The sequence below is a fragment of the Lacerta agilis genome, chromosome 1 (assembly GCF_009819535.1).
Source record: "Lacerta agilis isolate rLacAgi1 chromosome 1, rLacAgi1.pri, whole genome shotgun sequence".
NCBI lineage: Eukaryota > Metazoa > Chordata > Lepidosauria > Squamata > Lacertidae > Lacerta > Lacerta agilis.
This window is the reverse complement of record NC_046312.1, coordinates 18971346-19115524: the sequence shown is the minus strand read 5'-3', so window position 1 is coordinate 19115524 and position 144179 is coordinate 18971346. Positions and strand designations below refer to the sequence as shown.

General features: G+C 44.2%; 1 protein-coding gene across 1 annotated transcript; it reads left to right on the top strand.

The window, feature by feature from the left end:
* The first annotated feature begins 46084 nt into the window (after positions 1–46084).
* Positions 46085–137484, top strand: C1H14orf132 (chromosome 1 C14orf132 homolog). The gene is made up of 4 exons (XM_033173183.1): positions 46085–46227; positions 52317–52404; positions 101740–102066; positions 136978–137484. Exons 1-4 carry the CDS (start codon positions 46085–46087, stop codon positions 137200–137202), a joined length of 783 nt encoding a protein of 260 aa, XP_033029074.1. The 3' UTR covers positions 137203–137484.
* Positions 137485–144179: the final 6695 nt, after the last annotated feature.

Below are 144179 nucleotides of genomic sequence, written 5' to 3'. Positions count from 1 at the left end.
GGCAAGTAAAAGCAGGTCTTGGGTGAAAAAGGCTTTGCTGATCAGCACTGCCTGCAAAGCCCCTTGCACAACACTTCTCTGGCAGCGACAATCAGCTTTCTGTCGGCACTTGGGAAGAGTGTGCACAGGGTTTCCCCATTGCTGACAATCAGCTTATTGTTGTAGTGTGGAAAGAACTGCACACACACACACCCCGCTGTAAAGGAAAAAACAGATCGTGTGATGTCATTGTGACATCAGGTGTCAAACTTGGCCTGCAGGGTGTGAGTGTGGAGGTAAGAATCTGTCTTACCAGATCCAGTAACCCACCCCTGTTTCAGATAATCATAGAATTGTAGAGTTGGATGAAAATATTAGAAATAAACTATGTTTGGAAATTGTTATTTTGTGAGAAAGTACATGTTTAAATGTGATTTTTCTAGCAGTTTTTTCCTGTATTATTGTTATTTTTTGCATATTAATGTGGAAATAGCAGCGAAGCCACTTATGAATAAATGCATGTGACAGAAATGGACTGGGGGCATCCATCCCTAGCAACTGGGCGCTGAAGAGTCTCTCTGCCTGAGCTTCTGGAGAGTCACTGTCCATCAAAGTTAACAGTACTAAACCAATCGTATGATTTAAGGCTGTCCCATGGAACCCTGCTAATGTCTAAGAGAAATACTGCAAACCCCTCCTGAAATACTTACAGTGGTTGGGCTTTGAATGCGGCTTTCCAAATTTGGAAAGTAAACTTCCGTTGGCTGCAATGCAGTGGTGGCAGATGAGCCAAACCATGTAATTTGGCTAAATTTTAGTCAGAATTATTTTAACTTCCTTCCAAATTATTCAATTCATGAGAGCCAGTGTGGTGTAGTGGTTAAGAGCGGCAGACTCATAATCTGGGGAACCGGGTTCGCGTCTCCGCTCCTCCACATGCAGCTGCAGGGTGACCTTGGGCTAGTCACACTTCTTTGAAGTCTCTCAGCCCCACTCACCTCACAGAGTGTTTGTTGTGGGGGAGGAAGGGAAAGGAGAATGTTAGCTGCTTTGAGACTCCTTCAGGTAGTGAAAAGCGGGATATCAAATCCAAACTCCTCCTCCTCCTCCTCCTCTTCTTCTTCTTCTTCTTCTTCTTCTTCTTCTTCTTCTTCTTCTTCTGTTTTACCTGAGCAGGAGCCTCACATTCACATTGCCATTTACTTCATTTGCAACTTAATGAATGCGTGAACATAAACTTGCAAGCACCATGTGAGTGCATCTGCACTTTCCCTACTTGTGTTTCGCAAAAAACTGATATCAAGAGACATAGTATCAAGAGACTGATAGCCTTTTCTCCATGAATTTAACAAACAAACAAATAAAAGAACAGGGAGGGCATTCCACAAATGGAGAAACTGCCCGTGAGAGGAACCTGTCACTTGTCAGCGCCAACCAGGCAGCACTGCTTTTAGCATAACTACAAAGGCTTAATTTGTGTCTGAGCTTTCCAGTAGGTTTGAGGGGGATCTGGGCAAAACTCTGTTATTGAATACTCTTCTCAGTTGGTGGGCAGCAACAGCAGGCAGAGGCAAGGGATCAGTGCTGTGATCTGTGGCAGTGAGTTAATAGGCCAGGGCCCCATGTTAAATTTCCAGCATCTTCAAGTGAAAGGAACAAGCAATGATAAGAAGATGTATGCCTGAGACGTATGCGTCTCAACCCCCATCGTTCAGCCTGGACACTGAGGTCCAGCTCCGAGGGCCTTCTGGCGGTTCTCTCTCTGCAAGAAGTCAGGTTACAGGGAACCAGGCAGAGGGCCTTCTTGGTAGTGGTGTGGAACGCCTTCCCATCAGATATCAAGGAAATAAACAACTATCTGACTCCAGAATCTCAGTCACCTTGGTTATTCCCTCCCACGTCTCTATCACTCCCTCTCTTAAGGATCACAGTCCTTTGGATCATCTCTCTTTTGAATTCAGAGTAAGCAGCCCCAGAGTGACTCGGGCAAATCAGCCTGCGGCCTTTTCTCTCGGCTGGAGGATTTCCCCTTTCCGGCAAATTTGTCGCCTCTGTTATCCCAACCGCTTTCTAAAGAGAAGGCAGAATTTCTAACGCTTGACCTAACACAGGTTAGGAAAGGAGAAACGGGGAGTTTCTTGTTTTAATATTCTTTTGAAACAGAGGGAGTCATTTGTCGGCAGTGCAAAACTGAGCTGCAATTACAAAATATGCACTATGTGGGAATTGCAAAAGTTTGTTCATTAGAAGATAATTGCATCTTTTGTTGCAGTGGAGTAAAGGAGATGCACCCTCCTACTTTTTTGTTAGCTACTCCAGAGCTTCACTAAAATACCTCTCTCTCTCTCTCTCTCTCTCTCTCTCTCTCTCTCTCTCTCTCTCTCTCTCTCTCTCTGTCCTCCTCCCTTTCCTTTGGAGTCTCTGATGACAGCACAGATCTCGGGATGAAGAACCTCTCCAGGCTGATTGGAAATGGCATTGCAGAGCTGAAACGTAACTGGAGGAAACATACCTCTCAATGAAGAAAGTACAATGCACTTGAAAGCTCTGACTCCTGGTGAAGAATTCAAGCCTAGAGAAAACTTGTCCGCTTGGCTGGGAAGGATGGGTTGGACAATCTTCACGCATTCCAAAGGGAATCTGGATACCATGCTGAGCTTAATCTCTGCAGCATGCTCAGTGATTTTCTCCTCCTGATGCATTGCATGGTAAGGCCATTTCTCTTCTCGTAGCAAATGCTGGTTTCAGTTTGAAAGCATGTAAAACAGTGTCATTTGCTTATTATTGTAACCAGGCATCTAGGTCCTCAATGCTTGTGGCTTAAACGTTTCATGGTTGTCGTTTTTTAAATGAAAACATTGGCCAGGTTGTGCTTTGTATTGTATTTTGAGGAGCAATATAAGATTACGGGTCTGGTCCTGCTGTCACTTGTGTGTGGCTGAGTTCCATTGATTCAGCGGGACGTATACATGAGTACCTATATGCATGGGACTGTCGTCTATAATAGCCTTGTTACAATGTATGACCAAGGTAATTTGGCTGTTTAAAAGTGGCCTTCTACAATCTCTGATTCCTGCATAAGACAAACTGGTAACAGAGACCATACTTCTCAGGCTTTTCTGCTATGTTAGACTTGGATTCTACAGATACTAGGTAGGTAAAGAAAGTTTGCGGGTGGTCACCACTCAACTTTATGACAACGAAACCATTTCCACAGCCATTTTCTCTGCACAATTACTGCAGGCTACATGTGCAACTGTAATTGCATGGAAAAAAAGTATTGCGTGAGCCATCGGTACACTGGTCCCCCGTTGCAGCAATTTCCACAATTGCGGCAGTACTTTGTGCTGTCACTCCTGTGGAGGAAATCACTGCAAGGTGCGTTTGTGAACTTTTAGTAACTGCGATATTTCTCCCTACATGATCATATGCTTGGAGGTAGCGAGTGTACAGCAAGTGACAACACACTAAAACAACAAAACATCCCTAAGCTACAAAAGCTATCTAACATTAGCAACTATGCACAGTAGCCCTTTCAAATGACAGCTCTTAGGACTGACAAGGTGTGTGTAGGAGGCAGTGGGTCACCAGATTGTAGAAACAGTGGGATTTTCCTCTTTAGGACTGGAATCTTAAGCAAACTTACGACAAACTCAGACTCATTGAAATCAAGTAGGTTTCTTTTTGATCGAGCTTGAAGTAAAAATATATCATTCACACCGATGGATGCCTGTTGTAGTAGCATTTTGTTCTTATAATTTCTGGACATCAATATATTTTTTATTGGCTGGACAAGTCAGGTAAATGTTGGAATATCTGAAATATTGATAAGACATTATGTATGTATTGCCCTGAGGAATCACAGTGTGAGCATGAATGAGAAAGACATGAACCGAAACTCCTTTGTTTGGACAGCCAGCGCAAGAGTTATAAAGACAGCATAGAGGTGTTTTGTAAGAGAATGGTTGCAGTGGTGTTGTGGCCTTTGCTGGCACCCGGGGCATGTGCGCATGCATGCACATGTACTGGGCAGGACTGGGGGCAGGGTGAGGAGGGTGAACAAAACTGACTGTGCCAGCCCAGCACTCAGTATCAACACCAAGGAGGGTTTGTGGGGCTGCTCTGTGCTGCTTGCCTGACCACCCACACAGGGCAGCCATTCAGCAAGGGGGCTGGGGACACGGTGGCAAGGCAAGGCCAGAGGCCCCCAGCAGCAGGCAGGGTGGGACAGGGATCCCTGAATGGGTGTGCCTGGTTCACTAAAAATTGTGTGCCAGGGGCTACACCCCCTGTTCCCCCCACCACCACGCTACATCCCTGACTGGTTGTGCCTTGCAGAATATGGAAGTGTTCAAATGTACAAGTCAAACAGTGACCCAGATGATGACATGGTGTGCTTACAGACTGGGGCAGAGGGTCAGAAGTTATCAGAGCAGGAGAAATAAGGGACAGAGCAGAATGGTGTAAAGAGAAGTACAAATGGATTAAAAGGAGGTTACATGGGAAAGTACAGCAACTAGACTTGGGGGAGGTGCCATTTATGCTTGTTGTGGATGCAGAAGGTCCCCAGTTCAATTCCCATCATCTCCAGTTTAGAGAAATGGGTAGTGGATAATGAGAAAGATCTTTGCCTCTCCCAGAGACCTTGGAGAGCCACTGCTGGAAGTCTAATGACACTGTCTTAGATGCACTAATAAGGTGACCTGTTACAAGGCTTCCTAGAACACAAGCAAAAGCTGGAGTGATGGGTGCTCTGTAACACATCATATAGTTAAAGTACATGGCTTCCATCAAAGAATCCTGGGAACTGTAGTTTACTCCTCACGGAGCTGCAGTTCCCAGCACCCTTAATAAAAGTTCCCAAGATTCCTTGGGGGAAGTCATGTGCTTTGAAGTTATGGTGTGTACGCAGTCGAGGATTAAGCGCAGAAGGTTCTGCAGCCAAAGTCCGTGGAGGCAGTAGATATGAAGATCTCTGGTGGATCTTCTTTTCCAGCATCCTGTTCTCACAGTCACCAACTGGATGCCTATGCAAGCGAAACATGAGGTCCACAGCACTCTCCCCACACTGATGCACAGCAACTGATATTCAGAGACATATGGACCCCAACAGTGCAGAGTGAACATAGTGATCCTAGCTAGTAGCCACTGATAGTGTTATCTGTTACGAATTTGCTGAACCCCTTTTAAAGTCGGTGGCCATTACTATAGCAGGCAGGAGTGAATTCCATAGTTTAACTATATTATTATTATTATTATTATTATTATTATTATTATTATTATTATTATTATTATTAATCGGTGTGTGAAGAGAGGTCTCCTTTTGTCTTTTCCCGAATCTTCCAAAATTCAGCTTCACTGGATGACCCCAAGTCCTAGTGTAGGCGGCAGAAAACTACTTATCTACTTTTTCTGTACCATGCCCAACTTTATACACCGCTATCATGCCCCCCCCCTTACTCACTTTTCTTTGAAACTAAGAAGCTCCAAATGTTTTCACCTTTCCGCATAGGGCATTTGCTCCAACCCTTTGGTCACGTTGGTTGCCCCTTTCTGAACTTTCTCCAGATCTACTCTCCCCTATTTGGTGAGACGGCCAGAACTGTACAGAGTATTCCAAGAAAGAGGGCATGCTGTGGTTCTCAAGGAATCTTGGGTTGCACAGACGGTGTTTGTGCAACATTGAAAAAACATGGTTGGGAGAGGTGAAACCGAAGTTCCATCTGAGACGGCCCATTCGCATTCACAAGTCACTACCAGTTCCTGGAGTGATCAAATAGTGGATGTGCTTGGCCCTTAGTCCTAAACTGAGATGGCGGAGGGGGGGGAAATATAGCTGCTTGTATTACAGGCAACCCCCTAATGATACACATTCTTCTATGCAATCCTGCTTACTATACATATTTTTGCAAATACTTTTGCCTAATTGCACAATGTATTTTTTTTTGTATGTTAACTTCACTCATAGATACATATGCTTCCCCCCCTTTTTGTACACACTTTTCGGTTGGAGAACCATCAGAGCAGTGCAAATTTCAAAGGATAGCTGCTTTGTGGTTCACATTTTTTTTCCAGGAAATGTGAATCAGGCAGGTTCACATTAAAAAACAAATTGAATTCCTTCCCCATTCATATGATGGTGCATACACAGTAAACCATTCACTATGTTTTCTGTGACATCCAAGTGCCCTCAGTGAAGGATCTTAAATACCACGAAATACCATTCTCTCTGAAGAGGATTTGAGAAGAGGGAGGTACCGATAATTCCATGAAAAGCTCAAGAGAACAGGGCAGACTTTGCCTGGCCCTTTAGAAAGAATAAAGATGGTGTCAGGCGAACATGCCTTGGGTGTGAGTTCAACGATTTAGGGGCCACCACAGAAAAAGCTCTTTCAACGATAGCCATCCATCTGACATTCAAAGGAAATAGGAGGAAAAGATCATAAATGAACCACATCTGAGAAAATCATTATTGTTGTTTTTGTTGTTCAGTCATTCAGTCGTGTCCGACTCTTTGTGACCCCATGGACCAGAGCATGCCAGGCACTCCTGTCTTCCACTGCCTCCCGCAGTTTGGTCAGACTCTTGTTGGTAGCCTCGAGAACACTGTCCAACCATCTCGTCCTCTGTCGTCCCCTTCTCCTTGTGCCCTCAATCTTTCCCAGCATCAGGGTCTTTTCCAGGGTGTCTTCTCTTCTCATGAGGTGGCCAAAGTATTGGAGCCTCAGCTTCAGGATCTGTCCTTCCAGTGAGCACTCAGGGCTGATTTCCTTCAGAATGGATAAGTTTGATCTTTTTGCAGTCCATGGGACTCTCAAGAGTCTCCTCCAGCACCATAATTCAAAAGCATCAATTCTTCGGCAATCAGCCTTCTTTATGGTCCAGCTCTCACTTCCATACATCACTACTGGGAAAACCATGGCTTTAACTATACGGACCTTTGTCGGCAAGGTGATGTCTCTGCTTTTTAAGATGCTGTCTAGGTTTGTCATTGCTTTTCTCCCAAGAAGCAGGCGTCTTTTAATTTTGTGACTGCTGTCACCATCTGCAGTGATCATGGAACCCAAGAAAGTAAAATCTCAAGAAAGTAAAGTAAAGTAAGAAAATCATTATTACAGTTCATATTTGTTTGTTTCATTTATGAATCACTTCCCATGAAGGACTTGCCGAAAAGGCATGTCTTCAACAGGTACCGAAAGCCCAATAGAAAAGGTGTCTGAGGAAGTTGTAAAGGATAGGAACCACCACACTAAAGGACCGATTCCAACATTGTGTGGCGCAAACCCTGGATAGGATAGTTTTAAGCATTTCCTGTGGTTAGAACTGAAGGTTGAGGCAAATTCTGACTTACGGCACTCAATCCAGTGAAAAGTGAGGTGAAGCTAACATGTGACTAAAAACAATTCATGTGAGTAAAGGTTTTGTCAAGTTGGGTTCCTTCATTGTCGTGGCAGCAGTCATTAAGCTTGGGGCATAATTCCTGCTTTTCTCTTCTAAACAGAGTCACTTTAATAACATTATTTTTGCTCACGTAAATCTTTCCTTACTGTGTAATTACAGCAAGCAAACTAGGTCAATAACAGATATCTCAGTTTTTTAAGCTCTGTAAATGCATTATTTAGCAATCTTTTCCAACTGCAAAAGTTTACCATTAATTACAGCTCCAGAGGCACAAGTAAATATATTTCAACAGAAGCTTGTATTTTAATAATTTGTATATTTTTCATATAGTAAAAATTAAGGAAAAGTTCAAAGTTAGAAGGGTCATTTACACTCTCCAAAGCCCTGAACCAGTATGAGCGATCCAAGTGTAAGCAGTACTGCAATGTTGATGGTTGTTTTTTTTTTTTTTTTTGGAGGGATGAGGTTCATAGTGAAGAACAATTTTTGGGTGGTATGTGATGTTTTCATCAAAAGGGAGAAAAATCTGCACTTCGCTATGAGATTGTGACTGTCCCCAAGTGCTACACCTCTCCTTGCGTGTCAATCCTGAAGTTGGGAGATCAGTAAATTAAAATCCAGAGACTCCCTGGGAGAACAGGTCTGCCACACATGACTCCTATTTTAATAGTACATTCATGAGAGTCAGCCAGAGAACTACCCAAGACAAGAGGCTTAAGCAAGCACACATCTCAGCTGGTCCTCCATCCTGTGGTGTGATGCATTGTATTTCTATTTGCACTATGGTAATTGCATTTTTATGCAACTTTAGCCAGTGCAAATAAGTATGCAAATCTGAGCCCCTTCTTTAAACTCTTTTTGAGAGATGCATCTCCTCTTTTTTAATGATGGGTAAGTGACCAACTTTTCTTGATTTGGGGAAAGCTTATGGGCCCCTCTCTACAATGGCTAATGTGCAAATTCTAATTCGAGTACTATAGAGAAACAGGAATCCTGAAATAACTTGAGTTTTCCTTACACCAACACATATATTAAGGTCCACATGCTACTGCTAGGTTCTAGAAGCAGGTCTGCAGTTTACTTTGATTTTGGATTCATTACACATGCTCAGCTTTCCAGTTTGTTCTGCAGATCAGTAGTGACATGCAAGGAGCTTAAAACTGAAACCTTAAAAGTGTCTCTTGGTGATTTTCTCTGAATGTTAATTTATTTGTTGCTTTTTGGGTGAAGAGGAGACAGAGAAAACACTTTTGGAATGGAATTACTGGGGTGCAATTCTTTTGTCTTGCATTAAGGAGATCTAGATTCCCCAGGCATCATGAGACACCAGCTCCAAGGCACAACTTTGAAAATGTAATTTTTCGGCGTTTAACCGAGTCTGCAACACATGATTCAAAGGTGTGGAGCAGGATTTGCTTACCTTTGGTACTCCAGGTGTCCTTCATAGAATCATAGAATTGTAGAGGTGGAAGGGACACAAGGGTCATCTAGTCCAAGCTTGCTCCATCTTCCATGTGACACAGCCCTTTAGATAGTTGAAGATGGCTATCATATCTCAACTCCTCCTCTTATCCAGGCTAAACATACCCAGCTCCTTCAAGCACTCCTCATAAGGCTTACTTTCCAGTTCCTTGATCATCTTGGTTGCCTTCCTCTGCACACGTTCCAGCTTGTCAACATCCTTCTTAAATTGTGGTGCCCAGAATTAGACACAGTATTCCAAGTGTGGTCTGACCAAGGCAGAATAGAGTGGTACTATTACTTCCCTTGAGCTGGACACTATACTTCTGTTGATACAACCTAGAATAGCATTAGCTTTTTTTGCTGCTGCATCACACTGTTGACTCATGTTGAGCTTGTGGTCTACTAAGACCCCTAGGTCCTTTTCATATGTACTGCTGCCAAGCCAGGTGTCCCCCATCTTCTTTTTGTGCAGCTGGTTCTTCCTGCCTAAGTGCAGAACCTTACATTTGTCCCTATTAAAATCCATGTTGTTAGTTTAGAAACAGTTCTCCAATAGGTCTCGATTCTGTCTTCTACCCCTCCAAGTTTGGTGTCATCTGCAGATTTGATGAGCATCCTCTCAATTCCTTCATCCAAGTCATTTAAAAAGACATTGAACAACAAAGGGCCCTGGACAGAACCTTGCAGTACCCCACTTGTCACTTTTTCCAGGGTGTTGAGGAAACATTAGTCATTTCCAACTCACATCAGCCCCAACCGGCTTGGCCAAGGACAGGGATCATGGGAGTTGTGGTTCAACAAACATCTGGAGGACAAAAGGTTGGCCCGCCCTGATGTGAAGAAGATGCAGGCAAATGCACTACTGTTCTTCCTTCTCAAAGCATCTGGGGTCATCCATCTGCCAACACAGTCGTTGTTATCTGCTGGTGTATCATTACCATTTTAAAAGTATACAATTTTTTTTAGGTAGACACCTAAAATTTTAAGTGTATGCCTAAAAATGTAATTGTTGATACTCTTTAGAATTTTATCTTTATTTATTACATCTGTGAAACATCTTGAGAGCCAGTGTGGTGTAGTGGTTAAGAGTGGTAGACTCGTAATCCAGGGAACCGGGTTCGCGTCTCCACTCCTCCACATGCAGCTGCTGGGTGACCTTGGGCTAGTCACACTTCTCTGAAGTCTCTCAGCCCCACTCACCTCACAGAGTGTTTGTTGTGGGGGAGGAAGGGAAAGGAGAATGTTAGCCGCTTTGAGATTCCTTCGGGTAGTGATAAAGCAGGATATCAAATCCAAACTCTTCCTCTTCTTCTTCTTGAGCACACATTTTAAATATGTAAAGGTGACTGATATAGCCCCCCAAATAAATGAATGCAGTTAGAAGCAAAGAAGAATGTGAAGGAGTGCATTTTAAACAAGATGGAACATAGCAGAGCATGAAGATTTTCTCATAAATGTTGAAAAAAGAAAAAAAAAGAACATTACATTACATTAAAATTTAAAAGCACAATTGCTTTGATTATACAAATGAAGTGGGGTTTCTGTAGAAATTCCTTAAAGCAATCCTAACCACGTTTACTCAAAAGTAAGTTCAATGTGACTTAGTCCCGGGTTAGTGGAGTCAGGATTGCAGCCTTAGGGATTTTTGATTTTGAAAATCCCGAAATACGAATCTAGACCAGCATGTGTGTGTGTTTGTAACTTCTGTAGTTGGGTATTCATTGTGTGTTTATGCAGATTTTTCAGAATACCCATAAATAAATCCAATGTGGTAATGGAAAACTATCCTGCTGAGAAATATCAAAGAAAGGCCATTTATTATGTGAAATTGGTGCAGAATATTAATAGTGTTATTTGTGCCCAAACTTGGAAGATATGACATGAGCATGTAATTGGTGCCTTTAATAAGGACACTGTAACTCTTCAATTGGAAGTAATCCCTCAAATTTATATAAAGAAAGGGGGAAATGTTTGGGAAGGTGGGTGGAAAAGGTTCCCAAAAACAAATCAGAAAATGAAGGAAATTCAGTTGATCACTCTTGTACTATCAATAAAACATTTTATCCAGCAGAGGGACAGCTTTTATTAAGGCACCAGGCTTTTGGAGGAGAAGTAATTCTATAGCAGTACGTCCATGAAGATAAATTGCACTATGAAGTCTCTACCTGTGTGACTGGTGAATGCTGCTCCATGTGAAATAGCAGCAGACAATTTAAATGATGGAGAGCATTGTTTTTCAGCCAGTTTAACTAGATATGAAATTATTAGAAGACAGTTTAATTGAGTACATTGTTCTTGCCAGATACAACACCTGAAAATATAAGCTGGGTATGCAAGAATGCAAGCATAAATTTAAATGCTTTTGCACCAACCTTGGCTGATTTTGGAGATGGAGGTTGCAATCCTATGCACACTTATCTAGGAATACGTTTCATTGAACTCAGTGAGACTTACTGGGGCTCTGATATTATACAGCATGCATTTGGGAATCCCAGGGCTTTTTGCATTGCTAGGAAAATCTTATTAGAGTTCTGTACCTCTTCAAAACCATCTCATCCTCTGTCGTCCCCTTCTCCTTGGAGGGCACAAGGAGAAGGGGACGACAGAGGATGAGATGGTTGGACAGTGTTCTCGAAGCAACTAGCATGAGTTTGGCCAAACTGCGGGAGGCAGTGAAAGATAGGCGTGCCTGGCGTGCTCCGGTCCATGGGGTCAGGAAGAGTCGGACACAACTGAACGACTGAACAACAACAACAACCTTTTCAAAAATCTGGGGGAACTGGGAAGGTGCATAACTCTCTCCACAAAGAGCCATGTTGCTGTGCATTTAATGACTCCACTTTCCAGGATAAACTTAGCATATGCCAAGCGGCATACAGTAGATTCTGTTGCTGCCTGGAACAAACCATCATCACCCTGGAGCTTGTGAATTAAACAATCACAGGGCGGACTTCCGGCGGCGACGCCATTGCGGAGCGGTCGTGGGTTGCCTCGGCTGCGAGGCGACCCAGTCCGTCCCGGGGGTTGGAGCCCCGCTACCGCAAAGCGGGGCTCCGATGGGGTGCGGGAAGAGCGTCCCGCACCCTGGGCTCCCCGGCTATGCCCACTATGGCTCCGAACCCTTCCCTCGCTCCCCCTGTAAAGGGGGAGTGGGGGTGAAGGGAAAACGGAGCCGGGCTTCAGGGGACATGCCCCAACCGGGACGCGAAGCGGCGGTTGCCCCCGCGATGAGCGTTAACGTTCTACCTGTCAAAGTTGGAGGTTAAGAATCCCGGTGTCGTGAGTATTGGATTGGATCTGTTTTTGTGCTTTGTTGACGACCTGGGGGACATTTGGAAAGGGAGCCTGCCTCTTTCCCCTCGGGAGATAGAAAATAACCAGCTTAAGAGACTGCTGTTACAGCGATGGCTACAAAGTATTTAAAATTTGTTAAGTGAGACTTTTGGATTTCCCTTTGGGGATTAAACTGGTGGACAGTATCTCTTTTTTAAAATTTTTGGTTCTTGCGCCCTGGATTCAGGGAAAATGGCCGTGAAAGACTTTGACTGAATGGAAAGTTACTGGCAAGATGGAGAAGTCTGAGAACCGAAACTGCAATTTGACACCTATGCCCGCTTCTGCCATGCTCGGTTTTGTTTTTGACTTGGTTACGAACTGTGAAATGACCCATGAAGAAAGGATTATTCTATTGAGACTGGAACTGCTCAACCGAAAATTGGAAATATTGAACTGTCATATGTCAAAAAAGCTATATCCCACAGAGGAGACTGTACAGGAAATGGCTGCATTGGAGGAGAGCCTTGGCACAGAACTGAAGGGGCTGATTGAACAACAGGATGAAAAGGTATGGCTACTCCGGAGTAATGGATCGTCCCTTGGGGGTGGCAGACCCAGGACGGAGAAAATTGTTATATCTAACTCCCGAGGTGAGAGCTTGGGAGCGAAGGTGAGAACTTTATGTTTATATCTACAAATAAAAGAAGAATGTGATGATGAACCGGAGAGGCTGGGAGAAAAGGTGCGCACCCTGATGTTCTATGCAAGGACTATTTTGGATTTAGTCTGGATCTGTGGTTATGTAAAGAAAAAGGATACTTCGAGGAGCAGCTCTGGAGCAAGACGACCAAAGAAAATGGACAGAAGGGGGATAGGGTGAACGATATTAAGGTATAAAGGAAAAGAATGTATTATGGTAACCTGAAACCGGTGTGTCAAGACTTTAAGTTTTTAGAGAAAGAAAAGAGGTATTCTAAATTTTTGTTATTAACAGCAGTTATAGTGAATGAAGATATTTGTTATGATTTATATTGAAAATAAGGGGATAAGAACCAGAATCTTGTGTGGAATTAATATGAAGTTATAACATGATCTGATCTATGTTAAGTTAAGAATGGGAAAATACTGTTTATTACGAAACAAGATTTGTTAAAAAGAAGCTTTTGATTTTAATTTTTAGATATTTGGATTTTTTAAGATTATGATGGTATAAGATGTTATTAAAGTAATATTTGGGATTGGAACCGAAGGCGAAAAGGCAGGGGAAGTCTGTACCAAGATTCGACCAAGAATTTTTTTTTTTTTTTACAGCATAAGAAGAAGAATTATTGGTATTTGTGTATTTGTTTATTTCTAGTTGGGGGTGGGTTAATGTGGGTGTTATATTTGTATGTTGTTTGTTGTAAAACCAATAAATCCTTATAAAAAAAAATAAACAATCACAGGGCAGGACCAATTGTATAGGCCAGGAGTAGGAACCTGTGGCCCACCAGATATTGCTGGACTCCAACTCTCCCTCCTGTAAAGTTAAACCCATGGGTGCCAACTCCAAGTTGATGGGCATTGCCATTCAAATGGTGTGTGGGTGCCATGTCTTGTGGTCAATTATGCAGGGTGGGGCTTGCCTGGGGTCCCCCAAATTGACGCCCCTGATTCCACCTGAGACTTCTGGGGCGTCATCAAGTCCCATCAAGTTCTTGGTGACAAGAAGATTCTGTGGGCAGATAGATTGTCTATTTTTAAAAGTTTAAAAGAAAGAAATACATTTTAGAAGAACAGTCGCAGTGCTGAAGTCCTCAGACTGCCTTGTAGTTACTTTAAAAAAAAAAGTTTGTAGTTCCATGCAGCTGTCTTAAGGATTTCCAAAAAAAAAAAAAAAAATCCACATGGAAATGGGATGAAACAGACTTAGCCCCACCCTAACTGGGATGGACTAGCTGTTAATGGGGGACACTCAACCCCAGTCTGTCTTCAGTTTCAACTAGCTAGTGTCCTGCCGCTTCCAGTCAATGCAGAACAATTTCTACTCACCAACTCATAACAAGGCAACTGGCCAATTACAAGTCTGTTACATAATTTTGCTATAGCACAAAAGCTGATTGTGAATTTAAATTATTTCTTTGCATTGATCTTCACTTCAGGCATGGATGGAGAAAAATCTATAGAGCGTGCATTCTTTGAAAAAAGGAAACGAACAATTGCATTTTTAAATAATAATAATAATAATAATAATAATAATAATAATAATAATAATTTGTCAGGCATCCCATTACATAATTATGAGAACAACCCAGAGAACACTTTGCCAGTATGAACTCTGTTAAAACTCAAAGTGCAAATAGAGCAATTAAAAAGGAAGTGGTGTATCCTTTGGATTCAGTATTGGATTTAAGCCCAGCTCCTCAAACCAGAGCGATAACATAGAATCATAGAATTAAAGAATTGGAAGGGATCCTGAGGGTCTTAGGGTCGCCATATTTCAAAAGGTTGTTGAGCTTCTTCTTTTTTAGTTTTGAGCTATTTTCAGAAAATTGCCAAAAATATTGACTTCTGACATGGGTTGTCATATGTCTGGATTTTTTCCAGACATTTCTGTGTTTTCAACCTGGACAATGCTTCCAAGTGCCATTTTCTGGCTATGTCCAGGAAATTCCGGATGTATGGCAACCCTAACAACCCCCTGCATTGCAGGAATCTCAACTAAAGCCTACATAATAGATGGCCATCCAAACTCTGCTTAAAAACCCCCAAGGAAGGAGAGTCCGCCCCATGAATCAGATTAGGCTGAGAGTGAGGGAGGGCGTGGCCCTAGGTCACCCAGTAAGTTTCATAGGCAAGTGGGGGATTTGAACCTTACTCCCCCGGTTCCTAGTCCTAGACACTCTAACCACTATACTACACTGGTTCATGGTAAGAGTATTTACTTACAGAGGAGACCCACTGAGTTCAATGAATTTACTCAGTGAATATGCTTAAGATTACAGTTGTGCAACCCAATCCTATGCATATTTGCTTCAAATTAAGACCCATTCAATTCATTGGGGACTACTCCCAATTAAGTTTACATTGGGTTACAGCCTTAATTAGTGGGGAAGTCAGTGTAAGGGACAACTGTAATTGGTGAGACTAAGAATTAAGACCACAACAATTTATTTTCAAAGCTATTTTGATTCTGGTGTGTTCAGAGCCATAACTAAAGAAAAGAACACTAAAGATTATCTTTCATCCAAACAAAGAATAGCAGCTTCTGATAATTAAATTATAATCAGTTTCACACTTTCCTTGGTATCTCATGAGAATAATCTATACTGAATTTTTTGTCATATGCAAATTTACTTAAATGTAATCAGTTAATTAATCAGTTAAAAGTCAGGTAATAGTGCAATCCTAGACATGTCTAATCAGAAGTAAGTTCTGTTTAGATTATTATTGTCAGGGGCAATGCAGCAATAAATCAAACAGAATACATGAAGTTAACTCTTTATTAGAAGAAACAAGGTCTCCTCAGGAGTGTCAGGCCTAATGAGCACAGCAACTCTTCTTGGTAGGTCTTGCCCCTATGAGGCATTTGTGGAGACTGAAGGTCCCCACCTTCCCACAGCTGCCTAAGTCTCCTCCTTTCCCAGATTTTCCCCAAGCAATCTGAGACTATGCCAGTGTGCTTGCCTTTGCACCTCCCACTTCATCCCTTTCCTGGTTCTGAGCAACCAGGGGAGGGGAGGTTTTTTTGCAGAAGGAGGAGGAGGAGGCACCCTTGCTTCTTCACCAGCCTGACTCATCTCTGCCTCTTGGCCTCCCTCCTCTCTTGCTTCAGCTTCTGCCTCTGATTCTGGACTTATCTCTGCCCCAGCCTCTTCCTGCTCACTAAACCTGGTTACCTCTTCAGCTTCCAACACCTCCTCCTTCCAGTCTTCTCCCTCTTCTTCCCCTGACCACTCATCATCGTCTCACCACGAATCTCCGGGCTCTGAGCCTTCTTCCCTTGAGGGTTGGGATCTGTGTCCTTCAATGGCAATTAATACAGACCTCCTTAGCCCAATTAGATTTTAGTTTATGACCTGCTGTTTAGAATTAAACTCTTCCATATAACCAATAACCTGGAGCAAAACTAAACAAAATTTAGTTTAGTTACTTTATTGAATTTGCGCTTCCAGGTGCCCAAGGAAACACAGAAGGAGAACAAGCCTCCAAATAAATCCTTTAAACTGCAAAGGGAAAATCTCCTTACATTTTAAATCAGTGGTGACATCGCTGCAGGGCTTTGTTGGATGTCTGGAATAAGGATGGAGGAGGATTTTGGTTGGCTCCAATCTTTGGAGCAAGCCTCTCCGCACGGCGAGTGTCCCTATAATAATAATAATAATAATAATAATAATAATAATAATAATAATAATAATATTTATTATTTGTACCCCGCCCATCTGGCTGGATTTCCCCAGCCACTCTGGGCGGCTTCCAACAGAAATCAAATACAAAAATATCAAACATTAAAAACTTCCCTAAAAAGGGCTGCCTTCAGGTTTTTTCTGAATGTCAGGTAGTTGTTTATTCCCTTGACTTCTGATGGGAGGGCGTTCCACAGGGCGGGCGCCACTACCGAGAAAGCCCTCTGCCTGGTTCCCTGTAGTTTTGCTTCTCGCAGTGAGGGAACCGCCAGAAGGCCCTCGGCGCTGGATCTCAGTGTCCGGGCTGAATGATGGGGGTGGAGACGCTCCTTCAGGTATACAGGACCGAGGCCGTTTAGGGCTTTAAAGGTCAGCACCAACACTTTGAATTGTGCTCGGAAACGTACTGGGAGCCAATGCAGATCTCTCAGGACCGGTGTTATGTGGTCCCGGCGGCCACTCCCAGTCACCAGTCTAGCTGCCGCATTTTGGATTAATTGCAGTTTCTGGGTCACCTTCAAAGGTAGCCCCACATAGAGCGCATTGCAGTAGTCCAAGCGGGAGATAACCAGAGCATGCACCACTTTGGTGAGACAGTCCGCGGGCAGGTAGGGTCTCAGCCTGCGTACCAGGTGGAGCTGGTAGACAGCTGCCCTGGATACAGAATTAACCTGCGCTTCCATGGACAGCTGTGAGTCCAAAATGACTCCCAGGCTGCGCACCTGGTCCTTCAGAGGCACAGTTACCCCATTCAGGACCAGGGAATCCTCCACACCTGCCCTCCTCCTGTCCCCCCAAAACAGTACTTCTGTCTTGTCAGGATTCAAGGATCACATGGCAAGCGTCCGGGGGCAGCAGCGATGTTGCCCCCCCCCCAGAGATGGCACCCAGAGCGGGCCACACCCCCCCACACACACATACCCCTCTTCCTCTGCCAGTGAGCCTCTCCAGCCCACACAGATCATACTTAGTTTGGAACACAGACATGCAGATTAGGTTGCACAGCTGCACACTTTTCCAGAACACAATTGTTTTCAACTTAAATTTATTTATTTAAATAATTTGTACCACACTTTTCACCGCATCCCGCCAAGTGGCTAACACCCACCCACACACCATGCAGTATACGAAATTTAAAACGTAGATGAAAGCAATAGAAACATCAGAACAATGTCACGGTGAAAACAATAGAATTGTTTTAACCTGGCATCTGACATTTAGGAGGGGCATAGCCTACCTGACTTCTAATGGGAGAGAGTTCCATAGATTTGAACCCACTACAGTGGTACCTCAGGCTAAGTACGCTTCAGGCTAAGTACGCTTCAGGTTAAGAACTCCGCATAAGAACAGAAATCGTGCTCTGGCGGCACAGCGGCAGCAGGAGGTCCCATTAGCTAAAGTGGTGCTTCAGGTTAAGTACGCTTCAGGTTAAGAACAGACCTCTGGAACGAATTAAGTACTTAACCCAAAGTACCACTGTACACTGAAGGCACAGCTTTTCATTACCTGTACATATTGCCAATCAGTTTACCAGGTGACCTAAGATTAGGCTCTTGGGGGAATAGAGGGATGCTTATTGCAAGGTAATGGCTTATTTTCGAGAGGAAAGGTAATAAACACAGATGTTCAGAACACCTGTAATTGCTTGTTTAATTTAGAATGGCAATTTCCCCATATGCAGAAGATGATACAAAGCCCTTTACACTTAAGAGTCATTCTGACATGCATTGGGGGTAGAGGGGATCAGTGGCAGGAAGCAGAGCAGCCAGGAGGAGATGACTTCCCTTCTATGTAGCTGAATAAATTATGCTACAGTGGAGGAATTTACTCAATGGTGCCTGCATTTCTATGCTTCCTTGCTTTTTTCTTCTTTTTAATTATTTTTCCCTTAGTGTTCTTAATTACATTTGTACACTTTTGTATTTTAAAAAAATACATTTGTATAGTCGTTTTTGTTGGGTACCTTGGCCTTCTCTCTCTCTCTCTCTTTAAAGGAAAGTTCACGTGTAATTCAAACACATCCTTGATATTTCAGATTGTCACATGAGAAGTTCTTCCAAGGACATGAAAGGACTTGCAGAGCTAGACAAATTGGTACCATTGTTGCCTCTACAATGTTGCCATCCAATGTTTCCTTCCCTTTCCTGCAGTTAATTGTGTTTTATATACCCTGTTTCTCCTAAAATAAGACATAGCCATAAAATAAGCCATAGCAGGATTTCTATGCATTTGCGAAATATAAGCCGTTCCCCAAAAATAAGCCATACCCCGAAAATAAGCCATAGTGACGTGGTACCTCCCATTAAAACAGCCTGGAGAGGCGTGGCTATGCAGCGTACTGATGCGACGCGGTTAAAATAAGACATCCCCTGAAAATAAGCCATACTGTGTTTTGTTGAGTGAAAAAAAAATAAGACGGTGTCTTATTTTAGGAGAAACACGGTATGCATGGAGTTGGGTTTTTTATTTTTATTTTTTGCAAAAGTTTTCTGTTCGTCTCTTGTTTACTGAAGAATTGATCTCGTGCATCTTGCATTCCTGCTGCTATAAGAGATTGATTGGGAAATGTGGGATCAGTCTGCTTGCATGTACATGTGTGGTAATCAATACACTCTTTGCAGGTTCTGTGCAAAATGTTGCTCTCCATATCATGCTTCCAGTTCCATGGTGTGAAGGGTGTAAAATATATAAAACAAAACAAAATAAAATACAAACCAAAAAGAGAGCAGCATGTCTACACAGAGCAAAAACAGCTGTTTTTATGCAATAGCAGTGTCCCCTAAACCAGACCCATACATATGTTTTGTTGTAAATATGCATCCTCTAGCAAATTTCTCCTTTCATATTAAACACAGCCATGTCCATATGTGAATACAACAGCCAGTCCTTTTCAGTGGGGAAGTCCTTGTGGGTTTTCAAGTCTTGCGATTCTAACTAGGATTGTCAACTCTGCTAGTAAGAAATCATGGGGAGAGAGAAAACCTGAATAAATTAAAGGGGTTGGTTTGCTGCAATGTTTTATATATCAGTTATGGAAATAAAAAGATCAAATAAATCCCTCCTCATTTGAACTCTTCTTGAATAAGGTTTTTAACACAAATTGTTCCGAATTTGTCATGGGCCCAGTGCTACCAGCTATTGGCTTGTTTCCGGCTTGTTTCCGGCAAAATTAGTGCAGGGTTCTCTGATTTCCCCTCTCAGAAGCTACATGGGATTCATAGAATCATAGAATCATAGAGTTGGAAGAGACCACAAGGGCCATCCAGTCCAACCCCCTGCCAAGCAGGAAACACCATCAAAGCATTCCTGACAGATGGCTATCAAGCCTCCGCTTAAAGACCTCCAAAGAAGGAGACTCCACCACACTCCTTGGTAGCAAATTCCACTGCCGAACAGCTCTCACTGTCAGGAAGTTCTTCCTAATGTTTAGGTGGAATCTTCTTTCTTGTAGTTTGAATCCATTGCCCCGTGTCCGCTCCTCTGGAGCAGCAGAAAACAACATTTCACCCTCCTCTATATGACATCCTTTTATATATTTGAACATGGCTATCATATCACCCCTTAACCTTCTCTTCTCCAGGCTAAACATACCCAGCTCCCTAAGCCGTTCCTCATAAGGCATCGTTTCCAGGCCTTTGACCATTTTGGTTGCCCCCCTCTGGACACGTTCCAGCTTGTCAGTATCCTTCTTGAACTGTGGTGCCCAGAACTGGACACAGTATTCCAGGTGAGGTCTGACCAGAGCAGAATATAGTGGTACTATTACCTCCCTTGATCTAGACGCTATACTCCTATTGATGCAGCCCAGAATTGCATTGGCTTTTTTAGCTGCTGCATCACACTGTTGACTCATGTCAAGTTTGATTCACAACACACATTACAGCCACATAGATATCCCCCTTCTTTTGTCCCTCTAGTTCTTTGAGGGTCTTCCCTTTGGGACGATACGGGATTGGGGGGCCAACTCCCATCTCTTGCGGGGGCACAATTAGTGCCAGTGCTGTCCGTTAAGCGTTTGGGTGTAACCTTCGACACCTCCCTTTCTATGGAGGTGCAGGTTGCAGCTATAACAAAGGCGGCATTTTTTATCTCCACCAAGCTAAGCAGTTGGCTCCTTACCTCTCTTGCCCTGACCTAGCCACTGTGGACGGTCACCTCCAGGCTTGATTATTGTAATTCACTCTAAGTGGGGGCTGCCCTTGAAGCTGACCCAGAAACTCCAGCGGGTGCAGAATGCCGCAGCGAGACTCCTTACGGGGTCCTCGCCGTGGGATCACATTCACCCAGTGCTATACCAGCTGCACTGGCTCCCGGTGGAGTACAGGATCAGGTTTAAGGTGCTGGTTTTAACCTTTAAAGCCCTATACGGCCTAGGACCCTCGCACCTATGGGGCCGCCTCTCCTGGTATGTCACACGGAGGACCTTACGGTCTTCAAATAAAAACATCTTGGAGATCCCAGGCCACAGGCAGGTTAGAATGGCCTTGACCAGAGCCATGGCTTTTTCAGCCGTGGCCCCGATCTGGTGGAATGCTCTGTCACAAGAGACAAGGGCCCTGCGGGACTTGACATCTTTCCGCAAGGTCTGCAGGATGGAGCCTGCTCCTCCAGGCCTTTGGCCAAGGCACAGTCTCACCCCCTTTCTCCTTCCATAAACTTCATAGAACTCTAACCCAATGGTTGCCATTAATTTAATTCTGAATTGATTCTAGAATGTATTTAAATTAATTGAATGTGCGGTTTTATGTACACTGTGCTATTTTTACCTATTGTTAGCTGCTCTGAGCCCGGCTTTGACCGGGGAGGGTGGGATACAATTATTATTATTATTATTATTTTCATGCAATATATTTGAATTTAAATGTATTCTGAACAGCAGTGAGCTGCCTGGTACATTTATATATGGGAGAGGGGCCTATCCATATGGTTTCTGAGAACTACAGATGAGCTTCTAAGTACTTAAATAGCCAAAAAAAGGCAGAAGGAGATAGACTTCACACAAGCCAGATTTCAAGTAGCTTTTACAGGAAGTGACATCGAAGTAGGAGGGGCCTGGTATAACTTGGAGTCCATCCTTCATACAAACATCTAGAAAGATGAGGCTTTGCTTAATGCGACTGTGCAGCTAGGCTCAAGAAGCATATTGCTTGCTGTTGGAAAAAAACGTGTATTTGAGTCAGGAAACATATAGTTTGAGAAGGGATTTGGTAGATTAATTCTTATTGACACCGGGATCTTTTCACTGTAACAGATCTTGAAAAATTCCCAAAGTGTTTTATGGAAGCAATGCGCAGAAAATAAGCAGCTCCATGTTTAGATAGTTTCTCCTCTCCCTCCCTCCTCTCGCCCTCTCCCATCTCTCTTTAGACATTTCTAGTAGAGACGGAAGCATTTGTCAATTTCGATTCTCTCAGTTTTTCAGATTCAATCTAAAATTTGGTTCTCAACATTTTTATTTTTATTTTGCAGCAATTTGTGGATTTTCTGTTTTTTCGTTTTTAAATCCCCTGTTTTGCATGGGAAGGTCCACACAGGATCCTCCTTGTGTTTGCTTGAACACAAATAGAGCCCTCCACATAATAAGGGAATTTCCCTTTTTAAAAAATGGGAAAAGTTGACAGCTATGGTCAGGACTGAATACCATACTTTAACTATGCACTTAGTGGATAAGTACTTTATTTTGTCTATCCAGGACATTCCAACATTCATCTTCATTGGATGGCACCATGGTTCTACAGTTAAGAGAGAGGAAGGAAGACTTCTTCCTATCCACTCTCTCAAAACCACACATAATATTATCATGTCTCTCATTACACATATATTTCATGTCTCTCATTACTCATATTTGTCCCTAAACCGTCCTGTTGTGAACCGTCCTGAGATCTACGGGTATTGGGCAGTATACAAATTTAATAAACAAACAAACAAACAGCCCCAAACACCATGACCTTCCATCACAGAGGACTTGCTCCAGCTACTTTTCTGAATCTTTTCCAGTTCTATGATAACCCTTTTGAGGTGTGGCAACCAGAACTGTACTTACTATTCCAATAATATGGTTGTGCTATAGATGCTCTAGAACGGCATTATGATTTTGACAGCTTTATTTTCAATCTGTTTCATGCATATTTGCCTGCCTCACCTTTGCCACAAACTGGGGCCGGCATTTCCATCAAGCGATCCGCTGCTACCACAGTGTCCTTTGCTTGCTTCTCTCCTCCGTTGGCAACATTGGCAAATGATGTGCTGCAAACTAGGAGGCGTTCTCAGCTTCAGATGTGAAGAATGTCCTGACAATGCGCTTTGCCTAGCCTTTCAGAACTCCTGTCCTCTAGGATGCCTGTGCCCATGCTCAAGCAGAACACTAAATCTTGCTCTTTGATGAGCACCTTCAAAGGAATAAAATAACTCTTGGAAGATGAAGGAGCCTTGAGCTCTTTCTTCTGACCTTTTGAGCAGCCTCCCTCCTCAGCTGCAGCCAAATATAACCATTGTGGAACTTTTTTTTGCCCTTGTATCCAAACCTCCAAGTGCATAGAAGCTGTATAAGCTACCCATTCATCAGGCCTGTAAGTAGGGATGGATCTGTTAGTTTGGGCACAGTCAGTTTCAAATTTTTCCTGTATTATATCCACTTCTTCACATTTCTGCAATGATTTGATTTCCCCCCCAAAAAAACTCATGAATATTCGCTAGCGTTTTGGTGGAAATTTCTCCTCTACTGTTTTGACTAATCCACAATTTTGCAAGCAATTTCCCTCAATAGAACGTATTTTGTAGGGCATTGTTTTTTGTTTTTGTTTTTAAGCTACCCAGAGTGGCTGGGGTATAAATAAATAAATAAATAATTTCTGTAATATAGTCATTTTAATGGACATTTCCCCCAAGATGTTGTTGTTGTTGTTAAATTTGTATACTGCCTTCATCTGAATATCACAGGATGGTTCACAACAGAAGAATCCAAAATAAAAATAAAATACCCAATAAAGCAGAAACAAACAAAGCCAATAGCACACCCCCAATATATGCACCTTTGTAAACACTGCTTACTTATAGAATGGCATTGCAAAATTCAGAGAGGTGCAAATTTTGAAGGCTAGCTGTATTTTGAATCTTGTATTGTTTCAGAACTTGTGAATTATTTTTTTAAAATATATTTATTGGTTTTTATAAAGCAAAAACAACTACAACACAATCAAGTGTAAACACAACAATACAAACAAACCTACAGTAAAAACATACCTACAATAAAAACAAACCTAAAATGACAACCACAATACAAAACAAAAAATCTCATTAATTATAACTAATAACTGTCCTTAACATTGTATATTGACTTCCTCCTATCTCCTCTTCCTGCGTTCTTTGTCTATCATCTTTAGTAACCTCTAAACATCTTACATAACCTTATTTACTATAAAACTTACCTAATTAATTAATCTTAACAATTATCTTAACTCATATTTCACCTGTCTTAAACACTTAACCTAATTCTATATCTGCAGTCTAACTTTCCTTCCAAATTATATCTAATCATCAATCATACAGTAATTTTTAAGTACAGTTTAAATTTCTTCCATTCTTCTTCTACCGCGCTGTCCCTCTGGTCATGAAGTTTCCTGGTCATCTGTGTGAGCTCCATATAGTCCAGAACTTGTGAATTAAGTAAGTTCACCTGGAAATGTGAACAGAATGGACTTCCCTCAACCGTAGCTATAAGAATTAGTGTCTCTTATCTTGATTTTTGTTTGTCCAGAGACAAAAGCAGAACAGAAAAGAAGAATATGTTCACCGTGAGCAATAATAGCTACATTGCTTTGCTTTCAAAAAAGTAATAACTAACATGATGAAGCAGGTGTGCATGTATCTGCCCGGTTCACACCTAAAGCAGGGAAGAAGTGGGTCTACCCCAGGGGAGGCTGACAGATTACAACTTCCATCATTCCTGACCATTGGCCATGCCAGCTGGGGCTGATGGGAGTTGTAGTCCAACAGCATCTGGAGGACTCCATGTTGGCTACCCCTTGACCAACCATAGCTGCTGATCACCATAGCTCTCCTGATCACAGCAGAGAATATAAAAGGCATGTCATCTGTACAACATGCTTGTTCTGATGATTTAACAAAGGTAGTCTGGGCTTTCCAAACCCCAGGTCATTTGTGCTGGTGAGGTTTTATCCCTCTGAAGTTGTGTTGATGGAATCACATCAACAAACAAATGTGAAATGCCATCGTCGTGTAGTGAAGCATCTCCATCCCATTCCACATCAACGGAGGCTACTAATGAAGGCAGAGAAACTTGTAATATGACAGCACACCATGGGGTGTTTATACTAGTCATTATGCTGGGAAGGTAGAAACCATGACTGTGAAATAAATTCAGCTCAGAGTGCATTTAAAGTTTACCCAATCCACAACCATAGGAGAACCAAAACACTGCCATCATTTTGACATTCCCTCTTCTCCAAATTTTGCAGCGCAGTTTTCCATCCAGGTAGTGTGTACAAAATGCATATACTAAGGTAAAGTATGCATAGAAATGGATATATCGGTGAAAATAACAAAAAAATGCATTATATTAAAGTTTTGAGAAATGTGTATATTGCACACAAAAATGTGTAAGTATATTGGAAGAAATTGACACTAAAATGATAGCGAACTTTCACGATGTGCAGATGTGGAGAACTGAACTTAAGACTGTGAAAATGATTCACTGGGAGAAACCTAAACTGGCAGATTCTCCCATCCCTAGAAGAAATTCCATACAAAGAAGCAGTTGAGGTATAAAAGAGCCAATGTCTAGATTTAGGTGATGGCCTCAGTGACCTGTGGAGATGGTAGTTCAGGAAGAAGCTAAAGATCAGCCTTGCATTCTTTGCTAGTGGCATAGATACGTCCAAAGCAGGCATAGGCAAACTCGGCCCTCCAGATGTTTTGAGACTACAACTCCCATCATCCCTAGCTAACAGGACCAGTGGTCAGGGGTAATGGAAACTGTAGTCTCAAAACAGCTGGAGGGCCGAGTTTGCCTATGCCTGGTCCAAAGTATCTTCATCTACCAGAAGCCACTGAGGGTTTCTTTTGGCTTCACAACATCAAAGTGGAAGGAAAGCGAAAGTCCCGGGAGGAATCCCTATTCTGACTGGGGTGAGTGGCATTTCTGACTATGGCTATTGATGACTCTTAGGCACAATGGCTATGCTCTGCCTCCATGTCAGAGGCAGCCATGCTTCCGAATACCAGTTGCTGGAACTGCAGGAGAAGAGGGTGCTCTTCTCCTTAGGCCCTGCTTGCTGGTTTCCCACAGCCATCAGGGTGGCCATTATAAAAACAGAATGCTAGACTAGATGGGCCATTGGCCTGATACTGGAAGGTTCTTCTTCTGTTCTTAGGGCTGCCAAAAAGAAAAAAGAGGGCAAATGAGGTTTTAGAACAGGCATAGGCAAACTTGGTCCTCCAGATGTTTTGGGACTACAACTCCCACCATCCCTGACCACTGGTCCTGTTAGCTAGGGACGATGGGAGTTGTAGGCCAAAAACATCTGGAGGGCCGAGTTTGCCTATGCCTGTTTTAGAAGACTGTGACCTTTGGCGGCCTCTGGTGTGTCTACTCAGTCTGTAGCCAAGTGATAACTGTTGATGGGCAGCTTCATGACCCTTCCTGTTCTCCCTTCTTATGGTCCATTATTTTACCCTTTGGGGAAGGGCTATAGCATAGTGGTAGGACACCTTCTTTGCATGTAGAAATTTCTTGGTTCAGCTCCTGGAAAATCTAGACCTGTGTCTGGGAAGCTGCACTTACTGTAATGGGGTGGGAACCAAGATTATAGCAACAACTAGCAAAAGGATTACAAGATCACAAGGCACATAGCTACAAGCCCAGTTTTGTCACAGCTCTGCTCAGATACTCCTACAGGCAGTACTATTTTTTTAGAAAAAGGGGTGCCAGAGCTCACCATGAACACCTCCCTTGTTCTCTTAGAATGATGATGATGATGATGATGATGATGATGATGATGATGATGATTTTATTATTTATACCCGGCCTATCTGGCTGGGTTTCCCCAGCCACCCCAGGATGGCAATGGCACCCACCTGAGAGGAGCTGGAACTGAATTCCAATGAGTTCCGCCTGAAAAAAGCTTTGCCTACAGGTCTCCCTACATTTGATGACACTCTCCGTATGCACAAGAAGGAAGCTGGTGTAATTACAGCCCAAGGGCAATTTTATGTGTCCCAATAGACGCTTCCACAAAGCAAAAGGAATATAAATTTTGCACCAGTGGAAGGGAAGCTTCTGTTGCTAAATCCAATGGGCAAACACATATTTTTAAAAAGAGTGCTCTACTTCAACTTGAATGTCAGCTCTGCTGCGATTTAGAGTCTGTTGGCCCTTCCTCTAATTTTTATCTTAAAAGCAAAGTCAGGAGCATTAACCTTTTTGTCTGCTTTTCTGTTTTGTCTTTTAAAGATAGCTGCTTTGCAAAATAATAATATTTTTTTAAAAAATCTGGAGCTTTAGCTCCTTAGCTCCACAGCTGGTAGTTTTACTTGTAACGAAGGACCAGATTGAACTCATGAGTCCCTTCAGCAGAAGCCCTGTACAAGGACCTTTGCTTTCTCCCCATTCTCCTCCCCTGTGTGCCACTTGCACACACACACACACCCAAAAAAAACATGGCTCAGGGGAGTCAGAACTTTTAGAACAGTGCATGGGGAAGGAGCAGGGGGTATCATTCCATCTGGCAAGCCCAAATCCTTGCCCTGATGGAACGATCACCTTAGCATGATGCTGAATTCCTCCTGAAGGCTGCACATACAGTCCTGTGCACACTCATACCTGGGAGAAAGCTCCATTGAATGCAGTAGGACTAACATCTGGATAAATCCAGATGGGGTCAGTCTGGGTGGCTGCCATTTTGTGCAAGCTTACATATAAGTCTTAGCTTCGGGGTCTACAACTAGCTTGGAGTCATAGCTTGTTCAGGTGTTACTGCAGGCCAGGGGTGAGGATTTTCAGGTCTGGAGGACGACTGCAACTTCCCATCTCACAGGCCTCTGTGCCCAGCCCCTGGCACTCTCCCCAGACCATCACCTTTTCTGGCCCTGCTCTGCACCTTTCTCAAGTGCTTTTACCTGACTTGGACATGCACTTGGGCTGTGTGTGACAATTTCTCTTGCTCACATAGATGGTTGATTATGATGATGTGTCTGTATGTAAACCTTTGGCTTTTGCCTTGGCTGAAACATAGCCTGGTGCATAATGGAAAGTGTTGCCTATGCTCCACCTCCACATTCAGAAGCAGTAATGCATCTGAACATCAGTTGCTGGAAACTGCAATTGGGGAAGGTGCTCCTGTGCTCAGGTCCTGCTTGCAGGCTTGCCACAGGCATCTGGTTGGCCACTGTGAGAACAGGATGCTGGACTAGATGGGCCATGGGCCATGGGCCATTGGCCATTGGCCCAATCCAGTAGGCTCTTCCTACAGTATGATAGCCATCTTTAAATATCTCAAGGGCTGTCACATGGAAGAGGGAACAAGCTTGTTTTCTCCTGCTCTGGAGGGTAGGACTCAGACCAATGACTTCAACTTACAAGAAAGGTAATTCTGACTAAACATCAGGAAAAGCTTTCTGGCAGCAAGAGGTGTTTGATAGTGGGACAGACTCCCACAAGAGGTGGTGGACTCTCCTTCCTTGGAGGTTTTAAGCAGAGGTTGAATGGCCGTCCGTCATGGATGCTTTAGCTGAGTTTCCTGCATTGCAGGGGGTTGGACTGGATGACTCTTGGGGTCCCTTCCAACTCTGTGAGTCTATGATTCTATATACTGCTCATCAACCCAGCAAAGCGAAAAAGCTTTACCCACTTCAGTGGCACTCTAGGCTATGAAGTAAGCACGTGACCACACCGCGGTGGCTGAGATGTTATTTTTCATTGAAGGCAGTGTCGGCGGGTGGAGAGAGAAGAAACAAATCTATAGTGATGTGGATTGAAATGATGGCCGTGAGTGCGTACAAAACAAAAGTACATTGAAGGAATTGTTCAACAAGAGCTTATCCTGCTGAAAAGATTACTCACAGAAGGTTGCCAAGGTCTGTGTCATCTTAGATTATCTGCAATTCAATGCCAGCTACACAAGTTAGAACCACCCAGGGGCTCTCTACTCTTAGGCAGAAGGTCACTAAACACTAACAGTTGATCCATGGCTCCTGAGACATGAAGAAGGAGTCATAACCAAAATATAACAATGCATAGTGTTTCTTTCCTGGCCTCTTTTCATGATCCTTCAAATGGAGGGTTGTGCTGCTATCTTCCCTATGAGCACCGTGATCAGTGCTTCTAGGGCTGTCTGAGGGCAGAAATTGTATACGGCTGTTCTCCAAGTAACCTGGGTAGCGGTGGGCAAGGCTGCAAAGGCTGCATTCCAGAGGCCACAAGTCACACTGTGAGTGGCAAAAGTGGGTGGAACCACAGCAACTGGCATGCCAGAAGAACATACAGTATCTCCTCTTGGTCTCCTCTTTTCCAGCCGCTTCAACTGTCCCTCATAAGGCCTGGTTTCCAGACCCTTGATGTCAGGGACTGGGCAGATGAGGAGGAGTGGAGACCACCCCCCTCCAAGATCCTTCCAGAGAGGAGGAAGGGGGAGAGAGTATGGACATAGTATGGTGGTGGTTTGAGACGGGTCACACCCCAGAAGATGAAAGGAGCAAGATAACAGTGCACAGAGACAGGAGTCAGATGTGTAAGAAACAGTACTGCGGCCAAGTGACATGCTGTATCTGGAGAGTTTGCGAGGGCCCCCTGCTTCCCCTAGCATCAGACGTGCCCTTCGTGTTTCAGAGCAGAAAGCCAAACAGAGAAATTCCCTTAGCAGCCACTGTAGGCAGCAGGAGGGGTCTGAATGCTAGGAACTAACTGCCGAGGGGTGGAGTGGCACTCTGAGCAACGTCAGTTCAAGTGTGAGGATGTACATTCCATGTCTTCCTGTGTTTCTGTGGATTAAAATAAATTAGCTGAAAAGCTCTTTCTGATTTCACCAGGTAGATAGCCAGTGAGCTGTTGACGGCACCCCTGACACTTGATTATCTTGGTTGCCCTCCTCTGCACATGTTCCAGGTTGTCAACATCCTTCCTAAACTGTGGTGGCCAGAGTTGGATGCAGTATTCCAGGTGTGGTCTGACCAAGGCAGAATAGAACTTCCCTTGATCTGGACAGTATACTTCTGTTGATGCAGCCTAGAATAGCATTAGCTTTTCTCTCTTTTTCCTGCTGCATCACATGGTTGACTCATGTCAAGCTTGTGGTCCACCAAGACCCCTAGACCCTTTTCACATGTACTGCTAGTAAGCCAGTTCATAAATCAGGAGTGGGGAACCTCAAACCCAGGCGGAAATACGGCCCCCAGGCTTCTTTTGATATCCTGCTTTATCACTACCCGAAGGAGTCTCAAAGCGGCTAACATTCTCCTTTCCCTTCCTCTGTGAGGTGAGTGAGGCTGAGAGACCTCGAAGAAATGTGACTAGCCCAAGGTCACCCAGCAGCTGCATGTGGAGGAGTGGAAACGCGAACCCGGTTCCCCAGATTACGAGTCTACCACTCTTAACCACTACACCACACTGGCTGGCCCTCAGAACTTTCCCCAGGCTACACCCCAGGTGTCTTTGCCTTTTATTCTTCTTCTTCTTCTTTATAATCACACTTTCACCCAGGGACATCGGATAAGTTACAAAGAATCATTCAGAAAGAGGTCTAACAATGGCATGTATCAAGATCATCATACTATTGGCTGTACATCATATTATATACCTGTACTTCTGTCCCTACTCATTTATCCTCAATCCTCCTTCTCCCTCCCCATTTATCACCTCCCCCCCAAAATTATTATCTTTTCAGATCTTTAACCATGTGCACAGATTATTCATTCTAATTTGAATGCTTGGGTTGGCTTCCCCCCGTGCTATCCAATTCCTATAACTTGTCCATTTATTCAAAATCTTTTGGCATTTGTTTTCCCATGTATCTTCAAATATCTCAGATTGTACATATTCAAAAACATAATCATTCCATTTTTCCATTTTCCCAGGTGTCTTTGCCTGACTGGGATATTTCCTAGAACTCTTATAATGCCTCTTGCCTGCTTGGGTAAGGATAGGAATCAGTGTGCATGGAAACTAGCCTACTGTACTGTCCTCCATCCACTTTTGCACCTGGTGGCATGCGGCCCTTGGAAGGTTTCCCAGAAGGCATTGCAGCTCCCAGGCTTAAGAAGGTTCCCAACCCCTTGTGGTTATTGGCATTTGTCAGCTATATGCTAGGGAATCTTTAACTTGGAGTGCTCTGGCAATCAGAGCTGTCTTTCCCATAGGGCTTAGTGGTGTGTCGCGCCAGGGTGTCGGCCTCTCAGGGGCACCCCAGCAAGTGGGGAGCCGTGTGGCTTTGCTGGCGGCCTCCCCTTTCCCTGCACACCCGCCAGCTGTGCCCCACAAACCATATGGCTGGCGGGTACACAGCTTCTCTTCCAAGCCTCTGCGGGGATCGCTCTCCTCCCAAGGAGGCTTGGGAGGGAAGCTGCACTGTTCTCCTGCAGAGGCTTGGGGGGCGCAACTTCACTCCCAAGCCTCTGCGGGGATCGCTCTCCCGCAGCAGCATGGGGGAGAGTTGCCTCCCCAATGGCTGGCAGTGCGCAGCTACGGCCACCCAACACTATCCATGGTAATTTGGGGTCGCTGAGCGGATATTTGCACCCCAGCGCCGCATCTGCTAAAGACGGCCCTGCTGGCAATACCAGTTGATGGAGACACCAGACGATGGCTTTCAGGTGTGCAGCAGACAGAACTGAGGGGCTGGGGCAGCTCCCCTTTGAGGAATGCTTGGGCCTTTTTTGAACTTGGTAAGAAATACAGCAGTGGGACGCGGGTGGCGCTGTGGGTTAAACCACAGAGCCTAGGGCTTGCTGATCAGAAGGTCGGCGGTTCGAATCCTCGCAACCGGGTGAGCTCCCGTTGCTCGGTCCCAGCTCCTGCCCACCTAGCAGTTCGAAAGCACGTCAAAGTGCAAGTAGATAAATAGGTACCGCTCCAGCGGGAAGGTAAACGGTGTTTCCGTGCGCTGCTCTGGTTCACCAGAAGTGGCTTAGTCATGCCGGCCACATGACCCAGAAGCTGTACGCCGGCTCCCTCGGCCAGTAAAGCGAGATGAGCGCCGCAACCCCAGAGTTGGACACGACTGGACCTAATGGTCAGGGGTCCCTTTACCTTTAAGAAATACGGAGGCAAGAAAGGGTGACAAACGTGTATGCAGGATGGTCAAGAGAAAGTAGATAGCAAAACATTTATCTCCCTTCCTTGCAGCACTAGAACCCAGTGGTAATCCATTGAAATTGATTGGTGGGATATTTCAAATAGACAAGAGGAAGGACTTTTCTTTGCGCTGTGTGTGAAATTCACTCACCCAAGAGGCTTGGTGCTTGGGTGGCTTGAAAAGAGGATTGGATAAATTCATGGCATATAAATCTATCAGTGGCTACTGGCCAGGATAGCTGGGTTCTGTATCTGCTGCTGGAGGCAGCTGCCTCTGAATACCAGATAAAGATGAGATTATCAGCGTCTACTAGCTGAGTTGGTTGTATACTACTATCTCTAGCATCAGGCTGCAAGCTTCTGAAAACCAGTAGCTGGGAAACATGAAGAAAGAGCAAGAGAGAGAACTGTTGCTATTTTATTCATGGGTGTTGGGAGATATTGTTGGTTTTTGTTTGTTTGCTTCTTTGTTATTGTGTTACGTATTTTTGTGCTGTTATACTGCAAACCACCCAGTGATCTTCTGATAAAGGCTGCTATATAAATTTAATAAATATTGGTGATGATAATAATAATAAGCTCAGATCCACCTCTACCATAATGGTGCCTGGATACCGCCGCTGCAAGATAGAGCCAAGATACAATTTGCTTTCGGGGCAAATTCTTGTTTTTATCTCCCTGTTTTTACATAGTCACTGTTTTTCAATTACCGATGATACATTAGAGCATGTCAGGGTGCATCATGTACAGTGGTGCAACCTACCATGACCTTGAGGCATTGCAATGTATATGCTGCATTGCAAGAGACATCCAAATATGTTCTTTATATAGTCTGGCCACCATTGCAGAGAGGAGACTCTTCTCCACAATAGCAGAGAATTCAGCCCTGCATAGGAGAGTTACAGGGTGCTTCTAGGTGGGTGTTCCAGATGACCAACAACTTTTTTTTTTTTTGGCAGTGTCCGCATGACACCCTTGGCATAAAAATGCCAGGTTGAATCCCTCCCACCCCATTTAATCTGATTACTCATTTGCATTATATGACTGACACCTCTGCAATATTAAGTGCCAGTCTGGAAGCACCCAGGGTGTCTCTGAAACACACTCATCTCTGACCAAACACAAGAGTCATAGAATCATAGAGTTTGAAGAGACCACAAGGGCCATCCAGTCCAACCCCCTGCCAAGCAGGAAACACCATCAAAGCATTCCTGACAGATGGCTGTCAAGCCTCCACTTAAAGACCTCCAAAGAAGGAGACTCCACCACACTCCTTGGCAGCAAATTCCACTGCCGAACAGCTCTCACTGTCAGGAAGTTCTTCCTAATGTTTAGGTGGAATCTTCTTTCTTGTAGTTTGAATCCATTGCCCCGTGTCCGCTTCTCTGGAGCAGCAGAAAACAACCTTTCACCCTCCTCTATATATCCTTTTACATATTTGAACATGGCTATCATATCACCCCTTAACCTTCTCTTCTCCAGGCTAAACATACCCAGCTCCCTAAGCCGTTCCTCATAAGGCATTGTTTCCAGGCCTTTGACCATTTTGTGGTGGTCTTGTGATGTTACAGGGTTGTTCTGACGAGAAGTTCCAGTGGGTGAGATCCAATGCCGCCATTTTGGTCCCATAGCTGATTTTGACCCAGTGGAGGCATACCTTCCCCCTGCAGCACCCCCATGCCATTCTTTGTGCTGTTTTGGAGGGTCTCTCCATCGGTGCAGGCACATAGGATGGGAAGAGGACATGAGAGAATATCGCCTCTCCTTACCTTAGCTTGCAAGCGGCTTGCAAGCTTGCAAGTAGCTTGCAAACTTACCTTTGTTGCAAGTGGAACAGCAGCAGGGGATTTCACCCCACGGGTGCTGACCTGAGGAACAACAGAACACATACCTGTATGTGATCATCCAACCCCAACCCTTGTGAAAGGTCTATCATTTAGTTAGTTGTGGGGCACAAGGCAGGTAAAGGAAAGGAGGGAGAGTCCATATCTGAACATATGTTTACGTAAACTGTCTAATCCTCACAGTGTACAGTAGGTAAGCTAACCTTCTCTAGCCTGAAAGCTGCATTCAGCCCTGATCAACCCTCTGCCCAAAAGTGAGTGTGGTTATCCAACACTCTCTCATGCAAATCCACATTGAGAAGGTCACACAAGGACCTTAGGTGGTGCGGCAGCTTTCCCATACTCTCCGTTTGTTTGTTTGTTTGTTTGCTTGCTTGCTTGCTTGCTTTTTGGCCAGGCCCCTAAGGTTGCATTGACGTATGCAAGTTACACGTTAAGTGGTGGGCCCACTGTAATGCATTGCATGAAGAAGTGCTTTCTTTTATCTATCCTGAATCTACTGACAATTTCCTTCGATTACTGATTGTAAGGACGTTCAGTGGTTGCTCATGAGTAAAGCGCCAAACGCAGAACTTCTAAAACTAAGTTCTTTATTGTGCACAGATATACGGTATACAGTGGAGCAAAAGATCAAACGTCCATCTCATCCCTCCGCAGAGTCCAGGAATGAACCCTTCCGGTTCTTTGTCCAGCAAAAGAGGCGCGGGATTCTGAACCCCCGCCTCCCCCTTCCACAACCTTCCGGCCTGCGCCCTCGGAGCATGGGAACCTGACCCCGTTCCCCGCTTTCCCCTCGGTGCTGAGGCTCTGCGATCCTCTCAGAGCCCCTGCACCGCCTTCCTGCCTCTGACTCCCCCTCCCCACTGGAGGAATGGTCGCTTCTGGCTGAGGAGGGGGAGGACGAGCTAGTAAATAGCTTGGGGGGGTCTCTATACTGCAAACGCTCCCGCGACTCTCCAAAGCGCGGGGGGGGGGGTTTCCTGACACTGATGTTCTAGCATTCTGAGAGATGGAGTATAACAGTGATATGGTTGTCTGAGTTTTGTACAGGTTCCTTGGGGCTTCTTTGTGGGAAAAGGCAGGATACAATTTACTAACAGACAAAGAAGTGGTTTGGTTTTTAATTTTGATTGCGGTGCCTTTAATGTTGCGTCTCTGTTTCCCTGAACCTTCCCTAGCCACCTTGGGAGGGTTTTCTACCCTGAAAGGCAGGGTACACATTTATTAAAGAACTGCATGAAATAATTGAGCAGGGAGCAAATCCAGCCTGGCCTGTTCCCATATCTTTTAACGATCTGCAGAAATCACCAGGCAGAGGTTTCTAGAGCATGGAGATAAACAAGGCCGCCTGCTGAAGCCTTCAGATGCAGCTGCTGCAGGGGCCTGTTGAAAAAATCAGGAAATGCATTAAATGCTCATTGTGATCAAAAACTCAAAGGTTCACCACTCTGCAGTGGGTGTGGATTTTGCAGACTGTAGTGGGATGTCAAGACGTGCATTGATCAGCACCACAGAGTTCAGATGAGCTTTGGTTTGGAGTGCATTATTGCTGCATGCTAATTTTATTTTATCGTTAGCTGCCATCAGCTGGCAGGATCCAAATTCAGTATCTGCAGAAAAGAGAAATAAATTCTAAATCTGACTCTGGATCAAGCTCCGCAGCTTTTGACCATTATGGCGTTGATCGCTTTTGTTCCTTGTCTTAGACTTGCAAAAATTGTGGTGATGGGCGGTGTGTCACAAGCTCTCAGCATTCCACGAATGGGAGTCTACCGCAGCTTATAGCATGCATTGACTTCTTTGTGGTAGCCCCCATTTATGGAATGCTCCCCCTGGCGAGGTCCATCTGGCACCAGCCTTCTCATTGCTTTGATACCAGGCACAGGTGTTTTTGTTTTCCCAGGCCTTTGGGGGAGCACCAATGATACTGCTATATTGTTAAATCTGTTTGTAATGGGTCTATGTGATTTTCTTATTGCACCCCCCCCACCCCCGGTTGTAAATTATTTCGAAAGCACTATCATACCACTTTGACAGACCCTCCAAGTGTCCCTATTTTTTCAGACACAGTCCCAGATTTACAGAAGCCGTCCCAGTTTCTGATTTGATCCCGGAATGTCCCGCTTTTCCTTAGGATGTCCCTATTTTCATTGAACTCAACACCCAGTAGAGGAATTGGGTAGCTGGAGAAGCACCGGACAGATTGCTTATCCTATGGGGAGCAGGTGATGCTGTGGTCTAAACCACTGAGCCTCTTCGGCTTGCTGATCGGAAGGTTGGCGGTTTGAATCCTCACAGTGGGGTGAGCTCCCATTGCTCTGTCCCAGCTCCTGCCAACCTTGCAGTTTGAAAGCACGCCAGTGCAAGTAGATAAATAGGTACCGCTGCGGTGGGAAGGTAAATGCTGTTTCCGTGTGCTCTGGTTTCTGTCAGAGTGTTTCATTGTGCCAGAAGCGGTTTAGTCATATTGGCCACATGACCTGGAAAGCTGTGTGTGGACAAATGCTGGCTTCCTCGGCCTGAAGTGAGATAAGTGCCACAACGCCATAGTTGCCTTTAACTGGACTTAACCGTCCAGGAGTCCTTTTCTTTTTTCTTTTTTACCTATGTGGGTTAGAGGTGCTGCTGAACTTCAGGAGACCAAAAAAAAAAAAAAGGTTTATTTCCTGGCATGGAGATGTTCACCATTATGAGATCCGAGAACCTTTCTGACTCGGGGGAAATTCTTTAATTTGCAGCCAACACTCCCTCATGTCCTCAAGTAGCTTCTATTCTCATCATACTTCCTGGCCACAGCAATACCCTCCCAACTGTGTGCTGAAGGATATGACGAAGGCTTTGCAACCTTTATGCTGCCACAGAATGTCTCTCCCTTGGCCCATTTGACTGCCTTACATTCCTCTAAAGCAACATTTTGTAGCCAGATTTCAATTGACCCTATTACAGTAGTAGTTGTTGTTAATTACATCCTTCCTTTCCACCCAAACGGCTCTTTTGCTGTTTAGTGGATTTGGACTGCCTCCTTCCACAACCTGGTCCTCTCCAGATGTTTTAAACTGCAACTCCTATCATCTCAGACCATTGGCCTGTGTCTTATCAAAGAGCCCCTTCCCAGAAATCCTGTTTGAAGTCATAGAATCATAGAGTTGGAAGGGCCCCCAAGATACATCTAGTACAACCCCCTGGAATGCAGGAATCCTGCCCACAGGCTGCCCTTGGTGGGCTCAAACCACCAACCTTCTGGTTAATGGTCAGATGCATTTACCCATAGCATCACCGGGTACTTTTGATGGGTTTATCTTTTAAACCAGAGACGGGAAAACTATGACATTCCAGGTTTTGTGGTATTCTCATCCATCACAGTCAACATGACCAATGGTCACTCTCTGGAAAACAGTTCCATGTGTGGTTCATGAGGCAGGAACTGTGACCCACCCTGAGTTCTGTGAACTGCCCTGGGATGCGGGTGGTGCTGTGGTCTAAGCCACTCAGCCTCTTGGGCTTGCCAATCAGAAGGTTGGCAGTTCAAATCCCCATGACGGGGTTAGTTCCCATTGCTCTGTCCCAACTCCTGCCAACCTAGCAGTTCGAAAGCACAGCAGTGCAAGTAGATAAATAGATACTGCTGCAGCAGGAAGGTAAACAGCGTTTCTGTGCACTCTGGCTTGCGTCACAGTGTTCCGTTGCGCCAGAGGTGGTTTAGTCATGCTGGCCACATGACCCGGAAAAGCTGTCTGCGGACAAACGCCAGCTCCCTCAGCCTAACCCTAACCCCATAGTCAAATTTGACTGGATTTAACCATCCAGGGGTCCTTTACCTTTATCTATTGGGCAGTATATAAATTCAATTAACAACAACAACAACTGTGGCAGACTTTAAACACTCCTAAAGACCTGTCTATTTAAACAGGCATTTCATCGCACAGTTATGTTTTATTTTTTATTGATACTTCTTTTTTTTATTATTGAAACTTCTTTTTGTTTTTACTCAGGCATTTCTTTGTATTTTTGGTTTTAAATGTTGTATATACCTTTTTTCTTTTTAAATTATCTTACTGGATTCTATATAAACTCATTATGGACTTTGCATATTAAGCGGCATATAAGTAACGATCATAAGGATGATGGGAGGTTGAGGAAGGCCGATCTAGGCTGTTCTTATTCACTAAACTATTACTAGAGAGGGGAGGGAGGTATTTTGTAAGGGCTAGATGGGAAGAACCATGGATCCAACATGTGGAAGGAAATCAGCCACTGGGGCTGCTCTGCGAAAACTTGCAGAGTTCTCTGAGTGGTATAACTGGCAGCTTCTAAGTCTGTTCTCATGCTTCTGTTCATGCAAGACAACATGCCCAAGTGGAGAGCATCTCTGGATCTTGTGCCACTGCTTTGCACATTGCTCCAGCACAAGGTGGGACACCACCCTTCCGTGAGTGGAACGCCTTCTGCAGTATCCAACATGCCACATTTCATTTGGCTCCAACCCATGAACTTGGAAGACTAAGGGGAAACAATATACATGTGCCATAATGACCATTAGTCTACTGTCTGGAGTAATCTAGAGCCAGCACGGTGTAGTGGTTAGAGTGTTGGACTAGGACCTGAGAGACCAGGGGGTTCAAATCCCTACTTAGCCATAATGCTTCCTGGGTGACCTTGGGCCAATCGCTCCCTCTCACCCTAACCTACCTCACAGGGTTGTTGTGAGGATAAAAGGGGGAAAGGGGGAACCATGAGTACCACCTTGAGCTCCTTAGAAGAAATCTGAGATATAACTGTGATATAAATAAATAAGGCCAAAGATCACATTGGCTTTGCTTTGTGCTTTATTTACTGTATTTTCCGGCGTATAAAACGACTGGGCATATAAGATTACCCCCAACTTTTCCAGTTAAAATATAGAGTTTGAGATATACTCGACCACAGATTCTCCACCCGGTGTATAAGATGACCCCCGACTTTTGAGAAGATTTTCCTGGATTAAAAAGTAGTTTTATACACCAGAATATACAGTAGTTATTAACAAAGAACCATCTCTGTGCTCGCTACCTATTTCAGAGCACTTACTCATTACACCAGACCAGTTCTGAGCAATATATTGCAAAAAATATAATTGTTAGCACTTGTAGATTCACAATAATAGCTATGGCTAGGTGTGAGATGATAGAATAGAATAGAATAGAATAGAATTTATTGCGGTCGGAGACCCGATAAACATAGCAATCTCCGCATCAGGTGGTATTAATTTTTGGTTGCCTTTCTTGTAAATGACATTACTAGCTGTATTTGTTTTATTCTTTTCTTGTTTTAAGATAATGTTGATTTTTCGTTGTTTTGTGATTGTGGGCTCATCTATGCTGTTGGTTAAAATGAGGATAGTAAGTTCCCTGTACCTTCATTAATTCTCCATTTTCAATAGGACCTTTGACTCTAAATCACTGCCTTCTCACACTTCCCTTCCCTCAGTACAGATTTTCTCATACAAGGGATATTCTGAAAGGGATTGAGGTATGAAAAAGTCCAGAATAGGAGAGGGTAAAGTGTGCGAAGGCAGTGATTTAGAGGAGAATGACATATAAACAATGGTGAATTAATAGAGGTACAGAAAGCTTCCTATCCGCATTAAATAACTATATGGACAAGCCTGGTTTTTTTGTTTATGCAATTTGTCCTGAGATTTTAGGGTGAAGGGTGGGTAAGAAATACCAGAAAGAAAGAAAGAAAGTCAAAAACATATTAATGCATGATGGAGTCAAGTAGTTGCACAACTAACACATTACTGAACTGATTGCTTAGTTGCCCAATGGTAATAAATTTTTCCAATATTGTACTCTATTCCAATGCACAGTTAAGGCCTCCTTGAGAGGCTTCTGCATGGCTGGGAGAATGTGCAAAAGCCTATTGGATGGATCTGTTTCTGGAGAATTGGTACCGCACGGAAAGAGCTGGTGCCCATTATGTGTGAAGACTCACATAACCAACCCCATTCTATTTCATATATATAGACACGAAAGGACCAATGTGGACCTCCTGCTGATGCTTTTGCACCTCGCACAGCACACCACTGCTTCTCCCTCCCCCCCCCCACCTCATTGTAAGCAGCAGCAGTGCAACCGACCGGAGCTCAGGGGAGCATTGTCACACCACCGCTATTGCAGTCAGCTGCATTTGTGCAACCTGAATTTTCTGGCATGTGATTGAATCCTACCTGAAAACAGCAACTATCTAGAAGCACCTTGATTTACCCATGAGTGCACAACAGTTTTTCCCCAACCCTGGTAGGAACCTTCCCGTGCCCTGAATAGCTGCATGAAAAATGGAAAGTATTTACTATCATAGAATCATAGAATTGTAGAGTTGGAAGGGACCGTGAGGACCATCTAATCCAATCCAATCTTTTGCCCAATGTGGGGCTTGAACCCATGAGCCTGAGATTATGAGTCTCGTGCTCTACCAACTGAGCTAGACTATACTATGAATTAACCTTACTGGAAACCATTGAAATCATAGAATTGCAGAATCGGAAGGGATCCTGAGCATCATCAAATCCAACCCCCTGCAATGCAGGGATATGCAGTTGTCCGATACAGGGATTGAACCTGTAACCTTGGCATTATTAGCACCACACTCTAACCAACTGAGCTAGAGCAGGAGAAGAGTTGAATCTCAGCTTGTTGCACAGCTGTTACATCAGCACAGGAGTCATGCCACAGAATGAACCCAGCAAATTTACAAACTTGTACCCCCTGGTCCAAGAGAAATTGTTAGTCTACCTTAGTCGATAACAAGCACCAGAGGAATAAGGCTGCCAAATAACCAGAAAAGGGGTCTGGCATGCTCTTGTGCTTCTAATTTCAGTATCATATATGGAAGAAATCAGCATGGAAACACAGCATTGTTGCTGTTAAAGGCAGTGCCACGGTGGCTGGTTTAAAACTTGGCAACCCTGCAAACAGAGAGTAGCTCGTGAGTGAGACCAACAACAGCACCTGCTATGCTACATTTGGGCACCCCCTGGAAATGCATTCCCCCCCCCAAAAAAAAAATCTGAGAGGAATTGCTTCAGCTTCTTTGAGACAGGCTCTGAATGTTGCTGGCACCTTGGCTTGCACTTGAAAAAGTTGTGGGAATGATGTGATTTGAGATTAAAAGCAAAAATTTATTAAGATGCTCCAGAGAGATGCACAAGGAAAGCTTATCCCGTGGAGAACTGAACAGATTCAACTCTCACAGCTTCCGCAGCACCAGAAGTAATTAATTATCGCATCGCAGAAACTTGCCTGACACCATGTTGGACCAGACTCAACATTATGCTGGCAAGCACTATCTGATGATTTGCAAAACAAGTGAGGCCTCTTCTTTTGTAACCATTTCCCAAAGGCCACATCTGCCAGTGGTGTAAATCAAGAGCAGCTATCCCTTTATTTGAACAGAGCATGAAAAAAAGACCGAAAAATGAGGATCTGTCCCACCTCTGTTCAGCCTAGCTTGACTATCAGCCCCCAGTTCTGTATGCTTTCATACACAATCGCAGATCTCCCAGGCAAACTGTTCAGAAATTTCAGCATGTTTTCTGTCCCCAAGCTATTAATTGTGATGACACATTAAGAGATAAGGGAGCATTAATTTTGGGAGGATAGTTTCATCCTTTTGCAGATGAGAGATATACAACAGAAATTTGCTTTGATTGGCAAAGTGAAGTAACCCCTGGAAGGAAGGGGTAAAGAGGTGTGTGAGTTCCTACGCCGAGTCTCCCTTATCTCCTGAAGAAGAGAAGCACCAGCAGTGATCAAATTGCCAAGTAGGGAAGAGAAGATTCTGGGGAATGCGTAGGCTTGAGCCGTATGAATGAGACAAAAGAACGGAATATTCCTTTGTTATTTGTCATTTCTTTTAAACGTGCTGCTACTCCCTTCTTCTGAAGCTCAGAGGTTGTTCGAAGTTTGCAGTTGGGAAACTTTCCTAAAAGCAAGCTGGTGGTTGACTCCCTCAATATTGACAAGGAAAGAAAGAAAGAAAGAAAGAAAGAAAGAAAGAAAGAAAGAAAGAAAGAAGAGTTTGGATTTGATATCCCGCTTTATCACTACCCGAAGGAGTCTCAAAGTGGCTAACATTCTCCTTTCCCTTCCTTCCCCACAACAAACACTCTGTTAGGGGAGTGGGGCTGAGAGACTTCAGAGAAGTGTGACTAGCAGCTGCATGTGGAGGAGTGGAGACGCGAACCCGGTTCACCAGATTACAAGTCTACCACTCTTAACCACTACACCCACACTGGCTCTCATAAATAAATAAATAAATAAATAAATAAATAAATAAATAAATAAATAAATAAATAAATGTGCCTCAGGCCCTGATGCCAAGTTGACCAGCCACACTGGAAAAAAGGAAATGGGCCCGTGATATGTGAGAGGGGACACCAACGTGGCATCTGTGGGCACAATGGCACAGAGGAAGCCCTTCACTGGCACACACACCTGAGCAGGAGCTCCAGACTCTGAGGTTGTTTTTTTTTTTTAAGTCTCTAGTCATCCTAGAAAGAAAGTTATGAAGCAAAATCACCCTTCTCAGTGATTTCTGCAAAATGAGCCCATCCTGGTTGCTCCCACCTGTTGAAGGCTGAAGGTTTTGGCTTCAGATGTGGGTGGTTTGGCAGTTAGCATTTGCTCAAGTGGTGGTTTAGGCATTGGGTAGGCATAGTGTTGGACAGGGGTAGAGGTTGTAATCTCTACCTGGTCCCTCCAAAAATGAGATATCCCATTAAAGGGATCCAGGGGAGATGCTTCTGTCTGGATGTCCAGGTGGGGGTGGGGGCCCACAACACTCCACAGGTGCAATCCAGTGGGGGAGTTACTCCTTGATGTAGGTCAGGGACTTCCCCACTTCCGATTGACCCCAATGTAAGTCCTTCTGGCAGGCCAGCCAGAATTCGTGGGTTTTACATCTGTAGTCAATAAAGATGTGGCCTGGTTTTACACAAAATAATAGTTGTCACGCCTTTGGTATGGGGAGGTCTAAAGGGCAGGGGGGACGCCTTGCCACACAAGTCAGTTGTTTGGAAATCAGGCAATAAGAATCCCTGGGATCCTAAAGAGCTGTTTCCCCCTTCTCTTTAGGGTACATTCCCTGCTTCTCTCTTATTTTTTAATAGCCTTTGGAATATCCATTATTTGCTCTTCCTTTTTTCATAGCGACCAGGATGTATCTTTCCTGTGGTGGGCTCATTTGAGATCAGGTACTCCCTACACGTTACTTGCTGCTATGCAGTAAGTGTGGTTGGGGGCTAAGGAATCCTGTCCCCAAAATGGCAAATGCACAGTGTGAAAATTTAGCAAAAAGGCTTGGGCATGTTTCAGCTGTGCAGGACCTAAAGCCAGGCACTCATTAAGAATCCACTATATATCTCACTTACAGTATAATGATAGACATCCCGCATTTTTGTGGGGAACAAGCCCCTCTTGAAATGACCACCCTGTAAGATCTAGGCTCCTTCCATGCAGAGTGAAGGTGTAAATGGGTGAATAAATCATATTTCTTAAAGCTACGACAGTCTCCACTGTTCCAGTTACAGGTAGGAAGCCATGTTGGTCTGCCATAGTAAAAACAAAATAAAAAAATCCTTCCAGTAGCACCTTTTGTTGTTGTTCAGTCGTTCAGTCATGTCCAACTCTTCATGACCCCATGGACCAGAGCATGCCAGGCACTCCTGCCTTCCACTGCCTCCCGCAGTTTGGCCAAACTCATGTTAGTAGCTTCGAGAACACTGTCCAACCATCTCACCCTCTGTCATCCCCTTCTCCTTGTGCCCTCCATCTTTCCCAACATCAGGGTCTTTTCCAGGGAGTCCTCTCTTCTCATGAGGTGGCCAAAGTACTGGAGCCTCAACTTCAGGATCTGTCCTCCTAGTGAGCACTCAGGGCCGATTTCCTTGAGAATGGATGGGTTTGATCTTCTTGCAGTCCATGGGACTCTCAAGAGTCTCCTCCAGCACCATAATTCAAAAGCATCAATTCTTCGGCGATCAGCCTTCTTGATGGTCCAGCTCTCACTTCCGTACATTACTACTGGGAAAACCATAGCTTTAACTATACGGACCTTTGTCGGCAAGTAGCACCTTAGAGACCAACTAAGTTTGTTCTTGGTATGAGCTTTCATGTGCATGCACACTTCTTCAGATACACTGAAACAGAAGTCACCAGACCCTTATATATAGTGAGAGGGTGAGGAGGGGTATTACTCAGAAGGGGGGTGGGAATGGGTGATAGGCTGATAGGTGTGGAAAACCTGTTGACGACTGTTAACGACTGCAATTGTTATAAACGATTGCATCTCGCCCCTTGCTCTTTCCTTTAGGACTAATTGAAGTCGTTAATAGTCATCAACAGATTTTCCATACCCATCAGCCAATCACCCATTCCCACCACCCTTCTGAGTAATACCACTCCTCACCCTCTCACTATATATAAGGGTCTGGTGACTTCTATTTCAGTGTATCTGAAGAAGTGTGCATGCACATGGAAGTCTCCACTGTGTCTTCAATTCTCCAAAAGAGCACAAACCCTGGGTGAGCACCTGGAACCCCCTGGAATCTTGCTGCAGCTCGGCAGAGAGTGGGGGTGGCTCCCAACTTTTGTAAGAATATTACCAGCCTGGGTAGGGGCTAAGATCACAGCAGAATTGGGGATCTTAGGGATAAAACCATGACAAAATCAGGTGGGTCAAGATCCTGCCTTACTTTCCATGATGGATATGGACAGTGGCGGAGCTTCATGCTCCGGCACTGAGGGGCGAAGAGCAGGCGTGTGGGGGGCTGGCACGCATCCTGGGAGGATTGGCTGGGGGGGGCTGTGCACTCCCCCTGCACTCCTCTTCCTCTGCCAGTGGATATGGAGTCTTCTGAGTTGTGGATGTAGCTTGGCATAATGTGATTGCTTTTCAGAAACCAAATATCAGTCATGGGGTGTGTGTGTGTGTGTGTGTGTGTGTGTGTGTGTGTGTGTGTGTGTTTCAGTGTGTTTCACTGTGTTTCACTGTCCTAAAGAGTTAGCAGCTTCAGAAAGTGGAACTGCTGATCACCATATCCCACCAGCAGCAGCTGTCCGTGTTGCAAATGTTTCATTTTATATTAAGGAGAAGGAAAAACAAAAAACAAAGAGAAAAACTGTTCCATCTCTGGTTTTATTCTGCATTATTTATAAGAAAGTCATTGTAGTTTTCTTTCTGTGTAGGGAAAATATAGAAAAAAGGCAGGGGACTCTTGTTTACCTCCTGGGATTGTTTCCCCCTCCCCCTTCCCCTGACTATATTAGCAGAAATGAGATTTGGCCAAGCCTGTTCTGTTATGCCTTCACCTGTGCTGCTGCAGAGTGTCAGAGCTTGAAACCAGAACTTCTGAGAACCTGGGAAAGGCTAATAAATGAACCCTTTTTGCTCCAGGTTACAGAGCCCAGAGATGGTCTGGGTGTGCAGCCTACCAGGGGGTTGAGGTGCTTTTCGTAATATCAAAGTGAAGCCTGGCAAGGTTTATTTATTTAAGAATAAATCAAAAGAGGCAACGAGGTGTAATCGTTAAGTGTTGGTGGGTAAGAGATCTTGTAAATAAAATAAAATAAAATAACGTCTAGCTGGCTTGCAGAATGATTGGTTGACTATTATCAGTATAAGAGATGCTCATTATTATCGGGATTATTTGTTTGTTTGTTTTTTCATTTCTACACCTCTTTATATTTTAAAGAAAAATCTCAAAGTGGTTTACCACATATTAAAACATCAGTAAAACAATCCAGAATCAAACATTTCTGAAGAAAGTCAAATATAGAGTATACAGTCAAAGCAACATAATTAACAGCAAACTAAAATATTATCTTAAAGATTTCAAAATTAAGCATTACAAAGGAGGTCAACCACAGAATACGTATTTAACACAAAGGGATGGGAGGGTAGGAATTCAATTCAGTTCTCATTTAAAAGTGAAGTTACCTAATTTGCACTTTTCAAGACAATATGCAAACCAAAACACAGCCATCTTTCAGAATTCACCTTTCTCCAAAATTTTGCAATGCAGGTCCCCAGCCTATAAATATGTACAAAAATGAATATGCTGGTGTAAAGTATGCACAAAATGCATTTCTTAATGAAAGCAACAGACGAAAATGCATTAGATTTGGGGACAGAAGTGTGGTAAATATTGCCCTCAGGTACTGAAGCATTTTCACGAGGCCTTTTTAGTTTTAATTTTAAAAATTGCAAGCTGGTGTGCAAATGTGGAGAACTGAAGACTGGAAAAAGGAGGAACTGACACTGACAGAATTTACCCATTCACCAATTCATAAATAGAGCAATTATATTCTGACTCTCTGCTTTGCTCTCTCCTTCTCTCTCTTTTTGCATTGTAGGTTAGCCTGAGGAGAAGGATTAAGAAACTGGCTACCAAGATGGTAATCACTAGTGGAAATGAAGAAGAAAAAGGCAACCAGGAAAAGGAGAGCAAAGAGGAGTCCATCCTGGCAATGCTGGGCATTATCGGGACAATCCTGAACCTCGTCGTGATCATTTTTGTGTACATCTACACGACATTGTGAGCCGCAGACGCAAAACGGGGGAGACAGCTGACAAGAGGTGATGGCAAACGTGGCCGGCTATTGACACACGGCTTAATGAGAATTGACTCTGTAGTATATTAAGACGTCATAAAAGCTCTGCCTGAGGGCGTTGGAGGTTGAAGCACAATTAATTGAACAAGACTTTTTTCACACAGTTACAAACAAAACTCGCATCTCTCTCTCTCTCTCTCTCTCTCTCTCTCTCTCTCTCTCTCTCTCTCTCTGTTCTAGAGAAATGAGTGCAAATCTGTAAGTATCAGCTTTGGACGGGGGGTGGGGGTCCAAGGGAAAACCCCCACTATGGATAAAACTTTTCAATACAGCCAAAGACTGGACACTATTATAAACAGTGACAAATATATAGCATATCTGTGCCAAGTTAAGTTCCATGCCCATTAGTCTGCGTCTTCTCTTCTCTTCTTTCTTTGATTTACATGGAAGCTAGCAAGCTTTTCTTTCTCTCGCTCTTTGTTTTTTTCCCAATTTTTAACTTAAAATGAACATATGGTGCAATCACAAGGTAGGGGGGAGGGGAACCAGCTACTCCGCTGAGCTGCCTGAGCTACCAAAGGGTAAAACCTTGAGCAAAGTAAGGTTACCTGACGTTCCTTTTCTCTCTCGGTTGCTTGACATCTGTGTCTGTTCAAACCGATGTTTATAAATATATATTTTTAATAAATGTGCTATATTTTTAGCATGAGCCAAACTTTGGGTGACGCCAACGTTGTTGTTTTTCAGCCTGGGTTTGTTCCACAAAAGAACGCCCCTGTCTCTCCCCTTCCTTCCTTCCTCCATCCTTCCCCACCCCGTTTTGTTTCTTTGCAGCAGAGACAGACACCTTGTTTCCTGCTCCACTGCAGAGCACAGACACATCATGCTTACTTACATGCCTGACTTGAAACGGGAATATCAGTTGGAAAACATTGCATTTCATATGGAGGCATGGCACGGCGACCTTTGCCAAGTCGTTTCATGGGCACAACTCTATATATAGACAAACGACAACAGGGGCAGAAAGAGTTGTTCCACCTCCATGCTTCCTCAAGCCTTTCAGATATATACTCAGTTCCCATTTTTGACGGGGGACTTCAAGGCTATACTGAAGTCCCATTAAGTTCAATGGGGCTTGCCGTGAGATAAATGAGTATAGGACTGCAGCCCACATATTTGAATGGGGTTTAGATTGTGAGGGGAATGTGAAAATCTGTGGCTTCTTCACGGTACTCATGGACATAGGAGCCAACTCCTAGGGACCGTGGGGGCTTCGCCCCCCCCCACAATAAAATCTTTAAGGGCGATGGGCCCCCACAAAGTTGATCGGCATTCCCATTCAAATGTTGTGTGTGCGTGCTGTGTCATGTGACTGATTATGTGGGGCAGGGCTTACCTGGGCCCCCACAATATTTTATTCAAGCGGGCACCCCTGCTCTTGGATATGAGTTCAAAATTGGATAGCGTCGGTTTGAGAGGTGCTCCCACTTCTCTTACTAATACCTCGCAAGTATTGCTTTTGGTTCCTCCTGCTTTGGACTAACGCTGGAGTGCCCACAGGACGCCTATGGACCTTCACACTTTTGTGTGGGAGGAGGGTGCTCTGTGGGAAAGGATAAATGGCAGTGACAGGAGGTGTGCAGAGAAGGCCTCTTATGGGGTGGCTGATTTTAGAGAGGGGCAAAATGGATGGAACAATGGAATGAGGGAAAAGAGGGTTTTGACTTACGTTATGGATGCCATGCATAATATCAGTATTGTGACAAAACAAGGGTACATAAAGGTTTCCAAAATCATGTAGTATGAAGGAGCCTTTACACCGTCTGGCTGAGACATAAGGACCTCTTAGAAAGGAAAACCCCAAGGTGGTTATCCCCTACTGAGGCGGTATCAGTGAAAAGGATAAACGTGGATAAAAGGTGGGCTACTTACAAAGATCTCATAGGGTTTAAAGAAGAAAGAGTGAATTGGGGGGGGGAGAGGAGAGAAGAGCTACAAGATTATACTATGGATTGGTTCCAGTGCTTCCAGTGAATGAGCTATTTAAAAAAGATAAAGAAAATGGATTTGGGGAAATTGGCTCAGAATTCAAATAAATTGTAATAGGAAATGATGATAAACGAATCTCTGAAATATATAAACTGTTATTGGAGTGGGAAACCAAAGACAAGATGGTAAAGGCAACCATGACTAAATGGGCAATTGATATTGGTTATAATATAGAAATATCTGCCTGGGGGAAATTATGGGGGGAAACCATGAATTTCTCGGCCTGTTATCTTATCAAGGAAAACATACAAAAGATTGTGTGCAGGTGGTCCTTGACACCCAGCAAACTGGTAAAAATGTATCAAAAAAAGAGGACCAAGTTATGTTGGAAGTGTCAAGAGGTAGAAGGAACTCTGGTGCATATGTGGTGGTTGTGCAAGTATGCTAGAGAGTACTGGGAAAAGATTCATATAGAATTTTAAAAAGATCTTTAAATTTACCAGTGCATTTCGTAGGCCTTCGTACTAGGGATAATAAGCAATGATATCCCAAAGAAGACATTCAACCTCTTCTTACACACAACCGCTGTGGCTAGAATAGTTTATGCCCAAAAAATGAAAAGAAATAGCAACGAAAGAAATACGGCAGAATAAATTGATAAAATTGACAGAATTAGCGGTTATGACCGTGAAAATAAGAAATGAAGTTGAGAAACAGATAAAAGAAGGATGTAAGTCTTTCGGAGATATAACAAGAGATATAACACTCCATTTAACCAGCCAGTAGGGGTATAACCCGTATGAGCAGCAGTTAATATTAAACAAAGGAAACACATGAGATAAAATTGGGTGGAATAACGGGATATGCAGCAGAAGTAAAGGTTTGCATAGAATGCCATGGAGAGATGGACTGGGAAGTCCTAAGGGAAGTGATATGTGATAGACAATGTATGGTGTTTGTATAACATTTGTGGGAAAGGAAAGAAGAGAGGGAAAAGAAGACCACTGGAAGCTTTAGTTCAGATCTCTGGCAAGAGCTACCTGTTCATTCCCCAGCAGGCTAATAATAATAATAATAATAATATTTATTATTTGTACCCCGCCCATCTGGCTGGATTTCCCCAGCCACTCTGGGCGGCTTCCAACAGAAATCAAATACAAAAATATCACACATTAAAAACTTCCCTAAATAGGGCTGCCTTCAGGTTTTTTCTGAATGTCAGGTAGTTGTTTATTTCCTTGACCTGTGATGGGAGGGCGTTCCACAGGGCGGGCGCCACTACTGAGAAGGCCCTCTGCCTGGTTCCCTGTAGCTTTGCTTCTCGCAGTGAGGGAACCGACAGAAGGCCCTCGGCGTTGGATCTCAGTGTCCGGGCTGAATGATGGGGGTGGAGACGCTCCTTCAGGTATACAGGACTGAGGCCGTTTAGGACTTTAAAGGTCAGCACCAACACTTTGAATTGTGCTCGGAAACGTACTGGGAGCCAATGCAGATCTCTCAGGACCAGTGTTATGTGGTCCCGGCGGCCACTCCCAGTCACCAGTCTAGCTGCCGCATTCTGGATTAATTGCAGTTTCCGGGTCACCTTCAAAGGTAGCCCCACATAGAGCGCATTGCAGTAGTCCAAGCGGGAGATAACCAGAGCATGCACCACTTTGGTGAGACAGTCCGTGGGCAGGTAGGGTCTCAGCCTGCGTACCAGGTAGAGCTGGTAGACAGCTGCCCTGGATACAGAATTAACCTGCGCTTCCATGGACAGCTGTGAGTCCAAAATGACTCCCAGGCTGTGCACCTGGTCCTTCGGGGTTATATTATATTCAATGCTAAGCATTGAAATGTGGCCCTCAACAGAAAAAAGGCTTCAAACTCTGGGACTAAAAGCATTAAACAAGTGTGGGAAGTTTCCATCCAGATAAAATACATTCAACATTCAAGTCTGATGCAGCTATAAATATACTGGCTGGGATTCACCCACTGAACCCTGCCAGCACATGGGCTTCCGCTTGCGCAATGGGCTCCCCCCACTCTCCTTCCCCTGTGTACCCCCACAGCCCATGAAATGGGCTTTTAAAGGGTTGGGAGAACCCCCAGAAGAAGCACATGGAGAGAGGGGAGGGGGGAATCATTCCATCTCGTAAGCTGATATAGTTGTAAGCTGATGGAACAATCAGAGGAGCACGGTGTTGAATGCCGCCCATTCCCTTTTCAAGCAAAAACCCATAGTAACAAAAAAAGGAGCCATTTCACCCCTTCTATAAAGCAGGATGTGAAGAAGAACTCTTCTGCACACAAGGACAAACGTGAAGCTGAACTTATTGGAAAATGCAACCCTAATTGGAGATAATTAGCTCTTTTGAAAGCTGGCCCGATGACAGGTGGACTCTCCTGGTTATAGTTTAGGTATAGTTTAGGATTGAGAAACTAGTGAAAGGGTTATAATTTGGTTTGTGTTTACATCTTGCCTCCTCTGTGCCCGGGGAAAGGCAGTTAACCTCTCTTTGCTTTGGATAATAATGTAGATCTTTCTCGGCGGGGTGCTAAGAGGCTTAATGTTGAGAAAGCACTTTGAAAAGCAAGCATGGGGGAGCTATCAAAGCGGTGTCTTATGACTGTGTATCTTTGCTTCAGGTTTTGCTAATTCAACCTGCACTGTAAGAATGCAGAACACAAAGCTGGGGGAGGAGAAGCAAGCCCTGATTCATTGTAAGCTCAAAATTAGATAAGAAAAAGGATATGGGCTTTTCTTTTCTTTCGCCGTAAGGGCCTGGCTATGCAAATTCATCACTAGATGGCTGCAACATCAAGAGATGATCATAGGATGTTAGAGCTGGCAGGGATATTGCAGGTCATGTAGTCCAACTGTTCAGTACAGGAATCTTGCAAACTGCAGCATCCTTGGCAAATGGCTGCGTAGCTCCTGTTTGAACAACAGTAGCAACAGAGAAACTATCAACTACCAAGGCAGTGGAAAGGTTCTTGCCATTAGGACATTTCTCCAAAATCTGTTTCCTTCCCATTTCCACCTACTGGTCCTAGTCCTGCCCCTCCAGAGCAACAGAAAATAAGTCTGCTCTATCGTCAGCATGACCGCCTTTCAGATATTTGAAAGCAGTCCCCTTGACCTTCTCTTCTCCAAGCTAATTGTGGCCATTCCTTGTAGGACTAGGGCCAAATCTGTATTATACATTTAAAGCAGTATCACACCACTTTCGCATCCACGGCTTCACCCAAAGAATTATGGGAGCTGCAGTTTGTTCAGGGTGCTGAGAGTTGTTTGGAGACCCCTATTCTCCTCACCGACCTACAATTCCCACACTTTTGGCACTCGTGCAAAGGCTCTCTAGAAACTTAAGAATGTCTGTGTGATCCCTTACTGCTGTGTTGCAAGGTTATATTTCCTCCTTTGCTACACATCCAGTGACTTCCCATGAGCTTGGCTTGGTGACCAGAGCAAAAGAAGACCACAAGAGAATGCCTTGAGGAAAAGCAGGCTTCCTTTTCCAACCCTCTGGAAAAGAGGCCATGAGCACTGATATAGCACGGGGGGGCACATGGACAGTCCGCTCCCTTTCTCTCCTTTTAAACATTTTTTGTTGGTTTTTAAACAAATGCAAAAGCTATTAAACACTCATCCAGCAGTACAGCTAATGGTGTTTGTTCTAGCCATCTGTTATAGACATAAGGTTACACACCCAATGTTCAAACATATTACTTGACGTAACCTGTCCATTGAGAATATTGAGTGATGGGTATAACAAGGGCTGGATCTACACAGATATAAAAAAATGCTATAAAATGTATTTATAGCTCCCAGTGCATTTTACCATTGACTTCTGATTGCTGCTCTACAGCACCATCTGTTGTCACATTTTTACAGCATATTTTTAATGTTATAATTGACCTGTGTAGCTGAGTCCTGAGTCTTGATTTTAGTCATTAACATAGTTAAAGAAAGGGGTCCACATTTCTTGGAAGGTGCCTCTTTTCATTGTGCCCTTAATTACCCACCTGTGCCTGGTGAGATGCTCAGACATTGCTGTATCCCAGATATCATTTTCCCATACATTCATTCCTCTCTTTGAAGGGCTGTCCAGTTCAAATCCAGTTTCATTAGAAAGGAAAACCTTGATGTTACCCATCAACAGACTGGACAGCAGAATGAGCCCAGGCACGTAGGTCCCCTTTTAATGGCCTCTCTACTGTGGTGAGCTGTACTGCATTTGTGTTTAAATTATAGCAATTACTTCTAAAATTGCATCTCTCCCTAAAAGTCGGCATGTGCAAAATTTATGCAAATATGTGCCTTAAAACAACAACAACCCTGTTATGATTCTGAGACAGAAAGGCAGTTTCAGATCTCACTACTGCTAGAAACTCCCCAAGGCTGTCAAACATTTGCAGAGAATTCAGCGGGGCTCCCTACTGAGTAAAAATGCAAAGGATTGTGCTGCACACCTGACTTTAAGTGAACCATTGTTCTCCCTTACCTGCCATTTGGAGCTGAAAATAACTGGCCATGTTTTTTTTTTGTTTTTTTGTTTGTTTGTTTTGGAGGGGAAGGAGAAATTTGTAACATGGATAGGGAGAAGAAGCCACTGGAGGGAGGGGATTTGAAGCACTGAAACAGCGGGCAGAGGAATGATTAACACACACACACATACACCTCCTTGCTGTTTCTTAGCTTCAGATTCCCCTCCCCTGGCATTGCGTTTCATTGTAGGAAGTAGCGCTAGAAATTAGCTTTGCACATCTGCATAGCCTGTGCTGTTATTATTCCCTTCCTTGAGTATGCGTTGAGCAGCAGAGTCTCACTCTATATCTGCATATGGAACAATATGTTTCTTTCTTCTGCTTGTTTCTCTGCTTGCGTTCACATGTGTACATTTTAAGTTGCAGAGATCAGTTTTAAAAGCCCTCCCCACCACCACCACCCGTTCTGGGATACAAACCTCTTTCCTGTGTCACATAAAAGAGCTTGCATCCCAATATCCTGTGGGTGCCCTGCGTAGCTAGCCGTTGTTCTCCATTGTTGCTGTTGGTGGTGGTGTGTGTGCGTTTGTGTGGCAGGGAGAGTAGAGTTGAAAACAAACACACAACGTAAGCACAAGCCTGAGGGCAAGAAATCAAATCAAGGCCTCTCATGAAACAGTGTGGAACATTGGGCAAATCATTGGCAAATGCACTGTAACAAACACTCTTGCACAGGTGGGACAGCCAACTGTACTCTGTGTGCTAAAGTGGATTTTTCTTCCAGAGATAGGTGCCTATATGTAGGCCACAAAATCCATATTTAACTGTTCAGCCACTAGCCTTTAATTGTTGTTGTTGTTTTTCGATTTTGCACCCACAGTTGGCATAGGAAGCCCCTTCTTTGTTTCCTGTAATAGTAATGATAATAATGATAATAGTTGTTGTTGTACGGCTGCTACAAAATCTGATTATATGGTCATGAAAACTACATTCTCAAACCGTTATAAACCATAAATAATACTATTTTCAGGGGCAGCACTGCAGGTTGCATCTGCTTTTCAGCCCAACTCCCTGCAAAAAAACAAGGCTTTTGAATTAGTGCCACCCAAATCTTTAATCAGTGCTATTTTTCTAGGAAAAGAGGTGCTGGAATTCACCGTGAATGCCTCCCTTGTTCTCTTATAATGGCAATGGTGCCCACCTGAAAGGCTCCACCACATCAAACTTGCCACTCCTGCCACCAGTCCAGTTGAATTCTATACTTGGAATGATGGGGGGGAGGGTCCTTGGAGGACCAGAGCCCTCAGGCAAACATATTCTCTGCCTTCTCAATCGCTGAAGAGCCAAAGTTTTGGATTTGTTTTGCTTTGACCTGTGGCTGGCCCTGCCCCCAAGGCACAAAATCCAATCCTGACATCATGCTCAGCTAAAGATAGGCTGAAATGTCAATGTTAGGAATGGATTCATCCAAAAAAAATAAAAAATCTCCCACCCATGTAGTGTTGCTAGGTTGCACATTGTCCAAAATTTGCTGGGCACCCAAAATGGGCAATGAAACTTTTGACAAATCTGCACGCTCCTCTGTGTACACATGTGGAGTCTTGCTCACTGTAGAAGGCGGCTGAGAAGAAACATCGGAAAGGACTGGAAAGGAATTAAGGTTATCCCTCTATTAAAGCTGTCTTCACACCAGCTAATTGCATTAATTTGGCTAGCCCAAGACATTTTGCAGACTGAGGCAAAGGAGAAGATGGCACTAAGCCACTATTGAGATCCTCTCGGGAACTTTCCAAGTTAATCAAAGCTATGGAATGGGTTGAGCAAATTAGCCCAAGACAGACCAGTGGTCCAACCAGCTCAGTATTGTCTACACTGACTAGCAACAGAAGGCATTCTCAGTCATACCTGGAGGAGCTGGGGATTGAGGAGGAGGATGAAATGAAAAGAGAGAACCCCTTGTACAGGGATTCCATTGCTTGGGAATCGAAATAAAGAAGTGATCGATAAACATGCTGGTGGCTGCTCTTCGATCACTCAGCTCTGGACTTACTTCAAGATTTACTGAGATGGGAGTAACTATAAAACAGAGCCCAGCCACCACTTTTCAAATCAGGTAATTATTTATAGCCTTTGTTACCTGGCCAGGGGTACATTTCTTTCCCCCTTTTCCTCCAAGCCCTGATACTGACACTGGTTGTTGTTTATTTTTTTCAGTATTGCTTTGTGGACATTTAATTCTGCATATACTACTCATGTGTGACTGAAAGCAAAAGTAACAGGATATCAAAAAGGAAAGGGCAAACCTTTCCACCATACATCCCTTCAGGCAGACACAGGCCACTAACAGCCCAGAGGCCCAATCTGGCCCCCAAGGGATTCCTCCATGGCCCCCAGTTTCAAAGGGCCCTCCTTTCTTAATTATCACCTTCACCATCTGTCTATTTGTATGCCACCTCCCCCCAAATAACGTGCCCAAAGCGACTCACAGCATATCAAGAGAACAATGAAGTATAACCGTTCATATTATCTATGCATATGAATATGAAACAATTAGAAATACCATCAATAAATAGTAAGTACAAAAATATCAATCCAAATTTGTTTAAACAATGCAAATAAACCAATCTGTTCTGACAGTTTTAAACAAGAGAGAGAATAATGCCTAATACAGAAATTTAAAAAGTGGTATCCAAAATACCCATATGCTCCAGAAGATGCATCTGTTTCTAATAGTTTGGATCTAAATCTCTATCTTCGGATATCCATGGGGCCTCACCCCATCTCTCATCTGCATGTCCCTAGCTAAAATGTCCCATGCAGAGCATCTACTTCGCAAGCAGAAGGTCTCAAGTTCAATACCTGGCATCTCCAGGTAAGAGAATGCTGCTGGAAACCCTGGAGAGCTGCTGCCTGTGCTGAGCTAAATGGAGCAATGGCTTTACTCAGTAAAAGACAGCTTCCTATGAGCCTACCTATTTAAATGCCATATCCCTGAATATGCATGGGTAGAAAGCAGGGAGCAGAATAAATGAGGGGTGGGGGTCATATCTACCACTTTACACTCTTCCCAGAATGGTGAGATGTGTACAGTGGAACCTTGGTTGTCGAAAGTAATCCATTCTGGAAGACTGTTTGTCTTCCGAAACATTCGTCAACTGAGCCACAACTGCTGGTTGGTAAAATCCACTGAAAAAAATGGAGAAACATGCTTCGGAAGCTGTCCAAGGCACGTTCGAAAATGGAAGCATTCACTTCCGAGTTGTCTGCGTTTGAAAGCCAAAACGTTCGACTTCCAAAAGCGTTTGACAACCAAGGTTCTGTTTAAATTCTAGCAGTTATTCCTAAATCTGCACCTGTACATATAAATTGGCATCTGTGTGTTTTCTGCAATTCTTCTAAGTCATGGGCAGTAGATTCAGAATGGACTGGTGAAAGTGCTTCTTCACACAACAGATAACCAGTTTGCCATCACAGGATGTGGTGAGAGCCCCTGGATTAGAGGGGACTAGATAAAGCATGGGTTTGGCCAAACTGCAGGAGGCAGTGGAGGATAGGGGTGCCTGGCGTGCTCTGGTCCATGGGGTCACGAAGAGTCAGACACGACTGAACAACAACAGATAAAGCCATTGGGAGCTGGGGGTGGGGTAGGGGCAGGCTGTCTATCAGTAGCAAATACCCACAACCAGTACAGGAAACTCCAGAATGAATTCCACCTCCTGAACGGCCATAGATGGAGAGGACTATTGCCTTCATGCCTTGCAGGTGGACATCAGGGAAGCCTTTGGTCTTATCCAGGAGAACCCTTCTTATATCCCTAGGTTTTTGATGCTTTGCAAGACATAGCACTGATATGCAAAATCTGAGTAAACAGCTGGAGAAAGGTTTCTCCTTTCAACTGCAGTCACCCCAACGATGTGGTAGAACAGGGATTTCAGGCAGCCCTGGGCCTAAATTCAAAAGTCCTCAGCTCAGATTTCTGACAAAAGTGAGAGAAAGAGGTGGAGGAAGAGAGAGGCCACCTCCATGCCGTACATTTAAAATACTCTTGTTGTTGATGTTTAGTCGAGTCCGACTCTTCGTGACCCCATGGACCAGAGCACACCAGGCACTCCTGTCTTCCACTGCCTCCCGCAGTTTGGTCAAACTCATGTTAGTAGCTTCGAGAACATTGTCTAACCATCTCGTCTTCTGTCGTCCCCTTCTCCTTGTGCTCCATGGACAAAAACAACAGGCAAAGCACTGTTATACCACCTTAAAAATCCATAACTTCCCCCAAAGAATCATGGGAAGTGAATTTTTGAAGGTGGTTTGAAGAGACCCCTGTAACCCTCACAGAACTGCCATTGCCAGAGTGGGTTAACAGTCAATCCCTCTTCTCGGGGAACTCTGGTAATGGTAGCTCTGCGGGGTGAATTGGGGTGTCCTAGCAACTTTCAGCACCTTTTAACAAACTAATTCCCGTAATTATTTGGAGGAAACCATGACTGTTTAAAGTGGCTTTCAGTGTTTGGTGCTGAAATGGCCAGATAAGAGTGTGAGGGGAGAGAAGAGGGTGGCCTCGCCCCCATTTGGCTCTTCTCCCAACTACTGGAATGTCGTCATCCCCCTCCCCCCCATATTCCACCTGAGGGACTGTAACCCTCACCAGAAAAGAAAAGAAAAAACATGGCCTGACCTTGAGTTAGGACGCTGAACTTTTCACAAGACAGATTTTGCATATGCAACGTGCACATTTTATTTTCATGGGAATCCAGGCATATCTGCCAAGAACTGCTCTCTACCTTAAATCCACAGCATGAGAACTGGCCACTATGGAGAAATGTACAGGTTCAAATTGGAGTGATGATTCCTGGCCTTAGGGTTAGTTTGGAACCTGGTGTGCCTCACATCCTGCTCCACCTGCAACTCAACCCATATTTATCACACCACTACAAACCTTATAAATGTAAGCAGATAGATTTTATGTAGGCTAAAATGAGAAGTAGCAATGGCCTCCATGCCTAACTCTGCAAGGATCCACTCAACCCTCTGTGCTAATCTGGTTGTGCGGAGCATTCCCAGTTCACCATTCTTGCCACCGTAATGTTTCTCTAACTTTGCAAAGTCCAGCAGAGCTCTGTGTATGCAACAAGACTTGAGCCATGACAAATTCTTCATTGGTGCACACGCTGAAGCATGTCTGCTCAACACAATGACAGCTTGTGGGTGCAAGCTGCTTGCCATAACTCTTTGGCTGCTCTGCATCTGTTAAGCCGTTGGCCTTGTTAGAGGGACTCTGCCTTCTGCTTGTCTTTTCCGTTGTTTAGAGTCTTGTTCATAGCTTTCCCTTTTCACAATGTGCTGAGATGAGTCTTTACTTCAATATATCCTGCTGTCACCATCTTCTAGGCTTCAAAATTCCGGCGTAAAACTCTTCTCCTTTACGTACAAAGGACCATTTGGAGCAAGCTTGTATTCTCCTGCTCTGGACCTGAACCAATGGATTCACTTTACAAGAAAGGAGATTGCAACTCAACATCAGGAAGAACTTTCTGAGGCTGAGAGCTGTGGAACAGACTCCCTCAAAAGGTGATGAACTCTCCTTCCTTGAAGGTTTCCAAGCAGAGGTTGTATGGCCACCTGTTATGGATGCTTTAGCTGAGATTCCTGCATTGTCCTCTAAAAAAATATTTAGCATACATCCAAAAACTTTAATGTGCAAAGAGCAACAACGGGTGATTATGCCAACTTTGGTTTCTCATTTTTTAAATCGTAAATTTAATCCCCCACATTTCCACATCGGTTTGTGATTTTTTAATTTTAAAAAAAACATCCTCGTGAAAATTTATCACCATTTTAGTGCAAATTGTTCCTAATTCTGCACAATTTTGTAGGCACTTTTGCCTAATGGGCTGTGTTTTTGTATGCTATTTTCACGCATAAGTGAAGCTTATAACCGCACTTTATCCTATATACTATTTTGCGTGCATTGTTTGAGCTGCACTGCAAGATTCATAGAACTGTGAATTTTCAATATGGTTCCTGAATCGTTTTAGAAAAAAATGAAATGGTTACCATGATTTTAAACACAAATCGGATTGAATCACCGCCTCCCCAATGCCTAGAGAAGTAGAAGCTAAAGACAGGCTTCGTTTTAGCTTTCCGTTATGGGAGGAGCATGCATATGGAAATACCAGAAGTACTTGGTGGGGCAGGACACTGAAATGAAATTAAAACTGGCCTCGGTGCTGTTATGAAGACTCTCACTTCTCCTCCCTGCCCCACTAATCCCAGAATCTACATCGCAGCTCTGCAAACCCAGACAATGAGAGCGTTTTGAACGCAGGCCTTTTGCCTTCCCATGTGTATTTTTTTCCACCTCTTCTTTTTTTTTATCTTTTCCCTGCAGCGTGCCTTATGCTTCATAACTAATAAATCTTCTTTTGCACCTATTTCCCCAGAGTGGAAATGTGTTGAAAACTTCCCTTTCCCCCCACTGCCTCCAGAGAGTAAGGTAAACAATAGCCTCCGCTCTCCCCCAGGCTACTTGTCATCTCGAGCAAGGCGAGGCTTACCCTCCAAGGAGGTGCTTTCGCTTCCTGGCTGTGCGGTGCCGCTTTTCTCAAGGTGATTTAAAACTGGTCCTCCTGCACCTGCTCGGGAGGTTATTAGCCCGCTCAGGCTGTATCCATTCATCATCCACCTGTCTGCAGGTGTAGAGCACGTGTCGGGTCACTGGCTGACTTTTCCAGGGACGGTCCAAGCAAACTTGTCTGTTGATATTCCCCTGATCAGGATGCGATGCAGCCCTTTCAGTGTGTGGCGACTGGGTGTGTGCTGTGTAAATGGATTGATGAAGCCCCTGGACCATAACCCGGTGTCACGGTCTGGAACAGGATTCCCTTTCTCCAAGAGATGAGATGGGGACTCCCGAGTCAGAGGGGGTATCATAGAATCATAGAGTTGGTGTTGTGATATCAGTACAAGCCGAGCTGCGAAGAGCCTCGTCAGCGAGGTCACCTGACCAAGAGTCATGTTTCACTTTGTGGGAATCACAGCAGCTATACCAGCTCCCACACATGTGATGTCATTGTAATTTACTGCTGTACTCCTTACTTTCTGTTTTGCATCAGGAGATGCAGACGCTTTTACAGACAGCTCTGAAATAATGAGCTGGCTACGCAGAGACATTCTGCTCTTTATCTACAATAAAGTAGGTTTTTGCCTTACTGGCTGATGCGTGTTGTTTTTCAAGCTGGGAAACAATCGCATATTACATTGTGCCCCTGGACTCCAGAAGCCAGAGGGCACGGAAGCTTCGTCCGCCTTGGGGTCAGTCTCTCAACTTGCCCCCGCGGGAAGTTTTCATAACAGTTGGAAGGCAACCTGAGGACCATCACGGCCTACTACTCCCTGCGATGTAAGCTAAAGCATCCATGACAGGCAGGGGCAGAGGAAGGGGGTGCGGTAGAGGCAGGTGTCAACACTGAGGGGGGTGACAAAATGCCGGGCGGAACTCACCGTGGGGCCTGCAGTGCGCTCGAGCCACGCATGTCTCCAAGCTGTCGCAAACGGTCCACCTGCTGCCTCCCCCTCAGCTGTAGGGCAGCTAAGAGGGAGGAGGCAGGCAGACTCCAGAGGCCCCACAGAGTGTCCTGCCCCAGCTGGCTCCACCCCACGGATGGCTCCCCCCCCGTGGGTGGCTCCCCCCGCCCCTGGACACATGGCGCCCCTGGCACCCGATCGGCTTGCCCCGCCACTGATGACAAGCGGCCACCCAACCTCTGCTTAAAAACCTCCAAGGAAGGAGAGCCCCCAACTTCCTGAGGGAGTCCATTCCACTGGCAAACAGCTCTTACTGTCAAAAAGTTATTCCTGATGTTGAGTCGGAATCTCCTTTTTTGTAACTTGAAGCCATAGGTTCGTGTCCTAACCTCCAGAGCAGGAGAAAACAAGCTTGCTGCATCTTCCACATGACAGCCCTGCATGTTGTATTGTACAGTGGTACCTCCAGTTACGAACTTAATTCATTCCGGAGGTCTGTTCTTAACCTGAAACCGTTCTTAACTAGAGGCGTGCTTTCGCTAATGGGGCCTCTTGCTGCCGCTGCGCCGGCGGCAGGCACACAATTTCTGTTCTCATCCTGGGGCAAAGTTCTCAACTCGAGGTAACTCTTCCAGGTTAGCGGAGTTTGTAACCTGAAGCGTTTGTAACCTGAGGCGTTTGTAACTGGAGGTACCGCTGTACTACAGTTTCAAACGCTTCTGTCAGCGATTTACTTCTTCCCTTGGGTGTTGCTCATGAGTAACGAAAAGCCTTTAGGTAAGCTAAAACTATTTATTGTCCATAATGGAATTACAGAGTCGCTGCAGCCATGACTGCTCAGTCAGTTTCAGTTTCTCGGAGTGGTGGGCTTCCTCTCACCCGCCAACACAACCAACGGCTCGGCACCCTAAAATGACAACTGCGTCTCCTCCCCCCCCCCCAGCTCATCTTCCTGTCTGTGACTGACGGTGCTGTGTCTCTGTTCTGTCATCCCCAAGCCTGGCATCTCCCTCTCTTCCGGAGACATTTCCTGACGGGGGCTGGAGGAGGAAGATGAATCTGTAGAGATTGTGGGTGGCTGTTCTCTATAACCCAGTGACCCCCCTTCCCTGGAGGAATCGCTATCTTCTCTCCCAGCTCTAGTTTGCTCCTCTCTCTCTCCCTGCTCCTCCCGAGTAGTCCCTCTTTCCCTGACAGCTTCTTTCTCTTTTCGTTTTTGTTTTGTGTTCACTTTTCCTCACCCTTTTTAAATTTTGTCCCTTTGCAGAAAAGTTTCAATCAAATGTAAATATTAGAAGGCTGCTTGTTGCTGAAGCAACACCAGAGCTCTTCTCTCTTACAGCAGCGCCTGACCTGCTGCTTCTACTTAAGGCTGGGCTGAAGCAACATCAGAGCTTGGTAGCAGTACCTGAGCCGGTAGCAGCGTGTAGGAGAGAGAAATTCAACAAGTGTAGCTTCTCTCAGTCTCATCCCTGCATAAGAAACTGCACTTGCAGTTGATCACCTTCCTGCTTATCCTCAGAGTGCTCAGGGCTTCAGTAATCTGTTTTCACCCTTCATTTCATAGAATGGGAATGCACTTTATACTTCCATACACCATATGCATACCCTCCAACATTTCTCCTATGAAAATGTTTTTATACATGGTACTGTATGTACAAAATCCTATTCTATTATTATTCCCCGCCCATCTGACTGGGTTGCCCCAACCACTCCAGGCAGCTTCCAACATATAGAAAAACATAATAAAACATGTGCTTTGTTTGTTTGTTTGTTTTTTGTAAAAATAAATTATTGATACTTATTCTGAAGCTGAAGCTGATACAGATTCTGAAGCTGAGGCTCCAGTACTTTGGCCACCTCATGAGAAGAGAAGACTCCCTAGAAAAGACCCTGATGTTGGGGAAGATGGAGGGCACAAGGAGAAGGGGGAGACCGAGGGTGTGATGGTTGGACAGTGTTCTCGAAGCGACTGGCATGAGTTTGGCCAAACTGCGGGAGGCAGTGAAAGATAGGCGTGCCTGGCGTGCTCTGGTCCATGGGGTTACGAAGAGTCAGACACGACTGAACGACTGAACAACAACAACAACAACACTTATTCAGAGATATAAAAATACATACCCATTACAGAGTATCTTTTTAATAAGATACTGATATTAAACAGCTACTCGGTATAAAAAAAAGAAAAAAGGCAGGAAAAAAGACAAGAGAAGGGAAAACCTAAAAAGAGAGAAGATGAGAGATGTTGCACCAAAAGTTTTTTTTTAAGGGAATTAATTTGATTCAGCATTGGTCATGTGTTCTGTAATGTATTCTTTTACAACTTTATGATGTTTGAATGGTGCTACTAATATAGATAGAAAGATATAGATTCAGCAGTTTAGACGTGTTCTTATAATAATAATAAAACATTCCTGTGAGCTTGTGATGGCATTTCCTTTTTAAACTTGATCAGAAAAACTCAGCCTCAGTTACAGCAGCTGGGATTTGGGTACCAAAACGCCTTTCCCTTTTCTTCCTTTCTTTTTCTCCTAGCGAGTGGAGAAACGGTGTCCTGAGTGTTCTTCGGAATATAATTTGAGCAACTGCTCCAAAGTTTAGAAGCAATTTGGCAACTTGACCCGTGTGGCTCACTTCAAACGCCTGTCCTCCGATGGGTTTGTGTGGGAAGATCCTTCCTAATACAGAAGCGATTAGCAAGCTGCGATGTGGCGAACTGTAATTTAAGGCCTCCCTTCCAAAGATAATTAATCCAGTTAGTGAAGAAAGCCCTAGAGCTCATCTCAAAAGAGGCCATTATCAAACAATTGTTATCTACTGAGAACCATTTCTTTCCTCTCCCCTTCCAAATGCCCTGCTGAGGCAGAGTAGTATATTTGCGGAGTGTCTGAGAGTTTCCCCTCTGCCTGAGGGATGGACTGCAATTACGGCACAGTAAATATTTCATTAGAAGAAAGCAAAGCAGCAGAGGCACCAATGGGAGGCGACCTTCTCTTTATTTAAAACTTTTATTAGAATACAAGGAGGAAATCTAACAGAGGGATTATTCTTCATGCCCAACATGCCGGTCAGACAGAGAGACTGCAATACACTGGGGTGACATCTGGTCTGCAAATGCCTTGGCCCAGTATACCTGAAGGAGCATCTCCAGCCCCATTGTTCAGCCCGGACACTGAGGTCCAGCTCTGAGGGCCTTCTGCCAGTTCCCTCACTGTGAGAAGTGAAGCTACAGGGAACCAGGCAGAGGGCCTTCTCGGTAGTGGCGCCTGCCCTGTGGAATGCCCTCCCATCAGATGTCAATGAAACAAACAGCTATCTGACTTTTAGGAAATATCTGAAGGCAGCCCTGTTTAGGGAATTTTTTAATGTTTGATGTTTTATCGTGTTTTTAATATACTGTTGGGAGCTGTCCAGAGTGGTTGGGGAAACCCAGCCAGATGGGCGGGGTATAAATAAATTTATCATTACTACTACTACTACTACTACTACTACTACTACTACTACTACCCACTGAATCCTAAATGTGTAAGGCAACTTAAAACAATCTACCTTTTATCATTGTCAGAAGGAAGGCCGGCTCCATGATGCTTAAGAATGAACTCTCACTTGGGCTCTAGTTATCTTCTTAACATGTACCAGAGCTCAGACCCATCCAATAGAGCTGGTTGTTAGAAGAGTCAGGATAGGCAAAAGAAAATACGTTAGTACACAGCACATGGTTGAACTATGCGATTCACTCCTACAGGATGCAATGGTGGCTACTAGCTAGGCTGACTTGGTCTAGACGGGAATCATGAGCCTGGATTCCAGAAGTCCTGACTAGGGGAATCTCAGCCTTAATGACTCCTGATTCACTGGACTGAGTTGTCTTAACAGCACTGCTGGACTAATGGAGCAAACAAATATCAGCTGCAGGGGTGGAGAACACTTCCTGACCATAATCTCCCCATATCTGAAGGGCCAGCTTTGTCGGATTAGCATGGTTGTGCTTTGAAGGCCCGGTTGTTGGGACTTCAAAGCAATTTGAAGTTATGTCAGATGCTGCTGCTCTTTGAAGGCCCGGCTGTTGGGACTTCAAAGAAATTTCCCCAAATACAATGCATTTTATGCTATTTCCATGTATATATGCATTGTTATACCCACTTTGTCCAAGTATATGCATTTTTGTACACATTACTGGGCTGAATAACTTCATTGAAAAAATTAGTGTGGATTTAGAAAGATGACAGTGTTTCAGTTCCCATATTGCTTTGGATGGTACAGAATTGGTAGGTCCACCTTGAAATGTGAACTGATTCTAATTTCTCCCCCATCTCTACTTGCTACAGCTAGTAGGGACATTTCTGGTGGTACGGATCCCATTCACTGAACTTTCCATGGCTGCAGAGGGAGCTTATTTGCCAATGAAGGCACTACCATACCTGGCAGGTGATGAGGACTAGCAGATGGACACCCCCCACTATATCCTAAGCCCTTTCTATCGGTAAAGATCAGGAGGTTAGGATTTCTCCCAAAGTCCCCTCAAGCAAACAACAAAAACAACAAAACCAGTACAAATTCATTGCAACTGCTTTCATTTGTTATCTGCTTTTAATTGTTCCTCAACTGCCTAGTTTGTTTTAAATATATGTTGTTGATAGCTGCCTTGAGGTTTCAGCATTAAGGTGGGTTCTATAATTTCTACTATACACACCCACCCACACACCCACCCACCCACCCACCCACCCACACACCCACCCACACACACACACACACCCACACACACACATATATATATATATATATATATATATATATATATATATATATATATATATATATATCGCGGTATATATCAGGGGTGGCCAACTTCCAAGAGACTGCGATCTACTCACAGAGTTAAAAACTGGCAGTGATTTACCCCCCTTTTGGGGGGTTCAGGTCAAAGTTGTTGAGGAGGAAAGCGACATTGAGCTTGTGTTAGGAAGGAAAGCCCTGTTTTTGGTGGGTCAGGTCATTTTAGGGGTGGAGGGCAAAGATGTTGAGGTTTTTTTTAGGGGAGCCAAAGTTTTTTAGCTTCTTTGGGGGGAGCCACTGATCTACCAGTGATCTACCACAGACGTCCAGTGATCTACCAGTAGATCACGATCTACCTGTTGGACATGCCTGATATATATAAAATTTATATATCACTTGATTGTAAAAACAAAAAACAAACCACTAAGTGTTTTAGGAAAATATGAAGCATTTAAATTGTCAATAAAAAACTGTTAAAAACAGGTAATTAAAAATGTCCAACAGATGGTTAAAATCAACGGTAGCTAAAAAGAAATGAAATGCATGTTACATAAATGCAACTTTCTTGGGGGGAAATGGAAACTTGCCAAAAATCCAATACAGCATTAACCGGAAACGATTCTAACTAGTATTTATATGCATTCACACAAAATTCAACTATAATCCAATTACTGGAGGTTATTCAAAGGTTATTTTTAAAGTGCTCCGCAGAGATGGGAACACAGCATTTCATTCATTGACAACATTGGCTGAAGCGGGGAGAGGAACTCCTACTGGAGGCATCAAAATAGGTTTGAACTCCTGCACTATGGGGAAATCTTCCAGCAATCAAAGGGTGACCTTCACAGTAACAGGATTCCGCTGTGCTCCCACGTCCTGAAGAAAGAGGAGTGCTTGCATAATTAAAATAAAAATACAAATGAAGAAGGTGCTTTTTATGTGACTGACATGTTGACATTCGTTAATTACCTTAATCTTTGCTCAGAGATCTCCAGCTGTAGGATGCGATTAAAGCTACTGTTAAAATGATGCTGTTTATTTGCGTTCCGTCCTTTAAATTGTTTCCGAAATATTTTACAGTAATTAGTCATTTGACTACTGAGTATTTCAAGTGAGGATTAGGGAACGTGATTCCCAGGAAGTGCACAGAAACAGAACAGAGAGGCACCGAGCCCCTTAGCAAAACTCACTGATTGATCGAGAGTCTCTCCTTGGCCTCAAAAAGCAAGTCTGCAATCTATATGCTATTATCCAACTCAGCCCGCTATGCCAATACCATTCGGAGACATTTACTGAGCTCTAGAACACTTGACTGCTGTGATACAGTATTTGAAAACTCAAAATTCAGAGCTGTAACCATAACAGGCTTCAGAGAAACCAATGGACGCAACACAAATACCCTTCCCTCCACTTCCCCTGCCCCATTCTGCCGAAACCTACTAAATTCACTTTATTGAAACTTTTTAAAATGAGTGCAGACCTATAATGTCTCTGCTCTTCTGGCTTGTACAGATTATGGTTTTAAGGCTGCAAACCTATATCCTCTTCCCAGGGAGTAAACAATCAATGGATTTAGTGGCACTTATTTCTCAATAAAGAGCTACGATACCCAGACTGGTTTAACAATCAATCCTTATTCGCAGGAAATGCTGAGATTGTAGCTGTCTAGGGGGAATGGGGGGTCCTGTAACAACTCTCAGCACCCTTAACAAACAACAGCTCCCATAATCCTTTGAGGGAAGCCATGATTGTTTAAAGTGGTACCACAGAACTTGAAATGCATGTCAATATGGCCTCTGTGTCTTCCTTCTTCTCTTAAAAATAAAGAAATAAACAAGCAAAATAGAAAAAAAACGTGGTGGTTACAATCAAGTAAGGACATAGGTGAGAGCTAAGTGAGAACTGGACCATAAAGAAGGCTGAACGCCGAAGAATTGATGCTTTTGAATTATGGTGCTGGAGGAGACTCTTGAGAGTCCCATGGACTGCAAGAAGATCAAACCTATCCATTCTTAAAGAAATCAGCCCTGAGTGCTCACTAGAAGGACAGATCCTGAAGTTGAGGCTCCAGTACTTTGGCCACCTCATGAGAAGGGAAGACTCCCTGGAAAAGACCCTGGTGTTGGGAAAGATGGAGGGCACAAGGAGAAGGGGACGACAGAGGACAAGATGGTTGGACAGTGTTCTCGAAGCTACCAACATGAGTCTGACCAAACTGCGGGAGGTAGTGGAAGACAGGAGTGCCTGGTGTGCTTTGGTCCATAGGGTCACGAAGTCGGACACGACTACACGACTAAACAACAACAACAAGGACATAGCTCAGATCAAGGGGCAGCACAACACAGTGTCCCAATTCTTGCTAGCCAAAGCTCACACCTTGTGATAGTAGTAGTTGTAGTAATAATAATAATAATAATAATAATAATAATAATAATAATAATAAATTTATTTGTACCCCGTCCATCTGGCTGGGTTTCCCCATCCACTCTGTGCAGCTTCCAACAAAGATTAAAAATACATTAAAAAGGTGTGTTTGCTAGCTGTGGTGGCTTTCCCTTGGCAGATCACATAGAATCATAGAATTGTAGAGTTGGGAGGGACACCAAGGGTCATCTAGTCCAACCTGTGGCAATGCAGGAATATCAGCTGCAACATCCATGACAGGTGGCCATCTAGCCTCTGCTTAAAAACCCCCAAGGAAGGAGAGTCCACAACCTCCCGAGGGAGACCGTTCCACTGTCGAGCAGCTCTTACCGTCAGAAACGTTTTCCGAATGTTTAGTCGGAATCTCCTTTCTTGTAACTTGAAGCCATTGGTTCGAGTCCCACCCTCCAGAGCAGGAGGAAACGAGCTTGTTCCCAATGGCAGTTGCATCGCCATAGGTTCCTTACAAAACAGAGAAGAGGGAAACTACGCCAGGTCTGAAGAGAGAGCATGCGCCTACCACAGAAGTATATGTAGGCAAAGTGCACCGTTCAGCTCAGGTCTTCTGGGCACTGCTGAGAAAGTTTGGAGGGAGCGTTCTGAGGAAAACAGAGCGTTATCTCGCCAGGCTGTCTTTTTGCATACACACATACAAAACAGCAGAGGGAAATTTCTCCATCCTGACACTTTACAAATGGTGTTTCCCTCCTGGAGACCATACCACTGACTCACCGGGGATATAGCTTCTCCGTGCTTGTTAACAGCATCAGGAATAAAACAGGGCGACCTATTTGCTTCAAACGCACCCGTCACCCTGTTGTACAGTGAATTAATCTTCACCATCCTTGGCCATTTCTTTGTGCCACAGCCGCCCAGCTGGCCCAGTAGCAGTGCATCTTCTTCACTGGTTGCACTCAGTCCTTTGCAGCCTTGGGGCAAATGTTTTAGTGCTGAATTTCCGAAAGGCCTTTCCAAACAACCAGTTTATCGAACAAGAAATGAGTGGCTGCTGCACAGGGTCTAGGGCAGGCATAGGCAAACTCGTCCCTCCAGATGTTTGGGACTACAATTCCCATCATTCCTGACCACTGGTCCTGTTAGGGACTACAATTCCCATCATTCCTGACCACTGGTCCTGTTAGCTAGGCATGATGGGAGTTGCAGTCCCAAAACATCTGGAGGGCCGAGTTTGCCTGTGCCTGGTCTAGGCACTGCCCTTCAAAGAGGTAGAGACAGGCAATCACATTGCTACTCATGGCATAACTGAATCGCCAGCTCTATTAGAGATCTTTGAAAATGCTATTTGCCTGTCTCAAGTTTCTCCACAGTCAAACGTCTCACTTTCGCCAGGCATCTCCCACTGCCCCTTGGCCGCCTGCTTGCACAGGGATCACACCAAGCGAAAATTAACAAAGATGCAATGGGGGTTGTTTGTTTCCTTGTTTTTACTTTGAGGTTGTCATGTTTTCACGAAGTGACTTATGAGACTCTAAAGCACGTAGCAGTATAATGGCAAAGCTGCCAGACCATATAGATAGGTAAAGGTAAAGGTAAAGGACCCCTGGACGGTTAAGTTCAGTCAAAAGTGACTATGGGGTTGCGGCACTCATCTCGCTTTTCAGAGCAAGGGAGCCAGCGTTTGTCCACAGGCAGCTTTCCGGGTCATGTGGCCAGGATGACTAAACTGCTTCTGGCGCAACGGAACACCGTGACAGAAACCAGAGCGCAGGGAAATGCTGTTTACCTTCCCGCCACAGCAGTACCTATTTATCTACTCACACTGGTATGCTTTCGAACTGCTAGGTTGGCAACAGCTGGGACAGAGCAATGGGAGCTCACCCCGTTGTGCAGATTCGAACCGCTAACCTTCTGATCAGCAAGCCCAAGAGGCTCAATGGTTTAGACCACAGCACCATCCCCATATAGATAACACTGGCCTGGATGGACCCTGCATGTGAAAACAGGCTCTGACAGATTGAGTGGATGAGATCAAAAGTGGGTCCAACGGTAAGAAGGCAGTTTCTGCACATGCTGTAGAGGGAAGTTAGGGGCAGATGGGGGAAGGTAGCCCATCTGGGAGAAGGAAAACTCTGACCATAAACATCTGCTGACTTGCAAGATATCTTCAAGGACCTCCATACACATTGCCCAGGCTTGTGCCCTAGAGTGATCACTTCAGAGCTGCTAACACTGTTGCAAACTTCACCCCAAGAGGTGTACTCCATTGTTTCTCGAGACAAACGGATGCCAACAACTAGCTGTACCAGTGGGTCTGACTCAGTATAAGGCGAGCTTCCTATATTCCCCCTTTCATTTTGCATATGGTACTAAAAGACCATCCTAACATCCTACATTTAGTACACCTTTAGATATCAAAGCAAAAAAGAAAAAAAAGAAAATCAGTCTTCAGTTCAAAATTTTTGCAGTTCTATTTTTCAGTCCCTGACCATTCACCTTCTATCAAATCCCATATGTGCAAAACAGTTTGGGGACATGTGTTTGTTTTACTGCTGTTTCTGCCTTAACCTCCTGTTTCTGTTTCAGATGAAACAAGCAGGAGTGCTCCTTTTCCTCCCCCAAACTTCTGTCTCCAGCTTTTCTGTCACTGTTGGACAGATTGTCACCCGGTATTTGGGTATGCAACCTCAGGGGTTCTCTTTGACAGCTCTCGGTTCTTCCAGCCGCCACATACCCAGGTCTTTCCATTCTTTCATCTTCAGCATCTCCAGCACCTAGGCTTTCAACTAAAGCCTTCATCTGTGTCCTCATCATCTCCACTCCCCCCTCTACTGCAACCCCCTGGTGTCATGTCACCCCTCCTGTCAATTCCAAAAATGCCTCTGCTACAGTCATCATCTCCTGTCACTGGGAGCTTAAATCCCCTCTCATTAGATCGCTTCACTGTCAGTATCAGCTTCAAAACCTTGCTCCACATCTCTCCATCCCTTATTATAGAATCAGACAATATGAGCTTATACAGATATACATTTTCAAGTGACCTAAACCCATACATACCTTGCCCCAATCATGCTGGACTTGTAAACTGTAGTACCATACTAATCATTTTCATAAAATGATGGACATTTTATGCTGTAGTATCGCTCTTGTTTTCTGGACTGTATGCTGCTATATGGTGGTTTATCTATTGTTTAGATTGTTTTAGATGCTCTGTTGTTTTATTTATGCTGCTTTGATTGGGGGGGAGCTTAGTGCTTATTCCGTTGATGAAAACTGATATAAAAATACTTGAAATAAATATTTGGCAGTTCTATCCCTGCCTCTGGTTCCTCGGGATCCAGGGTGGTCTCCTGAGCTAAATACAGAACATAGATTTAAAGCACATGACTTGCCCCAAAGAATCCTGGGAACTGTAGTTTACCCCCTCACAGAGCTACAATTCCCAACTCCCTCCAGTTCCCTGAATTCTTTGGGGGGAGTCATGTGCTTTAAATCTATTGTAAGTACACTACCATTATTATTATTATTATTATTATTATTATTATTATTATTATTATTACTACTATTAAAATTTGTATGCTACCCTTGAGCCGTAGATCTCAGGGAGGTTCACAGCATAAAAATACAAGATAAAAATGCAAAATACATAATACAAACAAGAACAAAAGCAAGACAATAACCACCCTCCTGCCACTTCCTCCCACAAACACATTTAAAAGGATATATTATTGGATGTTTGTCAGCCGAAAACTTGGTTGAAGAAGAACATTTTCACCTGCCGCCTTCATTATACATCTTTAGGCGCCAGGCGAAAACCTTCCTGGGGAGAGCTTTCCACAGAAGAACTCACCTTAGTGACTCTGCACACCTTCCTGAGTCTAGATTGATGGTCACACATGATCTCCAGGCTGACCCTCACAATCAACATGGAAACGGGGAAGCCTTGACTTCTTTTTCTACGCCTAACTCTGATCAGCTCCTCCCCTCTCCCTCTCTCATTCAGAGCAGACACAAGTCATTTCCCTGGGAAAACAAAGTCTCTGTGGGTAGCTAGTTCCCATGTCTGGAAATTAGGAGCAGGTTTCTGGCCTGGGGATGCACCTGGATACAGCTTTGTTGTCAGAGGCCTAGATGGCATCTGTAGTTAGGAGTGTCTTTTGGCTCCTCGCGGTTATTTATTTGTTCATTGGTTTTTACATTTCAGGTTTACAAGGAGCTCAAGGTAGAGTACATGGTTCTCTTGCCCCGCCACGAACACAGACGCATCCATTTTTATCCTCAAAACAATCCTGTAAGGTGTGTGACTGGTCCAAAGCCACACAGTAGGTTTCATGGCAAGAGTGGGGATTTGAACACTGGTTTCCCAGCACTCTAACCCAGCCTTTCTCCACCTTGGGTCCCCAGATGTTGTTGGACTCCCATCATCCCTAGTGAGAAGGGCCAGCAGTCAGGGATCATGGGAGTTGTAGTCCAACAACATCTGGGCACCCAAGGTTGAGAGTGGCTGCTCTAACCACTACACACACTTGTGTTTTAGCCAATGGCAGAGTTCAGTACATGTCTGCCTTCTCCCTCACAGTTCTCTCTCAAGGACAAAACCTTAACTTTAAACAATTGCCAGCATTTTTGGAGGTCGTCCTATTTACTATCCATATATGCAGTGCTTTTTTTTTCTTTTACAAAAATGTTTAGGGGCACTCTCATTTTCCTACTCATATTGAAATATTGCCCCTCAATGAGGCCAAACTTAGATTCACAAAATATTTAGGGGCATGCGTACCCCCGAAATAAAGCACTGCATGTATGTATATATGTGATTTGTTTTCAATCCTCTCATCTGTTTCCTTTGACAGTCCACTACTTTCTCATCTATAAGAGTGGGAATTATACTTGAGTTGAGAATTCTCAACTTTGATCTAGATTGAATAACTTTAATTCCCAGATATTGTTAAGTTTGTAAAACACTTCAGCTCCCTCCTCTGCATTCTAATAATGCCTCCTTTTGTTATACCTCCGGCAGCTAGCATGGAGATTTCCCAAGTAAGTGAAATTGTTTTCCTCCTTCAATTTCTCACCTTCTAATAAGATGCCTGCAATTCAAGCATACCAGTCTTATTCCTATTGATTTCAAGTCTTAATGGACAAGCAATTTCTGCAGGCTTAATTGTCTCAGCTGTGCAATGTGTCTGGCAAAAATAAACATCTCCGGTGTATTTGGCATCTATCCGGGCTCTTTCAATGCTCACATTTTGAGGCATTTCCTCATTATCAAATCTACAGTCCCAAACAAGAAAGGTAATGTAACATAGGTTTGTTTCACACTCCTGCTCAAACTTTCCTGCCTTCAGATTGTTCACTTATGTGCCTATTTTGCCTTAGGCAATCTAGTATTGAACTGGACAACTAACCCCTGTACTAGGGCTCTGGATCTGGCTAAAGCCTGCATCCTGAACCAAATCAGCCAGAATCAGGACAATTTGGCCTTGGGTTGGATTGAGCTGAGATTGCCCTGGATTGCTCCAGGTTAGATTATCCCACTTGGAGCATTCCAAGGCTGTCAAAAAGCAGAGCTCTGGGGCAGCAGAATGGAAGAAGTGGAGGCAGGCAGCCTCTGCAGTGTGGGATGTAATACTGTACATAAGTAGCAGTCAAATACTACATTCCTTGTTTTCCTAGAGTGGACATGCAAGGGAATGTTTGGTCCAGCCGGTCAGAACTCCCTGTTTCCTCCTGGGCTGGTACATACTTCCTTTTCATGTAACTAGAGGTGGGTGTGACCTTACTTGCGCAGGTAACAAAAGCACAAGGCATGCAGCACTCTCTCTCTCTTTGACTTCCTCCATTGTAGGAGCAGCATCTTTTTAGCTAGAGATGCTTTCAGCCAATAGAGGACACTGGGGTTATTCCCACATGGGATAGTTCCACATGTATATACTTTGTAACTAAGACGGCCTTCAGGGATCCAACTGTGAACTGATGATCTTGTGAGTAAACTTCTTTTATTGGCTTTAAATAAGATTGCTGTGTGTTCATTCTTTTAAGAGGGATAAAAGGGGAACTCACCAGGAACATACAATTCAATACTGAATTGTATGATAGTGAGAGTCTTAAACAAGCCTGCAACCAGCCACCCGCTGTGCGTTTAAAAGGGGAATGCACTCTGCTACGTAAAGGGACTTGCTAGCACAAGTTAGGAAGGATATTAATAAACAATATATCCTCTCCTGCCTCCCTGAACATTCCACATGCAGAGTCTGATTTGCTAGTGCTTCCCTACAGGGAACACCCTGGTGAAGCAACAAATAGCAGGATTGAAGCCTCTGCTCATCAGCTGATCAGCAGAGGCTTCAATCCTGCTTTCTGCAGGGGGTCTGCTTCACTAGCACCCAGCAGGATTGGGTGCAGCATCTCCTTCTCTCTCCCCCCCCTTCTGATTGCATGATTCATTGGGGTTTAAAATTATTTAAACCTACTGTGAGTGTCAAGTGTATATAAATAATAATACATTAGGGCCACTCTAGATTAATTTTGCTCATGATGGTATCAGAGATCCTAAATTCAATACTGTTTGCACCTGCAAAGGTTTTGGGGTAGATTACTGATTCGTTTGCAAACGGTGGATATTCTGTAGCTTCCTGCTAAAACCCTGCAACTTTTCATACTACAAATGTTGCTGTGCAAGAGTGGCCCTCCAGACGACAATGTTAACACTGGGATAGCAACAGTGGCTGCATCTACACACATCAAAAAAAGTGTTTCAGGAAAATGCGTTCTAAACTACATGAAGGGAAATCACGTTGGTGAAAGACGGGACTCCACAGCGCCATCTAGTTTCACAGTGTTATAACACATATAAAGCGTTTTTCTTTACCAATGCAGCTGAGTTCAGGGTGGTAACACTGGGGAAGCATCACAGGAGAACGGATAAACTGGAATGATGTGTGGACAATCCAGGATAAATCCACCACTACTGCAATATTGTTGCATCAGTGATGTGTTGTACAGTATGCACACACAAAACCACCAGTGGTAGCAATTGCAGACAAACATGCCTAAAAAAACAGCTTGATTACAACTACTAAACTCCCCTGCAGTGTAAAGCCACAGGGAAACACTGATTGATTGATTGATTGATTGATTGATTGATGATTTGGTAGCACACACACAACAGGGGTGCCCGGTGCTTTTCTTCTAGGGGAAAAAGGTGCCGGTACTCACAATGAAGTTGTTACACTAAGTGCCACGCTTTTAACCTGTGCTTTTCTTCTGGGGGGTGCCGGTACTGCATACCCTTGAATACCCCCAGGGGTAAAAAAGCCCAAGAGGTTATGATTGCTGGAATGTGCAGAAGTCAGACTGCTGACTGCAAGAGGTATTTGGGCTGACTAGGAAAAACTGAATGAGATTTGAGCACCCCCTGCTGAGGATGGGGGGAAAACGGAATGTATTCAGGCCATTACTCAGAGATATCAAGCTTTCAGGGGGGAAAGATGATCTGGCAGATCGCAACATCTGGGAAGGAATTAAGAGAATTGTAAGGAGTTTCCAGATGGCAGAATCCCTAGCAGTGTTGTTGCAACCTGGGAGGTAGTTTTTGATCACAGGCGTTTGGAAGTGCCATTGCTGGGTCTGCAAGATTAGGCCTACTGCTGCCCTACTTTCACACACATACACACAAAGAGATGGGACGGGTGTCAATCACCAACAGAATCAGCTCATTTAGCTTCTAGCTCGTGTGTGTCTAGCATGCTACAATCATAGAGCACTGGTTTCCTGCAAAAGCACCATGGTTTGCTTGTTTCCTGGTACTCACTGCCAGATGCAGAAAGCAAACTCAGATTTCTGTTTCTGCCAAAAACTTTTAATGCGTAAATCTGAGCAATACATAGGGAAGGTGTGCCGTTTGCCCATGGGCACTTCCCAGGCTGTCGGAATTTTGTGGGAGTGATCCGAGCAGACAGTGGGACATTTAGGTTTATACAATAGAAAGTGGATGTATGTGCTCTGTCTGCCTGGTGAACCCAATCCACTTTTTATAAAGGGAAGGGAAGAAACAGACTTCCTCTAGTTAGGAAAGTGACAGGGCCATTACAGGAAGATGTGTGAACACGCCACAAGCAAATCAGGATGAACGCCCAATAAAGACTGGGCAGAATCTAACCTGTGTGGGCCAAGCTTTGTGCAAACAAATCAGAATGAACGCTCAATAAATAGGTCATTTGGAGGAGCCAAGTGTTGCTGGAAAATCTGCCATCCGTGAACTCCTTCAATTCTTTTTAATTCCTTTGCAGAAGTTGTGGTTTGCCTGTTCGTCCTTTTCAGAAAGCTTGGTATCTGCAAGTAATGGCCTGAACGCATTTCCCCTTTTTTCAGTCTCAGCATGGGGTGCTCAAATCTAATTCAATTTTCCTGGTCAGCCCAAAGACTCGTCGCAGTCAGCAACCTGAATAAAGATAGATACTCTGCTGGCATTTGGTTGTTTGTATATTGTGATCTGCCTGTTCGGCTGATCTGTAGAGCAAATAGTTGCATCTAGGAGAAGGCAGTGGTCACGGACTGCACCAGGCTTCTTCTACAAACAGCAAGGACAAATGTTCAGCAGCCGTTAAAGGTTTGAATACCCAAGCCTCATAACACAGAGACATGGCAGGGCAGGATTGTTCATTTACTTCCTGCTTTTTGTGTTTTAGCACACCTTGCTCTGATATATAACCACATAGGTGAAGGTAAAGGGACCCCTGACCATTAGGTCCAGTCGTGTCCGACTCTGGGGTTGTGGCGCTCATCTCGCGTTACTGGCTGAGGGAGCCAGCATACAGCTTCCGGGTCATGTGGCCGGCATGACTAAGCTGCTTCTGGAGAACCAGAGCAGCGCACGGAAACGCCGTTTACCTTCCCGCCGCAGCGGTACCTATTTATCTATTTGCACTTTTGACATGCTTTCAAACTGCTAGGTGGGCAGGAGCTGGGACCGAGCAACGGGAGCTCACCCCGTTGCGGGGATTTGAACCACCGACCTTCTGATCAGCAAGCCCTAGGCTCTGTGGTCTAACCCACAGCGCCACCTGGGTCCCTTATAACCACATAACCAGTGCTATTCTTCTAAAAAAATGTTTAGGGGTACTCTCATTTTGACTCAAGAAAATCGCCATTTTATAGTTCAGATTGGGGAAAATAAATACAGCAAATGGACAAAAGTACAAAGATTCACAAAATGTTTATTTAGGGGTATGCGTCTCCCTGCGTCCCCCTAGGGGAAAAAAGCACTGCACATAACCATTAGAAGCACATAACCACTAGAAGCACATTTTTGATCTTTCCATGAATGCTGAGGATTAGGAACAGAATCCAGGGACTTGTATCTACTGGTATTCTGTAAGGGAGATTGCAGCTGTTTCAAGGCACGTCTGCATATGCCTCCAAGTGTCCTGTTTTAACGAGACATCCGAAATCAAGAAGCTAACCATGGCTTCTGTTTGCATCTTGGAATCTCCCCCCCTTTTTTTTTTTGGTCCGGGACCGTAGCATGAGTCGAGAGCACTGGACCCAAAGATGCTCACTCTGCTTCGAGTCAGCCGGGTCACTCCAGAACTCTGGCATGACCCTGCTGACAAGCCCCAGAGTGCCAGGCCAGAAGGTGTACCCCTCCTGATGTCCCAATTTTGGGGATGAAAGTGTTGAAGGGTATGCATTTGCCTAGTGAGTCTGAATGGGTTTGGAAGTGCATGAGTGCATTTCTGAATCCTGTAGCACCCTGTTCCCAAATTTAGCATTTTTCACACCACAGACGGGGATCGGCCAGGTAGCAGCACAGACAACACAGTGTGATGACCAGTTTAGATGTGATGTTAAATGTGCCATTGCATCTAACATGCACATTTATTTATTTATTTATTTTTTAAAAATGTAAATACCTGATGAGGAATCTGGTAATTTTTGGGATCACAGAAGGCTGGGGGCGGGTTACTGTTACATGAATGAGCCTTCAGAAGCTTAAGGGAAGCATGAGTCTTGAGTAGGGACAGGGGAGAAATTTGATTCAGGTTGCCTTTAAAAATGGAACCTGTCTAATGTGCCCTTTTCCAGGCAAGATGAGAACCGAAACACTGCCATCCTTCAAAATTTGCACTTCTCCTAATTTTGCAGTGCATTTACCCAGTGAAGTGCAACAATGCACATACTGGGGATAAAACGAGCATAACAATGCATATAATAGTGAAAATAACATGAAGAAATTCAATATAGTAGGGAAAATTGAACACCCAAGAACATCTGGAAGGATGCAGATTTCCCACGCTGGAGTATAGGGTTTCAGGCTGAGGGTCCACAAGGAGTCCTACTAACACAATAGGGCTCCCCACTCCTGTCCCCACATCTCCCCCAAATTCAGTCTGGAAGGTCAAGAAATCCCCAGAAGATCACGTGGGGAGAGGAGAAGAGGACAGAGCAGAGGTGGTTCCGTCAGGTAAACAGAAGTGCTTGGGCTGCCAGAACAATCTCCCGAAGGCTACTTTGAATTCCATCCTAAGCCTTCACCTGTTTCAAGCACCTGCCACAGTTGTTTAGAATTGCTTCACTTATAGCAAAGTTCCTTTTACCACTTTTTTTTTATAACGAGAAAGGAGATTCTGTTGCTTCCGGTAATATATCAATATGGAGTATCTTTGCTATCCATGTGGGGGAAAGGAATTGAGTTTTAGCTTCTGAAGTTCTAAAGATGCAAGCATTTCTTATACCCGAGGGCCACCTCTTGGTACAAGGAGAGAAATGCACTGCCTTAAGAGGGACCAGCATCCTCGTGGCAGCTGCTGCTACTGCTGTTGCTTCTAGTGCAACTGCTTCTCCTTTGCACGCTTCCTAAACTCATGACCTGGCAAGTCTTTGAGGTAGGATCGGAGTCATTTTATTAAGGGTTGCTTCTCATGATATATGCAGTACTTGGTAGGGAAGCATTTCAGTTTCTCCTTTTTCCAGCCCCAGGTTCGGTTCTCCATATTTCCACATCAGTTTGCAATTGCTAAAGTCCTCCTGAAAAATTGTCAGCATTTTGCTGAGAATTTCCCTTAATTCCAATTTCCAAGTTGCCTACTGTACACATTTTTGCAAAGCAGTTTTTGCTAATGGAAAGCATTTATGTATGCAGTTTTTAATGGTATATGCATATTTATGCAACTTTACCCAGCCTTTGCTGCATTGTTTCGGAGAACTGCTGGAGGGAGTGGAATATTCAAGCAATTCTACCCATATACCAGTGTTTTTCAACCTTTTTTGGGCAAAGGCACACTCGTTTCATGAAAAAAATCACGAGGCACACCACCATTAGAAAATGTTAAAAAAATTAACTCTGTGCCTATATTGACTATATATAAAGTAATTCTCTTGAATTTTTCAATTTTTCCCACGGCACACCAGGCAACATCTCGCGGCACACTAGTGTGCCGCGGAACAGTGGTTGAAAAACACTGCCATATACATTTCTATGTTTGCTTTTAAAAGTTTGGCAGATTCCATCTGTAGTTCATTGGTAACTATTTAATATTTATTTGGGGGCATTTTTGTGTGGATTTAGGTAATGTTTTCTTTATGGTTTTATTATTTACACAACTTAGAGATTTTATTTGTGGTTATGCAGTCTACAAATCTTCCTAAATAGATGCAATAAATAAATATCAGGGTGTTTTCTTCCCTCTTGCTTTGAAGAGATGCACGTTTTGTGTGTGTGTGTGTGTGTGTGTGTGAAAGATACAAAGGAAGGCTGCAAATACAGTGTGCCACAAGGGAAACATTCTCACACTTATCTTTCTGCAGCACCGCACATCAATTGCATGGTGGAGGAACGGCAATTACACAACTCACATCACATTAGCTCTGTCATGGTTGCTTTAGCTGAGATTCCTACATTGCAGGGGGTTGGACTAGATGACCCTTGGTGATCCCTTTCAACTCTACAATTCTATGATTCTACAAAATGCTTAGCTCTGGAGCGCACCAACCAACTCCTTAGTGTTCTTCCCATGCACCTTCTCTAGAGTGACCCTAGGAGCCGATCTTCAGTGCCTGACTTGCCTCCTTTCATTCTGATTGCTTCCAATCAGCATAGGTAGGTAGGTAGGTAGGTAGGTAGGTAGGTAGGTAGGTTTATTTCGGCCATGTGGCCCATATCACATCGCAAAACACATTCATCGTAATACACACAGAGTAAAACAATTTAACAAATTTAAACAATACAGTACGAAACCAATTTTAAAACAACCCATTTACACCCTTCCATCTAAGTCAAACTGAGATCTGAGTAGTCCAACTGAACTAGTTTTTTTTTTTAATTTAAAAAAAAATCCGTTAAAATTAATTTATCACCTATTTTATCGCCCCAATAATAGGTCTTAATTATTTTCTGCATTGTCATCAATGGGAAGAGAACCATTCCTCTTCTTTGTAAATAGCACATTAGTCAAAAACCTAGCAACCATATGGGTTCTATTCGGTTCCTCGTCATTTAATAAGTAAATTAATTTAGCATCCTGAGTTCCATCTTGGGTTTTCTTCAAAAGTGGAAAAAAAAATTTGGACCGAGCTGAGCAAAAAAGGTGAGAAGATTTCTTCCCAGTGGCTTAGAAGCTCCCTTTCATGCTGACTAAATGGTTCCACAAATTGTCCTTGACCCCCTGCACCACTGCACCTCTGTCCCTGCTTCTTTCTGTTGGACCTAGCTACAGGCTGCTATCAGTGAGTCGCAAGGCCTATCTAGATGTTATTGTTGTTATATATTTATTTAGTATATCCCAATGAAAGAGAGTCTACCATCTGTTCCAGTCTTGAACAGCACTAACCGTAAGAAAGTTCTTCCTAATGTTTAGTCACAATCTCCTTTCTTGCAACTTGAATCCCTTGGTTTGGGTCCTGCCCTCTGGAGCAGCTGGGGGGGGGAGCTTGCTCCGTCTTCCACGTGACATCCCTTCAGATACTTGAAGATGGCTATCATATCAAATGAAGATGCCCAACTCCCTCAACTGTTCCTCATAAGGCTAGGATGGATTTGGAGCCAGAAGAATTCTTCATCCCTCACTTTGAAGTGTCAGATCGAACACTGCCCAAGAGCATTGTCCAAAATGGGTTCCACCCAGTTATTGTTCTATATGGGGCTACATTTGAAGAGTCATTAGAAGCTTACACTTGGTCCAGAATGCAGAAGCAAGGCTGCCCCCACACCCATGAGACCATGTTATACCTATCTGGCCATGTCTGCTCTAGCTCCCAATTTGCTTCTCAATACAATTCAATGTGGGTTATTACCTTTAAAGCCCTAAATGAGCTGGGATAACTCAGAGATTGGCTCGTCCCATATCATCCTGCCTTCTTCCTAAGATAAAAGAGATCCTTCTCTGTGACCCAAGTAAGGTGAAGATATGAATGACAATGACAATACATAACGTATTTTCAGTGGCTGCACCAATAGTATATTAGTTTGCCCCACGGATGCCCCCTTCTCTAGCTGTCTTTCACCAACTGGTAATACATGCTTATTTTAGCAGGATTTTGTCTGCTAAATATTATCTGTTGTATTATTTATATGATGTTAGCTGCTCTGAGCCCGGCTCCAGCCAGGGAGAGCAGGGTACAAATTATTATTATTATTATTATTATTATTATTATTATTATTATTATTATTATTATTATTATTTTCATATTGGATATTTTTTGCTTAATTTATTGGTGAGCTTTATGGCCACTGAAATTTGATGTAAGTGAAATGAACCATTAATTGTTGATTTCTAGTACGCCTTATACTTTTTATTATGTATCATTAGTGTGCAACTATATTTTATATGGCGTTTTGTGGTGTATAAATAAATTGATTGTGATCTCTGCCACTGTGGCTTTTAAAGGGATTTTAATATGCTGTGCATTTTATGCATTTCTCCTGTTTAACCCTTTGTGCTTGTAATATAGTTGTACCTTCTTGTGATTTCAAAGTGTAAGCCACGCTTTCATTGTGCACGGGCACTAGAAGGATGCGGCAGGAATAAATACAGTTCGCAGCACCATCTCCCGCTAGAAACAGATCTCTGGAAAGGAGGAAATTCCTTTATAAACTGTGTACAGTCACATGGGGGCAGAAGAGGCTTAGCAAAAATGAAGGGCTCCTAGCAACGAAGACTCTAAATATATGCAGCCTTCCCTGCTTGAGGAAAACAGACTTCCCTTTTCAGACTACAAATCTAGAGGTACAGAGTGCACTGGTGGTCAGAGAGAGAAGACTGTTCCGTTAGGCCAACCTAGATATGTTCAATAGACCTGCGCACGAGGAGCATCCTTGTGTAGAAATGCACTGTCTTGTCTGCGCAATCCGGAGTTCTGCTTTTTGCAGGCTGGTTACGCAAACAGAGCCTGCCCTTGCACAGTTTGTACATGTATAGACTTTATTCCCACAATCGGCTGAAAAGGAGCAGGCTGCACTGTGGGTGGTCATATCAGACACATTCCTTTCCCCTACACGCATGGGTTTAACTCTAGGTATGACATTAATCGTGGGAGTGAGCTCAGCAGGTCCTGTTTTTATGGTTTAACTAGCATGGAAGTGAGAGCTGGACCATAAAGAAGGCCGATCGCCGAAGAATTGATGCTTTTGAATTATGGTGCTGGAGGAGACTCTTGAGAGTCCCATGGACTGCAAGAAGATCAAACCTATCCATTCTTAAAGAAATCAGCCCTGAGTGCTCACTGGAAGGACAGATCCTGAAGTTGAGGCTCCAATACTTTGGCCACCTCATGAGAAGAGAAGACTCCCTGGAAAAGACCCTGATGTTGGGAAAGATGGAGGGCACAAGGAGAAGGGGACGACAGAGGACAAGATGGTTGGACAGTGTTCTCGAAGCTACCAACTGTGGGAGGCAGTGGAAGACAGGAGTGCCTGGCGTGCTATGGCCCATGGGGGGGGGGTCATTAAGAGTTGGACATACCAAACAACAACAACAACAACAACAACAACAACAACAACAACAACAACAAAGCAGTGATTCACAGGGATGGGGATTAATCCTTTCCCTCCCTGCCACTGCGATCCGAATGAAAATTGTCTATCCTCCAAGCTGCTATTAGGGTAGGAGGTCAGCAGCAGCAGCTCTGTTTGTGAGCTAAGAAGGTCTGGAAGTGTGTTTATATCAAAATGTTATTGAAAATACCATGGATCCATTCTCCAGAAATATCTAATATCCCAGGAAAACTGAGGACAGAATATTCAAGAGCAGGGGCTATATTTCAAAGGAAAGAAATAAACGAGGATATAAACTTTATTATTATTATTATGTTTTAAAATGTTAGTTAGAGGGCTGCCTCTATCCCTCTCTAATGTTTAAAAATACAATTATAAAATCAAAGAAGATAGAGATAGTGGGCAAAAAAGTTCAGTAAACCTGAAAATGGATTGTTTCACTTAGCTTTTCTTTTTGCAACAAGAGTAATCTGTTGTATAGTGAACAAAATACACTTAAGAAAATGCACACTTGCCAAATTGAATGCATCACCCCAATGAATCATTTAACATCCTGATGCTTATTAATGCATTTAATCCATTTTGTTTGGAACTCTCCTTAAATAAATATGACCAATTGTTCGGTTTTTATTTAATGCATTGGCCTTAGGTCATAAAGTAATCCAATAAAATTAAAAGCCACAACAACTGCAAACTTGTACAAGACGATAGTTGAACAATAAAAGGGAAACTCCTAGAACGAATAAATCCAAAAACGTATGAGAAGGTCGCATCTAGAAAAGAAATAAGCCACATTTATGTGAAAGCATCTAACAATAACATCAACATTGTAGCTGGCAGTGATTTTGTTTTCCAAAAACAGTCTCATACAGTGCAAGCCTATTGCTGTCTGCTCAGACATTAGCCCCATTGAGTTCAATAGGCTTTACTCCTGAGATAAATGTTTATATGACTGCACATTTGGAGAATTTGTTCCTTTTGAGCACTTCCAGGCATTGATTTATAAAAGCTTTTATCACAGCTGCTGAGCTACAGCAATATGTCTCATACCCATCATAATTTGCACTTAAGATCAACAGATTTGAAAACAGTTGCAGGTAGGTAGCCATGTTGGTCTGCCAAAGTCAAATCAAAATAAAAAAATAAAAGAATTCCTTCCAGTAGCACCTTAGAGACCAACTAAGTTTGTTCTTGGTATGAGCTTTCGTGTGCATGCACACTTCTTCATATACACTGAAACAGAAGTCACCAGACCCTTATATATAGTGAGAGAGTGAGGAGGGGTATTACTCAGAAGGGTGGTGGGAATGGGTGATTGGCCATTCTCTCTCACTATATATAAAGGTCTGGCGACTTCTGTTTCAGTGTATCTGAAGAAGTGTGCATGCACACGCAAGCTCATACCAAGAACAAACTTAGATGGTCTCTAAGGTGCTACTGGAAGGTATTCTTTTATTTTTTTATTTAGATTTGCAAACAGTTGCCGTACAAGTGGTACCTTGTAACAAAAACATGCAGCATGCACGGATCCCTGTTCATAGGGTGGCGATATCTCCTGCTTTATAGAGGACAGTATTTGAAAGTCTGTCTAAAGGGACCCTGAGAAAGGAGAGTAGGCACACAGGTGACCTGGTCACCTGGTCACAGTCTTTGCCACCATGTCAGAGCGTAAGACGCCACCTTACCTGTTCAGTGTCTCAGTCACTGCCTCCCATTCCCCCTCCCAGAGTTTTTCCATTCCCACCCAATGACATCAATCAGCATCAGGTGGCCACTGAGCTATTTTATGTATGTCCCCCTGCCTCCTTAAGAGTTTTATTCCCAAAGATTTTTGCAAACCTGGTGGTTCCCTGAAATCTACTTCTTCTGCATCGTGCCATTTAATCTACGCAGATGACAGCAGCCACTTCTGTATGTATGACATGAAAAGCTGCCCATTGAATGGCCCCTTTGTGTTCAAGCGTATTGCATGTCCTGTCACAGAATCACGGAGTTGGAAGGGACCTCAAGGGTTATTTAGTCCCGCCATTGATTTGACTGATTTGTTTTAATTATATCAAATCAAACACAACTCTGTATATAATAAAGGTATAATGTACACTGAATGTCCCAATGCAATCCGTAATATGACTCAGTCTTGCAAATTGCTATACAATATAACCGAGATTGAGAGTTCAATATTTCAACTGTGTAGTAAATCTTGTCGATAAGACGGTGTACACAAAGGACTCCAGCCAACAACAAGACGTCCAGGCAAGGTCTTTGTTTCGTATGCCTTTTTCAGGTTAGTCCAGATATATTGATAAACGTCAAGTTCTTGCTCATAATTAGGTCAGTTCCCAACTTGCATGGGCTCTCAGTTCTTAGTATAATGCAGTTTAAATTATAAGCTTAAGGCTGTGTACACACAACATTTTATTCTGGGAGGCCAAGTTGTTGTTTTTTTCTACATAGTCCACATGCAATCTAGATCTACCGCATTTTTTTTTTAAAAAAAAATGCTCCTGAAAACCAGTGGCGGAGCTTCATGCTCCAGCACCGGGGGCGGAGAGCAGGGGGGCATGGCTGGCGTGTGTCCCGTGGGCGTGGCATGCCACCCACAGGGGCATGGCGCATGTCCCGGGGGCATGGTGCACCATCCGCAGGGGCATGGCGCCCAGCGCTGGGGGGGGGGGGGCAGCTGCAATGGCACCCCACCGGGATCATGGTGCTGGGGGAGGTGCGCTCCCGCCGCCCCTCTTCCTCCCCCAGGGCTGAAAACTGGTTTGATTCCGGAAATAAAAGCTCGCCGAGATTGATTCTGGATTACCCTGCAGTGTGTCTGTTTGAAAACAGATTAGGCAGTTCCAGCAATTGTGGGTTATAGTGTAACCATTTCCTTCTTCATTCACCTGGGACATGTGCAGGAAGGAAGAGGCATGGACAACCTGATCAAGTAATGTCATATCAAATTACCACAATAATAACCATCCTTGTGGGTGGCAGGATCTAGAATTCTTTTTGTAAATACAAGAGGCTGTCCTTGTTGTGTCCAGTTTGACTTTCAGAAGAAAGAGCTGCTCAGATTGCATTTTCAACAAATATATTTGCATTTAAAGTGTCGTTCGATTCAAAGACTATCAACAAGAAATTTTGACCATTGCCCTGAAACAGATCAATGACTTTCAGTGGGATGATGAGTCAACAAGCAGATTGTGTGGTAAGTGCAAGTTAAGTTAGCTAACAGAGCCTATACAGTAGATCTTTTATTTACATCAGGCATGTCCAACAGCTAGATCGTGATCTAATGGTAGATCACTGGACGTCTGCGGTAGATCACTGGTAGATCATTGGGCTCCCCCCAAAGATGCTGAACAACTGTGGCTCCCCTAAAAAAAAAAAACCCTCAACATTTTACCTCCTCCCTGAAAAAACTCTGACCCGAAGCCCCCCAAAATGGGCCTTCCTCCTTCCTAAAAAAAGCTCAGCAACCCAAAAAAGGGGGTAGATCACTGCCAGTTTTTAACTCTGTGAGTACCGTAGATTGCAGTCGCCTGGGAGTTGGCCACCCCTGATTTACATCACCTCCCCACAGAGGTTCTTTTATTTTTAAGAGTACCGCAACTACAGTTGGCAAAGGGGAAATTTTACAGGATGACAACAACAAATATAGGATTTGACAGCCACAAATACAGGGTATATAGCGGTCCATGTTTTTCCACACAGCAGACAGGCGCACTTCGCGGCTGAACACATGCACCCTGAAAGCAAGATTGGAGTGAAATTTGACAGGTGTCTCATGGTGAAGTAGATTAGTAGATGAAGCTTGCTTGAAGTGGGAGGGGGGGCTCCAGTTTTGAACTTCTCTCCCCAAAGCTAGACTCGGATTACTTCCGTGAAAAGTATTACTTTAGAAAATTTGATTTATAACAAAGGTTGTCAAAATAATTTGGGTGCCTCCTGTTTTGGAAACCAGCTTCTTAAAGAAGATTGATTTTTAAAGCAAACCTACAATGTCCCCCAACCCAACTCGAAGCTGTCTTTTATTGGGTCAGGTGTTTTGTCTACCAAGAACAGCTATCATGATGTTGTGTGGGCGGGCCCCCACCCCCAAATAAACAGGCAGGGCAACATTGCTTCAGGTCACATCAGGCCACGACTTTATTGATTACAGATGTTGTATATGTTTGGCATAGGCATTGAGTATAACCGTCGAACCACGAGCCCGCCCACTGGAATATACATATTGGGTCAACACAAAACAAAAGAGGCACTATGACACACATCAAGAAGGGACCCTTGTGGAGCTGCCACCTCGAGGAGTGCTATGGTCCTAGCCCCTGCCTGGGCATTTTGTTGTTGTTGTTCAGTCATTCAGTCGTGTCCGACTCTTCGTGACCCCATGGACCAGAGCACGCCAGGCACGCCTATCGTTCACTGCCTCTCGTAGTTTGGCCAAACTCATGTTAGTAGCTTCGAGAACAATGTCCAACCATCTCATCCTCTGTCGTCCCCTTCTCCTTGTGCCCTCCATCTTTCCCAACATCAGGGTCTTTTCTAGGGAGTCTTCTCTTCTCATGAGGTGGCCAAAGTACTGGAGCCTCAACTTCAGGATCTGTCCTTCTAGTGAGCACTCAGGGCTGATTTCTTTGAGAATGGATAGGTTTGATCTTCTTGCAGTCCATGGGACTCTCAAGAGTCTCCTCCAGCACCATAATTCAAAAGCATCAATTCTTCGGCGATCAGCCTTCTTGATGGTCCAGCTCTCACTTCTGTACATTACTACTGGGAAAACCATAGCTTTAACTATACGGACCTTTGTTGGCAGGGTGATGTCTCTGCTTTTTAAGATGCTGTCTAGGTTTGTCATTGCTTTTCTCCCAAGAAGCAGGCGTCTTCTAATTTCGTGACTGCTGTCATGGAACCCAAGAAAGTGAAATCTCTCACTGCCTCCATTTCTTCCCCTTCTATTTGCCAGGAGGTGATGGGACCAGTGGCCATGATCTTAGTTTTTTTGATGTTGAGCTTCAGACCTGGGCATTTGGACAGAAGCAATTCCTTCCAGGTCCCTTTAACACAGTGTTTCCCAAACTTGGTTCTCCAGCTGTTTTTGGACTACAACTGCCATTATCCCTAACTAGCAGGACCAGTGGCCAGGGATGGTGGGAACTGTAGTCCAAAAACAGCTGGAGACCCAAGTTTGGGAAACACTGCTTTAATGGGATACCCCTACAACCTCCCCTCCGCCAAAGACTACAGCTTACCCAATGCCTAAACCACCAAAGTTGTGACAATCGCTATTAGGTAGGCAAAACCAAAGAATTGGGCCAATTAGTCCAATGGACAAAATCCTGCCCAGCCCTGAATACAGTGACCAACAATAGTCCTTAGCAAGGTTAAGCACAGACAAAACCCAAGAAAAAGGGGAAGGAGGGTGAAGATCTGATGAGGAACTGAAAGAGGAGGTGGAGGCTGGTGGGTTTTATTTACTCAAGGTGGACCGAAGTGAAGTTTGCCAGCCTATTCTGATCCACTGCTGGGGCTCAGCCAGTACTGCAGCTTGCCCACAATTGGCCAAATTGCGGGCATGCTATGGTCCACTTCCCAGGCTGGTGTGAGGACCATTCTGGGTCATGCCAATCTGGGAAAACTGCCAGAGACATGCTCCCCATCAGATGAAAAGGTGCAGGGAGCCTCTGTCCTGCAATGCTACCTGGCCAGAAAAGGTAAGCAGACTTGTTTGACTCCAACACCCATAAGCCTGGGCAGTATAGTTAGTGGTCAGGGATGGTGGGAGCTGTAGACCAGCAACATATAGAGGGCAGCAGGTTAGGGAGGAATGGCCTAATCCAATATATTGTATATTCTCACTGGTGGAAGCTCTGCAGAGTCTCAAGTAGAGCTATTTCAAATAATCTGCTAACCAGTTATTGTAACTGGAGACAGTGGGGATTGAACTAGGAGCAATCAAGTGTGCTCTGCCACTGAGCTATGACCTCTTCCAATGGCCTCCTAAGTCATTAACTATCTATTAAATAAAATATCAAAAGACCTACATGTCCAGGGTGTGTTTTCAGAATGTGTTTTTTTATTTAAATTTGTGTGTGTGTGTGTGTGTGTGTGTGTGTGTGAGAGAGAGAGAGAGAGAGAGAGAGAGAGAGAGAGAGAGAGTAGTTTAAAATTGTTGGATTCCCATCAGTCTCAACCAGCATGTTCAATGGTCAGAGTAATGTTGTTGTTGTTGTTGTTGTTGTTGTTTAGTTGTGTCCAACTCCTCATGACCCCATGGAGCAGAGTAGTCCAACAATATATGGAGCCCCATATGCTGTAAAATACTGATTGCTGCTGCATGTCCGATGTAAATACTGCCAAAACATTGCTGCTGCATGTTAGGTCCTGTCAGCTGTTAACTGCTACTACTTACCAGCTGTCAGATAGTGTCAAACTGCTGTCCAAATTAAATCTGTGTTAACCATGAACATATCAGTGCAGGTTGTTAAGTACTGTCAGAAGCTGTTGTCAGGTGTTTTGTTTTCTCGTTCCAATATCGATGACTACTGCATGCCAGCTGTCAAACACTGCAAAACATTGAGCTATATAGTTGTCAATTGACAGTGCTGGATACTAAATTTTCAATTGCTGCTTACTGGCTATGCTAACAATGCGAGCATATCTGCCACCAAAATGGGCAAAGTATCTTACAAACAACTTTTCCTCCCAAGAAAATGAATTGCAATTCCGCATTAAGTGTACATTAAGAACGGCCACCCAAAAAGGTATTGATGAGTTGGAAAACATTCAGAAAACCCTACGATGAAAGGTTACAACATTTCGGGCTCCTTTCTATGGGGCTGGTGAACGAGGGTGTGTGACAGAGGTTTATAAGCTTATGCATGGTTTGCGGGAAATGGATAGCGATGCTTTGTTCTCACTCTCTCACAATACTAGAACTCAGGGCTATCCAACAGTGGTGTAGCGTGGTGGGTCACAGAGATGGCTGCCCCAGGCACAAAACTGTTAGGGGGAGCAAAATTTCAACACCTGGTGCTGCCTCAATATAGCTGCACACTTCCATCGGTGGGCTCCGTTGAAAACAGCTTCTCCATACAAACCAGGGAGTGACCTTGTTAACCTCCAGTTAACGACGTTTTGGGACCTTTCCAGACAACGGAGCGACTGTTCTTATCTCTGTAGCTGAGATCTCTTGGGTGATGTGGACGCCGTTAGGCAGTTGAATGTGCATGCACATTCTTTCCGTTTCTCACCCACCCCCCACCCCTTCTGTGTGGCCCCGGGCACTGGCAACTCATGCTACACCACTGCTATCCAATGAAGGTGGCTATTGGTAGATTCAGGGCACCTGAAAGAAAGTACTTCTTCACACAGCGCACAAATGAACTAGGGAATTTGATCCCGCAGCTGGTAGTGATGACCACCAACTTGCATGGCTTTAGAAAAGAATTAGACAAATTCATGGATCTATTGATGGCTGCAGGCCACAATGAATATATTCTGTCTCTCCTGTCAGAGGCAGTATGCCTCTGAATGTCAGTTGCTGGGAATCACAAGTTTTCAATTCAGATCCTGTTTGTAGGCTGCTCATAGACGTCTAGTTGGCCACTCTGAGAACAGGACACTGGACTCCATGGCTTTTGGCCTGGTCCAGCAAGACTCTTCTTATGTAAGACAGCCTCTATATGGTGCCCTGTACATACATTACTAGCTGAGGTGAACATGGCTTGTAGCAGTACTGATGTGGCTCATCCTGCCAAAGGCTCCTGTCATCTGTCAAAGCGAATCCATCATCCCCTATAAAATATAAAGCACCTGTCAAACCAAACATGCCACGAACTAATCAGTTCGGAGACATTGTTGTTGTAATGAAACAAATTGCCTATCAAGTCAAGCGCTGGGGAGAATTCAAGGCGCATGCAGCGGGGTCAGAATTCATTGATATGATAGATGTATTTATAAAAGCTTATCTGCATCGTGGCTTTTAACGAGGCTTAAACTTAGCATGTCCCGAAGCTGGAAAAGGTACCTAACATGCCACTCACATTGGAAGAAAGGTTCTTGTTTTTCCCAAGTCAGCAATGGCTCTTAATACAGAACTTTGTTATATATGGGTGGATTTATTTATTTTTAACCTACCAAAGTTGTTTGCAGGCTACTGTACCTCACTCACTCTCTCAGCTTTACAATCCTGTTGTTCCTGTGATAAGAACATAAGGAAAGCCTGTTGGATCAGGCAAACAGTCCTCACACTGGTCCGGGAAGTGGATCATAGCCTGCCTTCAAATTGGCCAATGGCGGTCAGGCTGCAGTACTGGCTTTGCCCCAGGGTGGATCAGACTAGGTTCCCTCTGCCTCCACCTCCTCTTTCAGTTGTCAATCATCCTGCTTTGTTGCGATCCAAATTCTCTTTGCACAGGACCGGGAGGGGGCAGTGATTGGATAGGACAGAGATGTCCCTCCTCCCAGCACTGCCAGTCTGCTCTCCCTTCTTTCAGTTCCCTATCTTATCCGGTTTTTAACCAGAGTTGGACAGGGCAGACCTTGAAATAGGGGGCACCATTAGGCAAAGTGATTTAAGCAGCAAAATGCTACGTATTTAACCTTGCCTTTTAATTTTACCAGCAGGGAAGAAGTTGGTGTAGAAGGGAATGTGGTCTGCCCATCCCTGGTCTAGACTATAGTTTGCCACACAACTGACAAAACCACTCATCAATAGAGAGACCCTAAGCTGTCATTCTGGAGGAAGAAGTGAATGAGGTGGGGAGGCCATTTACAACATTCTTCCCTTGTAAACTCACCCAGAGTCCCAATAAATCCACTCTTCCAACCCCCTCCTGCTGTTTTATGTTTGCTTGGCAGAACTCATCCATGAGGCAGGAATGCAATCCTCTTGTTCAGCTGTAAATCAGTTGTGCCCTACTCACTGGAGACTGTGAACAGGCATCTATCTTCTTGCTGCAAAACTAAACATTACAGTAGAACCGTGTGCCATGTAATATTGTCACCTGCTTCTCTGGGTTGCAAAGCATCCTCGGGAGGGAGGGATTTGCAGTAAGAAAGGGGCAGAAGGGGCTCTGGTGTCCATTGCCATTCCTATTTCTCTCTGAAACATCCTCTGCCAGCTGCTTTTTCCTTCCGGAGGTTTCATAGCTATGTGTATTTTACAGTCTGGAATACCATGGGATGAAAAACGGCTTGGCGTTAAGGAGTTTCAGAGAGAAACTTCCTCCTCCCTCCCTACCTCTCTCTCCCTCCTCCACCTCATCCCTTCCTCATTGAAAATAATCACTCCAAGGGTGCTTTTCAAGGGAAAAAACAGCCAGTGGGCTTACATTACACGAAGCCCTTGCTGCACATGTCTTGTCAAAGAGGCAAATGATACTAGGATTTTTTTTAATCAGCATCACTGCAATATGCTTCCTTATGTCGTCTTTCACTTCAAGGCTAGGAACGGCATCTCAACCAATCTGCAGGGCACCATAATAACAGCTGATTCTGATAAAAGAGGGAATCAGCTACCGTTGGGGAGAGAAATGAAACAGAATTGGTCTTGCAAGGTGCTAGATGCACATGAGAAAGTTGCTGTGATAATAACGGCTGGTGATGGGGTTGTGGAACAATGCAGATCCCTTCTGCTGCCTTACCTTTTGTCTGCTGCTTATGTTTTCAGCAGTCACCATGTTGTAGTTCAGTGATAAAATACACCCAGAAGTTTCCAGCATCTCTAGGTTGGAAAGTCTGGAAAGTCACTGCCAGTTGATGTATACAGTACTGACAGGGCCAGCGCGTCCATTTAGGCAAACTAGGCAGTTGCCTAGGGTGCCAAAATGGAGGGGGCGCTGGCCAGCTTGCCCCCCGCCGCCGCCCAGTGCTGCTCCGCCGGCGGCAGAGCGGCGGGGGAGGGGGAGTAGCCCGAAATTGGGCTTCTCCGCCCCCTCCGCCGGCGGCAGAGCAGCGGGGGAGGGAGGAGCAGCCCGAAATCAGGCTTCTCCACACGGCCGGTGCTAGGGACTGGCGGGACGCGCGCCGGAAGGTGATCTCGCCTAGGGCGCAAAAAACCCTAGCACCGACCCTGAGTACTGAGCGAGATGGGCCAATGTTCAGACCTCCTATATTTCTGCTAGGAGGCCTGTCATCTGCAGAAGGTGGTATCAGCTTCTCCAAGAAAACATCTGGAGCAATGGACCCTGATCCAGGCTCAGGACCGCAATACCTCAAGGACTGCCTCTTTCCATATGAACCTAAGTGGACCCTGAGATCATCTTCTGAGGCCCTTCTTTGTGTGCCTCCTCCTTGAGAGGTCCGGAGGGTAGCAATGCAAGGACAGGCCTTCTCTGCAGTGGCTCCCCGTCTCTCGAATGCTCTTCCCAGGGAAGTTCACCTGGCGCTTTCATTATATACCTTTAGGCTTCAGGCAAAAACGTTCCTTTTTAACCAGGCCTTTGGTTGACCTGATCAACATCCTATGCCCTTTTAAAATGTGGCTCTTTTGGGGTGGGTATTATTGGTTTGTTGTTTTTATTTTTATTTTATATATTGTGATCTTTTTTGTGAACCGCCCTGAGATCTCCGGGTATAGGGTAGTATATAAATTCTAATCATCATCATCATCATCATCATCATCCAAAGTCCTAAAAATGCCAGTGTTCTGGATGGCGGTTTGCAGTGCACATTCTTAAGTCTGAATTGCCCACAAACCCAGGGCAAGGATTAAATATACTTTTATGGTGCTGTATTGGGAAACAGTCCTTGCTGATCTACTGTAAATCACCCAGAGAGCCATCTGTAGATCCCCATTGACCTTCTACTCATCTCTGGTCTAGGTGCAGCCATAAAACTAGGCCAGGCTATGGAAAGAGTTTCATTAACTCCAGGGTTCCAATTAAGCTAATTTATTTAGGAACAAATGAGAAAATTGATTCCGAAATGGGGGGGGGGGACAAAACAAAACAAAACACAAGAGTTAACTAGCTAACCTTTATATGTGAGCCAAAAATAGAACAGTGTGCATTTCAAAAGAGCTTACAGGCAGGGTCTGGGTGTCTACGGGCAAAGAGTCAGGCCTCTTGACCAATCCCAAGAAGAGCCAGGAGAGGTGGGCACTAGAATTCAAATGCTCCAATCAAAAAGCTCCAAATGGCCATGGTCTTTGGTACACCCTGCACATTCCTTTAGATAACAATTTGCTGAGTCATGGCAAGGCCTTCAGCTGATTCAGATTGTGGTGCCTACAGATGCCTGGGCAGGCCTATGCATAGTTTTAGCTCAGAGGCTTGCTATGGGAAAGAGGGAGGGACCTCCGGTTCATCACAAAGGCCAGATGTCGAGATAAGTTGAGGTCTTTCTTGTAGGGCAAGGCTGGAGAATCTTTTCCAGCCTGGGTGAAGCATTCCCTTCAAGGGGAACCTCCCCGTGGGGCTCTGTATTCCAGTATGGAGGGGTAAGAGAGATGCTTCTTAGGGGGTGCAGAGCAGGACCAGTGAGAGGTGAGGACTGGGAAAGGGAGTGTTGCCTAGTCAGAGCCCCAAGGGCAGACAGGGAGCCCGGGGGGGGGGGGGAGCTGCATTTGGCCTCAGGCCTGAGGTTCCCAACCTTTAGCCTAATGGACCCTACTGCTCTTTCCCTACCCCACCAAGATTCAGGTGGACCTTGCCTCACAGGAGCTTTGCCATTTTGAAAATACTAGTTTCCTTTGTCAGGCTTTTAAGCAGGAATATGTGTATTTCATCTTCCCAGGGGCCTTTTTTGCAGTTTGAGGCTAGATCTCTGCCATGTTCTCCTTTTTATTCTTATATGATTTTTTCCCGGCTTAAATTTGCCCTTTTGATGGAAAAGGTGGCCCTGAAAGCAGATGAACAAAAGAGAAGGGGCAAAGAGCAGCAGCTTCTTCTCTCTGCATTTTCACTCGGCAGATGATGCAACAATGTTCTGGGGCCTTTCCCCCCATTGTTCCCCTAAAATACCTGCGCAGGCACATCTCTGTCACATTACACGTGTGGGCGGCTGGGAATTCCATCAAATTACCGATTATTTATTCAGTTCCCTAAGTGGTGCTGAAGTATGAATGAAAAATGTAAAGAGTTCCTTAAGTGCATTTTCTTCTGGCAATTCAATCCAATCAGGCTCTGGTATTAAAAATTCAGCATCTCTCATCTGCTTTCTGTTGTAAGGAAACAACAGGGGGGTGGAGTGGGGGGGGGGGGTTGGCAGACGTTCTGCACTCTGTCTCCAGGCAGGGCTCCTCAGATCCACTTGGAGGGGGCTCACCAAAGGCAGCAAACCTCCAGATGCTTTGGTTGGGTGAATCCCATGGGGCCCCCTAGTGCAAAGCACAGAACACAATAAAAATGGGATGGTGTTCATATTGGATAATATAGAGATTCTGGAGAGATAAAAAAAGCAGATGGATACTTACTTTGAATTAAACCTAAATAAAGGTACGGACATTAACACAGTGTGGGATGCAAGCAAAGCCATCATGGTTTTTTTTTTTTTTTGCAACAGAATTGCATCCTTAAGAGGGAAAAAAATATAAAAAAGAGGAAATTCTAAATAAGATTTATTTTGTTTTAAGTGTGATGGGTATTCAGCTAGGTTTTACTCAGAGAATAGGCCCACTGAAATTAATGAACATGGCTAAGTTGGGGCCATTCATTTTGTTAAAAGAATTCTATGGTCTCAAATATAAATGTTCATAAATGTACAAGGCAAACGCATACGTAAGTATATAAACCATGTGTCTGAAATAGCACAGGAGAGCAATCCTGACTCTCCCAAATTGACCTCAAATATTTATTTGCAAGGAGAAAGGAAATGGGAAAGGCCCCCCCCCATGTCTTTGCTTACAGATCCTGTTTTAAGGACGTATTTGTGTATGAATAGGGTGAGCGTGTGACCTGGATTTAGGAACTTAACTATTAACCATCACAAAAGAATGGCCAGGCTGCCCAGGTAAAGCAATCAATTATCAGGATTTCTGCTGTAGACAGCCTCCTGTGGTGTATGTATGATGTTTCGGGGGGGGGGGTCTTGGGCTCAGTGGCGTAGCTAGCCGCTGGGCTGCCGGGGGCGGCAAGCCAAGCGGCACCCATGGGGGCGGGGCGTTGCTCCGTGAGCATGACGTCATGACACATGCGCACGGAATGACGCCTCCGCCCAGGCCACTTGGCCCGCCCCTCTCCCGCTGCGCTCCATGAGTGGAGATGGTGGCAGATGGCCCAGACAAGGACCTGAGCAGGATGAGGGAGGCCACTTCAGCACTCTGAGAAATGCCAAAGCTGGGAGAGGGGGCCAGTGATCAGGAGGGTCAGAGTTTGGATCCTAGAGAAGGCTCAAACGGGTTGTCAAAGAGGCATTCTGCCCCTGAGATACCAAAGATGGCTAGTCAAGCAGCTCCTAAGGCAGGCCTTCCAAGTGTCCCTATTTTCCAGGGGCAGTCCAGATTTACAGAAGCCAACCCGGTTTCTGATTTGATCCCGAAATATCCTGCTTTTTCTTAGGACAGCCCTATTTTCATCGGAGAAACGTTGGAGGGTATGGAGTTATCTGACCTCCAAGCCATCTGAAGGAAGCCTTGTATAGGGAAGTTGTTTAATGTTTTATTTAATAATAATAATAATAATAATAATAATAATAATAATAATAATAATAATAATAATTTATTTGTACCCCGCCCATCTGGCTGGGTCTCCCCAGCCACCCTGGGCAGCTTCCAACAAATATAAAAATATATTTTTGGAAGGCACCCAGTGTGGCTGGAGCAACCCAGTCAGATGGGCAGGGTATAAATAGTAAAATTATTATTATTATTATTATTATTATTATTATTATTATTATTATTGAATAGGGTGTCCCTATTTTCATCAGAGAAATGTTGGAGGGTCCACCCTGTCACTCCTGTCACAAATGAGCCTCTGCTGAGGAAAGTCGGACACTGAGGAAGCCTCTCTGTGGAGAAGGACATGGAGATGCCATCAGTGGCCTGAACAAACCTCGCTGGCTCTGCCCACTCGCAGAAGCACTCGTTTACTTGCCCAGAGCAGGAATGCTTGCCGTTTGCTATGTTAAGTTTTGTGTCTGCCCCACTCTTCAAAAGGAAGAGGCAGCAGGATGTGGAGCTTGTTGGATCAACGTCTCAGCTTGCAATTAGCCTTGCGATTCACCCGCTGCACCTGTAAACCTTGTATTGCCTATCTATATATATCACCCAAATCTATACATTTATTAAACACTGGCAGATACAGAAACCCGAGTTCAAGTTCTTCTGGCAGCAAGGGCCAGGACACATTCTGTCTAGCCTGCCTTCCAACCAACAAGTATTGCCAGGATAATAATAATAATAATAATAATAATAATAATAATAATAATATTTGTATGCTGCCCATCTGACTGGGTTGCCCCAGACACTCTGGGCGGCTCCCAACAGAATATTAAAAACACGATAAAACATCAAACATTAAAAACTTCCCTAAACAGAGCTGCCTTCAGATGTCTTCTAAAAGTCTAACAGTTGTTTATTTCCTTGACAAATGATGTGAGGGCGTTCCATGGGGCAGTTGTGACTACTGAGAAGGCCCTCTGCCAAAAGGTCCTAGCTATGATGGGGACTAAGGCACTAGCAGAAGAGATTTGGGGGAAAAAAGTTAGACAAATACATGAAGGATGTGAAGGTGTGAGGGAGGAAACTGAGGACTAGTAGTTCCCCTGTTTTCTGGGCACCCCCCCCCCCACGCCAGACCTTCACTTCTCTGGTCCAGAGGCAGAATGCAATTGTGGGTGGGTGGTTCTCTCCATCGTGTGAGATTAAAAACAGGGAACTTCACTAACTGGGCCATGAGTCTCATCCAGCAAGCTAATTCTCGCTTTCCAAATGTTTGCATTGTTTAAAAGAGGTCTAAGAAAGGAGAACTTTGAATTGCTTTGGGGACTAGAACACGACATACAGTAAACGCAAACACACATAAATACAAGCACATTTTTTATATATATAAAAAATCCTCTTTGGAAGCCAGACTCAATTGTCAAATTTCGTTAGATCTGCTTTATGAAGCAAAAGCAGAGCTTATGCACACATTCAGTGCAACAAAGGATTTCCTACTATGCCGCAGGAAATCTGACAAAACCCAACGATTCACTAATTAACGTATGTTCCAGTGCTCTGAGCGGGGGGGGGGGGGGACAATGACAAAACCCTGTGCTCCCTCTTTTGAAGTAAACAGCTTTAAAGCAAATCTTCGCTAATAACTCATAGTCTATTTTTGAGTGAGTGATGCATAGATGAAACAAAATTTTTTAAAAAAATCCTTCCAGTAGCACCTTAGAGACCAACTAAGTTTGTTATTGGTGTGAGCTTTCATGTGCATGGACACTTCTTCAGAAACATAGATGTCTATGAGAAGGTTCAGTTACTCCCAGGTAAGCATGTCTAAGATAGCATGTACAGTATAAGATAGCGCAGCCTGGAATTGGCTTCCCAGGTGATTTTGAGTTACGTATTGCATAATTTGTCCGAGGCACTAAGTCAACCTTTGCCAACCTGGTGCCCCCTGTTGTCTGGTGGTGATGGGAATTGTAATCTAAGCTGAATGGAGGTTACCTGGTTGATGAAGGCTCTTCTAAGGCATGGGGATATTTTATTTGTTTGTTTCTTTATTTAGGAGAATTAATTAGAGAATCTTTTATGAGGAAAGTTTGCAGCACAAGGGGACATGATAGAAGTTTTATAAAATTATTCATGGCCTGGGAAAAGTGGATAGAGAAAAAGATTTCTGCACTGCTAAAACACCTGAGTCTCTAGTGACAAAGCTGCATCTAAGATAAGGTTACCAGATTTTTTTCAATGAATCCGGGGACACTTTTCAACTTCAATGGATTTTGTATGGGGACTGATTTGTAAATCTGGGGACTGCCCCTGAGAAACAGGGACATCTGTTAACCTTAATCTAGGAGCACTACTAAACCACGTACCTGCTCCTTCCGAGGTAGGGCACCCAAATCCAGAAAGGCAACTGACCTATTTCTCAGGCATGAGAGCTGCTCACCCACAGAGTCCTTCTCCTTCCTGGGCTTCAGACTGAATTTCCCCCCTCGTCCAGCTTGCTGCAGTAGCTAAGCAGTGCACTGGTTCAGGGCCATAAAACTACAAACAATAGGGGTCCCCACATATGGTAACACAAACAGCAACATGACCTGGAACTTTGTGAAAACTTAAAAAAAAGTACATATATTGAAGTCTCATGGTTGCATTGCACTTTACAGACAATGAATACCGCCCTATACCCGCAGGTCTCAGGGCGGTTTACAGAATAAAATCAAAATATAAAACCACAAAATCCATAATCAAAATAAGAACAAAAACCACCTAATAACACCTCCCCCCCCCAACCCACATTTTAAAAAGGCATAGGATGTCAATCAAATCAACCAAATGCCTGGTTTATTAGAGTGTGCATGTGCACAAGCACATATATTGAGAGCCAGTGTGGCGTAGTGGTTAAGAGCAGCAGACTCGTAATCTGGGGAACCGGGTTCGTGTCTCCGCTCCTCCACATGCAGCTGCTGGGTGACCTTGGGCTAGTCACACTTCTCTGAAGTCTCTCAGCCCCACTCACCTCACAGAGTGTTTGTTGTGGGGGAGGAAGGGAAAGGAGAATGTTAGCCGCTTTGAGACTCCTTCAGGTAGTGAAAAGCGGGATATCAAATCCAAACTACTACTCCTCCTCCTCCTCTTCTTCTTCTATATAGATGAGAGATGCTTCATGAGTCATAATGTCCATTTTCCCCATGGCCCCATACGCCAAGCTACCTTGCTGCTTCAAATGCCATAAAGTGAACCCTATTTCCATGTTCTCAGTGCTGAGTAATAAACAAACCATAAATCTAGAATAAGTGAAGTTGGGGAGAGTCAGCTAAATTACTTTCATTAGTGCAAATTTTATTAAAGGGTATTTTACCTATTTATGAAGCGCACAAAATGATTTTCACCACAGTGTGGCCCACACTTCGCAGCTTCCAATCAAATACAATAAAACCAGGACAATTAAAACTGAGGACAACAAAGATCTGCAGGCAGCAGTTAACGTTAACAAGACAGCAGGCCAGACTTGGCCTGAGAGAACAGATATGCTTTAACTAGGAGGCAGCAGCAGCTTATCAAAGGTGTAGCCATCAATATTTTCCTGGGCAGGGAGGGAGGGGGCAAATTCCAGAGTTAGGGTCCTCTTAGTGATTGCATTCCGCCTTGCATCTTCCTGGACAGCAACATTTCTTCCTAAACATTAGGAAGAACTTCCTGACAGTAAGAGCTGTTCGACAGTGGAATTTGCTGCCAAGGAGTGTGGTGGAGTCTCCTTCTTTGGAGGTCTTTAAGCGGAGGCTTGGCAGCCATCTGTCAGGAATGCTTTGATGGTGTTTCCTGCTTGGCAGGGGGTTGGACTGGATGGCCCTTGTGGTCTCTTCCAACTCTAGGATTCTATGATTCTATGATTTGCCAGTGGGGTGAGAAGGGCTCACTCTGCCAATCTCGAGAGTCCAGGTTAGCTGTAATTCAGATGCGAACCTCCGTGTCTTCACCGAGGTGACCGTACAAGTAGTTCTGCTTGGTTAATGTAATCTTTGTCAAGTTCGTGTAAGTACCAATTCCTTGGTGAAAATTCTTCTCATTCCGAGCTGCAATTAGAGATTCTGTGTAGCTGTAATCCGCCTGCTTGCATGGAGAGAACAGAATTCCTCCTGCTGTGAAGCAAACCACAGACAGTACGGCTTTCATAAAACCATGGAGGCAGAGCGTAGTTGGCTAGAAGCCGTTGAAATTCTCATCCTCTGTGCATCCTCTTTTAAAGCCACCCAAGTTGGTGGCATATCACTGCCTCCTGCAGGAGTGAGTTCCGTAGTTTAACTATGTGCCATGTGAGTAAATAATTTATAATAATAATAATAATAAGTTTTTATTTATGCCCCACCCTTCCCAGCCAAAAACCGGGCTCAGGGCGGCTAACACTAATTAAAATTCCAGCAAAAACATAACACAATCAATTTAAAATAACAGATTAAAATACAAATTTAAAAATTCAATATTAAAACTGCAGTCTCATTTTTCAAATAACCCACCAATAAAAGAATGAAGCATAAATATCAAACAGAAACCAACCCAAAGGCCAGGTGGAACAGCTCCGTCTTGCAGGCCCTGCGGAAAGATGCCAAATCCTGAATCCTCCAGCCTCCAGCTTCATTGGATGCCCATGAATTCTAGAGTTATAGGACAGGGAAACCCAATGAGCATATACAAGAAATTAAGGTTTCACCCCCAACATATACAACTTTACACTTTTCTTTTACGCTGAACTGCTCTCCACCTTGTTTTCACCACCCTGAACCATTTAGTACAGGCCCACTCCTGATCCTTGTGGGGGTGAGGGGTGGGGACACTCCACTTTCTACATCTCTCCGTGCAGAGAACTGTTCCTTTATCCTTACTCTCTGCTCCCTGCTACATAACCAAGTCCTGATACAGGAAGTCCTCTCCTCTTGAATCGTAGGATTGTAGAGTTGGAAGGGACGTGGAGGATCATCTAATCCCGCCATGTCCAACAGGTAGATCACTGGACATCTGTGGTAGATTATCAGCTCCCCCCAAAGAAGCCTGCACCCCTAAAAAACGAGGCTTTCCTTCTACCAAAAATAGCTCAATAACTTTGACCTGAACCCCCCAAAACAGGGCTTTCCTCCCTAAAAAAAAAAAAAAGCTCTGTACTCCCCAAAAGGGGGTAGATTACTGCCAGTTTTTAACTCTGTGATTAGATCGCATCTCTTGGGACCTGGCCACCCCGATTCCATTGCAAGAATATGCAGCTGTCCCATTCGGGGATCGAACCTGCAACCTTGTCACCGCGCTATAACCAACGGAGTTATTTCTTATTCCATAACTGCGCAGCTTGCTCAGGAGTCTTTGGTGAGGCGCCTTGTAAAAAAAGAAAGAAAGAAAGAAAACCTTTTGAAAATCTAATGAGTGCTTACGAACAACGGAGATGCTGTGCGGCTGGGAAAACAGAAGTGACCTGTTGAACGTCTGCCTGCCTCTCATATCATCCGGACATTTTTTTTTTTTTTTAAGGCACAGGAGACCTGCCAAGGGGGAACACACACACTCCATCTGTGTGTGCGTAATGTGTGTGTGTGTGTTTGGCAACGTAGCTGGGGACTCAGGTGTTTGGCTGGCTTAGCAATTTCCTTTACACGAGGCAGAAGCCCTCGCTGGAGCAGGAGGCGGAGAGAGGAGATGCTGTCCCCCTTTGTCTGCTGCTGCGACTCAGCGGCCCGGGAAAGGGGGCGTGGCCAGGCAGCAGAGAAGGCGGCTCCTCGCGCGGACTAGTTGCTTGTGGAGACTCGAGCTGGCGTCGCCGCCGCCGCCACAGCAAGCATCGGGGCGGACCATGATCCGAGGAAGCTGGGGACAGCCAGGCAGTCGCGCGGGCTCCGTCACCCCAGGGAGCTGGAACTGGTAACGCGCCCCAAGCTGCTGCTGGGGGAGGTCCCTCCCCAGCCCCCCAGAGACGAAGCCACGCCGGGGGGCAGCAGCAACCTCAGCACCAGCTTCACCGCCAGCTCGGCGAGGAGCACCAACAACAACAGCGCCAGCAGCAGCAGCACCACCTCGGGATCCAGCAGCACCATGGATCTCTCCTTTATGGCCGCGCAGGTAAATCATGGCGAGAGGCAAAGTCCCGACTCCACCCCGTCGGGTGATGCTCCGCGAGGGTCCGCTGAGCCATCGAAACGCCCCTCTCCGCGCCCCCGCCTCGAATATTGGGGGGGGGGGGTTGCAACAGCGGACACCCCCCCCCCTCAGATGCGTGGGTCATCCATCTCTGACATCCATAGCCGTCGTGATGAATGAGGGGGGATTTTGCATAAAGCGTTTAGGATTGCAGCGGAACCGCTTTGAGGTTCTGGGCGACTAAGCGGGATATAAGTCCCGTCGAGTGAATACAATGAAATGAATGGAGGAGGCTTTGGATAGAGGGGCGACCTCGAAGCCGCCCCTCGCTAGAAAAGGGTGTTGCGGTTGCACAGGTTTCTGGGTGGATGCTTTGAGATGCACTGATTCCCCCCCCCCCTTCCTTTTCTATTTTTAGGCGAGGAGCAGGAGAAGGGGAGTGGGGAAGCCTCTCCCTCTCTCTCTCTCTCTCTCTCTCTCCCTCCCTTCCCCTTTCCAGCCCTGGGGTTTTAGGGCTTAGTGAAATAACCCCGAGAAAGAACGTGGGGGTGGAGGGATAAAGAGGTTTGTGCAAGATTTTTGTTTTTTTCCCTTATTTTGAATGCAACAAGCCGATTTCCCCCTAAAGGAGATGGAGGGCTGCGTCTGCCTTGCAGCAGCAAATAATAGAATTCTCCAGCTGTACTGATTTCTTTCATTTGCTTAAGACGTTTCTGTCCCACTTAATAATTTGCATTTCTAATAATAATAATAATAATAATAATAATAATAATAATGTATTACCTGTCCATCACCCTAAGGTCCCAGGGTGTATGCAAAATTCAGTATGCTTGGAAACATGATAAATGTGGGATAATTAGATTTGGTGGTGTGTAGCATGAGGATGTACACTTTCCTGTGGGGATAGAGCAGATAGGTAGGAATAATTCTCAAAATCCCCCCATACTTCTATGTATATATAATGTAACAGCACTATCCTCTATCTTTACTCAGAGTAAGCTCCACTACGTTCAATGGGATTTACTCCCAATTAATATAGATATAAGACTGGAGCTTTACCTGTGCTTGTTTACTGAGAAATAAGCCACACTGTGCTGCTCTGTGCCTGATCCATCCATCTTTCCATCCTCTCTGTCTTGACCTACCCATCCAGCATAGCCATGCTGACTATGGCTGATGGGATTTGTAGTCTAAACATCTGGGAAGTATCAGGTTAGCAAAGTTTGATCTACTGTTAGATTTCTGGTTTGCAGTAGATAAACAATTGGGTGTTGGAAATTCTTGGTTAATGATAGCAGCAGCAGCAACAACAACAACAACAACAACAACTACACAGAAGGAGGGGGAGAGGGAGTTACCTTAGCTGCTGAAATGAGTGGGGGGCAAGGACTTATGGGAAAACGAGTGCAGTTTTGTATGCAAAGACTGAGAACCGAGTTCCAAGACATGCACAGCACAGGTGCTCTGTTCCTTAATTCTAAGGGTGTACCCACCCCTTTCCTAAACCACTGTTTTCACAGAATCATAGACATGTATTCTGGACTGGATTGGACTAGGCTCCAGCTGGCAGACTTCAGTATTCTAGGGTAAAAAAACCAGTTGATTCTGCAAGCTTGATGTCTGCTCACCCCTGCCTTATGGCAAAAGGTTTAGTAGAGCCTCAATGAAGGATTGAAGTTTAATTTCCTATATGCAAGAGTTGAAGGGAGGAAGGTCCTGCTGGTTCTTATCTCCCCAGCTGGATTCTTGACTGACCTCATATAGTGTCACTGAAGTCGGTCATAGGATAATCAGTGTTAGGAACTGAGATATGAAAGCTAGGAGCTAAATGGCACCTTAAACCTAGGTTATGGGCACTAGGTTATGGAGTCTCCTTCTTTGGAGGTCTTTAAGCAGAGGCTTGACAGCCATCTGTCAGGAATGCTTTGATGGTGTTTCCTGCTTGGCAGGGGGTTGGACTGGATGGCCCTTGTGGTCTCTTCCAGCTCTATGATTCTATGAACAACGGAATGTCTTGGCACACTTTTTTATAACAAGAATACAGAGCTGAAAATGAATGAACTGCAGCTAAAATATTATATTCATTTTTCACATGGTCTGGTCCTTCCCCTGCCCACCCCCCTAATATTCTTAAGAGGGTCTCTTCTCCAGTCTTCAGAGAGTAGCTGGACATGGGGAGGCAGAAAAAGGTCCTCCTTTCCTTCCACTATGCAGTTTTAATCCGAAATCTTAGGTGCATTATTACGTCCAGAGCTCAGAAACTGCTCGCGCTAATGAAATTCCTTGTCGCAAAATGCGCCTAGAACATTGGCAATTTCGAACACTGAGGATAATAGATCTGGTGTAATTCTACTGTTCTTCCTGTGAAAAAGAAAAAAAGAAAAGCAAGATTTGGGCATGACCATCCAAGAAATCCTCCTGCACAGTCCTAGTGAAATGAACAAGAGGTGCATGAGAGCATGGGTGCCTTTTTGCGTGGTTCCCATAAATTGAAATGGACTGTGTGTAGGTGTATATCTTAGAGTGTTCATTGTTTGGAAAGGTGGGTTGTTGTTGTGGTGATGGTGGTGGAACCCCACTCACCAAAGTAGATTTAATCAAAGTTCCCGCTCCCTGGATAAGTAAAAACAAAATAGAAAATTATTTCCAGTAGCACCTTAGAGACCAACTGAGTTAACGCAGTTGGTCTCTAAGGTGCTACTGGAAAGAATTTTCTATTTTGTTTCGACTATGGCAGACCAACACGGCTACCCCCCTGTAACCTGGATAAGTAGTTACCCAGAGTATGTTTTGAAAAGTTTTCTGTCTTTGCCATAAGGGCAGCTGAAGTTAGAAATCTCAGTAATAAACAGCACCTCCAGTTGTCATTGATCATTACTGGCACACTTTCTCTCCCTTTTTCTCAAACATGGCATCTTAACAGTAGCATTCGGAGCACAGCCAATATATTCTTGCATGCTGGTTACTATCTAGCTGTCTGGCCCATTCATACTTATTGCAAAGCTTCGAGCTTATGTCAGGTGATTTCATGTTAAATTGAATTAGGCTGCATTAAGGAGAGATGAAATATTTGTCTGCTGGTAATTCTGACAGGCTTCCCCGCCCCCGCCCAACATAAATGCCTGTCTCTTCTCTCAGGAAGGCATGAAAATCAGTTGTGAAATGGCTCTCCAGTTATTCAGTTACATTTTGCATGATGTATTTTGGTAATAGGTAAAGGGACCCCTGACCATTAGGTCCAGTCGCAGACAACTCTGGGGTTGCGGCGCTCATCTCGCTTTACTGGCCGAGGGTACAGCTTCCGGGTCATGTGGCCAGCATGACTAAACTGCTTCTAGCGAACAGTGCACAGAAATGCCGTTTACGTTCCTGCCAGAGTGGTACCTGTTTATCTACTTGCACTTTGACGTGCTTTCGAACTGCTAGGTTGGCAGGAGCAGGGACCGAGCAACGGGAGCTCACCCCGTCACGGGGATTCGAACCGCCAACCTTCTGATCGGCAAGCCCTAGGCTCTGTGGTTTAGACCACAGCGCCACCCGCATCCCCCCCTTTTTGGTAACAGGGAGAGCCAAAATAACATGCTTGTTTTACACCATAGCTCAGTAGCTTTGCGTTCAGAAGGTCCCAAGTTCTGCCCTTGGCATTTGTAGGTAAGGCTGAGAGAGAACCCTGCCTAAAACCTGACTTAGTATATAAGGCAGCTTAGAATCACAGAATTGTAGAGTTGGAAGGGACCACGAGCATAATCTAATCCAGCCTCCTACAGTGCAGGAATAATAATTTTATTATTTTTATACTGCCCATCTGACTGGTTTTACCCCAGCCATTCTGGGCTGCTACCAACAAAAGCACAATAAAACATCAACTATTAAAAACTTCCCTATACAGGACTGCCTTCAGATGTCTTTGAAAAGTCAAATAGTTGTTTATTTCCTTGACATCTGATGGAAGGGCATTGCCCAGGGCAGGCGCCACTGCCAAGAAGGCCCTCTGCCTGGTTCCCTGTAACCTCACTTCTCACAGTGAGGAAACCAGTTTCTATGTATCTTACATTTTATTTAGTTTATGTATTGGATCACATGTTTATCATACCCTCTCTTTGTTCTACATGTGCACTGCTCTGATACAAACCTGAAATGATTTCCTACTATAAGAACTGCTTGCAATATTTATGAAAATGTGTGGATTTTTTGCTGAACAGGTGGCCTATATTTATGATTAAAATAATCGGGTTTTGTTTTTTAATCTATAGAGGGAAGGATGCAAACTGCAGCGTTTGGGGGCAAGAATGAACTTCCCTCAGTCCTGAGTTGCTTGTGTTTTGCAGAGCAAGATCCAAACCTTGCTTCCCATTCACAATTCACAAGGCTACTGAATTGATGTAACTGAAGCAGGGGTCAATATAGCTTGCTCTCATAAGGTCTACCATCTCCTTGAATTGCTTTTGCAGGAACACAGGTGGGACCTGCAACAAAAGGTTGCAGCGTGGAGTGTTCCTCCTGTAGATTTCTCAATTCCATTACAACCCTGTCCTGGTGTATACGTAACACTAAGCTATGGTTTGGTTAACAAACCTTGAGTTAACCATGAGCTTCCCCACAGTTGATCAAACAAACTGTGGCATGCTTCTCCGAAGTTTAGTTTGTTTCCCAGCTATTCTTGTCTTGTGCCTTTCTGGCTTGGTGAGAGAATGGGAAGGGGTGACTAAACAAACCAAGCCTTTCTGGCTTGGTGAGAGAATGGGAAGGGGTGACTAAACAAACAAAAAGGGACTCCACATGGACCCCTCCTGATGGACGCAATACCACACTAGATCTGTACATCGATTGCTTCCGCCGCAGAATCCAAACGGATGTGACCAGAAAACACCATCGCTTACAACAAAATCTAAACCATGCTGAAAGGAGAGCCATAGATAATCTCAGGAACAACCCTGACATTATAATTAAAGAGGCGGACAAGGGTGGAGCTGTTGTCATCATGAACAAAACTGATTACATCCAGGAGGCTCACAGACAACTTTCCAATACCACCTTTTACATAAAATTGGACTCAGACCCCACAGAAGAATACAAAAAAGAACTGAACAAGATTGTTAAGGAGCTACCCCCACACATCCAAGAACAGATCCTCAGGAACACACCAGCAGAACCTCGACCAGGAACTTTCTATCTTCTACCCAAAATACACAAACCAGGAAATCCAGGACGCCCCATCATCTCAGGTATTGGCACCATTACAGTGGGGGTTTCCGGTTATATGGACTCTGTTCTGAAACCATATGCCATCAGTGCTCCCAGCTACGTACGTGACACCACAGATTTTCTGAGAAAAATACAATCTTTGAATAACCTTCCTAACAATACTATTCTAGTCACTATGGATGTGGAATCTCTGTATACCAACATCCCACACAACGATGGTTTACAGGCTATAAGGAACACCATTTCAGATAAAACCACAGCGGACTTTGCTACCAAACTCTGTCATTTTGTCCTTACCCACAACAACTTCAAATTTGGTGAGGATCTGTTCCTTCAGATCAGCGGCACAGCAATGGGCACCCGCATGGCCCCACAGTATGCCAACATCTTCATGGCAGATTTAGAACAACGTTTCCTAAACTCCTACCCACTCAAACCTCTCTTGTACCTGCGTTACATTGACGATATTTTTATTATCTGGACACATGGCCAACAGACCCTGGACACCTTCCACCAGACATTCAATGACTTTCACCCCACCATCAACCTAACAATGAACCAATCTATGCAAGAAATACACTTTTTGGACACTACTATAAAAATACAGGATGGACACATAGACACCACCTTATACCGTAAACCAACTGACTGACAAACATATCTACATGCTTCTAGCTACCATCCCAAACACACCAAACAATCCATAGTATATAGCCAGGCCCTACGTTACAGCCGCATCTGTTCCAACTCTACAGACAGAGACTCTCACCTAAGAGATCTACAGCAAACCTTTTTAGAACTAAAATATCCACCTGATGAAGTTAAACAACAGATCGACAGAGCCAGACTGATACCCAGAGAGAACTTGCTGCAAGACAGACCCAAAAAAGAAAATAACAGAACACCACTAGTCATCACATACAGCTCCCAAGTTAAAACAGTACAACGCATCATCAGAGATCTACAACCTCTCCTAGACAATGACAGTTCTCTTTCTCAAGCTCTGGGAGGAAGACCCTTCATCGCATACAAACAGCCACCCAATCTCAAACAGCTCCTCACCCACAATAATACAAAAACAGGACTCAACATGGACACTGGTACCAGAGCCTGCAATAAACCCAGATGCCAACTTTGCTGCCACATAAACCCGGATAACACCATTACTGGTCCCAACAACATCAAACATACCATCTCAGGACTATTTAATTGCTCATCTTCCAACATTGTGTATGCAATCAAATGCCAACAGTGCCCTTCAGCTCTCTATATTGGACAAACAGGCCAAACCCTACGCCAAAGGATAAATGGACATAAATCTGATATCAGGAATCACAAGACAGAGAAACCAGTAGGAGAACACTTCAATCTCCCAGGACATTCTATAAAAGATCTCAAAGTAGCTGTCTTAATACAAAGAAATTTCAGAAATAGACTGGAAAGAGAAGTGGCTGAATTACAACTAATCACCAAACTTAAAACCATGGAGAAACCTGGTCTGAACAAAGACATTGGATTCTTATCTCATTATACATAACAAAGCTATCTTTAGCCATCTCACCACTTGCCTTTCCCTGCAAGACTAATTACAGCCGTTAAGAGTCGTCAACAGGTTTTCCACACCTATCAGCTGATCACCCATTCCCACCACCCTTCTGAGCAATACCACTCCCTCACTATATTTAAGGATCTGGTGACTTCTGTTTCAGTGTATCTGAAGAAGTGTGCATGCACACGAAAGCTCATACCAGGAACAAACTCAGTTGGTCTCTAAGGTGCTACTAGAAAGAATTTTCGATTTTGTTTAAACAAACCATAGTTAGGTTCCCAAATAATGATAGGTTCACACATAATAACAAACCACAGTTAAACAAACAAAGGTTCATATGCCAACAACAAATGACGGCTTCAGATTGCGGTTTGTTGGTCAGGAGTTGGACTATGGCTTAGTGATATGTGTAGGCCAGAGCAAAGCCAAATGAATCAAGTAATTCCGGGGCACGCGCGGAGTGCTGGCTGAACTGAAATTATTGGTAATGGTTCTATGCCAGGGGTCAGCAACCTTTTTCAGCCATGGGCCAGTCCACCATCCATCAGACCATGTGGTGGGCCGGATCATATTTTTGGGGGGGAAATGAATGAATTCGTATGCCCCACAAATAACCCAGAGATGCATTTTAAATAAAAACACACATTCTACTCGTGTAAAAACACCAGGCAGGCCCCAGAAATAACCCAGAGATGAATTTTAAATAAAAGGACACATTCTACTCATGTAAAAACATGCTGATTCCCAGACCATCTGTGGACCAGATTGAGAAGGCAATTGGGCCACATCCGGCCCACGGGCCTTAGGTTGCCTACCCCTGTTCTACGCACTGCCTTCCCACTAAGACGCAATAGAGCTGGGACCACTGGAATAATTTCTTATTTCCAGGGAGCTGTTTTGCTTCCATAATCATAGAACCATAGAGTTGTAGTGTTGGAAGTGTGGGAATGTTGAGGAAGGTAGGGGAGGATATATTGATTAAATATTATCCCTCCTCTCTCACGCTAGTGAGCAAGCAGCAGAGAACATTCCCATGCAGATTGCTGGAAGCAAGTTGATGGATTCGTTAGACTCATTTAAATTAAGCAATCCAGTATGGCTTCTCCAGTCTGGATTGTTCCTGGTACGTTACCCCTCTATTTCCCTCTTAAAATAATAATAACACGACAGTCTTCTTTAAAAGTAAAGTTTACTTACATTCAGTTCACAGCAGTAATCTGAAGGCAGGCTTTATCTTGTGGTTACAGTTACATTGTAGAGAAAAGAAGGCTGAGCTAGGCCTTGTGGCTTCCATCCTCTGTAAGGATGAGTCATGTGCTTGCTAAGAGCCAGTAAAGGAGTCCAAAAGGAGAAAATGGAAAAGGGAAGATGGCTGCATGACTAGTCCTTTTACAGGGTCTGCTAGGGTCACGCCCATCTACCTGGTCACACACAGAGGGAGGAGGCTCCAGAACAGTTTTGACAGGAAGTCCTTCGTGTCTGGAGCTACATTCTTCTGTGTGTCCACTCCAGGCAACAGGAAAATGTTGTATTTGACTGTTTCAGTGAATATACATCCCACAGAAAGGGACCACAAGGTTCATCGAGTCCAAATCCCTGCGATGCAGGAATATTTTTGCCCAGCATGGGGCTCAAACCCAAGACCCTGAGATTAGGAGTCTCATGCTCTACCAACTGAGCTATCCCTTCAGCATCCTCATTCTCTAGGCCAAGAGTTTTCCCACTTCATGCCTTTGAGTAACTCTTTCTACATGAACTTGTGTGTTGCAGAGAGCCAGGGTGGTGTAGTGGTTAGAGTGTCAGACTAGGACCTGGGAGACCAGGGTTCCAATCCCCACTTGGCCATGAAGCTCACTGGGTGACCTTGGGCCAGTGACTCTTGCTCTGCCTAACCTACTCCACAGGGTTGTTGTGAGGATAAAAATGGAAGGGGGGAGAAACATGGACACTACCTGGAGTTCTTTCAAGAAAAGGTGGGATATAAATGTAATAGTAAATTAAAAACAAAACAAAAAACATTGTCAGTAGGCATAGAATGGTGGCTAGGTGTGTTGAGCCTTATTGTTGACTCCCGGGAGCTAGGAACGATCATTTCTGAATGAGCTTTGCAAGAGAAGTTGGTAGCTGTAGGCAATTCAAGCTTTCTCTGTCTTTTTCTGAGGCACAGCATCTGAAGATCTGTGCTCTTCAAATGTTACTGAAGGGGGGGGGGGACAAGGCAGAATTACTGAGCTCCTGTTAGTGAAGCTCATGCTGATCGCATGGAGCTTTTGTGTTTCTGGATCTTGGAAACAGAGCAGGAGCAAACCATGAATCCCGTCCGTTATCTGCTTGCAAATGTAGGCCTTCCAAGTTTCGCTCGTGGCCTGTGTATAAGTATCCATGACAGTAATGAATGTACCGTTCCCGTTTGGCAATGTATTCTTTTCTGGAACAAATCCAAGGAAACAAACTTTAAAAAGAGAAAGAGGTTATATTTCTTTTTTCCAGGGGTTGGGGAAAAGAGAACCTAGTGCAGACACCACATGTTAAAAATGCATGAATACCTGCCTAGATGTGGCGCACAGACACCAACTGCTCAGAGATGAAAAACACACAGCTACTTTGATGCTTGGCAGCAAACCTTCATAGTGTGAGTATCTGGGTTTCTCTCATGGGAAGCTGTTGACCTGTTTCCTAAGATAAGTTAAGGAAGTTCCTGGAAGGCACCTTAAGATGTAGATTTGAATTTGTGCAATGCAGGTTGCGTGTCGAGGTCCCCAAACCACCCCTCAAATAAATTCACACCACAGGCATAATTTCGGTTTTGGTTTTTGGCATAATTTTGGCCACAACTTTATTGACTTACAAGAGAGGTGAGTGGTTGCTTAGGCATTGGTTCAGACTATCTGTCCCTAAGGACAGAACTGACATTTGTCAGTAAGGGGAAAGCCTTCCGGGTAGAGAAAGTGAGTGGGAATCATCTCTCCCCTCTTCCCACAGGCTCCCAGGGGCTCTTGCATGGCCCTGGCCCCCGAACGGGGGATACGGACAAAAGCATATCGAGCCCCTGGGTTCCTTTAATGGAAATCCCCACACCATGATGAACTTGGAGGGGCAAACTATGTCAGCAGTCCTCTCCACCAACCAGCAAAATAAGAACCAATGCTTAACCGCCAACCTTACAAGTTGTGACTATTTGCTACGCAGATGGCACCAGCCAATCAGCCAAATGGAAAAATTCCTACTAGGCCCCTGCCTCTAAAGCAGACGACCCCATGACAGGCATAGCAAGGTCAACACAGAGGCCTAAAATTAGAGAGAGAAAGGTGGGTGATCCGAAGCTCGCAGTCAAAGAGGCGGAACACTCTGCGAGCTAACCTTTTATAACAAGCTGGGCTGTCCATCACGAAATGGCAACATATAAATCTCCCCAACAACACCCAGGGTCCAATCATAACAGTGGCCATCCAAACTAACCCACCCAGCAACTAAGGGGTAGTTTCGCAGGCCCAAACCGCAACGCGTGCTCTCCATGATGGAGAACACGCTTTATGTCAGTATATGGATAACAGGAAACAGTAAGTAATTGGTCCCATCGCTTGGCTCTGGAGCTCCATTTTGCATCGGTTTCATCTGCCTCCCAAAGCTCCAATTTTGCACTTGGTTTCATTAGGGGGAACCTCAGGCTTCCGGCGGGTGCGGTGGAAGCAAAGTCAATTCAGCAAACCTGAGATCTGTCCGTGTCATTCCAATGGGCTTCGTCAGAGGCCTGTCCACAAAAGCTTGCTCTGTGTTAGAAACAATGGTCTTTAGAACATACTGCATGACTATTGTTGTTTCATGCAACAGATGACTGGACAGTCACTCCCACTAAATTGTTTTAGTTCATATTTTTCCATGTATAAGACAATATTTTTTCCCTCAATTTTTGAAGTTTAAAATAAGGGGTCGTCTTATAAACAGATAGTGCATAGTGCATTTTCTTAATTTGGGGGGGGGAGGGAAATAGGGGTCATCTTATACATGGGGGTGTCTCATACATGGAAAAATATGGTAGCCTGGTGGGGAGGGGAGAGGGGTGAAGCTGCATTCATGCATGCTGGCCCCTTGGAAGGTGGGGTGGAATCCAGAAATAATAATAATAATAATAATAATAATAATAATAATACCCCACCCATCTGGCTGGGTTTCCCCAGCCACTCTGGGTGGCTTACAACAAAATATTAAAATACAATAGTCTATTAAATATTAAAAGCTTCGCTAAATAGGGCTGCCTGTAGTGCAATGTCTTTTATTAGGACCAACTAAATATCACAAGGCAGTGAGAAATTGTTTGCTACCTGCTGCATATACCTACCTGAACCTTAAGGCTTAGGGCTGTAAGAAGAACTGAAAATATGATTCTTCTTAGGATCCAAGCTGTGATCAAGGCTGCATGGCTCGGTGTAGCTAAGAGGGGTGGTAGATCTGGCCTTTGTGGAGCTCAGCCAGTGGGCAGATGCAGGCACGAAGCAGAGGAGGAGGCAATAGACATCCATTCCCTTGGGAAAACACCCTGGGAGATTTTCTGGGAATGTTTTTCCCACATTGGTGGTGACAGATGAGTAACTGGATCCAAATTGCATTAAAAGGTGAACCTACATAATTCGCTCTTTCCGAAACAATGCACAAACCGAAACAGCCCTCCTTTGAAATTTGCACTTCTCTGAATTTTGCCACACATTTCTCCAGCCAAGTAATGTGCACAAAAGGCAGATACTGGGGTAAAGTGTGGATTAAGGTGTATATATTAGTGAAAATAACATACAAAAATGCATGGTATTAAGGGAAAGCGTTTTGCAAAAGGAAAAAAGTGCATGTTAGGCAAAATTGCATGTGTATATCAGGAGAAAATTGCACTAAAATCCTGGTGGATTCTCATTAAAACTCTCATTAAAACTATTTTAAAAAATGCAAAGTGAGGTGGAAATGTGGAGAACTGAATTTAAAAATTGACAAATTTGCCAATCCTTGGTCCAGAATCTATAAAACTACCTAACTGCACCACTATAGACAGCACAGATTTCTATAACACAGCAGAAGACTCCATTCTGGCTGCCATACAGACATTTTGAGGTGGGGAGCCTTGACATAGCCCTAACTTCTCCAGTGGGGTTTTAGAATGCTTTGGCCGAATCATGCCTGTAGGGGCTCCCCTAAGACCATTGCGTCCAGAATCTAAAATTGCCTAATTGAACCATTGAACATAGGCCTGCTTGCTTGAACATCATGATCTATGGCAGTGCAAGCAGGCAGTGTTATGTCTTCTTGGTGTGCCTCTGCTTTTGGGGGGTAGAAAGCCCTATCCACCCTGGGTGGTGCTGCATAAATGCTGTCCACGGTTGTAAAGACTGTGGAGAGAATAACTGGGTGCACTCTTCCCACCTTGGATCAAATCTATGCCTCCAGGTTTTATAAGAAAGCTGCAGAGATAGTGCACACCCCGGAAATGATCTCTTTCAGCTTCTGCCTTCTGGAAGAAGGTACAGGGTTATAAAGACCAGGCCTGAGAAACAGTTTCTATCCAAAAGCAATTTTGGCTTTAAGCGCAGTGTAAGGCAGTCTCTGGGACACGGGTGGCACTGTGGGTTAAACCACAGAGCCTAGGGCTTGCTGATCAGAAGGTTGGTGGTTCGAATCCCCGCAATGGGGTGAGCTCCCGTTGCTCGGTCCCAGCTCCTGCCCACCTAGCAGTTTGAAAGCACGTCAGAAGTGCAAGTAGATAAATAGGTACCGTTTTGGTAGGAAGGTAAACGGTGTTTCTGTGTGCTGCTCTGGTTCGCAAGAAGCGGCTTTGTCATGCTGGCCACATGACCCGGAAGCTGTACGCCGGCTCCCTCAGCCAGTAACGTGAGATGAGTGCCGCAACCCCAGAGTCAGACACGACTGGGCCTAATGGTCAGGGGTCCCTTTACCTTTAAGGCAGTGTTTGTTTTTAGTTGTGGGGCATCAGAGTTTTTAGGGGGCTAATCAGGTAGAGTATTAAAGTTTAGGCGGTTAATTATGCATAGGTAGGATGGGGAATGAGTCGACAGGCATTTTCAGTATTGTCGGCTTGTCGGTTTTTGCATGTCTGGTGTAGATTTTTCAATTTCGTTGTTCTGTATGGGACAATGACAATAAAGATTATCGTATCGTATCGAACTCTTTAGCTGGGAAGTCTGTGCCAACTTGCAGTCTGCCAAACTGAGATAGCATGCACACATCATTCACATCCCCTGATGTAACCGAAGGGGTGATCATCATTTTGTAGTCTTGACCCCATTGCAAAGTGCTAAACTTTCTAAACAAGCATGCCTACTGTGACATGGTAAGGTTTCTTTTCTCTATACCCAACAGGGTTCAGTTCTTGACAATTGATTAATTTCAACGATTGGGTTAAAAAAGGGGGGTGGAATCTCACCCCAATCATAATTTTGCAAGCCAGGCATTTGGTCTAAAGTGGGGGTATTATTCTACCTGGCTCTTGTTAGGATGTCAAGTGTAACGGTGTCATTTGACAACCCCCATTTAGATCCTTGAAGTGAAATGCGGCGATGTGGAAAATTAGAACAATGTCGCCAGGAAGTTCAGCAGTGACCAAATGTGTTAGCACAGGCAGCGCTTCCCCCGTGAAATGCTTCGTGGCACGAAATCCCTTCAAGGAGTGTGGAATGTTAATCCTTCGACACTCGGTTGATCCGTCAAAACCTCCAGCTGTCCAAATCTGCTAGGTCCTCGGTGAACGTGATGGACCATAGCACAAAAGTGGGGCATCGCTGGTGGCAAAGCACCAACCAACCTGTGCTTTGGAGACAGGATTAGGATTGTCCAATGTGGAAGTAATCTTTTAGGTAATTCACTTTCCATCCAGAAAGCCTTGGATAAATAGCATCAGTTGTGTCTTCTCCTACATACTTTCAAAACGAAAATGTGGTTGCATTGGTAGGAACTTGAATTGTATCACCATAATGTAGTGATGGAGAAGGGGACGGCAGAAGATGAGATGGTTGGACAGTGTTCTCGAAGCAACTAGCATGAGTTTGGCCAAACTGCGGGAGGCAGTGAAAGATAGGCGTGCCTGGCGTGCTCTGGTCCATGGGGTCACGAAGAGTCTGACACGACTGAACGACTGAACAACAACAAAAATGTAGTGATGCAGAATGGGGAAAGGGCATAGCTTGGTGGTAGATCTCATGTTCAGTCCCTGGCATATCCAGATAGGGCTGGGGCCTCAAACCCTGGAGAGCCATTCATCACAAGGAAGCTTCCTGTGTTCAAGATATAAGGAGTAGTGGTCAGAGTGTGTTCACTCAAATCCCTACTCAGGTGTGAAGCTCACTGGGTGACCTTGGGCCAGTCACTTTCTCTTAGCCTAACCCTCTTCATAGGATTGTTTAGAGGAGAAAATGCAGTGGAGGAGAGTACTATATTCCACCTTGAACTACCTGGAGGAAAGGTGGGATATAAATCAAAAAATAAAATACCCGGTAAATAGAAATTTATCTTAAATGAGATTGGTAGGATCAGCAGTAGGGGTTTTTTTGGTAAATAATTTTTTATTAGTTTTGCAGTGTTACATTTTCACAAATAAAAACAAATACCTTTTCACAAACCTTATCTTTGAGATTCTTTAAATCTCTGGACTTCCCTCCATACCCTCTTCTGGTTCCTTATATTAACCAATTTCTTCTGCATATCAATTCTTAAATCAATTCAATTTTCCATTATTATTTCCCTTAATTTTATCTAATTTTCTACTAGTTGCAAGCGTTTACTTAAAATCCTGCCAATGTTTCAACTTGTTTACAGTATTTTTGCACATAAACAATAAACAATTCCCACTCTTTTTTAAAATTTCTTGTTATTGTAGTCTTTGAGCTTTGCCGTTAATTTTGCCCTTTCTGCATAGTCCCTTAGCTTGACCTGCCATTCTTCTTTCGTCGGTGTCTTTTCTTCCTTCTGTCTGGGCTAACAGTATTCAGGCGGCTGTTGTAGCATACATAAATATTTTCTTCTGTTCTTTAGGTAGTTCTGTTCCTATCAATCCTAATAAGAAAGCTTCTGGGTTTTTTAACCAAAGTTATTTTAAACGTTTTCTTCAGCTCATTATAGATCATTTCCCAGAAGCTTTTAATGACCTTACATTCCCACCACATGTGATAGAACGTACCCTCCTTTTCTCTATATTTCCAACACTTAATAAAAGTGGATCTCTCTCTCTCTCTCTCTCTCTCTCTTGTGTGCTCACATGCTATTCACAACGCATTTCTGAGAAGAGTAATACACATACGGTTGCAGTTGGTTTTTTAGCAAAAAGGTTAATCTGTTTCTCAAATCCCGATTAACCCCTATTTGTAGGTTTAAACAGATTTTGCATGTCTTCAAAGTGCAAGTGAATTTTTCAGAAGTGGATAGTCAGTGCATGGGTCTATATGAATGAACACACATGTATACCTGCTTCAGCTGTTCATCTTTGGATTGTTGTCTTTTGTTTGTGGTGATAATGTTTCCTTTCTGCTGTTAGCCCAATTACCACTCATTCCCATTTGAGAGTGAATTTTGTACTCACAAGCCCTAAAGGTTCTAGCAGTCAGCGAGTTGGAAAAATGCTTTTAAAATTCTGCTCACATCTCTTATTGGCTACAAGCGTGTTTGAAATCCTAGGTTGATAAGAAAGGTTGTCCTGGCTGCAAGAGGCCAAATCCCTTGTGGTGTCTGAAAATTCAGCGCTGTGCATTTTGAGTCATAACTGGAATTTATCTTTCTGAGTTTCCTAATGCCCAGCAGGCCTTGAATCTAGAAAATGAAGAATACATTACAGCTGGATTGTCTGACCTGCTTGCAAAAAGTACGCAAGGTGCCACCCAAAATACTGATACCAGCCTTCTGCAGCCTTCTGCATTTCAGATATCTTGGGCCATTATCTGTGCTGGCTGGGCCTGATGAGAGTTTCAGTCCACAACATTGGACTGGGGAAGGTTGGCCAGTGTCATTGTGTGGGATCCTAGTTTGATTTGCAACCACAAAGCAATGTGTGCCAAAGCAAATGAATACAGGGCAGTCTAATGAGCTTCCAGAGCAATCTGATACATGTCTACTGAGAAGTAAGCCCCACCGAATGTAATGGGGCTTATTCCCAAGTATAAGGCTGTAGCCATACGTGAACGGACAACCAAAATAAATGAGTTCATGTCCTAGTAAGGCTGTTGGGGTTGACAATGTTCGTTGCACAGATCCAGGAAAAACTCCAGCACCCCAAAAAGCAGGTACGATTCCTAGATTTTGTAAGCGTTGGTTTCTGCTTGCAGAGGGAGCTCCACTTTAGGAATTTGCCAGGGTGATGGAGGCTGGAGAAAAAGCATACCCCACACTTCTTGGTGTGACACAACCTAGCTTGTTTGTTGGGGTCATAACCAATCAATCAGGAAGTGGCTAGGGGAAACAGGGCCGGGTGTGACCTGAGTGGAGGAACAACAACAACTTGTTGTTGTTGTTCAGTCGTTCAGTCGTGTCCGACTCTTTGTGACCCCATGGACCAGAGCACGCCAGGCACACCTATCCTTCACTGCCTCTCGCAGTTTGGCCAAACTCATGCCAGTCGCTTCGAGAACACTGTCCAACCATCTCATCCTCTGTCGTCCCCTTCTCCTTGTGCCCTCCATCTTTCCCAACATCAGGGTCTTTTCCAGGGAGTCTTCTCTTCTCATGAGGTGGCCAAACAACAACAACAACAGCCAGATCCTATATAAAAAGTCACAATAACTTTAAAATAAACAACTTATATCAAATAAAGTAACATCCAATAATCCATTAGAATCCAAGAGTAAACAGTAAAATTAAACACCAGCAAATTATAATTAAACAGTTTACACTTATCAGTTGCTTGCTTTCTCTCCCTCCATGCTTAAAAAAGGGGTGACTCGGGAAATTTAAATTCCTAACTTTTCTAAGATGTCCTCTCTTAGGAAACAAATTGCAATAGCATAAATTGTTTTTCTCGGGATGTTGGTGTAATAGACTTGTCTCTTGAATAATCACAGGGGTAGAGAGCTCACCTGTGTAATGCCAAACTATAGTTTGTTGTTACGTCTGAACTGAGTGACAAAGAAGTGCTCAGCTGCCTGAACAAGTCCATTCTTTCTCATTGAGTTTGTTGATTCAGTCGTCCACAACCTGATGCCCTCTGGAGATGGTTGGGCTTCAGCTCTTATCATCCCAGGGAGTCCCACAACCTCTGGAAAGTGCCAGTTGGGCAAAGGCTGAATTAGTTTTTAGACCTACTTAATATGTCTCTGCACATGGTTTTGGGCAGACTTCAATCATGGCAACAGAAACCATTATCTAAGAGTTGTGATGCCATAATTCACCCACATTGCTCAGCACGCAGAGCTGTTTTGTGTAACATGGTTCTGATTTGCATTTCGTTTGTGCAGTCTTCTACCCCATCGCTTTTAGTTAGCCCTCCTCTCCCGGTTTAAATCCCAGTTCACTATAATGGTAAGACACAGTGAAAGGGCATGTGAGGACGCAACTGAAACAGATGTCTTAGGCATTGCTAGCACCTGTGAAATGACCTATTAGTGGAATAGCCTTTGCCAAAACAATGAAGGGGGGGAAGCTGCCATTTTTGCAACTCTTAAATTTCACACTGCTTGCTTGAACATACCATGGAAATGACAGATGGCTAGGAAACTGAAATCAGACATTTTAATGACAGATTTCATGCTGAAGGTGAGGCAGATGGCATGCTTTCCTGGGAAGTGTGCTCAGAGATGGAAAAAAAGGGGAATCGGCCAATAGAAACTTTTGCTGCGAAACACCTTGCCTTCCTCTGTAGACCATCAGCCTTGCACACAGAATGCCCTGTGTGCAGCAAAGTGTGTGTATGTATGCACGCACACACTTTCTTGGAAGACTCCACACAATACTGAGGCCCCCTTGAATATTTTTTACAGAGAGGCTCAGGATAGAATTGGAAATACTTGCAACAAATCTTTGCAAACTTTCTAATGGAAGGTCCGTGTGGCTTAAGACATTTGCTCTTAAAAGCAGATTTAAGAGATGTTTCAAAGGCCCATGACACAAATTTGCATAGAGTGCCTCTGGGCAAATTAAGGTGGCAGGTGGATGGGTGCTCTCTTGCAATGGATCATCGATATATTGAATTTTAAGTGCAGGACTAAGGGACAGGAGGCCTGATGCCTAATATAGAAGTTCTGGTGCTCAGACCCTCTGGGGAAACCCATTAACAATGTCCCCTGTCCAGGAATATCAGCGGAACATAGAAAATGCCATAAACTTAGTCTGATTATTGGTCTATCTAGCTCAGTATTATCTGTACTGGCTAGACCCCGCTCTCCAGGGTTTCAGGCAATGGATTGAATGTGAGACCCTTTTTCATGCAGACGACTTTTCATGCTGTATTACTGAGCCAAGGGCCTGCTAGGCTCTCAGTGTGATGGCTCTATATCAAGTGTGGGGGACATTTGGCCTTCTAGAAGTTGCTGAACAAAGCTCCACGCAGCCCCAGAAAGCATGGCCAATGGCCAGGGGTTGCTGGGTGTTGCCATTGTTGTTGGCATCATGGAGTACACCTCCAGGAGTGAAGTCGAACCACTGCATTAGCAGCACCTCCCGGGGCAAAAGCCTGGGCAGTGCGTATGGAGGTCCTGGGCTGCCCAGACGACAAAACCCTCATCTCAGCCTCGCAGATGTGGTCTAAAGGAAAGCAGAGCAATATGTTTGATACCAGCTTGGCTGCAAGAATTGCCAGAAGGAGGTGTACAAGGTGCCATCCAACTGCCTTGGGGACTCCTCTCCAGATTTGTGTGCGGTTTAGCCTTTTCTTCTCTCAGAGATATCCTGCAAGGCAGCAGAGCCTTAGGAACAGAGTTTTCCTTCTCCTAGATGGGCTGCTTTCCCACGTTGAGAAGCCCCATCTGCCCCTCGCTACAGCATGTGCAAAAACTGCCTTCTTGACTATTTGGTCTTGTCCGCTCAATCTGCCGGAGCCCGTCTTCACATGTGGGTTTCATCTAGGCCAGACCAGAGTTATCTATACAGACTGGCAGCTTTGCAATTGTACTGTTCTGTGCTTTAGAGTCTCATAAGTCACTTTATGAAAGCAGGGCACCCTGAAAGTAAAAACAAACAAACCTCCATTGCATCTCTGTTAATTTTCGCTTGGTGTGATCTCTGTGCAGGTGGTTGGCTGATGGGGAGTGAGAGATACCTGGCATGTGTGAGCTCCTTCCTTGGAGACATTGGACTGGGCAGAAACTTGAGAGAGTTTTCCTTCTCCTAGGTGTGCTACCTTCCCAGGTTGACGACCCCATCTGTCCCTCACTTCCCTCTACAGCACGTGCAGAAGCCGCCTTCTTGACTGTTGGACCCACTATTGGTCTCATCTGCTCAATCTGCCAGGGACTGTCTTATACCCACTATTTTAAAAGTTTTTTTTAAAGTGGGGTAACAATGCCTCTTGACAGGAAACGCTGAGAATTGTAGCTCTGTGAGAGAAACAGCAACTCGCAGCACCATTGGCAAACTACAGCTCCCATAATTTTTTGGAGAGGGAAACCGTGACTCTTAAAAGTGGTAGCTTTAAATGTACAGCGAATGTGGCCTACCTCTCCGGTGAATGGAAGCTGATGTAGGAAACAAACACAACCCATTCGTAACGATAAACACTTCTGTAACGCTTGTCTCAAAGGTTGCTATTTGAATTCTACAGGCTAATATTTTTTACCAGTTCAGATCAATCACTCCGCTGTATCTGTGCCGTGTTGGTGTTTGCTGACTTGTGTCTTAATTGTAGGACACGAGCCAAGTTCTTGTGTTAAAATAGCATATGTGGTGGCTGGCCACTTGGAAATAGAACTGACAGGGCCTTGCTTTTGTGTGGGAAGCAGCTACCCATCTTGCAGTCGCTGTGTTAGCTATGGATCACAGCAGCCACTCCTTCAGATGAACAGCTTTGTAGCGTGGAATGGAGCAAAAGCAGATGTGCTGGCAATAGCAGCTTGGAGAAAAACCAATCAGGAGATGCATCTTAGAGTTCTAAGCAGGTACATTTCCGTGTAATGCAACAAGTCTTTGTTTCCTTGCTGAAAGCTATACATTGGTATATTTATCCATACTTTTTGTTAGTGGGAAAGGCCATTGTATGAACAAGGGAATAAGCATTTTTTTTTTAGCTTAGTAAAATGGGAGCATCGCTCTTTGTTTTTCTTTCATCTGATTCTTTCATCTGCCACCATCTCTTCCTTGCTTTCGAGCCATTCTATTTACTCTTAAATGATCTCATTCTTTCATCCATAACAGCACAGCAGTACTTTAAGAGAAATAATGATAGCACCGTCAATAGCTTGTTGGACTGGGTGACTCTTTTGATAAGCTTCTTAATCTGAGCATTTTCCTTTTCATTCCAAGTACATCAGTAGCTTCTGCTGAGCATGCTAAGGCTTTGTTCACAGAGCAGTGAGATCTTAGCAGTTTTGCACACGTCACTTAAACTGTGCACTGGGAGCCAAACTGGATGTTTGCCCAAGATCCACAACTGATCTCTTGACTTTCCTTTTTAAATAAAAACTAAATGCTGCTGGGGTTTCTTTTTGGGGGGGAGGGGTGTGTGCTTCTAATTGTGATTGGTGACAGAGTGAGCAAAATGGTGCAAGACTGCAGTCTAAGACAGTTCTTCAACTTGCAACTGTAGAAATTAGAATCATAGAATAGTGGAGTTGAGGTACCCCAAGGGTCCTCTAGTCCAACCCCCCTGCAATGCAGGAATCTCAATTAAAGCATCCAAGACAGTTGGCCATCCAACCTCTGCTTAAAAACCTTCAAGCAAGGAGAGTCCACAACCTCCTGAGGGAGAGACCATTCCTGTTAACTCTTCAAGTTTAGCAAAGTCCTTCCCCTGGATTCCCATCCTCTTTTAGGCAAATGATGAAATGGGAATGCCAGCAACTAAAATTTCTAGGGGTTCACCTTTGTACTAAGACCATAGGAAGAGCCTGCTAGATCAAGCAACAGTCCTCCCAAGGCCCAACTAGTCCAGCATCCTGTTCTCACAATGGTCAACCAGATGCTGATGAGAGGCCTGAAAGCAGGACGTGAGCACAACAGCACTCCCAGCAACTGGCGTTCTGAGATTTACTACCTCCCACAGCAGAGGTAGAACATAGCGATAGTGTTGGGTTGCCATGTGTCCTCTTTTCCCAGGACACGGCCTCTTTTTCAGGGCTAAATATTGTGTCCAGGTGGATTTTTTAAAATTTGCCCAAATGTCTCTTGGCTATACAGTGGTACCTCGGGTTGCAGACATGATCCGTTCCGGGGTGCCGTTCGCACCCCAAAAAGTCCACAACCCGAGCGACGATATTGTGCATGCGCTGAAGCACGATATCACGCTTCTGCGCATGCACGACCTGCACAAAACACTTCTGTGCATGCACAGACCACAAGGAGTGCTTATGCGCACGTGCGACGAAACCCGGAAATTAACACTTCCGGGTTTACTGTGTTTGTAACCTGCACCATTTGCAACCTGTGTCCAGTTCTGGGCACCACAGTTCAAGAAGGATACTGACAAGTTGGAACGTGTCCAGAGGAGGGCAACCAAAATGGTCAAAGGCCTGGAAACGATGCCTTATGAGGAACGGCTTAGGGAGCTGGGTATGTTTAGCCTGGAGAAGAGAAGGTTAAGGGGTGATATGATAGCCATGTTCAAATATATCAAAGGATGTCATATAGAGGAGGGTGGAAGGTTGTTTTCTGCTGCTCCAGAGAAGCGGACATGGGGCAATGGATTCAAACTACAAGAAAGAAGATTCCACCTAAACATTAGGAAGAACTTCCTGACAGTGAGAGCTGTTCGGCAGTGGAATATGCTGCCAAGGAGTGTGGTGGAGTCTCCTTCTTTGGAGGTCTTTAAGCAGAGGCTTGACAGCCATCTGTCAGGAATGCTTTGATGGTGTTTCCTGCTTGGCAGGGGGTTGGACTGGATGGCCCTTGTGGTCTCTTCCAACTCTAGGATACTATGAATGCAACACGACGTACGACTGTACTTTCTGGATGGGACATAGACATAACTGGTGGCTGAAGACTTGCTTTCCTCTTCTCTCCACCTGCCCCCCTCAGCAATATATCACAGCTTCTGTAGCCTACATATAGTAGGGGTATTTAAACGAGAGTCATCATAGTGTCCTCTTTTTTGCTCTTCAAAATACGGCAACCCTACGATAGTGTCTCTTTAAGTAGTCGTTCATAGCCCAATAGTCACACAGCACATAGTTAATGTATGAATTTGCTCCCAGGAGAGGTTGTGATGGCCACCAAGTTGGATGGATTCAAGAGGATTATACCAGTTCATGGAGGCTAACGGTATCAGTGGCTACTTCTACTTACTTCTACTTACTGGCGGCCAGCATTCTAGGTTACCGCAATTGAATCTCTTTATGCTCTGCTGTAGAATGCTCCTTAAATCATTCTATCATGCATTGGTGTTTTTATCTCAATGGAAATACCCCAAAATAGCTTACGCTCATTAGGGTACTGGGTTTCGAGTACATTTCCCCCACCCCTTTTCATTATACACTGTAAACATTTTCCCACTAGGAAGGTAAACCCCATAACCCTCTGAAATCAGTGACCTAATTATGTATGACAGTCATTAGCCCAGTGGAACAGCAGCCTGCCTGAGAGCATCTGTTTGAGAAAGCCCTGTGTTGCCGTTTTACTCTGATGCATTTGAAATGCAAATCGCAGCGCTAATTAGACAGCCTTTCTGCATCGAACCACATAGCTCTTTTCTCTTGAAGCTTGCATGCAACTGTCAGGCAGGCTTCAGAAGAGTTGGGGGAGGGGGTTGCCTGTCTCTGTCCGCAGCATTCTCGGTTTCCCAAATGTGCAAGAACGTTTCTTATAATGCAGGCGATCTGAGGATGCATCTCCGAGACCATGCATGCTCACAGAGCCATTTCTTGGGGCCCTAATCTCCAAATCCTTCCATGCAGCTGTGGGGTGTGGTTCTCCATGAAGCCGCAGAGAACTGAGCCTGTCTGCATAAATATTGTTAAAATAGCCGCTCCCTTAGAACAGCCTCCTGTCTACAATAGTCGCCATATGCCTCCTTGAATAAAAAAAACATCTTTCATTGCCTATGGGGAAAGTGCTGTCTCTGCTGGGCTTCAGGGGACATCTGTCAACAATGGAAGTAGAGGATCTCTTCAAGTAAAGACTCCTAAACCAACCTAGTTGCACCATTTAAGCTCTACCGAATGTTTGGGGGAACGGGAGTTCTGAGGCAAGGGGGCAACCTTGTGGGGAGGAAAGCTTATCAATGGCCCAACATAAGGGCGGTCTTTTATGCATTGGCAAAATGAACTACGTCAGCAAAAAGAGGTCAGAAGAGGTTACAGGTTCAGTGTAGTGGTGAGAGTGTTGGACTAGGAGTTGGGAGACTAGGGTTCAAATCCCCACTCAGACATGATATTCTCACTGGCTGATCTTGGTCCAGTCACTGCCTCTCAGCCTAACCTACTTACAGGGTTGTTGTGGGTAACAAATGAGGGAGAAAACCACCTTGAGCTCCACGAAGAAAAAACCGGAATATGAATGCAATACATAAGTAATAAATAAACTTGTGTATCAAGTTTATTTTTGCCTGTACTCAAACCATTGATATATCCCATCCAATCAGGCTGTCAGAGCTGCTTGTTTGTCTGTTCTAAGCATTTTATTTTACATGTGCTCATCCGTCAATAAGGCTCTCGGAGAAGCTTTTTTCTGTTCTTATCCTGAAGCAAAGTTCTTAACCTGAAGCGTTATTTCTGGGTTAGCGGAGTATGTAACCTGAAGCGTATGTAACCCGAGGTACCACTGTACTAGTTCTCAAAAGTCTTAAAATAACCAGCTGGAATAGAAACAATTCCAGGAGAAAAGCCTAATGGAGCTCATCTCTCAGTAGAAAGTACTGAAAAGTCAAGATACGGTGCTATGTGTGGCCCTGATCCAATTCAAAGGTGTTACTGGCATCAAGCTTCAACTCATGAGGTGAGGGGAAGACCCCATCTGCCGAATCACCCCAATTTACCTTGTTAACCAGTCACCACAAAGAGTCAATGCATACCTTGAATCAATTACTGCTTCAAGTTATTTCAAGGAAGAGTGCACAGCAGCCATTTTGGGAAGCCATGAGTAGCATTCAACTCAGTATTGCTCAGAGAAGGCCCTTTGAAATTAATGAACATGGCTTAAGTTAGGTCTGTTCGTTTCAGCAGGTCTATTCAAGAGTAAAAGGTACTTGAATAGTACCTCATGGAATCACATTTTCTCCCTCTCTTAAAATGGAGGTCATGAAGAAACGTGCATATGTCGTGAGGCCCTAGAATTAATTGGCTCACCAATGCACAGCGACAGTAATTCGATTAATAGCAAATGCTCTCAGAAAAGATTACTGAAAGGCACAGATTGAGTCATAGGTTGGGCTGGATATTTTTCAGGGTGAATTTTCAGCACTGTGAATAAAATAATCAACAATGTAAATTTAATGTGCCCCATGCATTTTAGTTTTTAAAAAGAAATATTTGCATTAGCTGCACAAAATGTTAAGTGCAAGGGTGAGTTTACTCAGTCTCCTTCCCAGGCAAATGTTACAAAACTAAACAGATCTCTTATGATTTTTCTCTGAGGCTCTGGTTGAAGGGGAAAGCTTCCCATATGGTTCCTGAAATTCATCTCAGAGCTGGCTTTTAATTCTTCTTCTTTACAGCAGAGCTTAACACTTTATAAATTTATCTGCAAAGATTTCAGGATGCAGAGCTCGCCAGAGGAGTACTTTGCTTATGTGTGGTGATGGTAACGGGACAGAGCTTGGTTTCTTGGTTCACTGGCTTTTGTTTAAGAAAAAAATCGTGCTTCTACTTCCGAAGCAGGAGGCAGGGATTAACACATGTGACCAGTTTCTGCTTTTGGTGTAAAATGGAAGGGATTAAGAACATCTGGCCAATGGCCCACCTAGTCTAGCATCCTGTTCTCACAGTGGCAAAATCAGCATGCAGGGTCTGTCTGCAGCAACACTCTTCCCACGTGCAGTTCCCAGAAACTGGTATTCAGAAGCGTACTGCCTTCAAAAGAGGAGGGGAAATATGGCAAACATGGCTAGTAGCTGTTGTTGGCCTAGCTATGATGACGATGTGTCTGAGGCAGTGCCGGTTGCTGGAAATCACAAGTAGGAAAAGCACTGTTGCACTGATGTCCTGATGCTTGCAGGCCTGCTGTCTCATAGGCCTCTGCAGGATATGAAGAAATACCGTATTTTACACTCCATAAGACGCACTTTTTCCCTCCTAAAAAGGAAAGGGAAATCCCTGTGCACCTTATGGAGCGAAGGCTTTCTCCACCACCCTGCGCCCCGCGCGCCGATGCCAAAAGCAGGCTCATCCCCGCTTGCTTTAAAGGGACATGGGGACGAGGGGAGAAACGGAGCATTCTCCCCTCATCCCCATGTCCCTTTAAAGCAAGCAAGGATGAGCCGCTGTGAATGGAGAAGGTGCTCCCCCTCCATTGCCCCCCTCCCTGCCTTTTAGAGGAGGAATATTTTTTCCTGGTTTTTCCCCTTTAAAAAACAGGTGTGTCTTGTGATCTGGAGCGCCTTATGGACCGAAAAATACGGTACTTTCTTTTGCCTGTCCTGAATCTTCCAAAATTCAGCTTCATTGGATGACCTCTTCTAGTTCCTATAATGTGAGAAGGGGGGGGGAGACTTTTCCCTGTTCTAAAGTTAAAGATTCAGAACACCATAACTTTTCCCCGTCGAGGACAAAAGGAAAGTTTGTGATTTGGAGGGCATCAATGGCTGGGAAAGGGAAGGGAAAGGATTAACAGTCCTTACCTGTAACACAGGTAAGTTCAGAAGTGATGCTAAATACGGGTTGTCAGTTTGGGGGGGGAGCAGTTTTTGGGGGACTCCTGCCCAGAATTTTTCTGGCACATGTCTCCCCCCCCCCCCCCGTGTTTAAGGCTGGTATACTATCTGTTTATCCGAAGAAATACCAGTTAAATGACATGGTCCTAATTTTTCGTGGGGAGGTGGGTCTAAAATGATGGTTGGCACACCTCCCAGATTTCATAATTCGTATGAGTGGGGTTAGAGAAATGGCATAAATAAAAGAAAGGGTTATAACAGTTAGGCTTGGATTACTGTTATAACAACCGTGCTGTTTTGTTGTAATTATGTTTTTAATAGATCTCTAAAATGTATATACAATATTAATTCTATTAATGTTTAATTGTTTATTATTATTATTATTTTCTCCTTGTTTTTAGCTGTTCCTATTTTATCTGTAAGCCACCTTGAGTCCCTGTCGGGGGAAAGGCAGGGTGTAAACAAAAACAAATAAGAATGAGAATAAAAGAGAAGAATAATTAGGAATTTATTGAAGGATATATCTCTATGCAGCGTTGTGGTTCTTGGCTAGTGGGTCTGACAACAGCCTGGAAGGAATCAGCCCCAAATAGGAAACAGGGTGCTTGACTGAATGGATCTTTAATGTCATCTGTACATTCTTTTGCTTATTGTGTTGCGGCAGTGATATAAACCTCATAGTACTGTTAAATCTCAAATCACAGTCCAACTTCTAAAACTTGAATGAACACCCAGTTATCTCACATTAAGGCACTTCACCAAGTTTCACTGCAGAAGGCATGTTGATATTTTTAGGGGGGTATACAAGCGTTGGGCTGGTTCATTCTGTCTGGGGATGCCATTCTATAGAGGCAAGTTGAGATTTATTTACTAAATTGAGTAGTGTCATTGCTGCAGGTAATGGCAGAAAGTGGTTCATTCTCAACACCTGACAGTCAGCCACCTTGGGGATGCAATCGTAAATATACCTATTTAGAGACAGGTCACTGCCCATATCAAACTGTAAGCCCAATGGCAATACTAGAATGTGAATTGTCCATTTCAAGAATTTGTTTGTAAATAAGAAAAGAGAAGAATAGCAGTTTGTTTATGTTTATGTTTACTTTGTTGTGTTTGTGTTTGTCTTTATGTGTATTTGTATTTTTATGTGTATTTTTAAATAATAGAGATTATTAAAAAAAAAAGAATGTGAATTGTCCATGACAGCAGGACTCTCAAAGGAGGTTTGTTTTTTATGAGAAACAAAATGAAAAAAACAAAAACAAAATGCCCATGTCCATTTCCTAGTTTTTAAGGGTTCTCGAATATATAAAGTGGGGATATATTTACTGGGATATATTTACCTTCTGCAAAGTACTGTTAAATACCGGTAATGTGTGTGTGTTGACTTTCTATTTAACATTCTGCTCTCATCCCTTATTCATTTCACAATGATATGGGAGGTAATTACAAGAGCAATGTGAGGTAATTAATTTTGTATATTTCAAAAATGGATATTCCATTGCTGTTTCCAAGGTCTGCTTTCTGTTATTTTGATTTAATTCGACAATTAACCAGCAATGCAAGGTCATGGATGGAAGCGTGCAAACTGAGTTTGCCATCAACCTGTCTGTATCACTCTCGTTATGCGTTTGGGCTGCTAAATTGAGATAGACCAGAATTGCTCCAGGGATGAAGCCTTAAGGGTGTCTTGCAAGGGACCATGTGAAAATATCCTTCTGGAGTCCAGAGGCAGGGTGTGGAGAGACGAAACTCTGTTTTGCAGATCCTCTCCCCCAGTTAGATAGCTGGGTACTCTTCCCCATTATGCAGCATGTTGTCCAAACACATGTTCTGTGTCTAAGTAGAATCACTGCTGATTCATTTGTACAGTAAACTTAATCGATTGACAAGCTGGGACGTGTGCAGAGGACGATGACCAAGATGATCAAGGGTTTGGAAACCAAGCCTTCTAGGGTATGGTTGAGGCAGCAGGGGTATGTTTAGCTTGGATAAGAGGAAACTGAGAGAAGATATGATAGCACATCTTCAAATATCTCAAGGGCTGTCACATGGAAGGGGGGAGCAAGCTGGTTTTCTCCTGCTCTGGAGGGTAGGGCCCAAACCAATGGCTTCAAGTTACAAGAGAGGAGATTCCAACTAAAAATCAGGAAGAACTTTCTGACAGGAAGAGCTGTTTGACAGTGGAACGCACTCCTTCGGGAGGTTGTGGACTCTCCTTCTCTGGAAGTTTCTAAGCAGAGATTGGATGGCACTCTGTCATGCCTCAGGGTCTGCCTCGGGTGCCAAAATGTCTTGTGTCGGCTCTGCCCCCTACATTGCAGGAATCACAGCTGATCAGGGTAGATATGTAAGGGTCTGATACCAGGGAATGTGGTCAGTACTGACTTAGATGGACTAATCAGTCTGATTTATTGTAAAGCAACTTCCTAGGTTCTGAAAAGGTGGGAGGGGCGGGCGGAGGAGGTACGTATTTGTTGATGTATGTTGCTCTAGATTCCCCCTCCCCCCCTGTTTTAGGTTTGATATTGCAGTACCGGTATTTATGGAACAAGGCTTCTTCTTCATTGGCCCTGATCCAGGAAGCCCCTTTAGACTGTATGCAAGCAATGCAGCTTACAACACATTCATGAACAGCAACTCCTTATATAGTAGAACAGACTGCTCCCTCCCCCATCCAGGAATATTAAAATTTTTGCACTGCAGCATGCAGTGAGGAGGGGCACTGTTGTCTGAAAAATATATATCATATACAGAGCAGCACTGGTTTTTAATCTGCTAACAGATGACACCCACATTTTCTGGAAATGTGTCTTCTTCGTCTTCTTCTTCTTCTTCTTCTTCTTCTTCTTCTTCTTCTTCTTTAGGAATTCTATTTCTGAAATGATTTCAGAAATGTTAGGTTCCATTTGGATATGTGCTCCTAAGATATTTCTGCTTGGATACTTAAAAGGTGTTATCATAGACAGCGATCAAGGGGTGGTAATCAATTTGATTACTGCAGCAAAAATAACAATTGCTAAGAATTCAGTGGGGGGAGCTTTTTCTCTCTCACTACTTTTGAGTGGGTCAAGAAGATTTGGAATATGGTAAAAATGAATGAGTGAACTCATTATAGGAGAATGCAAGCAGAATTAACCAAATAAATATATTTGGGGAGCTCAGGGAGGCCAGAAACCGCCCATAGAACAGAAGGGCAAAAGCTGCTTGGTATTGCTTTTCAATATATGGAAAATTGTATTTTATATATATATACTGGAATAGCAGGTACAATGATAACATACAGCCTTATTATGCTCTCCATTCATCATAATGTGGGGGTTTTCGAGTTGGAAAATTTTATTACTGTATTTTAAACTTACTGGTTCTGGCAGTTTTTTTGTTGCAAACTGTAACAAACATTGCACCACATCATTTACAAAATGTAACTAACTTATTAGTAGTATTAATAAGGGACATATCCTCCCCAACTCTTTTAACATTTTATTTTATTTTTCTTTTAGGTACAAGATTCTCCCCCCCCCCCAAAAAAAAAAATCCAGCTCCACTATATATGGGATTAATAATTTTATAAGTTATCAAAACCAACAAACTTATGATTAGTGGCCTCGTTCTTTAACTAATTTAGCACACAAATATAAGCATTTTAAAGCATGAAACATTACACAGCTATCTGGTGTTTTTTTGCATCCTATTGTTATTTAGAACAAAGACGATGAGCAAAAGGGGAAATTGGCGCAGATAGATATTTATTTTATGATGAATTGAAATTCAAACTTCAACCTACTTAGTATGTTGGTAGCCTTGTTTGTTTCACTTTATATAATTTCATTATTATATTTCTCTTTCAGTTTTTTCTCTCTCTTATATTTTAAATGGCAAGTTGTATAATGTTTGGGGTTGTATCAGGCTGAATTTATTGACAGCATCCTGCTATTTGTGGTATTTTGTATACACTTATTTTTATTTTCACTAGTAAAACATTTTTGTACTTGACTTTTAACACTGATTTTTATCCATAGCAAAGAGATTTCCTTTGTGAGCAAGCTCGCTTTCACATTAATACTTTAACATATACATTTCAAGGCATAAATGTGAAGGTTGCTGAGGTAAAGGGGGCCAGGAGGGGCAATATAAAAATTTTATCACTTAGCAGATCATGGAACCAGTGGGAACTGCACACTCATTCCGAATCTCGATTGTCTGAGGAAAATCTACATTATTTCATGTAAGAATTATTAGTTACGTAAGTTTCAAATGTGCTAGCTTGGGGGGGGATCACAGCATACAATTTTTTCATTATTGCATACTAATTATAAGTATTTAAACAATGGTACGAAGAGATGCCGAGCCACAAGGTCGGAATACGTGGCACATGTGCAACCGTGTGCTTTTTGAATTCAATAATTGCTTCCATAGCAATAAGTGCTTCATTAGAGAAAATTTATTCTTCCCTCGAGAAGCCTTCCTTTCCTTAATATGAGCATTCTGCCATACCTTAAACCTTCTTTTCCTTTACATCTCTCGTGCAAAGTATTAATGTCCTTCAAGAAACCCATCTTCTCTTGGCTCCTTGAAAGATACTCGGAGTCGAGTGTGAATTTCATGCTCTTTATTCAGCTCATAGTAGTGAGGAATGTAGTTCCCCCAAAACGTTTGCTTTATATACACTATTTACACAATGGGCCCCACGTGATTGGCTAATTCCGGGATACTCCTGTATGCCAATCAGAGTGCAGATTCACTTCCACCTGGAGCTGGATTGGGTGGCTCCTGCGGACCAATCAGACTGCTGCAATCTCAATCCTATTGTTCTGGGACCAATCAGACTGCTGCAATCTCAATCCTATTGTTCTGGGACCAGTCAGACTGCTGCAATCTCAATCCTATTGTTCTAGGACCAATCAGCCTGCTGCAGTTTGGATCCTATTCAACTCAGTACATAACACTCCTAAAACATCAATCCTCTGCAGGGCCGGCCCTCCCATTGGGCAGAATAAAGCGGCTGCCTCGGGCAGCAGTTGCAGGGGGGCAGGGAGTGATGCAAAGTGTTGGAGGACAGAGAACTGTGTGTCAGGCAGCTTGCCCTGTGCCCTCTCAACTGAACTGCCGGCCTCCATTGTGGTATAGGAAACCACCAGTGTTCCAGTTCAATTCAGGGGGCACCATCTGATCATCTGATAACCTTTTCCACTTGGATCCATGTTTATTTTGAATTTCTTAATTAAAAGAAGTAGGGTGGGGAGATCTGGAACTGACCCTCCCCCCCCCACCCTCCTCCAAAAAAAATAAAGGTCTGGGTTGTTTGCAATCTGAATTTTTAGAGTTTTTTTTTCCCCCTTTCAGTCTTTCCTTTTTATTTCCCAATAATTTTTTTTTGCTGAAAACAGATGTGGTCTGTTTGTACAGCTTTGTCTTGGGCCAAGATCAGTTGGAATGGATTCTAGCATACTTAATCCTTTTAAGCATACGAGGTACTTAATCTTCCCCCAGAGTTCACAAATACTTGCATGACCTTGAGATAATCTTGAAATGCACAAGATGGTGAGTAGAAAGATGGAAATGTAGGGAGCTGCCTTATAAGGCAGGTCCGGCTATTTTCCGTATAGCCCCATATTGGTAACTTTGAGTTGCAGTGGCTTTCCACTATCTGAAGCAGAGGTCTTTCACATTACCTGCGACCTGACCCTTTTTTAAACTGGAGATCCGGGGGATTGATCCTGTGACCTTCTGAATGCAAAGCCAGAGCTCTACCGCTGAGCTGTGGTGCCCCCCACCCCCATGCTTTGGTTCCCCTCTTACTGAAAGACATCAATGAGAGATTTTCCTGTTGAGTCCGGCTGCTCCTAGACCATCACACTATAATTCATTCATACAAAGTGGAGTTGATGGCCTTGCGCAACAAAGCCACTTCCAAAAGAAGTGGGGGGGGGGTTGTGGCAAAGAAAGTGACAGGAAAATGCATTGGATAATGGCAGTGTTGGGCGACATCCTAAAACCACCATCCAAACAAGACGAATGCTCAATAAACAAGACAATCTGGCAGAGTCCTCTGTTGGATGCTGGGATCGGAAGCCTAAAGATTGCTTTAAACCACATCGTTCAGTTTTCCTGCAGCTAGTATATGTTTGTGCCAAACAAAATCAATTTCCACAAGCATCATTTCATTTGTTTCCTGGGCTTTTTCTAGGGATTGTTTTGCGAATGCAGAAAACATAGTCTAAAACACCCCTTTTCAAGCTCCTTTTCTAAATGTCTTGTAAAGGGCTTGACACTGATCTCTTAAGATTTTCTGCCAACCCTGGGGAAAGTAAGGCACCGAGGGTGCAATTTAAATGGAAAGATGATGTATTGTGGGGCTTTGCTACAAATAGCACATTGCCCAATTATAAGAATAATCTTCTCCAAAGCTTGCCTAGTAGAGACATGTTAGAAACCCAATCGGTCCCCTTAGCTATTTGGCTATCTGGGCTTAGGGCCAGCTCTGATGTGTCTTTCTTCACTGATAAAGGCTCTCAAACCACTAGACTTTGAGAGCTTTCTGTAACAATGATTCACATGGACAATTAAGAAGAGTAATTCCCCCAGCTTCCCCCAAAGGAAGAGGACTCTGGGTTTTCCCAGTTGCTCATTTGAAAAGATCTGCTCCTCTTACACATTTTCCTTTTGTGCTTGCTTCTTCAAATCACGCAGTACTACAGAAGATTTCTAACTATACAGTGGTACCTCGGGTTACAAACACCTCGGGCAACAAACATTTTGGGTTACAGACTCCGCTAACCCGGAAGTAGTACCTCGGGTTAAGAACTTTACCTCAGGATGAGAACAGAAATCGAGCGCCAGCAGAGGAAGGCCCCATTAGCTAAAGTGGTACCTCAGGTTAAGAATGGTTTCAGGTTAAGAACGGACCTCCGGAACGAATTAAGTTCATAACCAGAGGTACCACTGTACTGGTATTAGACACCTAGGGCAGTGTACTACTAAATAACTGTGCAAGTGGAACATTTCTTGCAGTGAGACTTTGTCCCCATCCCTCAGTCTCTGTGTGTCCTGAATCTGCTCCAGAGAACTGGGGTAACCCCTATTTAGGGAAACAAAGCTAGATTTAGGTAGTGCACAGGGAAGAAGAGGAGGGGGTACTTTCCATTGCAGGAATACCATCCCTATTAAAATGCTTTAGGTGTGACATTTTAGGTTTAGAAACACAATAATATGCAGTGCAAGTCCACAATAAGTCGTAACATCCAAATGAACATATTACAAAACCACACTAAGAAAACACAATAAAATCTCAAGAGCTGAGAACATACCAACATGACTAGCAAAATGCAGAAGTTAACACTACCATGAAAGCTGGGAGAACAGAAAAGGCTTCGCTTGATGCCTAAACGACAACAGTGTAGGTAGCCAGTTTCCCTTGGGTGAGCATTTCATAACCAGGGCACTACCCAGCAAGAATGAATGTAAGAAGAGCCTACTGGATTAGGGCCAGTGGCTCATCTAGTCAAGCATCCTGCTACCACAGTGGTCAACCAGATGTATATGTGAAGTTTTCAAGTAGCACTTGAGCACAGCAGCACTCCTTCTGACTCTTTTGGTTTCCAGTAACTGGTATTCCCAGGCTTACAGAACACCACTGAGAAATGTTCTCTTTCTCAGAGCCACCCTCGACTTCTGATTGAGAAGACACTTGGATGAGGGGCTCCATTGTCAAGGGTAGCATCATATGGGAGGATACATTCCCTTAGGTACTGAGGTGCCAAGCAATGTGGTATCTCATCCTTCTTCAAACAGCTCAGGGTGGCAAAGATGGAGGGTACTCTTCTCATTTTATCCATGCAGCAGTCCTCTCTGAGGTAGATTCTGTTAACTCAGTGAGTTTCATGGCTTGGCAGACCTTCAAGCTGAGGACTCGTCTCTTTAAAATAGGACATGGGGCCACCCCAGCTCAATCTCTTAAAGTTTCTTAAAATTCTCTTAAATGGTGGGTCTTGTCATATCAGATGGTTAACTTTGTCTTTATTGACTGCAGAATTTGTGGGGAATGGCGATGGGCAGAGGCTGTCTGTCATTGGAACTTCAAGCCCAGCTGTTAGCTTTCATGGCAGAATTTGTCCTGGGCTCCAGACAAGCTCTGAATTAGAATTTAAATTCATCTGAAGGAAAAGACTCTTAATCCCCCCGCCCAAAAAAAAGTACTGGTTTCTTTCCTGGGATAAAGAAGGCACTTGGACATGCTGAATTGTGTATCCACATGAATACATTTTCCATCTGGGCATTTTCCCCTCCCACCAACAAACTATGTAAGATACTATGTTAGAAGCTTGAAATCCCATAACAAGGCCTGTTTACTGAAATGGTCATTCTGGAAGAATGACTCTTGAACTGACATCATGCAGAGAAGGGAGGGCTTGGCTTTAGTGAGGAAAGAATCACCAGCCTGGCACATCTGGCCTTCAGAAACCAAGACTAATGGGCTAAATTAGCCACTTGCTAGCCCTCTCTCCCTCACTTCCTTCCACTAACTACTGTTACCTCACCATGCTGTCCAACTTTTTCTAACACTAAACCGGGATGTGCATCTTCAGGGATGTGCTCGTAGCAAGTGACGTGACCCGTGCTTCACTTTCACCCCAAACAAAAACCATTTTTCGGGGGCAAGAGCACATGAGACCGCAGCACCCAAAATGGCTGCCAGGGTCTCATGTGAAAAAATGGGGTGCCCTGTTTCCCCCAGGCCTCTTGGAAGGTATGCCACACTTCCATGCACCTCTCCTATAACACATTTGAATCCCATCATGTTAGGAGTCCTTTTGGAACACCATGTGACGCAGTCCATAAAGAGGTAGGCCCTGCTAAACTCTGTGCACTTTGGTCTTCAAATTTTAAAGTGTATGTTTTAAGGCACAGAACCAGAAGCACATGCAGTTTTCTTGCCCTCCTACAAGAAATGCTAGTGTAAAGTCACTGCGAAACACCCTAAGCATCTATTTTTCATGAAAACACGTGCAAATAGTCCTGCACCTCTCTTTAAAGTATATTTTTGCAATCCTCACCATTATATCACCAGATATTGCTGGACTCCACCACAAACAGCAGATGATGGGAGTTGTAGTCCAACGGCACCCGGAGGACAGCAAATAGGTATCTCTCTATGGACCTCTTCCTCCAATTATTGACTTTAATGTTCTAAATTCTTCTTCCACAGCTTCCAGTTATGGGAGGAGCCTTCATGGATTCGCCCAACGAGGACTTTAGTACAGAATACTCCTTGTTTAATTCCTCCGGCAACGTCCACGCAGCTGCTTCGATGCCGAACCAGCCTGAAGATGCCTCCCGTTCTTCAAATGACGCCATTTTGTTATGGATTGCAATTATAGCCACAATTGGAAACATAGTTGTTGTCGGAGTTGTGTATGCCTTCACGTTCTGAGAAGAAAGGACAACAGCTCGGGGAGGTGGACAGTTGCTGTTTCATCAGCGTAGAGTGTGTGTGTGTGTGTAGATATATATATATGCGCACATGCCTGTATACAAATGTATATCTTTTTAAATATTTGTAGGTAGACGCTTGTTAGCTAAGAACAAGCTTAACAGTAGGTGACCAAAAGATAATGGGGGAGGGGAGCCACCCTTGAGGTCCTTTGTAAATGATGTGGGGAGGAAGCATCTCATTAACAGCATAATCAATTAAATGTAAAGTTTAACATGAAAAGCCAGTGACCTTATACTTTGTCAGATCATTGGTCCATCTAGCTCGCTATTGTCTTACTGACTCGCAGCAGATCTCCAGGATTTCAGATAGAGGGACTTTTCCCCGACTCCTATCTGGAGATGCCAGGGAATTGTACCTGAGACCTTCTGGATGCAAAGCAGAGGCTTCACGACTGAGCTACGGTGTTTCCCCCTAATGCAAACTGCAACGCACACAAAAGAAAAGGCAGGTTTGCTCACCAAGGGCTCTGATGCTTGCTGGCTAGTGAATTTGTTGCTTATCTCATTTCTCTATGGTTTTTAGTATCTAATTACTCCTGAATTGGAGCTTTGTACATGAATACCTTCCTCCTTACGTTCTGCAGCAATATTTTTTCTTGCCCTCCATAGGCACTGGACAAGTTGGCATGCAGAACTGGTTTGAATTTTTATTTTAAAATGGCAGGGAGGTTCTGGCAAGGCAGCATGTGGAGAGTATTCCCTTTTTTGTTGTCCATTACAAAGGCACATTGGAATATTTCAATCGGTTTTGTAGATATGGTTACTTTCCTAGCAGTTCCTCCTGCCGGAGGAAGAAAATGGCTCAGGTGTCTAGAAAGTTGTACAATCCAGTTGCATAAATCTGAAAACCCTGGGTCTGGAAGGATAACATGGTCGAAGTTCAGGATCTGATAATGAAATAGAGGATTGAGACAATATTGATAGAGCCTTGTATTGATCTTGGTTATATGGGGAAACATAATGGCGACAGCCCCAAAGCCACTCTCTCATGCACAGAGAGAGATTCTGATGTCTTCTAACCCAGCTGCATTGACCAAAGTCTGTGATGGTCTAGAACAGAATGAGATGTTATTGTGTTTCTGTGGCTCAGAAACCAATGCCACTCTTTCACCAGGTCCATAGAGATATTTGTATAAAAACTCATGTCAAAGGGAATTAGGAGAAGGCCTTTTTTTGCTGTTGTTCTAAACCAGGGATAGAGAACCTATTCTTGTGGCTCCAGTTTCCAGCAGACCCAGCCAGCATGGGCAATAGACAGGGATGATGGGAGTTGTAGTCCAGCACCATATGGAGGGCTCCGGTTGTCCACTCACTGCTCTACACTCACTGCCATGGTTGCCACCTGCTACTTCTCCTCTGGGTCATCATTGCTACCACCTGCTTGCTTGTCAGACACAGTCAAAGAGCAATCAGACAGTGACGGCTGGTTATCAGCATCACTACTGCAGCACATAGAGGTCCAGAGGCAGTGGTGTGGTGGCCCGTGGGGAAGTCATCAATCTGTTACCATTCCTCTTGTAGGGTCCCTGTCTCCAGTGTCCTAGAGTCACCCAGTCAGCGTGAAAGGGGAGCTTTTGTAGCCTCTGTATGCTCTCAAGCTAAGCATTTAGGGACACCAAGGACACAATGTGCTTCAGTTTCAGGAGAATATTGTGAAATGGAACTTCATGGGGGGAAACACACAACTCAAGTCACTCTGAAAGAAGATACTGGAACACTCCAAATCATTTGCCTGTGGACAGGCATAGAAAATGGTAGTTCTCAAAAATAATATTTTAGGAGGTTATATAATTGTAGAAGGGATATAGCTGTGAGGGGGCATGGCTTAGGGCTAGCAGGAAGGGACACTGCACTTCTAAATTTGTCACTACACTCCTGGCCAAAGGTTCTCTGCCTCAGTTCCAAGCCATCATTTGTACTGCTTATATGTCTTCTACCTCTTCCCATTCCCAAAGCTCACCCCACATTTCAGACCTTATGTGATTATTCCTCAAGAGCATCTGTATTATTTTTCTGGCCAACTTTCTGGTTCTGCACACTTGAGTGGCTGTTGTAATAAGCAGGTTAATGAGCGTTCTCCCTGCATTAGCAACATGGTTTCAGTTAGCATGTCATATAAAAACATAATCATGACAAACGCTATAAAAGTGCACTTTGTGTTTTTATTTATTATCCTTTTTTGCAGTCAAATATTTCAGTGTTTCCAAATGTGGATGTAGAAATCTTGGTGAACATTTCCTGTATTGCATTTGGAAATGCTGTGGAGAATAAGCCATTCATAAGCAATGGCCTGATTCTCAAGATCATTGCACTGTGGTCGTTGCATGGAAGGCGGAGTCAGAGGCTGCAACCCTGTGCACATATCTTCCTGGGAGAGAGCCCTATGGAACATGGTGAGAAAAATGCTCATAGGACTGGACCGGGAAATCTCTGTCATAAATAACTGCAGAGATAAAGATGGAGGATGCAGTGAAACCTCTAAAAATGATGGAAGAGGTATCAGTAGCAGGAAAATAACAGTATGGCTAGTGAATATTTATAGGCATCGTCTAACCCCCCCCCCCATTTATGCATCAGGCCTACCTTTTAAACAGTTGACTAGCAATACATCTTTTCTTGCCTTACCATTATTTTCCATCAAGTCATCAGTCATCATTTGTTCAAGCAGCACATTTGCAAAGCTAAGCAGAGTCTGGTCTGGTTTCAAATTGGATGGGAGATTCCTGCGTTGCAGGAAATAGGACTAGATGACCCCCAGGATCCCTTCCAACTCTACGATTCTGTGAGTCTACTCCTCAAACCCAAAATTCCCCAGTTCACCCCTCCCCCGTCAGTTCCCATTCCAAACCACTAATGAAAACTAAGTGACTTTAGTTACTCCTGAGTGCTTTTTTGTTTTGTTTTGTTGCAAGCCTATTGCTAGCTTCATGATTAGATTGATTAGATATTCATAGGAGTTTCAGCAGCTCTGGCACATTTTTGCAGCGAAAACAAACTTTGCGCCGTCAGTAAGAGAGAAAACCATTTCACCATGGTTACACACAATTGCACTTATTTTATTTTATTTTAACCCAGTGGGCTCCCTGTGCTGCTTGATGAATTTGCTGATAACAATGCTTCGCTTGAGCTAATTTGTGGGTTTTAATCTAAGTGCAATTAACAGTGTTTGTGTTTTGTTTGCCGACGGACCAGACCAAATTTTAGAAGTGCATTCAGCCTTGAGGGGAAAAGAAGAGCAGACTAAAACAAATTGTGGAGAAAAGAACCAGGCTGTCTTTTTAAAGAGCGAGAGATGTACCGGTAATTGCATTGCATGAGTGTGCTGTTTGCAGAGAAGTAGTTCTTATCTCTCTCCACCCCATATTTTCCATATCCACAGTTTGCTAATATTATTTGTAATGGTCTCACATAACTCAATTACTGATTTAAGACCAAACTGCTACTAATATTCGGTGGTTTTGCTTCCCACAAGAGGCAGTGATGGCCACCAACATGAATGGCTTTTCAGTTAGACAAGTTGAGGATAAGGCTATCAAAGAAGAAGAGTTTGGATTTGATATCCCGCTTTATCATTACCCGAAGGAGTCTCAAAGCGGCTAACATTCTCCTTTCCCTTCCTCCCCCACAACAAACACTCTGTGAGGTGGGTGGGGCTGAGAGACTTCAGAGAAGTGTGACTAGCCCAAGGTCACCCAGCAGCTGCATGTGGAGGAGCGGAGACACGAACCCGGTTCCCCAGATTATGAGTCTACTGCTCTTAACCACTACACCACACTGGGTTATATCTGACTAAATTCTACTCAAGAGGAGAATTGTTGAAATTAATGGACTTAGGAAAGGACAAATGAAACTGACCATCCTAGTCCAGTGATTTGTTGTGTGCTTTTCCCTCCTATGAAAGCTTCCTCTGCGGTATCCTAGAGATATTCAAGATCTTAATAACTTCTCCACATTTTCCTGCAGGGGAGTTATTAATGTGTAAAGCAGTTCTGTTTTTCACATCATGTCCCTGATAATGTAATTTTGCCCAGTGTCCTCCTGCAGGTAATCGCAGAAGTGGAGGGCCTGTGAAATGAATTCAGTAAAAATAAAATAAAATAAAAAACCTTTGGGGAAAAAAATAATTTTGCATTTAGAGTCCTCACAGTTTGAATCTGCATCTCTTTGCTTAGATGATGAAGAGCTACCCATTTCTAGTACAGTGGTACCTTGGTTTTAGAACAGCTTAGTTTATGAACAACTTGGAAACAGAACGCTGCAAACCTGGAAGTAGGTGTTCCGGTTTGTGAACTTTGCCTCGGAAGCTGAACATGTTCGTCTTCTTGTTGAGTGTGTTCCATTTGTAAATTGAGTCCCCCGCTGCTAATCAGAGGCTTCCTGTTGAGTCTGTCGGCTGTTGAGTCCCAAGCACCCATGCATCACTTTTGCTGTTGCTTTTTTTTTTTTTTTGCTTTTTTGTTTGTGTGGATTTTTCATTTTTTGGACTCTGACTTGTTCTTTGTTTTATGGGACAGACTTGTGACTGTGGCTTGTGACATCGTTTTTGGGACTTGTTTTGGGGACTGTGCGGAATTCAGTTCAGCTCCTGGTTGATTGTGTGACTGCAGAAATGGATAAAAGCCCCCCCCCCCAATCCAAACAATGACTATCGTCAGTGCACGTAAGAAAACAATAATAATTTTTTATCATCTGCAATACCGTCTTATTTATTTTATAGTACAGTACATTGATTATTGCTTTCATTTTATGGATCAATGGTCTCACTAGATTGTAAAATTCATGTTAAATTGCTGTTTTTAAAAATCTGGAACGGATTAATCCATTTTGCATTACTTTCTATGGGAAAGCACGCCTTGGTTTTAGAACGCAGACTTCCGGAACGGATTAAGTTTGGGAACCAAGGTACCACTGTGATGCAGTGATGAATGGCCACAGCTGTATAAGGAACAAATGTATGAAACCATGCACTGAAGCAGCTTCTTATTAGTGAGAGCATAAACTTTTAATCTTAAGTGCATGAGCTTTGAATTCTATGTGAGTGAGTGAGTGAGTGAGTAAGTGAGTGCATAGCCAAACTGTGGAATTTGCCAGGACAGGAAGTCGTGATGGCCACCAATTTGAGTGCCTTCAAAAGCAGGTTAGACAAATTCATGGAGGTTAAGGCTGTGTTACCCTGTTGGAGGCAGTATGCCTTTGGATGCCAGTTACTGGGAGTCACAAGCAGGGGCGGAGGAAGAGGGGGGGCGGTGTAAGCGCACCGCCCCCTGCAGCGCAATCTTGGTGGGGTTCCATTGTGGCTGTCCCCCCACCCACACTGTGTACCACGTCCCCAGAATGCGCACCACACCCCTACGGGCGGTCCACCATGCTCCTGGGGCCCCCGCCTGCTCTCCGCCCCCGGTGCCAGAGCATGAAGCTCTGCCACTGGTCACAAGTGGGGACTGTGCTGTTGCATTCAGGCCCTGCTTACAGGTTTCCAATAAACATCTGGCTGGCCACTGTGAGAACAGAATTCTCGACAAGGTGGGCCATTGTTCTTAGGATGCATTGGTGACTTAAAATCCTACTCACTTGTTCCTTGCATGTAAGGCTTTGCTGTGTTGACAGAGAAGCAGACCAGGGCTTTTATCATCATTTTCATTTATTTCATTTATTCATCATTTTCCTGCAGAAAATATGTGTTAGAGTGTGAGCACCTGCCCGCGAGTAGGGAGTCTGCAGAATGGGGACGCCTGCACAACCAGGGGCCCTGAGATCAGGGTTGGCTGGAACAGAAACGATCAGGAGCTGATCTGTGTAAGGGCCCCCCCCCCCGTTTCTGGGTGGGGATAATTCTCAGTGTGTTCCCCAAACCGGGTTGTTCCCAGAAGTGACCGCCGGTGGTGTGGAGAGACTCTCTACACAGTGGGGATGATGAGCTTGGGCTCTTTAGCTCTCTTGAGTCTGCTCATGCAGAGAAGTTTCCAGTATTAATTTGCCCCTTTTATAATTCTGCAAATGCTCTGTTATTTTTAACCAAACTAAAATATTGGGCTGTTTTTGAAGCCATCAATATAGAAGTAGAGCCAGTTGTTTTGATAGCCTCAAACAAGTCTGGTATGGGATATACCGGTAACTGGGTGTCACTTTTGCACTCCAATTACGCTCCTTCAGATCTTGGAAGCCCCGTTAGGACCAAAGCATACATAAGGTTATGCACTCTTGGGATTCTGGACACAAATCAGAATTCTGATGTAAATTTCTCATGTGGATCATTCTATGGTAAGTGGGTGGTTAATCTATTTTTCACTATTTTTCAGAACTTTTTTTGGTGAGTGTGTGTTCTTTCTCTCTCCCTATTCTTTTGCAATGTGCTAAAAGCTGTTAAGGTGTTTGTGAGGTTTTGCACAAAAAAGGCCATCCGTTTTGCAAAGCATGTTCTTTCCGCTTTTTTAAGTAGTCTAACGTGACAGGTGTTCAACTACAAAGAAGAATCCTGTCATCTGTACTGTAGCATGTGCTGCCAATGAAGTCTCTGGCTGCAGCACCCTAATACAGTCATACCTTGGATCTCAAACGCCTTGGCTCTCGAACAAATCGGCTCCCGAACAATCAAAACCCGGAAGTGAGTGTTCTGGTTTGCGAATGGTTGGAACCCGAATGTCCGACAGGGCTTTTGCGGCTTCCGATTGGCTGCAGGAGCTTCCTGCAGCCAATCCGAAGCTGCACTTTGGTTTCCGAACATGTTGGAAGTTGAACGGACTTCCGGAATGGATTCTGTTCGACTTCCAAGGTACAACTGTACTAGTAAGGCATGTGGAAGAGTTTCTGGATGCCATTAGCTGAGATGCTTTGAGCCTAGAGAGTGGCCAACTGGCATGGTGCCACCATGTTGGTTGCTCAGGCAGCTGCCCAGTACTCTAGGAGGTCCTACTA

What these genes read in the sequence shown, in the direction of transcription:
- C1H14orf132 (XM_033173183.1), top strand. Translation starts at nt 46,085, where the DNA reads ATGGTAATCACTAGTGGAAATGAAGAAGAAAAAGGCAACCAGGAAAAG. An exon ending in GTGTACATCTACACGACATT is followed by an intron (nt 46,228 to 52,316) that starts GTGAGCCGCAGA and finishes CTCTCTTTGAAG; the next exon opens with GGCTGTCCAGTTCAAATCCA. An exon ending in AGCAGAATGAGCCCAGGCAC is followed by an intron (nt 52,405 to 101,739) that starts GTAGGTCCCCTT and finishes CGCGCGGACTAG; the next exon opens with TTGCTTGTGGAGACTCGAGC.